Genomic DNA, 144,179 nt, shown 5'->3' on the forward strand with positions numbered 1-144,179 from the left:
TTTGCATAAAAGAAGAACGGTTAGTTTCCTGAGCACTTAGATAAATTACTTTTCGTTTATTTTTTAAATAATTTTAATTTATTAATTACTGTTGTTTGATCACTTAAAAAAAAACTTTTAATTAATTAATTTCACATAGTATTCTTGCGTTAATTAAAGAATATAATTGAATAATTAGTTGTTGTTTACTTTTGTTTACTTTTGTTCTTTCACGAATATGATTAAAAAAGAATATCGACATTTGTTGGAATGGAATACTTATGTGATTAATGCTTGTAAATAAAAAAAAACTAACTTAGTTTTAGGTATCATGTTGCGTATATTTTTTGGTGATAAAATTGTGAAAAAGGATCGGAAGATGTAGCACCCCCAAATCTCCCTCTACGAAAATACCAGTATAATACGTATAATTATACCGTAGAGATAGACTTGGGCATATAACGTACCGCCGCGTGATTACGCAAGGCTACTTAAAACTTACTAAATAAAACCAATACTTTGCAACGCAAAAACTTCAATACTCTTCTTTTATTAATAAACAGACTATAAATAGTAATCATTGTCATGAGTACTCAAAATAAACATAAAGACCAACAATTCCTAATCTAGATGAAACCATTTCCGGGACAACATATGCTCAATCATTGACTCCACTTGAAATTAGTCAACACTGCTTACCATTATGATAAACAGGGTGAACCAAAACAAATAAGAAATACGGGTTAGAAAAATATGCTAAGTATGATAAGTGCAAGATAATTAAACTCAATTTTACTTGCAAACATGCTTTTATAACCAATTCTAATAAATTAAATAATCCAATAATTCCAAACTCATGATTCAAAACCGATTACAATGATTCAATAATATTCAATATTCAAAATAATTGATAAACCAATTCCTTTAAAATCTAATTCCTTTTAAATCCAATTCCTTTTAATTCAATTCCTCACCCAAGTGTGCACACCCCCCAAGCTAGTCTCCTTATATTACAAGGTTATTCTTGAAGAAAGGCCCGGTCATACAAAGTCCAAGGCCTTATCAAACCAAATCCGCATTCTGGGTTTACCAACATGCTTATAAAGCATTAATAATAGTAATTCAATAAACACAAACAATTCGGTCAGTCCAGCCTGATCAAATAGTTTGTCAGTCTATCTATTGTTTTTTGTAAGACATTACAAACTTCTCACACCCTCATTTCCACTCACCACCAACAACAATACTCCCACTTAATCCTACTTCACTTTCTCTCTCCTCCCTCACCTTTAACCCACCCCTATTTTCCCTCTCCTTAACTTCCTACTAATTTACTCCATTTATTTGTTCATAATTCATGCTTGAATTGAAGAGGAAGGTAAGTGCAGACACCCATTTGTGTCTCCCCAAAACCAAACCCAGTGATTAATACCTTTTGCGTCAAACCATAATCGAATGAAGTAAAAGTAAGAAAAGTCTAATGTTGCGGTTAGTTTTTGTTAAAATCTTTCTTTCAGTTTCCGAAAACCGATTTTATTTTATGAAAATGGCCAATCCAATTTAGTTTGGTCCATGATAAGGGTCCAATAATAGTGTAGTTGGATAGGACTCGAAAAGAGCTTTCCAATGATATATTATAAGCCTAATTCCGATGAATAATGAGGAAGTTATGACCAAAATACTAAACTGGGCCCGGTCTGATCCTTACATACGGCTCAATGATCTTGGGAGGGCCTATAATTATTCTTAAAGCTAATAGGATTGATCATAGTCTTCTAGAATCATCTAGAAGGTTTTGTATATATCTTAGTAGGATTAGGATAGATAAATATGTATATGAGTTTTACTAGGATTAAAATAACGTTTTATATGAAAATACAACTTTAGCCTTCGTACAGACTTTACGACTCAATTTTATTGATAAGGGGACTCTGTACTGAAAGCGCGTTGAAAACCACTTTCTTCGTAAGACGACAGTTTCGTCGCCTCGCGACATAGCCTATCGCCTAGCAACGATTTCTTCGCTTGGCGACAAATCCTGTCGTTGGCGACGAAGTGGAGTTTTATTTCTCTTCAAATTCTGACTATTTCTATCAGATTCTGGACTATATACCTATAAATAGGGTCTTTGGACCTCCGTTTTTGAATCATCAACTCGCATCAAGCATTACTTGATTCTCTCTCTCTCTTTCTAAACTATTCCTTTTGCAAACACAATACCGCATTCACAAGATCTAGAAACACCTAGCCAAGTTCGAAGTTGCCTTCGCCCTAGACGTGAAAGGTTGCTAATTTCTGAGGGTTTGGTCCCAAATCCAGTCTAAACTTTTTAACTCTTTCTTTCAATTATTTAATTTAATTATTCGATTTATTAATTTTATTGAAGTTTACTTATGCGTGTATTTTATTATTAGAAAGAGGTACGAGACATCAAAGTAAGTATTTAGCTTACTCCCTATTTATTTAAATGTAGAAAGCATGCTTAGATTTGATTAATTTATAGTATAATGTTAGGATGTTTTAATTGCTTTCTAGAATCATGTTTAGGGTGCCTTTTATGCTTTCTAATATCATGTTAGTACCATGTTATGTTTAAAGCTTTGATCTTTAATGCTTAGTGACATGCTAGGATTTGCTATTAATCTTGTTAGTATCATGCCTAGGATCTTGCTATTATTATTATGCTTTATTGTTAACATGACTATTATTTGTAATTATCGTGTTGCTTGATTTATATTGTTGTTATTGCTTGATCACGCCTTTTATGCATGTTTAAAGGAAATTTGTACTTGAAATCACGCCTAATAAGATAATTAATAATTTAGTTTAGGCTAATATGATTTTAATTCAAGTGATCGCCAATAATAGATTTGTTTGTGCATTAATATTCAACCAACATAGATAAATAAGTTTAGGATTAGTACAATGGTTGCATGTTAGTCAGAAAGCGCACATGAATACGAGAAGAATAAAGTAGAGGCCTATTTTATAGGGCGGGTTCTTTCTATTTTAGATTGGATTCGTACCCTCATCCACGAACCCTGGTTGGTTCCAGACCTTTTGGAGTTGACGATCTCATGGATCGTTAAGGGTTGTAACCTTCACCCTTTGAACGGTTTACAAGTTCCTAAAACTTGTTGGTGACTCTTTTGCTCTTGTTTCCTTCTCTTTGGACGCCACCATGCTTAAGTGTATGATCACAGTGGGGTTCATGTTTGGGGTAATGTTTGAAATATTCTTTACAGTTTTGGGCGACTCTACTGGGTAGGATCTCTATTTTAATTCCTGAAATTTATTTTGGCAATGATTTAGAATGAGCGGATGAGACTCGAAAAGTTCTAATTATTTCATGTGCGTAATTTTGATTAACATTATTGTCATATGCATAAAAAAAAGGTCCATATTGGATAGACCATCCGAAATGAGTAAAAAAACATAGGTATTTTACACGTAGGAAATTTGAGAAATATCTTTCACAACTAAAATTGAAATAATACAGCAAAAACTGGAAAATTCTAAGAACACAGATACCTGCTGAGGCATGTAGGAACTAGAGTCTAGAAAACAGAGCCCGTCGCCTATAAAGTGGTTGTGTCGCCTGGCGACGATTTCGTCGTCTGGCGACAGGGTTACTTTTGTGGCAACAGTCTCTGTAGTCTGACGTCATGTTCTTCCAATACCGAGCCAGAACTCTGCCTTCTTGTTTTGACTGGTTCTAGCACTGTTGGCTCGATTCTACTTCCTGATTGAGTTTTTCTCTTTTTTCTGAAACCCATATGTGTTCTACATATGGCCATAACCCTCTGCAAAAGGTCTTATAACTCCCATTGGACTGTTTGGGGATCCACCTATCGAAAAAAGGACGGCTAGCTCGAATCCCAACGCACATTGCAAGTATCACCAAGGCAGGGGCCATCTCACGGAAAACTGTTGGAAGCTTAAGGACACTATCCAAGATTTGATCGACAATAATAAACTCCTATTGCCCCCTGCAAGCAAGAAGCCAAGAATCAATAATGCGCCACTTTCCGATTCTTTGGCTTGTATGATGAGGAAAATCATGTTGACCCCTCGACTCTCATTAAACCAGTCGAAGAAATTCATGCCATTGAAGAAGAGGAGGAAATCTTTTTCGATGCCATGAGTGAGTTCCCTCCCGAAAAGGAACTCGCAACTAGGGAAGAAGTATGGATCCTCATACAATTAATGAGGGAAGCAATAGACTTGCTACGCGAGGCTTTTGAATTTGCAAAAAAAAACAAGTAAAGGTGGCTCAAGGTAAACATGACAACAACAAAGTTCCACCCATGGAGAGGAAGTCATTTTCTCTCCAAGTGATTGACACCCCCAAAAAGAGTAATAGGCCATACACTCCAATTGGGACTTCTTATGCAAACATGTTCAAAATGCTCTCTTAGAGGTAATATTCAACCTCTCGAACTGAGACCATTTAAATCATTAAAGAGGACAGATTGGTATTACTGTCCATAACATCAATCAGGGGGACATACCATAGAGAATTGCTTTAAATTCAAAGATTTAGTCCAAAACTGATTGATAATAAGAAACTAGTCCAAATTCTACGAGAATAAGATGCTACTATCAATGGAGTTTGGGATAGTGATGAGGAGGACGTCTATCTCAAGGATATGGAAGAACCTCCTCTTATGGTAATATATCCAGTAGGTGACATTTGGGATGAAGAAAATTCACCCATAGACGTCCTCATAAGATCTTGGAGAATGCAACCTCTCATTACTACACAACCTATTCCTACTACTCAACAAGTTCCCATACCAATTATAAAAGACAACGATGTTGTCAAGGAATTAAAAAGGACCAAGGTTAGCTAACTTTCTCACGAGTGATCTTCCAAGTCCTATCAAATTGATCACCTTTTCCGACAAGGATCTATCGCCGGAAGGTGACAAATATAACAAGGCTCTAAACCTTACAGTAATTTGCAAGAGAATGAATGTCCCAATGACTCTTGTAGATAATGGATCGGCAATCAATGTTTGCCCACTTAGAACTACGAGGATGTTACGAATAAGGGATGGAGATTTATCTTCATCAATGCAAGGGATAAGAGCCTACGACAACTCTCGTCGCCAAGCCTTGGGAATAATCAATATGAATGTAACACCGGGAGTAATATAACGTGCCACTACATTCCAAGTAGTGGATATTAAGGCTTATTTCAACCTATAGTTGGGACGCCCTTGGCTTCATGACCTTAAGGTCGTCCCTTCATCCCTTCATCAACAAGTAAAGACTATAGTTGGAGGGATCCCAATTACAATCGATGTTTCACCCATGAGAATCAAAGCGGTAGAAAACCCAATAATCAACGTGGGGCACGATGGAATGATGAAGATTTGTGGGGCTTTAATGAAGGGGTCTCCTTAATCGAGGAAGATAAAAGGACCTCGGCCTCTTTGCTATGATCTCCACTCCAACATGATAATCAATACTATCCTTAGAAAATAGGGACACTAACTTGGAATGACTTTGGGAAAGAAGAAAGAGATAGCAAAACATATGGGACTACCTAGCCTCCCTAAATTAGATACTTTTGGACTTAGTTTCGAACCGACTCTTGAAGATCTAAAGCGAGTCCGGGAAAGATCAAAGGCACGTAGGAATGCTCGCACACAAAATAAGGCAATCCCGATGGATCAATACCCTATTACTCTAAATGGACAATTCATAAGAGAGGAAGAGGATTATCCATGTTATGAATTTCCAGAACCCTTTGTTGTAAACGGCATAAGGCAACCAGGGTTCGAAATCTTTCTGGATTGCTATTTTCTAGATGAGATCCTAACTCCTATTCACAAGGAGAACACACCCCCATGCTTCGATTTTAATGTTATAGGACTCCTCTTTGGGCACGAGAAGAATGAGCCAAAATATATAGAGGATAGCTCCTTGCTCATTCAAACATTCCTACAAAGCTAAAACTTCGATCCTTCGAAACTCATCACTCCTGTAGAGGGTTTAGTGCAAGGATGGTGCAAGATTGTGAAAGTAACTACCGCAAGTGGAAGGAAGATCTCCATAACGACAGGACAAGGACCAATGTTCAAAGAGTCTTCCCCTATCGAGTCTTCTAAGTCCTTAGCTGTAGCACCTTCCTCTAATTCTTCACCTACTCCTAGAATAATTAGTAGTCAAGTCCCAACGGACATTTCTTTATTTGATGTAATGGTTTCCGAATTCAATAACACGTCTTCTTCTCCTTACTCCTCGTGTTTTTCTTTAACTTAAGATGACGAGCATTGTTTAACTAACAATGAAAATGACAAAGAAATCATAAAAGCAATGGAAACACTTGAAAATAAAACACCAGTAATTGTGGACACTGAAACGGTGATATCTCAAAAGATCCAATCATTAAAAGAGAATTTAAAATCAAACTTACACTTAATAAAGATGAAAGAACCGATTTGATTAATCTACTTAAAGAATTTATCGATGTATATGCTTGGTCATACGAAGATATGCCATGTAATAATAGAGAAATAGCTCAACACACTATTCCATTAATTTTAGGAATGAAACCTGTAAAACAAAAATTGCGTCGAATAAAACCCGACGTAGATCTTAAAGTAAAAGAAGAAGTTCAGAGACAAATAACTACAGGTTTTATCAGGGTATCCAAATACCCCGAACGGGTCGCAAATGTGGTCCCAGTTCCAAAGAAGGATGGAAGGGTTCGAATGTGTGTCGACTATCGAGATCAAAATAAGGCAAGTTAAAAGGGCGACTTCCCTTTACCACACATCGATATATAGGTAGATAATACAGCAAATCACGTGCTTCTCTCATTGATGGATGGATACGCAGGGTACAACCAGATTCTCATGGCGGAAGAAGACATGGAGAAAACGACATTTATAACACCTTGGGGCACAAACTGTTACACAGTAATGCCATTTGGGTTGAAAAACGCGGGTGTCACTTACCAACGAGCAGCAACTGCCTTACTCCATGACATGATTCACAAAGAAGTTGAAGTCTATGTGGATGACATGATTGTGAAATCTAAAGATCGCCCAGGACATCAAGTAGCCTTGAGAAAATTCTTCGAGAGGCTAAGGAATTACAACATAAGGTTGAACCCATCCAAGTGTGCTTTTTAGGTCAACTAAGGCAAGCTCTTGGGATATGTCATAAGCTTTAGAGGAATTGATAGGCCCAACCAAAATCAAAGCAATCATGTCAATTCCACCGCCCAAAACTGAGAAGCAAATTCGAGGATTTATTGGCCGGTTGTAATACATAAGTATGTTCATATCCAAGCTAACAACAATATGTGAACCAATATTCAAGAAACTCAAGAAGAATGTGCCAGTAATATGGGACGATGAGTGTCAAAATCCTTTAAGAAGATCAAAGCTATCTTGCTAATCCTCCCGTATTAGCACCAACACTTTCAGGAATCCCTCTTAGGTTGTACTTAACAGTCACCAAAGAGACAATGAGAGCTATGCTTGCTCAAGAAGTAGATTGAAATAGAATGCCATCTACTACTTGAGTAAGAAGTTGCTTAAATATGAAGTACACTACACACCACTTGAAAAGTTGTGCCTCGCATTAGTGTGGGCCACAACCAAGCTAAGACATTACATGCTCGTTCATACAGTCTTTGTAGTGTCTCGAATGGATCCACTCAAGTACTTATTCGAGAAATCTACACTAAATGGGCGCATATTAAGGTGGATAGTCAACCTAGCTCAATTTGATGTAAGATTCATGCCTCAAAAGGCTATTAAAGGATCCGTGGTCTCAGACTTCTTAGCGTATTTTCCAATAGAAGATTCGACACCAATACACGACAACGAATTTCCTGATGAAGACTTGATGGTCACGGAAGATGATCATACTTGGACCTTATACTTCAATGGAGCCTCAAACCAAAAGGGATGTGTTGTGGGAGTATTATTAGTATCACCTAAAGAAGAACACGTTCCAATCTCCATAAAGCTAGATTTTGACGTTACCAACAACGCTGCGGAGTACGAAGCATGCGTGGTAGGCCTCGAAACAGCTTTGGCATTAGGTGTAAAGAAACTTCGAATATTCGGAGATTCTTCTTTAATCATCAACCAGATTTCCAAAAGATGGAAAGTAAGGAGCAAAAGCTTAGCCCCTTATCAAACTTATCTGGAAACTCGCACCAATCAATTGGAAAAGGTAGAATATACATATCTACCTAGAGAAGAATATCAATTTGCTGATGCTTTGGCGAGACTAGTCTCAATGGTTAGGATTCCTACGAAAATTGAGAAAATGCTCTTAACCATAGAGAAAAAGGCACAAACCAACTTACATTCAAGCCATAGAAGATGATGAAGCGGTCCAAGAGGAAGAAGAAGAAGTAGAACCATGGTATACAGACATACTCAACTATGTAACCAAAGGAGAGTACCCTCCTCATGCTGACAAAAGAGCAAAACGAGCCTTAAGACTTTTATCTTCCCAATATGTACTCATAAACAACGAGTTACACAAAAGGGTCGGGTCGAGCTCTCTTATGTGTAGGCGAAAAGGAAGCCCAAAGGGCTATGAGGATAGTCCACGAAGGAGTATGTGGAACACATGTTAATGGCAAAATTCTAGTCCAAAAGATAATGCGAGAAAGATACTATTGGGCTACCATGAATAGGGATTGTCATCAATACGTAAAAAGATGCCCTAAGTGCCAAATTTACGCTAACTTGCAGCATGTTCCTCCATTTCTACTCTACACCAACACATCACCATGGCCATTTTCTACATGGGGAATAGATATTATTGGGAAAATTATCCCTCCTAGAACAAGAGTTCACGTATATATTCTAGTAGCAATCGATTACTTCACGAAGTGGGTTGAAGCACAGTCATATGCTAAACTCACCGCAAAACATGTAACACTCTTTATCGAAAGAAAATCATTTGTCGATATGGAGTTCCACATGAAATGATAAGTGACAATGAAACTCACTTTCAAGCAGAGTGTGAAAAATCGCTACAAAAATATGGTATTCAACATCACCATTCTTCTCCTTATAGACCTCAAGCAAATGGAGCAGTTGAAGCAGCTAACAAAAATTTTATAACTATCATCGAGAAAATGACAGAAAATTACAAGGATTGGCCTGACAAACTCCATTTTGCATTTTGGGATTACCGCACATCAATTCGTACATCAACGGGAAATACGCCATTCTCCTTAGTTTATGGAATGGATGCCATACAACCTGTAGAGCTAGAAATACCTTCTCTATACATCGCGTTGGGAAGTAAACTCGATGAAGTTGAATGGACTAGAGCAAGGTATGAAGAGTTAATTCTACTCGATGAGAAACGACTAGAAGCTCTATATCATACCCAATGGTATCAAACTCATATGGCTAGGCACTTTAATAAGAAAGTCAATACAAGAAACATCAAAGTAGGAGACTTGGTGTTAAAAGCATTAAGAAAAAATGTTTTGGATCCAAAAGGAAAATATAGGCCTAATTAGTTCGGACCATATATTGTCAAAACAATCCTGTCAGGAGGCGCAACAAAACTAACTAACATGGATGGTAATGAGTTCCCAAATATGACGAATCTTGACCAATGTAAGAAGTACTACCCATAATTACTTGAGTAGGACACTCAAGAGAGCTGCGTTTGGCCTGATTCCTTAGAAAAGAATACGTAGGCAACCCTTTACAGGATGCAGCCACTTTAATTATCACAAATCTCGCATTCCAGCATCAACAATGACTCAGGAAGCATCAGCGCAAAATAGAAAGTCTATCGCCAAACGACAAACTGCGTCGCCTGGGGACGAAAAGCAATGTCTGGCGACAGACTTAAATTCGCGGCGCCAATTTTCTGCAAATGACTGGGCAAATTTTTGTGCATTCTGGAAAATTTTCGACTTCCGTACTCGAAAGAATTTTTCTGGAAAAATAATTTAAGTTGGTTTCATTGCTTTAAATAAATTAAATGTAAAAGTTAATTTAATTAAAAAGCTAAAATTGCATTAATAAAATAAAGTAAAATTACATTATTGATGGAATTTAAATAAAGCTTAAAATTAAAATTGACTTCAAAACTTAAATTTGTCTAATAAATTGAAAGAAAAGCAATGCTCTAATCTTTCTTCTCCTTCCTATCTCTCTCTTCCAATTCTTGTCAGTGTCTTCCTCTTCATCCATCACTTTTGCTAGGAGACATCCATTAGAGGATCTACGTTCAATTTTAGTATGGATAGTCTCTCCTTTAGCCAAAACTCCAATTTTCTTCTCTACCCAAACTTTCTTTTCTGTAGAGTCAACTTTTTTTTTCCTTTTTCTTTGTTAGCGTTTTTCTTCTTAGGCATCACATGGGTCTTGAATTCAATTTTTTCACCTAGGCGTTCCTTAGCAGGAATTTTCTTGTCACCCAAACGAGTCTTCACATCGGTCTTCTTCTCGATTTTGGTCTTGTCCTTTTGAGATCTACCAAGTAGCCATTTCTTGACTTCCGTAGACAAAGAAGGTGGAACCTTTTGGGTAATCACTTCCCATAATGGCCTAAGACACCAATAATTGTCAAACCTATCAACTTCTTGCAAAACGGGAAATTCATAAGGACGGCGAAGATCTCCAGAAGGGATGGTTTGAGTAAGCCCATATTGTCTCTTCACTCTAGAGGGATACTAAAAGGTTAATTTGGACAAGCTAGGGAGACAACAGAAGGGTTGTTGATTGACACCAATCATCTTTTCAATCTTCCAGCAAGGAACAACCACTTAATGGAAAAATCACAATTGGCAAGTATCTTGCCCCATTCACGGCAACCCATCTTCAAGGAAAATTGTTTCTTTCGCCGCACAAAGCAATTGGGAGTATATTTTTCAACATTGTCAGGAGGACTAATTAATTCTAGCCTCTCATTAGCCACATCTGCAAAAATTCAATGCACATAATTAGTATTGCTATACAAAAATATGTTTTTAAAAACTGTAATTAAGAATATTATTTTTCTAGCTGTAATAAAATTGGAGAGCCTCGAAGAGGTGCTTTTGGATTTTTCTTTTATTCACCTAGACTTATTAAGGATAGTCTCTCCAACAATTAATGGCATTAGATTTCTCCCAGATTCAATTTGTTCTAGATTAGATATTATAATTGCTTGACCATCATTATTTTTACCATTAGTAAGAAGATATTGGCTAAGCATGCAAAAGAGAAAAGCTCTTCTCCTATAAACATGAAAAGATTCAGAACGTGGTCTATCAAAATAAAAACGTGCAAATTCTTTTAAATCAACATTATTTCCATGCACAATATTTTTTAGATCTTTATCCCTAAGGTTAAGGAAATTCTTAAAATCTTTATAATAATACTCACTCACCCTACGCATTACCGCAAGATCTAATGAAGGAAAGCCTAGAATAGCACAAAATTCTTCCGGTAAAGGGCTAATTTCATCATAACCTACTCTAAAGCAATGAGTATTAGGATCCCAATATTCTAAGGTGGCATGAATAAAATCTATATCAATGTCTACCCCCTTTATACCATAAATACCCCCCATATGGGAAAGGTCAAGCTCTTTCCTTTGCTTAGCAGTCAAAGAACGACACCACTCACGAGTATAATCACAAAAGCTCTTTGTAACTAAGGCCATGATTAATTTTTAATCTGTTCGAATTATACAAAAATCAACAGATTTGGGGGCTATTTATAACAAAATTGGTATAGCTCGAATCTTGAAAGGATTCGGAAGAAAAAGGCCTGTCGCCAAACGACAAAATTGTCGCCTGGCGACGAAAACATCTTGTGGCAACGACAAAGAATAACCAACGACAACATACGCTGCAGTGCCAGCTCAATGCGCTACGCAAAACTATGATTCGACTTTGTAACTAAGGCTGCAGGGGCTACTACAACGATGAGCCAACCTCGTACGTCGCACCACCCATCGAAGGAGCCGATGTCGCACCTCCTTGGCCCGTCGGCACAATACGTCCACCCTCAAACGAAGAACCCGAGTCCTCCAACGTTTCGGTACGAACAGCCTTATATCGGCCACCCCGGTCACCAGAAGAAGTGCGGCGACGCCTCGAGCCAGATCTTTCCGGCTCTCTCCTAGCCTCGGGTCTCGACCGAGTACGTGGTGAAGGAATAGGTTGTCCCTGCAAAAAAAAACATATCGGATACAAAGCAAAGAATGTGAAGATAAATGATGTAAAAGAAGGAAAATGAGATACCTCCTCAGCAACATCGTCACAACGACAGGTAGCTCGGTTTCGCATCTTTACCAGCTGGCTGTGAAAGACGTCTATGCACCTTGCCATAACTGTCACCACCTCGCGAGAGAACTATTAAAAATAAAGTCAGTAACAATACAAGATAAAAACGAAAAAGGCAGTAAACAAACAACTCACCCGAGTCTGGTGACGAGGAATAGACCGCTCTACAAAGCGCTAATCCTCAGGAGCCGGAGGAATCATCTCCTAACCTAGGCCATACATGCCCTGATAGCTGATGGACATCTGTGGAGTAACGAACTCCGCAGGTGTAGCTAAAAAAAAAGCACATCCAAGTCATTAAAATCCACTTGGGGGCTACTTAACAAGATCAAAAGGACAAAAAGCATACCGCCGCCTCCTCAGATAAAGCATGGGCCGGCGCTAATAGTGGCAGCGAATCCTCCTCATAGATTTACCCCGAACGAGCATGAGATCGCCAAGGAGTACCAACAAGCGACCTCTCTGCCAAATCTATCATCATCGCCTCATGAAACATGTGTCGAGGCGGGTGAACAGGGACGATGAAGATATCCGAAGAGTGCTGGATAGCCACTCTCTCGCCAAGGTACACTGTAGCCTCATACGTCCCCTGTACGTAGCGACGCTCGGCTTTATACTACGCAGCCAACGCAAGAACAACTAGATCGGCCCATGGCCGATACACCACATTAGGCTCCTATAAAACATATTTTTAAGATAAAAGTCTATTAAAAAGGGCAATATAAAAGACAAGTGTTTACGAGAATATACCGAGTGGATCAAATCTCGAACACGGGTAGTAGTGATCTAACCGATGCGACCTCCCTAACAGGCGGCGATAGGGAGCTCGCGGGGCGAAGGTCTCGCTGGCATAAGCGAGGGAAAGTACTTGTAGAACCAGATCTACAAAGATAAAAGAAAGTCAGCAAATGCTTACATGAATCTAGAGCTAACTTTAAAAAAGGACAAAGTATAACTCTACGACTCTCTAGAAGTTGGAAAGTGTGATATCCCCCGTAAATGCCTTATGATGGCAGAAGCGTCGCAGGCCAAGTAGGAAATCAGCATAAGCCAAGCTGGCCTAGTCATTAGTCCCAACCAGGTGAAGGTCGCGAACAACAGGTAGGTAGTAGAGGAGTACTCGACTACCTCTGTCGGGAGAAAAAGTCCCTGATAGTAGAATAAGAACAAAAATGCGCACCCGCTGCTCGCGAGTGGTCACATCATCGTGAAAAGCCATCACCAAGGTAGACCGGCGGATACACTGAGCGCTAAGTTGTGACGGCCGAGCCTCAGCATGGGCCCAAATAACAATCGGACCCAACAGCTCCTCAACCATCGGTTAATAGATAGTGACCCTACTGTCGAATGGCAGTGGAGTAGAACAAAACTCCAATCCCGAGATAAGACTAAAGTCAGCAGGGTGACAGTCATCTTGCCCTAGGGAAAATGAAAGGTGTTAGTGGTGTCCCAAAAGAACTCCGCCAAAGCTCGAACCACATGCTTACTTGCATCGAAAGAATACATAACCTGAGTGGCCCAAAGCAAGGGAGTCAGCCCACAAGACTCCCAAAACAATCGCAATGCCTCATCATTGCTGAAGTAAGCATCGTACAACGAGCCAATGGCCTCGTTCCTATAACCATGGCTACGAGTCGTCCCACTGGCAATCCCACGTCGCACCCTCTCTGAGATATCACTAGGCGAAAGTATCAATTGGCCACCGGTTCAAAACCCCCCTATGCCACCGGTTTTGAACCGGTGGTCATTTGGGGGGTGTCAATACTCGGTTGAAAAGGCCACCGGTTCAAAACCGGTGCCAAAATCAAGAATTTCCACCGGTTAACCGGTGGCAATAGTCGTTCCCGCAATTTTTTTTTTTTTGTATTAACAACTATTGCCACCGGTTAACCGGTGACAATGAGCATATATATAGATATATATATATATTTTGTTTTTTTACTTGAAATATAACTGAACAATCAAATAAAAAAAAATGACAGCATCTAAATACAAATCGAACAATATCATTCAATAATCGAAAAATTACAACATTTAATTAAAAAAAAAATTTACAATATAATCCAACAATTACATCAAATAAATCAGTAAAAAATTACAATATAAATCATAAAAAATTACAACATCAAAATCACAAAAACCCCATACAACATCTAAATCAAAATCTTGATTCTTCAATTTCACATCCAAATCAATATACCTGCATCAATTAAAACAAAAATATAAATTGAATAATACAAATAAGCTGTTGAAAAAAAAAATAGACCACTAATCTCGGAATAAAAAAAAAAAAAAAAGAACACTAATCAGTTTTTTAAAACCTAGAAAAAAATCCAGAAAAAAAAACAAAAACCGATAAATATCCTTAAAAACCCAGAAAAAGTCCAAAAAAACAAAAAAAAAACAAAAACCCATAAATATCCTTAAAAACCCAGAAATTAATTGTCAAGAACTCAAGGAAAAAAAAAACCATAATTAAAATCGCTCAAAATCAAATAAAAATCGATTATAAAATCAGAAAATTACAAAATTGGTTTAATTCCAATTAAACCCTAACCTCGAATATTTAAACCCACCCACCACCATCATAACGACAACCACCACCAAAAACCACCACAACCCACGAATTCCACCAAAAACCCAGAAAAGTTCTAATCAAAAACCCAGAAAAATTCTAATAAAAAACCCAGAAGAAATCGAAGAAAATCGATTAACATCACATAAAAATCGAATAAAAATCGAATTTTAAAAACAAAACTTCGATTCAAAAACCCAGAAAAATACTAATCAAAAACCCCAAAAAAATCGAATTAAAACCCAGAAGAAATCGATTAAAAAAATCAAAGTAAAATCGAATTAAAATCGAATTAAAGTCAAATAAAAATCAATTAAAATCAAACCCTAACCTCCATTAAAGTCGTTGTTGCTCATGCATGTGTTCGTTGTGGTGGTGGTGTTATTGTTGCGGTAATGGCCTACGAATTGTTGCGGTGGTGGCCTTCGAATTGTTGCGGTGGTGGTCTTCGAGGTGGTGGAAAAATTGGTGGTGGTGGAGATCGAAGAAGATGAGAAAGAGAAGGAGGAGAGGGGAGAGAGGAGAGAGAAAGAGAGGAGGAGAGGATGAAGGAGAAGAGGAGAAGGGGAAGCTTCAGATCGTGAAATGAGGAGAGAGAAAGAGAATGAGGGGAGGTGTGAAAACTGATTGAGGAGAGAGAAGGGAGGTGTGAAAATGTGAAGTGTGAACGGCTGATGGTGGGTGAAATTGTAGGGTTTGGGGTATTTAAAGGGTTGATTTTGTCTTCAAAAAAAAAAAGGCCGGTTTTTTTTATATTAGTAAGCCACCTGTTTTGAACCGGTGGGAATAATATTTTTACCACCGGTTCGGTTTGAACCGGTGGCAATAATATCCCCGCCCATTTTTCCCCTTTTTTTGCCACCGGTTCTTAAAAACCTGTGGCTATTGAGCGGTGCCTTTTTACTTTTTTCTACTAGTGTATGGTGCTCGGGAAAAAAGAATAGAGTACGCTCATCCCACTCCGGGAAGGGTCCTAGACTGGTGGAAGGGTCCTCACTCTCCCCGACGGGCTCGTCCTCCCAACGAATGTCCCTAGATCGTGAACCAGAACCACGTTGTCTAGCCATGCTATATTATGCAGAATAATAAAAATTAAGGCTCTATAGTATCTAAGGTTTGCCTAGCCGCGTGATACTATGTTCGCAAAAAACAGAGTATGTAGTCCTACAATAGAGCACATGTTCAATTCAAGCATAAATGGCATTTTCAAGCAATCAAACAATTTCTTGCAATACTATGACAATTACTGTGACAGATTGTACAAGAGTAGCTAGCAAAAACACAAAGAACAAGTCACATTGTTCTTCACGACCTCAAGGGGTTCAACAATGGTGAATCGTTCGTTTCTCCACCAAATTGAGTTAAACAAGTCTCAAAATACCCCCACGGAAATATACAAACATAATCAAGCAAATTCATGGCATAAAATTCAAAAAACAAAAAAAATTAAGCTAAAGCAAATTCGAATTTTCGAAAATTCGTAAACAAGAACGCGCGATCAGCAAAATCCAAGGCGAGTTTGAGTAAAACTTACATAGATCGGGAAACTAGATGAGATGAGCTTTGATTTGCAAAATGTTTGAGCGAATTTGGTTGAGAAATGAGTGAGAACGAACAATTTGAAGTTTTCGAGCAAGAACACAAACAGAACAGCAGCGGGCGCGAAATGAAGAAGAAATGCGGATTTATTTAAAATCCCGATTTTGTTGCTTGGTGACAAAATCGTCGCTTTGCGACAAAATAGTCATCTAACAACAAGGAATTTTTACGGCGATAGAAGCTTCCAATGTGCGCTCGTGCGGCGACAGAACGTATGCCCTCGTAATATGGTTATATGGACCTCGTACATCAGTTTGGGTTCCTTGGTACGCCATTTAGCCCCTATAAGCACTTGACATGATTTAGTAATCAGCTCGATTATAACCAAAGAAAGTGATCGACCTGATAAATAATCATCTCACTTCGCTTAAAAGCGCCTAAGCATTGGCTCATCGCAGGCACCGACGTAATGGTTCACAAACAGCAGAATACGCCGACGTACTGGCATAGCGGCAAATATCACAATAGCAGAATTCAAGCATTAAGGATCAACAAGCAGTGGTCTTTGGTAATTTTCTTCGGAATATTATCGCAACAATAATTGAGGATCGTTACAAGCCGAATGGTCTTCGACGGTGTTCCCTAGCTTGTAGAGGGTTGTCACAAAAAACTGGAGATTGTTACAAGTAGAGTTATCTTCGATCGTGGTCCCTAGCTTGCGGAGCATGGTCACAAACGGCAGAGGATGACTAGAAGCAGAGTTATCTTCGATGGTGTTTCCTAGCTTGTGGAAGACTATCACAGCCAAAATTGAAGGCAGCTACAACCAGAGCGGTCTTCAGACGACATCCCCTAGCTTGAGGAAGATCGTCACAACAAAATTGGTTACTCCAGAGACGTGTGCTCGACGGTGCAAGATACGCGTTTCTTAACTCTCTTTATCTGTTTAACTAACACTAGTTTGCAGGTATTGGCATTACAAGAATGATTTTTGGGATCGCAGAACGTTCTGAATCATTCTCCGTCCCTATCGCTACTTTGACTTTTGTTTTCGAAACATACGTTTCTCCAAAATTAGTCAAAGTGGGGGCTTCTGTAGACACCCATTTGTGTCTCCATAAACCAAACCTAGTGATGAATACCTTTCGCGTTGAACCATAACCGAATAAAGTGAAAGTGTTAAAAGTCTAGTGTTGCGGTTAGTTTTTGTTAAAATCTTTCTTTCTGTTTTGGAAAACCGACTCTATTTTATGAAAAAGGCCAATTCATTTTATTTTGGTCCAAGATAAGGGTCCAATAATAGTGTAGTTGGATAGGGCTCAAAAAGAGCTTTCCAACGATATATTATAAGCCTAATTTCGATAAATAATGAGCAAGTTATGGCCAAAATACTAAACTGGGCCCGGTTTGATCGTTACATACGGCCCAATGATCTTGGGGAGGGCCTATTATTATTCTAGAATCATCTAGAAGGTTCTGTTCATATCCTAGTAGGATTAGGATTGATAATTATGTATATGAGTTTTACTTGGAATAAAACAACGTTTTATATGAAAATACGATTTTAGCCTTCTACGGACTTTACGACTCAATTTTATTGATAAGGGGACTTTGTACTGAAAGCGAGCTGAAAACCACTTTCGTTGTAAGATGACAGTTTCGTCGCCTCGCGACAAAGCCTATCACCTAGCAACGATTTCGTCGCCTGGCGACAAATCCTGTCGTTGGCGACGAAGTGGAGTTTTATTCCTCTTCAAATTCTGACTATTTTCTATCGGATTCTGGACTATTTTTCTATAAATAGGGTCTTTGGACCTCCATTTTTGATTCTCTCTCTCTCTCTTTCTAAACCACCCCTTTTGCAAACACAATACTGCATTCACAAGATCTAGAAATACCTAGCCAAGTTCGAAGTTGCCTTCACCCTAGACGTGAAAGGTTGATAATTTCTGAGGGTTTGGTCCCAAATCCAGTCTAAACTTTTTAATTCTTTCTTTCAATTATTTAATTTAATTATTCGATTTATTAATTTTATTGAAGTTTACTAACGCATGTAATTTGTTATTAGAAAGAGGTATGAGGCATCAAAGTAAGTAATTAGCTTACTCCCTATTTATTTAAGGAAAATTTTACAAGAATAATCTAACCTTTGTCTCATTCTCCCAAAATAATCCAACCTTTGGATTAACCTTGAATAATCCTAAGTTTACTATATATTTTCTCCTAGCAACCCCAGCAGGTCACCTTATCCGTTTCAACCGGTTACCATCCACGTGGCAATTTCTGATTGGTCTAATTTTTTTTTTAATTTAAATTCTTGAAATTAAAAAAATAAAAAATAAAATAAATTTTAAAAAAAAACCTTCTATCTCCTTCCCCTCTGTTTGTTTTCCTCTCCTCTCCATTATCACCCACCAACACCACTCAACACACCATCACAACACTACAAACACCACCGCCTAGAATCAACACAAACAACCACCGACATTACCACTCACCACAACATCCATGACCCACCCACAACCAAAAACAACACCCACAACATTAACGGCTTACGGCCGCCCCAATTCAGCCCAAAATTCAATTGAGAGGGAGAAAAGAGTAGGAAATTGGTGAGAGTTGGGGTTTCGTGTTCTGGGTAGGTAGAATTGGGGTTTCGGGTATGGATTGGGGTGGGTTGGTGAACTCGAGTATGGGTGGTTTCGACTAGGTGGAGTTGGTGGTTTTGAGTCTGGTGGGAGTGGGTTTGCGTTTGGGTGGGGTTGTGGCGGCGGCTAAGTTACGGGCTAACTGCGAGGTTGTGGCACGTGGAGGGCTGGTTTACAGGGGAGGAGATGTTAGTGGGGCGGGCTGGTTGATGGGAAAATGGGTTAGGCTGATAGTGAGGTGAGGTGAGGTTGTGCACGGTGGCGGCAAGGTTGAGAGAGGTGAAGGAGCCATTGTTAATGGTTGGAAGCTTGAAATAGTGGAAGCGGGGGGAAGGAAGAAGGCAGGGGAAATTAAGGAAAATAAAAAATAAAATAAAAATAAAAAAGTAACCTGAAGTTCAGGTAACCGGTCAAAAAGGCTCGGTAAGAGAAGATAAGTAGTAAACTTAAGATTATTCAAGGTTAATCGAAAGGTTGGATTATTTTGGGAGAACAAGCTAAAGGTTGGATTATTCTTGTGAAATTTCCCTTTATTTAAATGCAGAAAGCATGCTTAGATTTGATTAATTCCTAGTATCATATTAGGATGTTTTCATTGCTTTCTAGTATCATGTTTAGGGTGCCTTTTATGCTTTCTAATATCATGTTAGTACCATGTTAGGTTTAAAGCTTTGATCTGTAATGCTTAGTGACATGCTAGGATTTTTTATTAATCTTGTTTGTATCATGCCTAGGATCTTGCTATTATTATTATGCTTTATTGTTATTATGATTACAATTTGTAATTATCGTGTTGCTTGATTTATATTATTATTATTGCTTGATCACGCCTTTTATGCATGTTTATAGGGAATTTGTACTTGAAATCATGCCTAATAAGATAATTAATAATTTGGTTTAGGCTAATATGATTTTAATTCAAGTGATCGCCAATAATAGATCTGTTTGTGCATTAATATTCAACCAACATAGATAAATAGGTTTAGGATTAATACAATGGTTTCATATTAGTCAGAAAGCCACATGAATACGAGAAGAATAAAGTAGAGGCCTATTTTATAGGGCGGGTTCTTTCTTTTTTAGATTGGATTCGTACCCTCATCCCCGAACCCTGATTGGTTCCAGACCTTTTGGAGTTGACGATCTCATGGATCGTAAAGGGGTGTAACCTTCACCCTATGAACGGTTTACAAGTTCCTAAAACTTATTGCCGACTCTTTTGGTCTTGTTTCCTTCCTTTTGGATGCCACCATGCTTAAGTGTATGATCACAGTGGGGTTCAAGTTTGTGGTAATGTTGGAAATATTCCCTACAGTAAGGATAGTGAAAATAAATATTGTTGATTATATTTTTCCATGATTTATGCTTGAATTGGCTTGATAATTGATTGCGATTCTCGGATTTTTCGAAAATAGCCCAAAAAATCAATTTGGGGCTTTCTTGTGTGATGTATAATTATTGAAATTGATTGTTCTATATGATTTTATGTTCGATTGCGAGCGTTTTGATAACAAATGCATGTATTTTGGTTGAAAAATGAGCATGTTATGTTATACCCATGAGCTTAGTACGGGACTGTCAATGGTGATTCCACCATTGTTAACCTTTTTATTATTTTTATAAAATAAATTCTATTTTCTTGATTATATCATCTATAAAGTTGGATGATATCCTCTATAAGTTGGATAATATCATCCATTGTCGAGATGATACCCTGTATTAGTTCCATGATATCCTCTATTAGTTCAATGATATCTTCTATTATATAAGTTTCATGATATCATCTATAGTTTGGATAATAACCTCAATTGGTTCTATGATATCATCTATTAGTTGGATGATATCATCAATTGCCTAGATTATATCATTTATAGGCTGGATGATATATATATTCTCTAATGGTTATATGATATCATTTGTAGGTTGGATGATATCCTCTATTAGTTTGTTGGATGATATCCTCTATAGTGGATATCATCCAGGCAATAGAGGATATTATATAGCCAGTAAAGGATATCATATAGCTAATAAAGAATATCATCCAGTTAGTAGAGGATATCATCCAGCCAATAGAGGATATCATCCACCTAATAGAGGATATCATTCAGCCTGTAGAAATATCATCTTGTCAATAAAGGATATCATATAGCCAATAAATAGTATCATCCAATCAGTAGAGGATATCATCCAGTCAACAGAGAGGATATCATTCCGCTGATTGAACATATCAAAAATCCGCATTTTGTTAGTCCGGACTGACAAAACCGACGAAACATTTCGTTAGTCCGGATTGATACAATACCTTCTCTTCAATAAATCCTTTTTAATATCCAAAAGTTCCAACATGATTCAAAACTCCTTTTTATTTAAATTCCACATGCTTCCAAAATCAAACCTTTTAAACATGAATAATAATTTTAATTATTCAAAACATGATAAAAAATCAATACTCCAATTTATTTATCAAAACAAATTATTTAAACATACTTTCATTTCATAAATCATAATTCAATTCAATTTAATTCAATCATCATAAAATCATTCAAATCATGCTTATTCAAACCAATCACTTTTAAAATATCTAGCCACCTAATGTACCTTGATCCTTACTAGCAAAAACACACTAAAAGAACCTCAAGAACCTTGATTCCGAATATCAATCAACACTTTGCACTGTCAAAGTTCAATCACGAATGCACCTTGCAAATAACTTAAACATAAGGTTATCACAACATAAACTCAAATAAGGATTTGTATTTTAGAAAACTAACCATGAAGAAGATAAAGGGATAGTGATTAAAGAGAATTGAATTTTTGCTGGAAAGAATAGGCAGAACTTGCAAAGGCCATAACTCCTCCAATATAACTCCTAATTGGGTGATTCTTAAGCCTAACCTTAAGGATTTTTCGAGAGGACCCAAAACACTGACTAGAAGTGCCTGAAAAGTGTCTTCAAAGGAATACGGGCTGATTTATGTAAAAAGAGAAGAAAAGTATGAAAATGTTTAGGGAAAAGAAGAATTGAGTTTTGGTGTGAAGAATATAAGAGGTACGAAGGGGGTATTTATAGGCTCATGAATGAAAGAATTATGGTAGGAGAATGTAGAGAGAATTATGGTAAAAGTGGAGAAGAGAGTTAAAGAATTATGGAAAGTTTAATATTAAGGTGATTAAGAATAATAGAATTAAGGAAAATGTGTTGTCATGAAATATAATATGGCAAAAGAGATTCTTCAGGAATAATCAAGGATGAAATAAGGTAGGAAAATAAGGTGATCAAATCTTTATGAGATGGAAAATAAAATTAAGAAAAATAAGAGATTTTAAGGAGATAATTAAAAATACAATTTATCAAAATAAATCACCCAAAAATCTATCATGGTGGCTGAAAATTTGAGCTTTCCTAAGCTATTTTCGGACCTCCCTTTAGATAACTAGGGAATTAATTTGCTAGTCTTAAGGAATTAAAAATAATTGTGTAAATAAAATATATTGTATAAAATAATTAATTAAGAAAATATCAATTATTCACTAAATAATTTCACTAAGAACATAAGAATTTCTACACTTAGAAAATCCGAAAACTATAGCTTATTATTTAGGGAATTCAGACATCCTAATTAAATAATTAATACTACCTCCGGTCCAAATTACTCGCAACTTTGGAATATTTTATATCTCACAAATAATACCCCAAAGTTGCGAGTAAATTGGACCGGAGGTAGTATATAATATTTTATTAGTTAAAATATCCGAAATATATATAAATAATTTGATTTTCAAAATAAAATAAATGGATAATAGATCTTATCCAAAATCCAAAAATAATAATTGAGTTTTAAAATACTTTTGGCGCCAAAATTCAAATAGTAAAATAAATTACTAAAATACCCTTTTAAGAAATTACTAATTAATTAATTAATTAGAAATAAGTTTTAAAAATATGAGGTATTACAGTAGAGTTAGTAGAGGCCGCACTAGGGCTAGAATAGCGATTCCTCCCTAGAAGGAACGTTATTTTAGTACCTTTGCTCCCGAGCTCATCTCTGGTACACGTAGACCTATTTGAGAATGGGTAACTTATGATTCATGCTAAATATCCCTTGAACCCTACTTGGGAGAAAAGCATGAACGAGGTTAATGAGTTTTCCTAAAACTCATTAGCAACTCCTTACTAGTTTCTTATAGAAAAGCATAATGATAGGATCAACTCTAATTTAAGGTCCCCCAAATAGTCAAGAATTCAAATCCTAACACATCCAAAAAGTGTAAAGTCCTAGGCTTTTAAAGGGTCATGGGCATAGAAGAAAAGGATCCCCTAAGATGGACATAGCCTCCTTACACTATCAAATATTGCTGGGTTCTGACCTTGGTAACAAGATAAGTGTGCAAGCAGATTTAGTTAAAAACGGACATGTGTTGAGTTATGATTAGTCTCAGAGCCTGGTAATCCTTTTTCAGGAGATGATGTGAAGACAACAATGTTTTCTATTTCAGGGAATAAAGCACCAGGGCAAGATGGTTGTAAGAGCTCTTTCTTCTAGAAATACTGGGATATTATTGGGGATAAGACAATTGATGCCATCTTGCAATTCTTTGAGAATGGCAAATTACTAAAGGAAGTGAACAACACTATTTAGACATTAATTCCTAAAGTAGATAATCCTGAATCTATAACTGACTTCAAACTTATTGCCTATTGTAATGTAATCTATAAGTGCATTACTAAGATGATCTACAGTAGATTGAAGATAGTGTTACTTGAGATTATCTCTCGAAGTCAGACTAGTTTTGATGAAGGCAGGCAGATAATTAAGAATATAAGCATCGTTCATGATATTGTTGCTAGATATGGAAGGAAGAGCTCTCCTAGTGGTTGTCTTCTTCAGGTGGATATCACAAAAGCTTATGATTCTGTCAAGTGGGATTTCCTAGAAGAAATGCTAGTTGCTTTGAATTTCCCTAAAAAGCTTGTTCATTTGATTATGACTTGTGTTAGAACTCCTTCATTTACTTTATCTGTAAATGGGATCTTGACTGGTTTTTCAAGGTAAGAGAGGTTTGAGACAAGGTGATCTCATGCCTCCACTTCTTTTTGTCATTTTTATGGAATACTTATCTAGGTTGCTGAAGTTAGTGGGTGATCAACCTAGTTTTAAGTTCCATCCTAGATGCCAAGGTGTAGGTTTAAACCACTTGGTATTAGCAAATGACTTGATTATCTTTAGTAAAGGTGAGAAAGAGTATGTGTATATGATATTGAGGTCTTTAGCCACCTTTGCTACTTATTCTGGTCTGATTGCTAATGAAGGAAAATCCAACATTTATTGTTGTAATATTGTCAGTGATGAGAAAGAGAATATTATTCCGTTTTCTTGGTTTAGAGAAGGCAAGCTCCCTTTTAAATATTTGGGAGTTAATTCAAGTAATAAGAAGATGTCTAAGGATGATTGTCAGTGCATAAACTAATTGAAAATATTACCAGAAGAATCAAAAGTTAGGGCTGTAGAACCCTTTCTTATGCTGGAAGAGTTTAGTTAGTCAATTCTGTCTTGATGTCTCTTCACATCTACTAGGCTACTATTTTCTGAATACCTAAAGTTGCTCTTGATGGTGTGGTGCCGATATGTAGAAATTATCTATAGGATGGCAAACCTGCCTATTCTAGAGCTCCTCCCATTGCTTGGGATATAGTTTTTAGAAGCAAGAAACAAGGTGGGCTAGGCATCACATATTATCATTGGAATGTTGCAGCCATTAATAAGAACATCTAGAATATAGCTCAAAAGATGAAAAATCTCTGGCTGAAATGGGGTTAATGGTCTGTACTTGAAAAAATAAGACTTGGAAAAGATTCTAATTCCCCAAGAATGCAAGCTGGAATTGAAAATAGATATGGAAGACTAAAGATATCATGAAAGCTGGCTGTACTGGGACAAACATGTGGATTGCTGACCCTAGAGGCTATTCTATTGCAAGTGGTTATAAGTGGCTTAAGCAGTAGTATGATGATGTTCCTTAGAGTACTTAGGTTTGGAATAGACTGAACAATCGAAAGCATCGTTTTATATGCTGGTTAATCTTGTGGGGAAGGATAAGAGTTAAAGCTCATCTTAAGAAGATTGGTGTGCTTGCTGATGATACTTGTCCTTTATGTGGGACGGATATTGAAACTGTTGAGCATCTTTTTTTTTTTGGGTCTTGTTATAGCAGGAAATGTTGTGAAGAAATGAACAAGAAACTTGGGCATCAGGTCACTCCTTCCTCTCTAGCAAATTGTAACACAAGGTTGCTAATGATCAAAGGGAGATTTCATAGACAGGTCACTCCTTCCTCTCTATGCAATGTTGTTATACAACATCTGGAAGAAAATAAATAAAGTAGTCTGGGATAAGTGCTTAGAAAAGCATGAGAAGGTTGTTACAAGTTTATTTGCTGATTTTTCATAGAGTATCCTTTGTAATGCCTATAGAATTAAGTAGAAATAACCAGAAATGGTTTAAGGAGTTGTTTTGTTGTAATATGTAAGGGGTGTTTGGGTTGTTGTGTTGGTTGCATGGGCTTGATTGTATGCTACAGTTAGTTGCTGCTTTGTTGGTGTTGATTTGATTTAATATATATTTTTACCTTTTAACAAAAAAAAAAAAAAAAAAAAAAAAAAAAAAAAAAACCCGATGATGAACAAACTTTCACCTCTATTATTATTGGTAGGTTTGAGTCTTTAATCTCGGGAGTGCTTAAAACTCACATTCAGTCAAACACAGCTTACAAATCAAATAACAAATCAGTCCAACTCACATTTCATCCCAAACCCTTTTTAATTCATTTTATTTTATTTATTAATTAAGCCCGATTAATAAATAATAAAACCCTAAACCTAAAAAAAAGTCCATAACACTAAAACATCGCATGTTTAATGTTTAATAAAAAGATAAAAATGAATTTAGACAGAATTTTGGAAAACACAAATAACACGACACGACAAAATTTGCTGCGCCATGGTAACACTTGCCGCGTCACGGCAATTCTACCGTGACACGACAATTTCTAGGGTTTTCTCTGTGGCGCTCTTCAATTCTGGGGTTCCGTACAAAGCTGATTTCACCAGTTTCGGAGGACCAAAAACATTCTTTCTTTCTCTCTTATGCTTTAGCCTATATACTAGCCTTTCCTATTCTTTCATCATACATCCCTTAAGCACTACTCATGTAGGCGTCATTAGAAGGGCGCCTACGTTAAGCATGTTATGAATATGCTTGGCACTCTTAGGAAAGCAAAGTAAGAGCCGCCAACAACTTTTTAAGGAACTTGTAAATAGTTCACGTATCATTAAAGGCAACCACGAAAGAAGGTTCGAGGATGATGGTACAAAGTGAGTCATAGAGTCACATTCTCCCGTATTTGCCTCTACTCAATTCTTAAAATGAAAAGTGTTCCTTGCGATCTCAAAGGAATGAAAACAAAGATTCAATTTGCTCTAAACTAAAATTATGCTAAATTGGTTGAATATTAATGCAACAATAAATTCTAGAATATTGCAATCACTTTAATTAAACAATAAGATTAAAAAGGAACCTAAACTGATCGTTCAAATTATCTTATTAGGCGTGACATTCTATTACATATTCTCTTTAACATGCAATGTGGTGATCATCAAATATAATAAAATTAACATTAACATTGGAAGCAATTTTACAATTGTAATAACAATTAATATGCGAAAAGCATAACAAAAATTGTTAGAAAAATAATAGAACAGAAGGAACATGATTCCTTACTTTGACTGCGTTTGCTTGCAACTACAAAACAATAATCGCATTAGTTACTTCAAGGAAAATTAATAAAATAGAAATTAATTCAAATAAAAGTAAGGAAATTTTAGATTTAACACCAGGATAAAACCCGAAAATGGTTATAACACCCCCATAAAAAAAATTGATTTTAACACTTGAAAAATATTAAAAAAAAAAAAATGGATGTGACCACCACTTAACACCTCAGTCCAAAAATTTCGTTTAGCGGGGTCCACAGTGACACGTGTCACCATTTTATTTGTTTTGAAAAACTATTTTTTTTTTTTAAAAAAAAAAAATCCTAAACCTACCTAGCCCCACCATCGCTCCACCACTACCACCTACCCCCAACGCAGCCGCCGGCCATAAGCCGACCATCCCCTCCCCTTTCCTTACCTGGCCCACCTGAACCCTCCCCCTCCCTTTCTCGACCTTCTTCTGATCTCGCCCCAAAACCACCTAACCATTAAAGCTGAAACCCTAATCCGCAACCATCCTTCCATAAATCGGCCATGAACTCGGCCATTAATGGCTTCAATCGGCTGATTTTGGGCTAACTGGCCTTAATCGGCCGATTTCAACCATCAATGGCCAAATTCGTGGCCCTTTTTGGGGCATGGCGTGTAATCCCCCGTATTTTTTAAATATATTATTAATGAAATTATATTTTATTCATAATATTTATTTGTGTTTTTTCGGGATTTAATTTCAAAAGTTTCAAATTATTTTTGGGGTTGATAAACGATTTTATTACAAAGTGGTATCTGGGAGCTTAGGTTCGATTTAATTACCACTAAAGCCAATTTAAAGTTTTTAGGCGCCTAACGTTTTAAATCTAATGAGTTTATTTAACTACTTTATTTAAAGTTAACTTAGGTTTTCAAAAATAGTCTATTCTAATATATTTTCGAATTATTTAGTTATTTTGAAATGAAATGAATTTAATTATTTATTTTATTCCTAACTTGTGTGCTAATTTCTGTATGCATTGTAATTAATTACTTTATGCTTTTATTCATGTATGAAGTGATCATGCAAGTTATTTAATTTATGTATGTTTTATCTAATGTTGAAAACTTGAGTGATCCCCTAGTATCATGTTTAAGGATTAAAGCATGTATTATGGAATGGAATGAGATGCTTTGTGCAATGTGAAATGCTGAAATGATTTGTTTATGTGAAGCATGTAATTATGTGACTATTAATATGTGGTTATTTAATTGTTAAAATGCTTGGATTTTTGGTGGGAATTGAATCAAGAATTATTTTATTTAATTTTTTTGTGCGTAGGAATGATTAAAATTTAATAATCATTTCCTTTAAAGTGACTTATTAGGGGCGATTGTGTGGCCATGTCCACCTTTCTACCTTAATATATATTTGATGATCATGAATGTGATTTATTAGGCAAGTGGAATTCTTTCGCGATGATGTCGACCTAAGAGTGTGTTATATTTCTAGGCAGAGAAGGAGGATGGCTAACAACGATGCTTTAGCTGCTGCTACTAGGCTACTAGCTGAGAACTTGAACCAAAACCACAATGATAATCCCGATCCCGCGGAGATGTTTAAGAAGCTTGCTCAAGTCAAGCCACCATACTTTGAGGGAGGTGGAGACCCAACTTTTCTGGAGAATTGGATTAGAGAATTTGATAAGATCTTTGCTGCTTTGAATTGCCCTGAGAATATGAGAGTGGATCAAGCTACCATGTATTTGAAGGAAGAGGCAGATATTTGGTGGAGGGATAATGGAAATTTGCTTCGTACTGAGGCTAATTTTGGTTGGGAGACTTTCAAAACCAAACTTAGGGAGAAGTTCTATCCACCATTCTTAAGGAAACAAAAGGCTCAAGAGTTCATCAATCTATATGTCGATTACTGATATTCCCCTTTTTATCCTTAATGATCTCTTATACCCCTCTTTAAACCCTTCTAAACTTATACTCCCCTTTTTATCCTTAATGATCTCTTCTCCTATTCAAATTAGTCTTTAAACTTTCTTTAAAATCCCATAGACTTTAAACTTTTCTTTCATAAATTATATGCCCCAAAGTTTCTAAATAATAAAATTAAATATTTTAAAACTATTAGATAAATAAAATTAGTCCTTTAGTTAAAATAAATTCTTTTTAAATAAATAAATAAATACCATAAATAATTCATTTAGAATTATTTAAATACTTTATGAAATACTAATTTAAATTTAAATACGTATAAAAATACAGGGTGTTATAGTCTACCCCCTTAAAAGAAGTGTCGTCCTGAATTTCATGACCCAAGTTTCAGGACGAAACTTCTTTTAAAGGGGTAGACTATAACACCCTTTTACCTTTAATGTCTCCTTGAAATCAAAATTACTCAAAATAATCGTTAAAAATGTGCAAAAAGCACAAAATAACTGAAAATTTAGGGAAAAAGCACAAAATTTTACCGCATTCTACCCACTTAAAGAAAACAAGTTACAGTCCCCGTAACTCAACATACCTTAAACAAATCAGGATATTTCTTTTTCATCTCATCCTCAGCTTCCCAAGTTGCTTCCTCATATTCTTGGTTAGACCATAGCACTTTAACAAGGAAATTTTGTCAATAACTACCAATTAAATCACGTGTTTTGAAAACAACTACCTATTAAAAAAGTTTTTTAAAAGAACTACCATAAAGTTGTAAAAATTTTAAGTAGCACTACCACTATAACAATTTTGACTAGAATTTCTGGTATTTGAGTCTCATTTTTTATCACATTTTACCTTTATGAAGGGTAATTTTAGTCAATTTAGATGATGATTTTATGAGGTAAAGGTAAAAAGTGGAACCTACATGCCAAATATTCTAGTTGGAATTATAAGAGTGATAGTGCTACTTAAACTTTTTACAACTATGTGGTAGTTCTTTTAATAAAAATTTTTAATAGGTAGTTGTTTTCAAAACACGTGCTTTAATTAGTAGTTCTTGACAAAATTTCCCTTTAACAATCTTAACTTCCTTTTTGCGTGTACTACGCACTTTACTGTCAAGGATCTTGACATGTTTTTCCTTATAAGTTAAGTTTTGATCTAACTCAATGGTTTCAGGTTGTAGTACATGTGACTTATTGGGGATATACCTCCTTAACTAAGATACATGAAATACATCATGTACTTTACTTAGCTCTATAGGTAAGGCCAACCTATAAGCTACTTTGCGTATCCTTTGCAATATTTCATATGGACCAATATACTTTTAACTAAGCTTTCCTTTCTTCCCAAATCTCATTACACCTTTCATTGGTGACACCTTCAACAACACTTTGTCACTAACCTCAAACTCCTCTCTATGCATTAAATCTGCGGAGCTCTTTTGGTGATCTTGCGCCACTTGAATCTTCTTTACTTGTTTAACTGTATCTTCGATCATTTGTGGCCCTAAGATCATTGTTTCACTTTTGTCATTCCAAAAGACCGAGCTGAGACACTTTCTTCCATATAATGCCTCAAATGGAGCCATGCCAATGCTTGCATGGTAACTATTATTATAGGAAAATTTAATTAAGTCCAAGCTATCTTCCCATCCTCCTTGAAAGTCTATGACACATGCTCTTAACATGTCTTCCAAGGTTTGAATAGTTATCACAGTTTGCTCATCTATGGCAGGTGTAGACACCTACTTTTGGCCTCATGTCCCGACAGGAAGTCCGATGATGTTACAAAAATACGTTCTTCACGCTAGATAGAAGTTGAAGTATTTATGGACTACGAAATTCATTATGAAGTAAGTTAAAACCCACTTTTAAGATCAAGTTATCTTACAGCCTTGTCCGATTACTAATAGGCCTAAAACATACTCATACATGTTTAAACTTGATTAATAACAAACCCAAATGTGTCAAATGCAATGATTGGATCTAATGGATCTTACATTGTTGAAAACAGAGCCAAACAGATAAACTAACTAACAAATTACCATGCAAAGCCTATACAAATGGATAGCCCTTTCAAAGATCTTTCCAACGGTATATTATAAGCCTGATTTCGAGCTAAAACGAAGAAGTTATCATAAAAAATGCTAAACCGGGCCCTAAAACCGACACCCTTGCACTCCGACGGCCATATCTTTTTATCCATAAAAGATTTTAACCTAATTCCAATGGCATTGGAAATTAGACATTCATAGATTTCCAATGATTCTTATTTTCTGTAATTCAACTTTGCAACAAAAAATAAAGGAAGTTTTAAAAACGCGTTTTCGTATAAGGCAAACCGCACCGAGCGCAACTTAGTGAGTTGCGCGCGCCACCCAGCACAACACCAAGAGTTTCCCGTGCCATTTGACGCCGCGGCTCTAAAACTCTAAACCTAAATTCCTACGCCTATAAATAGGGGTATTCATTCAGCCCTAATCACGACAGAAAAATCAGAATTCTAAACCCTAAATTCTGAAATCCCTAATCTATCAAACCCTCTTACTATCATTCTACTTTTCTCCTTCTTCCTAAACACTCTGTAACCCTAATCCATCCATTGAATCCCTTGGAGGTACGAAGAAGGAAGAAGGTCCATAAACATCTAAGACGGAGATCTAAGCATACAAAGAAGATCGGTTAGTTTCCTGAGCACTTAGATAAATCACTTTTCTATTTATTTTTTTAAATAACTTTAATTAATTAATTAGAGTTGTTTGATCACTTTAAAAAAACTTTAAATTAATTAATTTCTGTAGACACCCATTTGTGTCTCCCCAAAACCAAACCCAGTGATGAATGCCTTTCGCGTCGAACCATAATCGAATGAGGTGAAAGTGGTTGAAAGTCAAGTGTTGCGGTTTAGTTTTATTAAAATTCTCTTCTCTCTGTTTTTTTAAAATAACTCTATTTATTTGAAAATATCCAAACCAGTTTAGTTTGGTCCATAATTAAGGTCCAATAATAGTGTAGTTGGATGGGGCTCGAAAAGACCTTTCCAACGATATATTATAAGCCCAATTCCGATGAATATTGAGGAAGTTATGGCCAAAATACTAAACTGGACCCGGTTAATTATTTACATACGGCCCAATGATCTAGAGGAGGGCCCAAAATTAATTATTATTCCTAAAATTATTAGGATTAATTATAATTTTATAGAAGTTTCTAGAAGGTTCTTTTTAATTCTAATATTATTAGATTTAATAATTATTTATATTAAAATAGACTTTTATTTGGAGTAAAACATTATTTTATTATTATTATTATTATTATTATTATTATTATTATCATTATCTTAAAAATACGTATTTTATCTTCTGTACGGATTCCGTAGATCAAGTTGATTAAAGATCGGATTCCGCGTGAAGAAAACGCGCTAATACAGGTTGTTGCCAAACGACAAGTCTGTCGCCACGCGACATAGTCGATTCCTGGCGACAGCGTGTAGTTTTATTCCTTATCAAATTCTGTATTTTTCCGGACTATTTTCATTATAAATAGGGTCCCGAACTTCTGTTTTCATTCATCAACTCTCAATCAACTTTCATCAATTCTAGCTATCAATTCTCACTATCAATTCTCTCTATCAACTCTCATCAAGAATTACTTAATTCTTTTTCTTTCTCTCTCTCTTTCTAAACCAACCTTTTTACAAAACAATATTCCGCATTCACAAGACTTAGAGTCACCTAGCCAAGTTCGAAGTTGCCTTCGCCCTAGACGTGCAAGGTTTGATAATTTCTGAGGGTTTGGTCCAAAACTAGTCAAAACTTTATTTAATTTGATTCTAATTTAATTCTTTAATTATTCTTTATGATTTTCATTGAAGTTTACTAACTTGTGTGTTTTGTTATTAGAAAAAGGTACGAGGCTTCAAAGTAAGTAGATTAGCTTACTCCATATTTCTTTCACAATGTAGATTGCATGCTTATTATTGTTTTATAATTTCTAGTATCATGTTAGGATGCTTTTAATGCTTTCTAGTATCATGTTAGGATGTTATCTTATGCTTTCTAGTGTCATGTTTAGGGTGCCTTTAATCTTTTCTAATATCATGTTAGTACCATGTTAGGTTTAAAGCTATGATCTTCATTGCTTAGTGACATGCTAGGATTTGTTATTAATCTTATTAGTATCATGCCTAGGATCTTGCTATTATATTTAAGCTTTATTATGCCTTAACATGATTTTGACTATTATTTTTGTTATTATTATTATGAATATTATGATTATTATTATTGCTTATGATTATGTTGCTTGATATATATCATTGTTATTGCTTGATCACACCTTTTATGATTGTTAAAGGGAATTTGTACTTGAAATCACGCTTAATAAGATAATTAATAATTTGGTTTAGGCTAATGTGATTTTAACTCAAGTGATCACCAATAATAGTATTATTTGTGCATTAATATTCAACCAACATAGATAAACAGGGTAGGATTAACATAATGTTTGTATGTTATTCGAAAAGCGCGCATGAATACGAGCAGAACAAAGTAGATGCCTATTTTATAAGGCGGGTCCTTTCTTTTGTAGATTGGATTCGTACCCTCATCCCCGGACCCTGTTTGGTTCAAGACCTTATGGAGTTGATGGTCCTTTTGGATTGTCTTTTGGGTTTACAAGTTCCTAAAACTTGTTAGCGACTCTTTTGCTCTCTTTTCTTTCCCTTTGGAACGCCACCGTACTTTAGTATATGATCACAGTGGGGTTCAAGTTTGGGATCATAATGCTTGAAATATTCCCTACAATTTCCCATTGTTTTCTCTCGTTAATCAAGATAAGAATTGAATAATCAATTGTTGTTTTATCACATGAGTCAAGGCAAATCTTGTTTACTTTTGTTCTTTCACGAATTTGATTAAAAAAAGAATAATGACATTCGTTGCAATGTAATTCTTACGTAATTAATAATTGTAAATTAAAACGACTAATTAGATTAGGTATCACGTTGCGTATATTTTTGGTGGTGAAATTGTGAAAAAGGAAGAGCTAGTAGAGGCCGCACTAGGGCTAGAATAGCGATTCCCCCCTAAAGGGAACATTATTTTAGTACGTACCCTCGCTCCCGAACTCATTTCTGGTACACGTAGACCAATATGGGCATGGGTAAGCTTATAATTCATGCTAAATATCCCTTGAATTCTACTTGGGAGAAAGGCATGAATGAGATTTATGAGTTTTCCTAAAACTCATTGGCAACTCCTTAATAGTTTCTTACAAAAAGCATGATAAGATCAACTCTAATTCAAGGTCCCCCAAATAGTTAAGAATTCAAATCCTAATACACCCTAAAAAGTGTAAAGTCCTAGGCTTTTAAAGGGTCCTGGGCATAAAGGAGAAGGATCCCCTACAATGGGCACACCCTCCTTATAGGAGGGTGAAATGCCGTACTCAACTTTAGTGTTGTGCCAAAGTTTCATGTACACTCTTCCAGAACTTTGACAGAAACCTAGAATCTCTATCAGACACAATATCTTAAACTCCATGTAACCTCCCAATATTATTCTTGATGTAAGATTTTGCAAGTTGCTCCATCTTCCAAGTCTCCTTCATGGTATGAACACGCTGATTTAGTTAGTCTATCCACCACGACCCAAATGGTATCATTTCCACTCGTTAACTTTGGGAGGCAACTCACAAAGTCCATTGAAATACAATCCCACTTCCATCCATGTTAGCTGAGACAAACACTACAAGCGGGGGTGAATTGTATGCGAGTTCCTAGTGAATATTTTTGCAGTATATAAAAGAAACTTGCAACGCACACAGGATTTTACGAGGAAACCTTCCAGGACCCAATTTGAAGTAAGACCTCAACCCTCTAAGGGATTTCAACACCAAAATACTTCATTATCATAGGGCAAATACTCTTGTTACAACCTATTATAGTCAGACCTTTACTCTCAAGTTCCAGACTGAACTTGCTACACAGTAAAACCCTATTCTACCCAACCTATGTCCCTGACTTAGATTCATTCCATACTCCTAGAGTACTTTCTCACTCAACTTTGAACAAGAAGCCTACAAAATCTGTATGCAATAGACAAATCACTCGCTCACCCAAACCTAAAACATTACAAACACTTAATTTCTAATATGTGATAGGAAAGCTACACATGGAATCCAAAACTAATATGACAAATTTTAGACTTGGTAAACTTACACAATTGGGATCTCTTCAGATTCTTCACGCATAAACTCACAAGTTGTGTTAATTATGAATTCTACTTTATATACAAGTGGTACTCGTATGTAAAGTAGGGTTTTTCAAAAGATAGAAATTATAAAACCACCATAAATCATAAAGCACGCTTTTGTGTAAATCTTTTGTGAAGAAAATCTTTTTAGAAAACTTATAAAAGATAAACTTACGAAAAGAATAATATCTTTTGTAAAACCAGATTTTATATAATAAAACCTTAACTTTAGAAAATCTTTTCATAAATCAAAACTTATCTCTTATAAACTTTCAGGGGTCGTTTGGTTCGAGTAGGGAAATCGGAATGGAATGAACCAAGGGAATGTAGGAGAATGGAATGAAACCCTTTCCAAGTAGTTTGTTGTTTGTTTTCAAAAAACAAAGGGAATCACCACCACTATTGCACAACCCCCTTTCTTGACTTTTCCAGCCACCTCACCGCCCAGCCACAACCTCGACGGGAATCTTCAGCCTTCGGCGCACCTCCCCCTCCCCTCACCGCCCCTCCCCTCCCCGGAAAATCGCCCACCACCCATGCAAAAACCGAGGAGAATCGTCCACCACCCACGCAAAAACCCTAGAAACACTATCCCTCCCTCGAAAAACGTCGGCCGACCTTCCCCCACCCTCGAAACCTTAGCCGCTAGAATAATAATCTTATGTCTAATTGATATATAAAAATGAAGGAGACATTTTGAAAGAGTTCTTAGAGCGCGACATATAGAATTATATTGTTTCGACTAATGAAAAAGTGATTTATATTTTATTTTAGAATTAGAAATTCATTCGTCACCTAAGCAAAATTAACAAATTAAAGTTGAGAATTTAAAAACAATTGAAACTACAAATAGTGATTTAATATAAAAATTTGTTATTAAAATGTTTTTTTTAAACGTAAAAATATATGTTTTGATATTAAGAATTTTATCTAACTTCTATCTAACGAATGGGAAAAAGGTTAATTTTTTTTAATAACTCCAATAATAAAAATCATTTTTTTTCCAATAAGAATTTATTGAAAAGTTTAATTGCAAAGTTTTATAGAAATGACAAGAATTATACAAAATATTCTATAAAAACCGTACATCACACGGGTTTCACCTATTAATAAAAAACGGAGGGATTAAATTATTTCAAGTTTTGATAGGTGTCAATTCAAGTTCGAATCATTGTCGGCTCACGTTAAATCAATAATGAATGATATTAAGTTGGATGCAGATTTGAGTTCAGGTCACAGGCCCTGTTGGGTGGTAGCGATTGAAGTAGCCGGTAGAGTTTTGACCAGTCAAAACATTACTAGAAAAAATTTGAGAGTGTTTGGCAAAGTAGCGATTTTAGTAGCGGTTAGTGATAGAGGTAGCGTTTAGGTAGCTTTTCTCAAACGTTATAAATAGTAGCGTTTAGAAGTAGCGGGTAGCGTTTGACAAATTTTTATTACTTTTCAAACAATATATATATGAATTTTTATATAATTATTATTGCAATCGTTACTTTTGCCAAATACTCATACTATCAACCGTTACTTTGACAGCTAACCTCTAATCACTACTAATTGACAGCTACTCGCTATCCTAACGGCTACCCGCTACTCGACCGCTAAAAGCTACCCGCTACCACTATTTTTACCAAACAGGACCATAGACGATTTAGTTAAGTCGGTTGTTGGTTAAAATTAGGTTGAGTATTGTTACTCCTATGTTCAGGCACACACACAGACCAATTCAAGTCATTACCAATACATGTTGAAATCGTGTAAATTATTGACACCATGTCTACGAGTCTATGTTCATCAAATTTACACCGTGCAATAAGTATTGCCCGCTACCAGGTAGGGACAACATATGTCCATACCTACGTTGAAATTTTTTTTTCGCTAAGTGTTGGAAAATCAAAATCCGCTATTTTAATACTGTTATTTTAGGTCTATGCGTGTTATAATAAAGTTGAAAACTGTTATATGTTCCTTTAATATTGTTATCAAAGTGTCGTTTTGCTCTTTTCAGTATTACTTTTATTTGCAAACAGTTGCATATTGTTATTGCCTAAGAAAAATTTGTTATTAAGGAAGACAATACTGTTATTACAGAATTAGAAACTGTTTTACTAGTACAACTGGGGGAACTTGGTATCAGAGCCAGACGGTGGAATCTAAATAAAATTGTTAATCAAATTAAATAATTAAGTAAATCTGGAGAATACTAGACCATCTACTGAGTGCAAGAAGCCTGATTTTAAACACTACTATCATATTCCTGAAAATACTAATAATTTTGGCCCAGTCCTTAATTATATTGTAGATCAAATTGGTGAGCTTAAAGTAGAAGTTGGTAGCATATATTGTCGATGCATGAGTAGTGAACATAAACTATCAACAACGATATCAGAGATTAGTAAAAACATAAGTGAGCTAAAAGAACAAGTTAAACAAGTACAACTTGCTTTAACAAACGAAGTAAGACATCAGTTTAATAAAGAAGTATCACCCAATAAGAATAAGGTTGTTCCTTATAAATATAAGTATCCTTTTCAAAATTTAGATAAAAATAAGAAATTTACTGTATCACTCCCTAAAAGACCTACTAGTAATCTAGAAAAGAATAAAGAAACTAAAAATGAGCCATCATCTTCAGGAGAAAACAATTGAAGAATTGCAATTCTTGTTTGATAAAGAAGAAAATCCTAATAAACTAAATGATATCATGAAAATAATATCTGAAAAAATGATTGATGCCGGTGTAGTTAATGAGAATAACTATGCTACTTTAGAAGAAGACCTGTATCAACAAATGGGATTAATGAAACTAGATGATTTGGACTTTCTACCTATAGAAAGGGTTAAGCAAAAAATTGAAAATAAACTAGGTAAAAGGGTAATGGATAGTAATGATGTTGGGGAAGAAATTATTAATGAGAATAATAATGTAAACAATGTTATCCAAAAACCTAGGTATCAAGGAGAAGGAAGTTGCACACGACCAAGATACATACCAGAGAAGACTACCCGATTTAGTGTCAAGGTTATGCCAAATCAAATTCCTAAACATGAAGAGGTGACCCTTGAACCTATAAGTCAAACTGGCTATAAGCTTAAGTTAGATGGTGTAAGAGATAGACAAGATGTTTTAGATCAATGGAAAAAGAGCATGAGTAGTGTACTCAATTTAAACACCGAATGGACTTCTGAAACTTTCCTAAATTACATCGAACATAGTTTCTATGGCTGTGTAGAAGATTGGTACGATGGAATAGATGAAGAAGTCAAAGCTACACTAAGAGCTAGTGAAATTCCTACTAGAATGTTCAGACAGTTATGTCAATACATCGAGTTAGAATTCATTGGTCCTAGAGCTGATCCTAATAAAAAACGAATGGAATATCAAAGAAAGTTGAGTAATTTGTCCATCTGTAATATGAAATATGTTGATAATTACATCATGGAATTTGAAACATATTATTATAAAATTGGCGAAAATGAAACAAATCTTGGAATGTTCTACGATAAACTACCAAGTCCACTCAATGAAGAAATTAGTGAAAAATATCAAGAATGGAGAGATAAATTCTTAGCTAGGGATGCCCTAGGTAATAGAATTGCTTTTCTCAGAAAATGGATTGAAAAGAAATGTAGAGAGGTTGCTGGAACTCAACAAATGAAGAGACAATTCCTCACTTGTTGGGATTTCCCAAATAACTATGGATGTTAAAGGAAAAACTATAATAAGAGAAGATATTATAAAAGAAATAAATTTGATAGATCAAGAGGAGAGACCTATAAGAAGAAGTATTATAAACATAAATATAGAAAACCAAGTAGGTTTTTCAAAAAGGCAACATATTGTCCAGAGAAAAAGAAAACATGCAAATGTTGGTCTTGCGGAGAATTAGGACATTATGCTAATGAATGTAAAAAAGCTAATCATAAATTAATGGAAGCCTTAGGAAGTTGGGATTACATAGAAATACCAGAAGATGAGGCTTTAGAATTAGCTTTAAGTAATAATAAAGGAATAGTAGAAATAATAGAAGAAGAAAATGAGTATAATGAAGAACCTGAAGATAGTGACGAGTGTGAATTTGAAAATTATGAAGAAATAAATAATATGATGGAATGAGAGGTATTAGAAGACTCTGAATCAGATGACGATGTGGATAAAAGTAAAATGACTATAGGTCAACTAAAAAGAGCTGAGTATTCTATTGATGATAAAGACCTAGACCAAATGAACAAAGAAAGTTGGAATTTTCCCCAGATTACTAAAGATAAAATATTTAAAACTTCTCTCTTCAAAATTAGAACTAAATATGTATATGAAGAAATGGAAGGAAGTATAGTAATTGAGAATTGCGAAAAGAAAGCAGCAGAAATTAATATCATAAACTGGAAAAGCATTAAAAACCATAAAGAAAAAGGAAATTATAGTTATATTTGTATTGGTGCAGTTCAGGTATACATAACTCCTTTACAAGATTTTGGTAAAAATGTTAAATGTTTAAGCTTTGTCTGTGATGTTAGACATAAAGAGTTTTATGATCAGATTGTTAGTGGCATCATTTGTAGCTTAAGTCAAGGAACGGTAAGCTATATATGTGAACCAAGATATTATGTGAGCTTAGAAGATTCATATGCTCCAAAGTTTCTAGCGATCAAGTTATTAACCCTTGGAGTAAACATGCATATAGGGACTCGACCTATACAGTTAAGATGGAAGGTAGTCTATAAGTTAGTAAACACTATAGATTCATCTTTCAAAAAACAAATAGTAGACGCTCAGAAATATGAGCAAGGAGGAGGTCATAAAAAGAAAATAAGCCCTATAAAGGTAAATCCTAATAAGATAGAAATTGAAAAAACATGGGAAGAGTTCTTTATGAATCCTACGGTAAAAAATAGGTCAAGTAAGATGTTAATAGATGAATCAGGATTACTCCATATTGGAATAACTACGAATCCTAAAATGCAAAGAAGTATGAGTCTTAGAACACCAAGTCTAAGTAGACAAAATTCAACTATAATAAGAATGAAAAAACAAGTCAATGAGAAACCCGAAGAAGATGAAGAAGAAATATTAAACTTAATTAAAAAGTTAAATGAAAAATATGAAGCTAAAAAAGCCCTAAAACAACCAGCAAGACATAGTATAGATATTGGTTCATGTTCTAATCTAGAAGTGCATGAAGATCCGGATAATTCTATTATTGATAAAAGAAAGGTTATTGGATATAAAACCAAAACCGTGAGTGAACCAGTATATGAAGATTAAGTCAATATGCAAATAGAAGCCTGTAATGAAATATCTAGTACTAATCCTAATAGCATTTATATTCCAATTGATATATGCATTAAAGATTATAATAAGTATAAATTATGTGCATATATTGATAGTGGTTGTTCTACATGTTTTGGAAAAAGGTCATTATTCCCAGAATTCTTATGGAAAAAGGCTAAAAATCCTATGCAAGTTAGAATTGCTAATAATAGTGTCATGATGCATACGGAAATAATTGAAGAATTACCAATAGAAATTGGAGGAGTTCAATGTGTTATTCCTATTTTATGGGCTACTGATCAACCTAGTCATGATATGATAATAGGAAATAGCTTTCAAAGGTTATACTCTCCATGCACTCAAACCATTGATCAAATAATATTTACTATTAATGGTCATTCTGTTCCTATACAAAAAATAACAAAGGCCTATACTCATCAGACTATGGAATTTGCGCGCAGCCAGCGTGGTGATAGGGTTACACCTACACAACGAGAGGTTGCACTTAGAATTTCTCAGTGTGATGTATCATTAATAGATCAGATAAATAAGCAACAAGAAAAATTATGTGAAAAACTATATTCAACAAATCGATTAGAACATTGGGAAAGGGATAAGGCATTTGCTAAGATAACTCTAAAAAATTCTAATAAGATTATTAGAGTAAGACAAATGGTTTATACCTACCAAGATATATTAGAATTTGATGAACAAATAAAAGAATTGTTGAATAAGAAGTTAATTAGGAATAGCAAAAGTCCTCATAATAGTCCAGCATTCATGGTTAGAAACCATGCAGAAGAAAAAAGAGGTAAAGCTAGAATGGTCATTAATTATAAACAACTAAATGACAATACTGTTTTTGATGGCTATTACATTCCTAATAAAACTGTGTTATTTAATAGAATTCAAGGAGCCACATGGTTTTCTAAGATGGAGTGTAAGAGTGGCTATTGGCAAATTAAAATGGAAGAAGAAAGTATTCCATTAACTGCATTTAGTGCCCCTCAAGGGCATTATGAATGGTTAGTAATGCCTTTTGGAGTAAAAAATGCTCCACAAATATTTCAGAGAAGAATGGATAATATTTTTAGAGAACTTAATCATTGTTGTTTAGTTTACATAGATGATATTTTAATCTTCTCAAAAGATTTAGAGCAGCATAAGAATGATCTTAAAGCGGTAACTCAAAAATGTGCTGAGCATGGTATAATCCTTGGAAAAGATAAATGTGTTTATGCTAAACAAGAAATTGAGTTTCTAGGATTAGAGATTAAAGCAGGACAAATAATATTGCAAAAACATATCCTAGAAAAAATTGAAAAATTCCCAGATAAGATTGAAGATAGAAAACAACTAGAAAGATTTCTAGGATGTTTAACTTATGCTTCTGATTTCATAGAAAACCTTGCTCTATTAAGAAAACCATTACAACACAAACTCAAGAAAGAAATCGCTTGGAACTGGAAAGAAGATGATTCCAAAATTGTTCAAAATTTAAAAGCTATGTGTAAACATCTTCCTATACTAACACTACCTACTAGTGAAGATGATTTGATTCTTGAAACAGATGCTAGTAATGAGCACTGGAGTGCTGTATTAAAAGTCAAAGAAGGAGAAAGACTCTGTAGATATAGCAGTGGAAGTTTTAATAAAGCTGAGTTAAATTATCCTACCATGCAAAAGGAAATCCTTTGCAGTTATTAGAGGGATCGAGAAGTTCTTAATCTTCTTAGCCCCTAAACAGTTTTTAATAAGAACAGATTGCAAAGGCATACTTGGTTTTGTTAAAAAGAATTTGTCAAATATGCAAGCGCAAGGGAGACTCCTGCGTTGGCAATTATGGCTTAACCAATTTTCTTTTACTGTTGAACATATACAGGGGTCAAAGAATTCTTTGGCAGATAGCTTGACCAGAGAGTTAGCCAATGGTGAAGAAGCACAAGACATCAGAAAAACCTCCTGCCCATCAACTAGAAAAGATGGAGACAGAGAGAAAAACTCTTATTGAAGAAACAAATAAAGCAATGGAGCGGGTTTCACCCTCCACTTGGGCCTTGATGGAGGCCATGATTGTTACATCAAAAAAGAGATCTCGAGATGGTTTGATTAAGAGTTGTCATGTAGCAGTTCGAAGGTTCCTAATGTACGAAGTAATGGTCATTATCCTACGACTCATTCCAGATGTTCAGGATATAATACTAAATAAAATAAAAGATAACGATTTCAAATTCTGGTACGATTTAGTTGTATCAAGGTCATACAAGTTGTATGATGTTTATGATCTATGGGGGAGTAGAATAGTATTCAACACTAATTCCAGAGTGGGTACTGTGTCAATTCGTCCACATTTTCCGGATTGGAGGACACCATATGTGGCGGAGCACTACAAAGCTTGGGATTATGGAATGGTTCATAGTATTGTCCTATTTCCTGATCACAATACTACTTTCATTGAGAAGCTCACAAAATTTCAGAAGTATGTATTTAGGAGAATTTATGATGCAACAAGATACAAAGGGAGAGTTGAACAAGTCCTTGTACAAAGTGCAAACATTGAAATGGTGGAAGGAAAAGTTAGCTCTCCACATTTCCTGATCATGTTTGAAGATGTTCATCGCAAAGTCAAAGATCCAATCTGTATCCAGCAAAGGCGAGTAAGGGATCCCACGGAGGCTAGAGCATATGGATTTTTCTATATTGCTCAGTATCATAACCAATTTATGGCAATAAAGGAAGAGCCACCAATCGTAATACATGTGGGAAATACTACAATAGTAGCACCAGAATGGTTAAAGAATTATTTAGAAGAAGGAATATTACATGGTGAATCAGTGTATGATTATCTTGAACAAGTTGAAGCTGGAAGATATTTATCCTTAGAGGGAAAAGAGCACTTATTTGAGATCTTTGTCACATGGGACGAATCCTATGCTGCCAAATGTGTGATGGATCTCGGAATAGAAGAAGACAACCAAATGTATGTCCATTATGAAGAAAGTACACTACTACAAAAAAGGCTTTATAGAACGGTTAAAATAGGCTTTACAGAACGCCTCAGGACCGTTCTTCTGCTAAGCAATGTATAAAGTATATAGAACGGTTCATGCAAGCGTTCTATATACTCGGCTAAAGAGAACTGTCATCAAACATAACCGTTCTATATTCCCTTACTAAAATATGAAAATAAAGAAGGAATAAAGAACGGTTAGTATGCTTGACCGTTCTATATTGTATTACAAAAGAGAACGGTTAAGACAGATAACCGTTCTCTAATCCTCTCCTTTTTAAAATAAAAAAATGCTAGTATACGTTATTTTCTTTACAAAAAATTGTATTTTAATTTCTTATGTACCCGAGTATCAATTAAAAGCTAATACAGTTGTTATTAAAAAAAAGCTAATACAATTGAATTGAACTTTAAAACTTACAAATTAATATACTTAGTAAAAAAAAAAAAAATTAAACCAATATTTACAACAAATGTAGTATGAAAGCAACAACGACATTAAAATTAAAGAGGAATCATACAAAAAACATAAGAAAAGGAACAAATTAAACAAAAAAAATTGTCAATCTTCTTTCACAATTGTCTGGTTTCTTATCTTCAATTTCCTCCTTATTTGATAGTTGCAAATCTACAAAACAAACATAATTATATGAGTGATTGAGTGACACATTCTGATTTGAATAAAAAAAAAAAATCCAATATAAAAAAAAAACCGCTACAAAATTCAAGTTCTGAAATTTGAGGGAAAAATACAATTATAAATGAAGAGATTACCTTAGTCAGATGATATAGAGTAATATAGATCCATATCATGAAAGCTTATTTATCAAATTCCTCATAATCCCAATTCATATACAGCTTGAACAAGATCTCGCTTGAAGTATCGCTGCACGCCTACATATGTAACACAAACATCAATTTAAATTCAATATATATGTAATACAGATACGAAATCGGAATACAAAACTCAAGATCTAAACAAAAATCACAACAAACATGCAAATCTGCACAATTAATTCCATATAGGAGTATAGGACCCCCAATAAATCAAAGATTTAAACAAAAAAAAATACATAAACAAAGGGGAAAACACACACCTTCGCCAGATCGGAAGCACGGAAAGGGGGGAAAATAAGAACAAAAAATTAAGATGATATTAAGGGGAAAACGAAGAAACTGATGATCAAAAACTATGAAATTTGGTAGAAATTTTTATGATTTCTAAGAAATTAATATAGAAGAGGAAAGCAAAAAAATTAGTGATAAGAATAACAACGGCAGCAATGGGAAATAAGATAGAGAGTTAAGGGTTTTTTTAGCTTAGAATTAGGGAGTAAATGATAAGAATGATAATATTTGATATAAAAAGGGCGATTGGCGACCATTAAGGTAGCTAGAACTCATAAATAGGTATCATATAGTCTATATACAACGGTTGTAAGTAACACCGTTTTCTAACTTATTAATGTTATAAATTTAATTATTTTTTTTGGTAAAAATGATAAAGAACGGTTAGGGTAGTGAACCGTTCTATATTCTTTCACATATAAAACGGTTGTAATAGAAAACCGTTTTATATTGTTCTAGAGAACGGTTATCTAAGCTAACCGTTTTGTATATTGCGTTTCTTATTCCACTTTTTGGTGTAGTGGTAAGGACAACGAAGGTGGTCTACAAAATATGATGGAGTCCTTAGCCCACATCAGAAATTATGTATTCTACTTTTACTGTTGTAGCACGTTTTATTTGTTTTAAAGAATCTTTAGGAAAGCAGTGGACTATATTCACTTGCTGAGTCATGGTTTCTGTAAACCATAGAAAGGGTCGGTGACCTTTGTAAGCCTTCCCCTATATAAAGGGCATTAGGCAAAGAAGTGAAGGCAGGCTTGAAGTGAGTTTTGCTAGAGCATTTCTGAAAACAAAAGAATTCTCTAGAGAAAATCCTCACCTTAAGAGATAGATTGGTTTTCCATCTCTCTTAAAGTAGAGAAAAACTCCATTTCTTGTCATGTCTGTTTAGACTTTCTGTTTTTGTTTCTGTGAGAAATGAGTGTTGTAATCTCTTCAAATTAAATAAAATTTTCCTTTCAGAAGGAAACCTTTATTCTCTCAAAACTTATGTCACAAATGAGTTAGTTTTATGTTTAAAAAGTACCATCACAAATACAATAAAGATTGTTTAAGTAGAGATTACGATCTAAGGTAGGAAACGAATCAGATCTGTGCTGTGCCTGATCTAAGGAAGACGGGGTTGGGGTTAGCTACCTTGGTAAAGCCGGAAGCTCAGAACGCCGGAAGTTCCATTGTCGACTAAGTTCAGGTATTGGTCAAAACTCTCTACGTAAAACATTTTTTATTGCGAAGCATGGTGGACTATTAAATGTAAAAACTAATTTGTTTAAGATATAAGTAGTAAAGTAGTGAAAACTAGTACCAATAAAAGTCATATAAATTATCAAATTAAATTATAGTAATAATCTGTGTAAATCGTTATTTTAAATCAATGTACTGTTATTAGTTTATCAAGTACTGTTATTTATTTATTAAGTACTGTTATTTACCTTAAGCTAAAAAAAAAAAAAAAAAGTGACGTCACTTGGTATTGGGCGACGCGACCTATACCGGGTAGCGGTCCATCATTCCGTGTCACCGTGTTGGTTGTAGAAACTAAGTTAACATTAGTTAGAGTATTGAGTTACTCCTATGTTCATACACACATATCAATTTAAGTCATTACCAATATTTATTAAAATCTCGAGCGTGTTAATTATTGACACCACCTATACGAGTCTTTATACATCTAAACTTACACCGCGCCACCATGACGGTTGACAACCTCATCTATAGTGGTAGACTTTATTTTTTTTCTTTTTTCTGTAAGTCGTTTTTTAGTTTTAGGGTTTATGAGTTATGACATTTGACTGAGTAATCTTTCATTCACAACAATTACAGAACCCCCAACCCCAGAAACACTGCTTCACTCCACTCACATCCTCCTCCGCAGTCCGCCCACTCCCCACCACCAACCATGCGCATCCCCCCGCATCTCCGGCGTCTCCTCCACCTTCGCCACTTCTCCTCTTCACCATTTCCCTCTCCTCCACCTTCTCTCACCTCCCTTAAACCCCATTTCTCATCTCCCTCACTTCCCCCCCACCACAACCACAACCACCATCTTCCTTCTCTCTTCCCTTTCCCCTTGAGATCCGTCTCCTCTCAACCCTCCCAAAACAATGACGAAATTGCCCTTTCTCTCTCCTCTGAACTCCTTAAACCCCCTCAACAACCCGACTCCCTTTCCCTCTCTCAACGCCTTGACCTCTCTTTCTCCCACATTACTCTCTCTTCTCACTTGATTCTTCAGATTCTTAACAATTCTCCTGATGCTGGTCGCTCTGCTTTCGATTTCTTCAAATGGGTTTCTTCCAAATCCGATCATTTTCAGCTCAATGACGAGGTATTCTCTTATTTTGTTGATTATTTTGGTCGGAGGAAGGATTTTAAGATTATTCATGATGTTCTTGTTGATGGGAATGGTGTTGTTGGAGCTAAAACATTCGCTGCGTCGATCGACCGTCTTGTTCGGGCCGGTCGAGTGACGCAGGCGGTGTCGTTTTTTGATAGGATGGAGAATGAGTATGGAATTACTAGGGATAGGCAATCGTTAGAGTATATTGTTACTAAGCTTTGTGAACATGGGTATGCTAGTTATGCTGAAAAAATGGTTAAGAATCTTGCTAATGAGTTTTTCCCTAATGAGTATGTGTGTGATGTGTTGATTAAAGGGTGGTGTGTTGATGGGAAACTTGAGGAGGCTAGGAGGTTAGCTAGGGAGATGTATAGGGGCGGGTTTGAGATTGGTACGGTGGCATATAATGCGATCCTTGATTGTGTTTGTAAGCTTTGCAGGGAGAAGGATCCTTCTAGGATTCAGTCTGAGACTGATAGCATTTTGGTTGACATGGATGCGGCTGGTGTGCCCCGTAACACTGAGACTTTTAATGTGTTGATGTCGAATTTGTGTAAAATCCGTAGGACAGAGGATGCTATGATGTTGTTTCATAGGATGGGTGAGTGGGGGTGTCATCCTGATGCGAACACGTTTCTTATCCTCACTAGGAGTTTGTATCAGGCTGCGAGGGTTGGGGAGGGAGATGAGATGATTGATAGGATGAAATCGGCAGGGTATGGTGATGCTCTTGATAAGAAGGCTTACTATGGGTTTTTGAAGATCCTTTGTGGAATAGAGAGGATTGATCCTGCTTTAAATGTCTTTTCTAAGATGAAAGCGGATGGGTGTAAACCAGGGGTTCAGACTTATGACCTATTGATTGGAAAGTTGTATGCTCATAATCGTGCTGAAAAAGCTAAGGCTTTTTTCAATGAAGCTGTTCGTAATGGAGTTTCAATTGAGCCTAAGGTTTACAGGGTGGATCCCAGATTTGAAAAGAAGCCAAAGGTTGTAAAAAAAGTGAAGAAGCGTTTGACATTGCCTCAGAAGATGGCATTGAAAAGGAAAAACCTCAGGAAGCTTCATTTGAGTTATGTAAAGAAGCCAAAAAATATGATGCGGCGAACATATTGATCTGGTTTTTGTTCAGCTGCTATATCGCTGGGAGTATACATGGTATATTTCACCCCCTTGTATTGTTTTTTTTTTTTTTATTTTCATATTATGTTGCATAGAGAAAAAGAAAAGTGCCTGTCAGTGTGAAAAATATCCATACTGGCTTTCATAATATCTAGATTGAGCGGTTGTGCCCTTTTATGATTTGTGCCTGTCAGCTACTTATAGAGGTGTGTTTTGAAATTTTAAATTTGGTGTTAAGTGGTCATGAAATCTCTATGTTTTAAAGAAAATTTGAAGTTTGCATTACTGGGCTACTGGTCAGCCTATGAGTGCTCTGTTGCCGGTATTTTAACTCATTGGCTGTCTAAGCTTCATTCGGGTAAGGGCGAGGGTTGGTGGCTTGGGGTAGTGTAAAACTTTGTCACATCCATCAGCATGAGGTGAGATGATTATTGGGTTGGTAGTCTGGATTTGTCTTTGAGTGGTTTTTTGCAATGCACATTAGCAGTCTAATCTGTGTGATCAGCTTCAAGAGTTCCTGACATGTAAGACCTCAGACCTATTTATTCATTTAAGAGTATATGCGCAGTGATGCACGGGTACGCCAACTCCCTGCCGTATCCCGTACCGGGGACGTATCGGATACGGGGACGGTACGGGTACGGCTCGGATACGTCCCCAAGCCGTACCCTTGAAGAGTGGTACGCCACGTCATTTTGGGGACGGATGACGTCATGTTCGGAAACGTATCGGGTACGGCAAAACCCAATTTCTGCCGTACCCATTGAAGCCAGCCCAATTTTCTTAAAAAATAAAAAACAAACCCATTCCACTTACGTAAATTGATCGTTCAGATTCACTAACATCTGCACTTAAACAGTAGCTTCCTCCTCCACCTCTATCGCTTTGTTGGTCGTATTGATCGTCTTCTGAGGAAATACTACCCATTGATTTGATTGAATCTGGAAATGAAGGTTTTAATGGTGGAGATCTATTGTTGCATTGTGGATTGGAAGGGAGGGAATGGTGATTGTTGTTGTTGTTGTTGTTGCGGAAGGATGAAGGAGTGATAATGGAGGAAGAGAGAGAAAGTGAAAGTGGGGTGGGGACCAGAGAAAGAAAGAGAAAGAGAGAGAGAATGTGGTTTTGTTTTACGATACAAAGAGGAGAGAGAAAGAAAGATGCTTAAGGTGCCCGACACAGACACTGTGGTTTTTCATAAGGCCTTTCTCTGCATATAACACACAACCCTTCTTTTTCACTTTTTTTTGTTTTTATTATACTCCTTTCATTTTCCCATTTCTAAACTTTTTCATTTTTTTTGTTTTTACAAGTTTTTGGAGTTTGCGGACCTCTCTCTTGATGAGCCGGATCTTGAAAGAAAATTGATCGTTGAAGATTGAATTTACCTCTTTTATTTATGTTTTTAAGACATTAATTTCCTTAGTATTTCTTTTAAGTTGTGTTGTATGGATTTTTTTTTTTTTTAAGGATTTTTTTTTTCTGAATTTTTTTTTTGCCGTATCTGAGCCGTACCCGTTTCTTGAAATTTTTTTTTTGCCGTATCCAGTCCCCGTACCCGTCCCCGTTTTTGTCCCCGTATCCGTATCAGTGCAACCTAGTGCGTGGTTCTCAATTATTCATGTTTTTGGTTCTAAATGAATTTGTGAAGTGTCCATACACATGTAGGATTTTCAAGGATTTGACCTGGGTACTTTAAGTTTGTGTAACATAGCCTATCATGAGGTTCAACATCCATTGAATTACCACTTGTTAGTTGAGTTGTTCACAACACATAAAAGCCAATTACGATAGGATCATAGGACACATATATTTTATTTTTATTTTTTTTCACCTGGGTTCTTGTGATACCCTCAAGTTCGTTTTGTTCAGAGGATTGACATTTCGGTCAATCTGATTTGTAGGGCAAAGTATCTGCTATGCATTATCCTAGTGCCAATTCCATCACTCCTTACAAGTCCAGGGTTTTATGTGTATAATTTAGAACCTTTTATTTGGATGGTTGTATTGTATTTTAATGAGACCATTTGTTGGGAAGACTTGTGCTATTTCAACAAAATTTCTGTTGTTGTCAATTACTCATATTAACTCCCTTGCTGAATAGCTCTAATGAGGCTCTCTCACATATTACGGACACTCATGGAGATTTTATTTTATTATATTTTTTGTATGTGTGGGGGGGGGGGGTGGAGGTAGGTACATTTTATTGTTATCTCATCGATTTAAAAGTTCTTAGACATGCCCTTTTTCCTAAGCTTCATTCTAGAGTTTATTTAATACTCAATCTTTCCCACATTCTCGAGTCCTGCATTTTTGTTCTTCATTAAGCTTGAAAATTCTATTCCTTGGAATCTTGGTGAAAAGTATTCAAGTGACGCAGAGACATTTGACAACTTGTCCCTTTATTTAATTTATTCCGTTGATTAATCACATCACAATTTGCTTTTTTTTTGCATGATTTTTTTTTTTTTTGAAAATATAATAATATTCTAAATATCAGTGATTATGTAATATCATTATGGTTTTAGCTTCAATTTCTGACCTTTTAGTATGTTTCCACTTGTATGTCTGAGCTCCTTTGATGCATTGAATTAATGCATGATATTGAATCTCAGAATTGCACATTTTCTCCAACAGGCTCCAATAAAAATTGAATCTTGATCAAATTAATTCAGTATATAACAACAAAAACACAGTTATACGATTGAAAATAAAAATACATGTTTCTTAGACTAAGGATTCATCTTTTCTAATTGATTTTTGTGTTTTATATTGTTTATCATAGGCGTAATATGGTGGGGAAGGGTTTTTAACTGAAGAACCACCTTAATATGAAATGTAACTTCTAGATTAATTTGTTGATAAGCCTTGAAAATATGGACAGATTGTAGCTTTCTACTGTTGTATCTGATTGCAGATTACTTATCTGCCTTATTTCAGGATTACCTTTCTTGCATACCATTTGCCTAGGGTCGCAAATTCTTCTCTTGGCATTTAGTACATGTATATAGATATTTTCTTGCTTTCCCAAATAAAGGCTTGAAGTTAATTACTGTACTAGGTTTCTTTATACTAGTTAAGTTTTTTACGCCTCTTATTCATTCCTTCAGAGTTACCTTTACTGTTTTTTGTTCTCTAGATATTCATTTTAGCTTACTATAATTATGTATCACAGTGGTAGCCATGGCTCCATTTGTTTTGATGGTAGACATTTTCCGGAAATCATTTTTTTCCATTTTCCATTAGTTGGTTGGGAAAGTGTGGATAATATTTTTCCCATAGGTGGAAAATAGTTAACCCATGAGTGGAAGACATTTCCTCCTTACCCCTAACATCTTTTGCCTCTCCTCCCTTCCATCTTAATCTCTCTATTCTCCTTTTTCTCTTCCTCTATATTTTTTTTTTTGCGAGGAAAACAATAGAAATAATTTTACAGTTGTGTTTTCCCTTGAAATTTATTTTTCACAGGAAATGATGTTCTTGGTAATTGTTTTCCGTTAAAACAAATGGAGCCTATATATGTTATGAATACATCTAGTTTCTCATTTCTGTTGCATAGTTAGTGTGCATATATTTATCACTTGGGCTCCAATAAGTTTAATTTAGTGTATACATGTAATAGTTAGTGTTCTTTGATAATAACAATTTCACACCCCTTTGTATGTCATGTAGTAAGTTTAATTTAGTTTATACCTGTAATAGTTAGTGCTCTTTAATAATAACAATTTCACACTTCTTTGTATGCCATGCAGGTACTGCATCTCATTGGCATTTCCCTCTCGTCTTATGTTACCCTTGCTATGGACTAATCACTTCATAATAAATCTTTGTAATAAGAATGGTGTGAACAAACTGATGGTCAAAATGTGTTTACTTTGTTGTCTTGTTGGTCAACAATACGATAAGGAGATTATAATTTCTCAACCACCATCAACACTCCTATCAGACATATCTGGCTCATGGTGAAGTATGATAAAGCATCAACTAATCTGTTTATTTAGGGCAGCTTGGTCTTGGATAATTGCATTTTAGGTTATACTCTAATGGCCCTTTGCTATGAGGTACAAATTTTGCTCGCATATTTGCAATTTCTCACATTCTTTTTCTCTGAGTATGTTGAAGCTCTCTTGAACAATAACAGTTGGTTTTCTGTTGTGTACCAAACAAGCTAGGGGTTCTACTCTTTGTCTTGCTACGATGCTTTCTTACTCACTTTTCTTTTGAATTGTTATTGTTGCTAGTCCCTGTCTAACACGTGCCAGCAAACATGTACCTTTATTTTGCTAAAACTAAAGCATATTCCTCAAGACTTGACCAGATTTGGTGTTTCTATCGACGTTACGTGATTGCTTTAGTTCCATATTTGGCTTTATATAATAGGTGCAAGTCCCCTAAGAATGGGGTTTACAACTTCGCAAGTCATGTCAGCACTTTCAAAATCATTTACTTATTCTCTGACATATTATATTGAACATTATTTATGTATTTTGCTATTTGGAGTAATTAGTAGCATAATTTGTTTTAGAATACTCATAACTGTTTGACTTTTGCACTATTCATACATTAAGGTCACCTTGTGATAGAACTGTTGCCCAGCTAACAATAGTTAGTGTCACTTTTAATATAAGATCACAGCATTGCCAAAGCTTCTCTTTCCTTTAAAAGGACGAGGACGGCCTCTGCCTCACCTTGATTGGCAGCAGTTAAAACCTCCCCTACCGCATGGTGGACAACAATGCCAAACCCTGCCTTACCTTCTGCATTCATGGCATCATCAGTATTGAGCTTTTAAAGGCTTTACTTGGACAGTGGATCAGTGGTATATGCGGGGAGCATAACATGTCTGCTTACTTTGGATAGTGGTATATAAGAGAGGGAGGGAGCGCTTTGTCATGAGTTTCGTCTGTTTATAGTTCATACACTCCTACGTAGCTCATATTTTTTGCACATACCAAAGTTATGTCATAAATTTGCTGCAACCAAGTAAAATCATTGGATGTATGTTATTGGAGCAGTCTCTATAGTATAATTTTCAAAAATCAGTATTTTAATATTTTTACTATTGCGTAATTGTATTTAAGTGTGTCAATAGAATTGTGCAGGTTTTATGAAATGAAAGGTGTATAAAGATGCTCTTGACCTAAATAAGAGTCTTTTCAAGTGAGGCTTTGTTCATTTCACCTTAAAAAAATAATATTAAGTAAAAATAATTCTTGTTCAATAAAAATAAGTTTAGTTCAGTAAAAATAATTTCAATTTAATTCCGTAAAATTCAGTAATTATATAGAAGAAATATAATAGAAAATCATAAAAAATAATTTTAGTATAGTAAAAATAATTTCAATTTTGCAAAAGATAGTAAAGTAAACGAGGCCTAAACTGGTCTTCCTCTACTTCGAAAGTGATGTAGTTGGTGAGAATCGAACTTGTAATCTCAAAATTATAAGGTGAGTTCTTCAACAATTTCTCCAAAATTATGTATGATAAATGCGAGCGGCTGAGCGTAATTAAGAATAACAAAAGGGGGAAAAGAAATACTCGTTAGAGTCCTCACCACATAATACTCCGACATAGGTTGATAGGTAGAGATGGCACACCAAATGATGTGGTTGCAATTACAGCCAACGCCATCATCTACTTGGGCTGCTCCTCGTCTCACTCTTTCTAAAACCAATCAATGGAACCTGTGTCGCCTTCCGTCAAAGCTCAAAGCATCCGTTGAAGATACTGCAAATCACACTTCTTCCACTCCTCTTCTTCAGCTACATCAGCCCAACCAAGTCAGCCTTTCACTAATCTCTCTCTCTCTCTTTTTTCTTGGTGAATAGCTCAGTTTTGTAATTATCAAAATTAATTGTTTTATGCTGATTTCGTGACTCAATTTGTATTCCTAGTTTCCTCCTGCCATTTCTTCTCTAGGAAAACTCTATTTTTCATCTTTTTTTTTTTTTTTTTTTTTTTTTTTTTGCTTTGATTTTTGGTTGGGCAAGTAGTAGCTGTAGTTATTACAGAAAAATTAGTGCCATAATAGTTGAATTGGGGTACAAATGAATGGTAATTGTGATGAAATCTGAATATTTGTAGTCTTGCATAACATATTGTCAATAGTTCTCTCATAATTCATCTTCTAATCAAATCTGATCCATATGTTCAGTTCCCGTAATTGAAGTGACTATCTCCGAAAGGATCTCGGGTACACTGACCGCTTAGTTTTATGGGGACAATCTTTTATATGTGGCTGGCTACATATTGGTTTCTTCGTTAGTGTAATATGCGTTACTAACCAGTATTAGGGGGCGTTTGGTTCACAAAGTGATATGGGGTTGGAATCAGGAATGGGGTTAAGGTGGTATCGGGTTGGAACTTGATACTTAATACCATGTGTTTGGTGTAATTCTGGAATGGAATATCTCACTATTCTCTCCTTTTATTTGATACCTAAGGGAATGGAATGAGCCAAACCCACCCCCCCAAGGTTTCTAAACCCCATACCTCATGGGTTTGAGGTATGGGTTTGAAATTCATATTTTTGTCAACCAAACATATGGTATGGGTTTTAGTCATTCTAAACCCATACCTCATACCTATATTTCGTGAACCAAACGCCCCCTAAAGGGTTACTTCATTAGTGTTATAGGGGTTACTCGATCAGTATTCAGTATTGCAAAGGTTACTTGGTCAATATTATAGGAGTTATATTTTTATCAATGGTCACACGGTGTGGCCACTGTCCAACCACACACAAGACGGACTATCTACGAAAATTTCGCATTTTTTTTTATAATGTCACAATGTATATAGGGCCATTGCCCATTATTCTAAGTAATTAAGAGTAGTTCTAGAATTAAAACACGGACATTGGTCACTCAAGAGTTCCTTCTCTCTCCTTCCACCTATAATTCTCCGTTCTTTTTTAGTTGCAACAATTTGACTAAAAAAACTCTCACAGATTTAGTGAAACTGCTGCTAGTGAAAGTTAACCGAGGAATTATTACAAAGATTGTACAAAAATAACAGCTAATATGGTGAAATATTGAATACTGCATAAATGGCATAATGTCATAATGCCATAATGTAACGATGATTATTTTCATAATTCTGGACAAAATTACGAGTATATAGGCTATATTAGGGGGAAAAGAGACGTTGTTATTCACTTGCTACTCATGATTGATATATAATCCTAAATATCTTTATTTTAGTGTATTAAATTATGTGAAAATGTCATTGAATAAATGATGTTTGTTAAGGTGTTTAATAATTTAACATGTTGAAATTCGATGTAGGAAGTAGAAGAAAGTATTAAAGTGTTGAAGAATGCTGCAAAAACAAGGAAGTTTGATAAAAACAAAGTTTTAACAGCTCTTTCGACGATTGAGAAGGCAAAACTCGACCCTTCGAAATTTCTTGAGACGCTTGGAGGATCTAAATCACCTGGGAAGACCTGGATGCTTATTTTTACTGCTGAGGTTTGCAGTACACTCATTTTAGATTTACTTCAATCTTGGACTACTCAACACAACTACATTTCTGCTTTAATTGCATTACAGATGTTTAGGTGCTGACTATGAGCTAGTTACAGAATTTTGAAATTTGTTATGTAGAAAAAACTCAAGGGTGGACGATATTTCCCTCTAACTGCTGTCCAGAGATTTGACGCTGAGGTATGCATCGCGTGTTAAACTGATATCTTCTTTTCTTGATTCCTTTCTTGTTATCCACTAAAGTATGATGAAATTGAGGGTAAGATATTATCTTAACAAAGCTGGATGAGTGGAATGATGGATCCATGATTGTTCTTCTTCCATCATGGAAGGAAAGTGCGCTTTGATTTTATACTTTGTTGGACCTCAGACTTATTACTCTGACTTAAGCTTGCATATGAACAGGCAAAGAGGATTGAAAATGGTGTGTATCTCGGGCCACTAGGGAGTTTGAGCTTTGAAGGAAGGTTTTCATGGAAGAATAGAATACTGGCTTTCATTTTTGAGTGCATTCGTATTAAAATTGGACCATTCAGTCCTTTACAAGTAAGCCTAGGAAATCAAGACAACAGGGAGCCAAACAACAAAGATCCCTTCTTCATATGGTTTTATGTTGATGAGGAGATAGCAGTGGCCCGTGGCAGAAGTGGTGGAACAGCATTTTGGTGTCGTTGTCGCCGAGTTACTAGTTCTTGACTCTCCAGGAAGCATGCACCAACGGTTTTGGAAGTTTGGTGATTTATATTGTTGACATTATAAATCAAATTATTTCAAGTTACAAAGGCTTATTGTACAGCTAATATGCAACTTAGTGTATGTATGTTTGCATAGTACAGTTTATATATTTGCAGAGGTCTTTTTTGTAAAAATGTTGTATGTTCTGAGTATACATTCATGCTACATAAGTGTAGTGTGTTTCCTTCCTATCTCTCTTACCACACACCCCCCCCCCCCCCCACCCCTTTGTTTTTCTGTTTTGTTTTATTATTATTATTATTATTATTATTATTATTATTATTATTATTTTTTTTTATTACTCCCTCCGTCCCCTAATTTTGATCACTTTTGCAAAAAAAACACGAGAATTAAGGAAAATTAAACAAAGCACATGGAAACTCAAACTCAATCATTTGTAAAACAAAAAAGTTGAGAGAGAAAATGCTACATTAAAAAGGGGTGGATTACAACTTTACATGAGAAACCAATGGGTTTTTCTGTCTTTATTACACAGCTAATGAAACAATTGGATTTCATTACAAATCCATGTGATTATCTGTTAACCAATCACATTAGGAGAAAAAATGTAGCCAGCCAATAAAATTAAAGTACACAGATTGATGACTATATACATCAATAATCTACAATTATAAAAACCCTTTCCTCTCATTTTTTCAAATCATTTGAGAGGGAATTACACTGTGAATTATACAGAGTCAACAACAAAAAAAATTTGGAGAAAAAAAAAATCGAACCCCTAAAAAACATCATTGCCTCCTAATCAAAATGGCTTCAGACTTCTCTTTCGATTTGAACGATGATTTGGCACAGGTTGCTGCTGCTTATGATGCTGAAATGGCAGATGTTTTTGAGTATGATCTCAACTTTGCTGATGAAGATGAGAGTGAAACTGAGAGGGAGTATGAACATCAAACCACTGGTTCAACAGAGGCAGCTCAACAAACAGGCAACCAACATGAGACAGAGGAGTTCAACCACACTTAGCAAGCAGCAGGAAATCAGCAACAGCCAGATAACAACAGCAACATTGAGCAAGGTCATCATCAGCTCAGGAGGCTCAGTAGTGGGGCCAGACTCAACATATTAATATGGCTGCTGACAAGGTCAAAAGATGGGAAACTTAAACATGGATCCATAAAAGAAGCATCCATTCATTTTAATCTGTGCACTAGAACAATTCTCAGAATCTGGAAGAAGGGAAAGCAACAAAGAGAAGCAAATCAGGACTACAACATGTCAACAGGCTTTCACAACTGTGGAAGAAAGAGAATCATCTCAATTTCAAATGAAGACATCAGGGCAGTGGCAATGGGAAACAGATCATGCTAAAGGGACTTAGCCACAATGCTTAATGTGAGCAAAAGCACAATCCAAAGAATGATTAAAAGAGGGGAGATCAGACCACACACAAATGCATTGAAGCCAAAGCTTACACTAGCAAACAAACTTGAAAGGCTCAGATTCATTCTGAACAACATCATAGGTGATTCACCAGGCACAAAAAGAGTATACCATTCAATGTACAACACAGTTCACATTGATGAAAAGTGGTTTACTTTGACAAAGAAAACACACAGAGCATACTTAGTAAAGGGGGAAAGAGGGCCACACAGGGTCATGTAGTCATCCAAATTCATTCCCAAGTTCATGTTCCAAGGAGCAGTTGCAAAACCATGGTACAATGCAGAGAAGGAGGTCATTTGGGATGGAAAAATTGGAATGTTTCCTTTTGCAAAGAAAGAACCAGCATTAAGAAGCTCAAAGAACAGGAAGAAAGGAGACATGGTAACTAAGATCATTGATCCAATCAACAGGGAAGTGTCAAGATGGATGTTAATTGAAAAAGTAATTCCAGCAATTATGGCAAAATGGCCACAAATAGGTCATCACAACACAATATACATTCAGCAAGATAATGCAAAGGCACATATCACTTAAGATGATCCTATTTGGCAAGAGAATTGTGAACAGCCAGGGTTCACTTTTGTTTTAACTCAGCAGCCACCAAACAGTCCAGATATGAATATTCTGGACTTGGGATTTTTCAGAAGCATACATTCACTTCAACACAAGAAAATGGCTAAAACTCCAGATCAGTTGATCAAGGCTATGGAGGATGCATTTGAAGAGCTACCTCCAAATAGGCTGTTCAAGGTGTGGGTGACTTTGTGCCACACCATGAACCAAATTCTGAAAAACAGAGGTTCTAACAGGTTTGAGTCTCCTCATGTGAATAAGGAAAAGCTTGAAAGAGTGGGTAGACTACAAGATGACATAGAAGCTCCTATGTGGGCTGTGATTGATGCATGGGAGAGAGTATATATGGATAAGCCAGATTCAGGCGATGAAGAAGACATTGAGGAGCACCACAATGAGAACACACAGGCAAATGAAGAACAGAATACACAACAAACTGGGAACACAGAGCCTTATAGGCCTGTTAAGGCTAATGATAATGAGGCATCTACCTCAAATTTTAATGGAAACTAATGCATGGTGGAGCAAGTGTTTAGAGTTTATGGGAGTAATTTAAAGTATAGCAAATGTAAGGGGGTCACTTAAATGTAAGGGGGGTCACTTAAATGTAATTTGTAATCCAGTCAAAAGTAATGAAATGCAACATGCCTTTTGATTATGCAAAACTTAGTGCTCATAAAATGTCATTGCACTTTTTTTAACATAACTCAGATTGTCCCCAAGCATCATTGACAACTCAAACAAACAATTTCACTAACATTCTATAGTCAGCAAAGGAAATAACTCAGTATGATGCTGAATTATCTTCTAAGGACAGCAGAATGAAAGGGCAGTTACAGTTTGGCGTCTCAACAAAAAAGACTCATCATAGTAAAAAAAAACAGAAGGGTCTCAGTGCTTAGTACAAATGTATATCATTGAAGGAACAAGGGAATAAAAGCTACAACAGTGACACATAAGATTTCTCATCAACCCAACAGGAGAGTGCAGCACAATATAAAGAAACATGGCAAAAACAGAAGCCTTTTTTAACTTCATACTCCCATCATTCATCACAGACCACTACAAGTCCCACAAAACAACATAATATTCTCTTACCAAATGGAATACTTGTAAACTATTCAATGATCTAAACAGCTAAACAAGAATCCCATTTGCAAGAGAATACTAAGTCCTCAAAGGGACATTTTCATATAGATGAGGTCTCAGACTTTTTAATTCATTTCATTAAAGGCAAACTGAGCAGCCAAATGAAACTCATATCATGCAACACATTTCCTAAAGGGAGATGGTACCTTATGGTCATCATTATAAACACAATATCCCTAATTCCTTCTCAATTAACATAAGCTTTCATCATTGACCACAATATGCAACATAAGCATCCAACCATGAATCATATGCAACAACAAGAAATCCATTCACAGGGCAAGAACAACAGGAATGTTGCAATCCAAATAACATAGGCACTACCACCATCATCATCAATTAACATAAGCTTTCATCAATAACCACAGTATGACAACATATACAGCCAACTAGAGCATGTGCAATAACCAGGCATCAAATCAAAGGGCAACAACTACAAGTAATAGGAAATCCAAAGTAAATAGGCAATACAAAGTAATAGGCATTCCAAAGTAAACAAGAACCAACAACTTAAAACCATTACCAAATTCTAATTTGTCCAAACAACTACAATGCAAAAGGAAACAACCAACCATCAAGTTCAAATCTGTCCAGTGACAAAAACAACCAATAAACAAACCAGCAATATGTCCAACAACAAAGGCTAATAAAAAACTTAGCTTTTTGACTCAGCATCAGAATCCTTTTTAAGGGACAGCTTAGAGGGGGAGCAACCACCATCATCATCATTAGAGTATGAGAAATCAGACTCCCAATTGTCATAGGCTCTAGGCAAACCCTTCTTCCTTGCTTGTCTTTTGTACCAATCATGAGGCCAGTAGTCAGAGTCTGCAGGTGGCATGCCTTCTGGGACAATTCCAAACCTAGTCTCAAAGTCTCATTGCTGTAACTGTGCTCCCCATCACACCCACTGCCTAACTCACAGTCCCTATCAGTGCATTAGTAGGTCTCAGATGTGTAGTGTGATCTAGACAGAGCAAATTGTCTAGCATACAGTGAACTAGTTTGTTGTTCAAGAGGAATCCTGACAGGGGACTTGACAGGAGATTTGTGAGGAGTCTGAATCGGTGATTTGGATGGAGGTTTGGCTAGAGATTTTGGATGGAGTAGTTTTAGGTAGAGATTTGACAGGAGATTTAGAAGACAATTTGGATGGTTTATCAACCTCATCTCTAGCAGCCCTCTGCTTTCTATACATTTCATAGCTGTAGGTGTGATGAGAGTGTGATTCTTCTGAACCAGGGGACTCACTCATGGTCACAAGTAGCCTGAACACAAAACCAACCAAGGGACATAAACGTAGGGTGACATAAACAATAGTCATGCAAGCTTAAACAACACAAAACCAACCAGCAAGCAAGCTGTAATCCCCCGTATTTTTAAATATATTATTAATGAAATTATATTTTATTCATAATATTTATTTGTATTTTTTTCGGATTTAATTTCAAAAGTTTCAAATTATTTTTGGGTTTGATGAACGATTTTATTACAAAGAACTTTTTATGAACCTTTCTTCGATAATTTATGTCCAATAAACAAACTAAACCCACTTTACTTTCTTAATTGACCCATTAATTTTATGAGGCCCAACCTTAAAACTAACCTTACACCACTCTCTCCTACAAATACCCCATACATCCCCAAAATTTCCCCACACAAAAGGTTAGTCTTATTTCCTTTCTCTTTTGTTTTATTAATTTGTGTATTTATAATTATTGATTATGGGTTTTGATTTTATTGTTTGAAATCAATTTAATTAGTATCAAATTGTATTTTGATGATTAAACTTTATAATTTCAGATTTTATAAATGTTATAATTTTCAGATTTTGTAAATTTAATAACCTAGGGTTTTAAATTATTGAAAATCATGATTTTAGGGTTTTTATGAACAATTGATTTAGGGCTTTTATAGTAATGATGTTTTGAAATTTTGGTGATTATACTACTAATTAGTTTCCAGATTATTTTGAACACGTAATTTCGTGTTTTAATGTTTAGATTTCGGTTCGTTAATATTAATTCCGTTTTAATCCCGATCAGGTTCTGAACTCATCCGATTTTGACAAAAAAGTAGTGTTTTCCATGTGAAAACGATGTTTTAAAAAAGACTCACTACCTTTGGTAGTGAGCACCACCCTCTCGTGGCCAAATTCTGCCTCTAAATATGATTTTCGGACAATTTTTCATTTTTAACGAAGTTTTTTTATGCTTAAAATTTTATCCTTGATTTTGATTAATAAAATTAATTATGTTTAAAGTTAATTAAGCAAATAAATATGTTTTTTTTTTATTATTTTAATAAGTTTTTCATCATATTATATTGTTGGAAATTACTTGGGATAGTAATATTAATTGTTGGTTGTTTTCTAGGAAGTGATTATTCCCTAGGAGAATTTTAAGTGATTAAAAGTGGCTCAAAGGATTGTTTGTACGAGGTACGTACATGTCTACTTCGTTATAAGTAGTATCACGTTAGGTACCGAAAGGAAAGAACTTAGTTTCATGATTAGGGAACACTTGGATGGAAATTGTTTGGTTACACATTGATTTAATTCATGTGCTTATGTTTATGAAACATTGTTTTGGTGAATTGATTATGTTTGTATGGAATTATGGATGCAAACATGTTGAATTATATTGGATAAAATGTTGTATGGAATGTTGATACAAGCATAATTTTATTGGATTGGTTTGTTAACCACATTTGGATTATTAAAGGATTGGAATTGAATGGTTTAAGTGGAATGAATTTATTAATTATTCCATAAGGTTATTATTATTTATTTATTACTCAATCATAACTTGTTAGTATGTTGAGTAAAGGTGGATTAAGCTGAAATGACTAGGTGAGTTGACTATGTTCAACAATTTTGGATAATTTGGAAGTTTAATGGAATTAAAGGTCAATTTGTAATGTGATCACCATTGTTCTAAATAAGATTAAAAATGAATTGATGTATGATTGTTATGTATGGTCTTCTTGATTGAGTCGGCTATTAATTAAAATTGTAATCACGTAAAGTGAAACATGGATGAGCAATAAAACTCTGGAAAGCGTGCACTTCTAGAGTATTGACAATTATGGGTTGGGGTACACGGTGGTAGCCCGTGGCTTTTCGAGGCTTGTTTGATCAACATGTCCTCTTCTCTTTTGGTATTTACATTTTATTTTATAATGAAAGTTAGATGGGATCCTAGACTAACTTTGTGAGAATGGAGTCGCGCCCATTCTTGCATCGCGCTAAACTTTTATTTCAAATGGTCATTTGGGACCAAATTGATTTGGTGGATTGGACAACCTGGTCTATTGCTTACTCCAAACTAAATAAATTAAATTAATTAAATTAAATATAAAGAGTCAAGTGTTTGGAATTAGTTAGTAAGTATGTTGAGTCAATTGAATTGTTTAAGTGTGGAGTCTTGATTATTGAATTCACATTGTATGTTTATTTACTTTAATTAATTGAGCATGCTAGGTTTGGTACGTTGTAGCTTGTATGTACTCAGCTTTGCTGATTGCGTGCTTTTGTGTGTGTTTTCTTTGGTCATGACCTTCGCCTTTCAATGACCCTGTGATGATCCAATTATTACACATGTATTATTGGGGAGCAGTATTGCACAGGTTAGCTTGATGATGTGAAGTTCAGGGATTTGACAAACGCATTGTCAAGGGATTGGTGTGATTGAGAGTATTCGATTCTTGTGTTGAACTTATTTATGCTTGCTATTTCGTTTATGTTTTGGGATTTTGAATATTGGTTTGGTTTTAATAAGGGCCTTATATGGTTCCAATTTGTAAGCTTTGACTTATTCGTTTTCTAAACTATGTTATTTTAAAGACTTAAGTTTGTTTTTCCGCTGTGATACTTTGATAAAGCCTTAACGTTTTAACACGTGGCGGTAACATGTCAATAGTTCTCCACTATTTTATTTAAAGTAAGTGGTTTGGAAAAGGGAGAATTATTGGGGTGTTACACAAGCAACCAACACAACAAACAACCAGGCAACAAACCAGCATACAAACCACCAAAATCCCACCCAGCAAGGTATCAACCATCATACCAACCAACCAACAAGGACCAACAACACACAGTCAACCAACAGTCTACATACACAAATAATCCAAACTCACTGTCAAATACATGCATCATTTGTTTGTGCTTCAACCATGAAACATGCAAACAAAAAAACTCATGTTTTAACATTGTCACTACATTCAACCAACCCTAACTGAATTTGATTATCAATGATAACTTAATCACATGAACAATCAGCAAAATCCAACGCATTTAATCAACAGTGAACCCTATATCAAGTAACAATTGAACCTCTATTCAAATGAACAGTACTTCGTGTGAACAGTGAAACCCTAGACCAGATAAAGAGAAGATAAAAATCGGAACATGAAACATCAAAGTAAGTCACCGTAATTAACAGATTCAACCTCTGACAATGAGCAAAATTAAACAGTGAAATAGATCGACATATATAGAAGATCAAAATCGCGACATGAAAGAGAAGAACAACACATGTACCCAATAACAGTAATCAACTCATATATTCACCCAAAGTAAATCAAATGACAGGAGTATGTTCAAAAAACTGAAAATTGCGAAATTTACATGAAAGCGAAGAACAAAATCGATACTTATCACCTGAAAAAGGGGTGGATTCACAAAATTTATAGAGGGCTTTGATCCGTTTGACAAAGTGAAGCACCGATCCACAATTTTTTCACAGATTTAATCACCTCAAACACGCCAAATCGAAGAGAGAGAATGAAGAAACTAGGGTTCTTCAATGGAAGAGTGTAGAAAATGGAAGAGAAATGATGAGAGAGAAACTAAGAGAGAGAAAATAACATTACAAAAATGAGAGTCAGAGTACCAAAAACCAAGGCAGACCAAGAATTAAAGCAGGCACAAGTACATTTGCAAAAATAAGGGCAATTTAGGAAGCACAGGTAATAAAGACAAAAAAAATGAGGATAAATATGTCATTTGGAATAGGTAGATAGCACCTGAAATTGTGAAATGTGACTAACATTTTGGGTTGCCAAAAATAGTAATAGTGACCATCAATAGGGGACGGAGGGAGTATTTTTTTTTTTTTTTTTGACTGGAGTGAAAAGAGAGATCATTATCCTTTCAAGTTCATAGCCACTCTCTAATGCTCAAATGGATCGTTTTTTTAGGGATGGAGGGAGTAGTATTTTCTGTAACAGAAAGAGTATTATTGAATTGACAATAACGAAATTGGAAGGAGCAATATATAATCATAGCTCATCTTACAAATAATCTGAAATAACATATTAGTTTTAATTATATTTAAAGTCTAGGAGATCAAAAGACAATTTTTATAATAATTCATATGTTTATGTAATGTGTACTAATTAATTGAATGGTGGAAATGAATTGAAACACTTCATTTTCTTACTTGAATTTGCAAGTTGTAAAATGCATATATACTTAAATATAAAATATTAAGGGAGATGACATGTGGCATATGGGGTGATGAGTGACTTGTGAATTGTGATGCCATGTGTCATAGGAATAATTTGTGGTTTGTGTTTTTAAATACTAAGTATAGATATAGATATAGATATAGATTATGCTGGCTTGGCCATTCTTCTAAATACTTTTCTTAGCTGCTCTAACAACCTGACTATGCTACTGCTGTGTGCTCGTTTGTTTCAATAGCCTGAGTGCAATTTGTAACATGATCCCCCCAAACTTAGCATGGAAGAAGACATGCCTAAGCTAGTTGTGAAAGAAGTACAGTACATTAAACTCTTAGTTAGAATGTCAGCCAACTGAGAAGTTGGTAAGTATGTCAACTGACCAACAACCACAGATGCAGCAGATGACATGGCTTTGTATTTAGCTTTTGAATGGCTCTTTTAAACAATTCCCTTCTTCTTAGACTTCCAAGAAATTAGAGAAGAACAAGGAAGGAGAATATAAGCAGAAATCGATATTCTAGTATAATGACAGGCACCCCAATCGCAGTCACAAAAGACCAGTAATACAAGCTTAGAAGAACTTTTCAATAAAATACCGATCTCTGCAGAAATTGACTAAGGTGGTGAACAGTGAAGGATAAACCTGGCTGGTATTAGTTAGGAAATTTAACTTCCCAACTATACACCTGTATAGATCAGGATCCTCAAATAATTCACTTTCATCAGATGTGAGCTTCAAATTCAATGGAAGACGAGTAACAACAGGCCTTGGATTGACTTCTCCATGATCATGTAGTAACTCTCTAGTGTATTTCCTTTGAGACATACAAATACCAGTAAACAAATATCCAATTTCAAGTAACCCAGTTCGCCCAAATATGTAATACTAAAGACAACATCTAAATGAGAGCCTAGAGAACAAAAATCATCACGATCATCACTAGTTAAAATCACATCAACATAAACTGCCACTATTGTAGTAAGATGAAAATTTCCTATGAATCAAGAATAGTCATTTTTAGACTGTTGAAAGTCTAAATTGACAAGCTCAGCTAACAACTTTAAGAATCTATAATACCATTGTCTACTAACCTGCTTCAATCCATAAAGAGATTTGATCAAATCTGCAAACCTTCTCTCAAGATTTGGAATCCCCTCTGGCATTTTCATGTAAACTTCTCCGGTCAAATCTCCACAAAAAGATATTAGTCACATCCAACTGCCATAGAGACCTAGTAGCAATGTCAATGATACAAGCCATAAGCCTTGAGGCTGACCTTGAATACCCACTTAGAACCAAGAACCTTTTTTCCAGCTCGTAGAGTAACATAGGCCCATGTGTAATTAGCTTTAGAAGTTTATTTATGCTTCCTCCGGTTTTTATTAGATGCATTACTTTTAAATGTGCGGACTCCTAAACAATTTTTGGAGTAGAGAGAGCATAGAGAGAAAAACATAAAAAGGGTCCATGTGATATGAAGGAGATGGAGAGAATTTTTTGACTAAAAAGGAAAGTGATGCATTTATTTGAAACTTTCATAGAAAGAAATTGATGCATCTAATAAAAAACGGAGGAAATATGAAACTTTACAAGTTGAACCAAAGTCTCAAAATTTCAAACAGATTTAATAAGATCAGGAGAAAGATCTGAATAACAAACTAAATTACACCAGTGACGACTTGTATCGGGATTTTGATAGAATTGAAGTGTCCAGTATAATGAAAAACATTTACGCAAGGAATATAGCTCCTCTTTCATTTGCACAGCTTCTTTGAGCTGACATTTACCAAGCACCTGTACAAAAATTACAAAACACGAAAAAGAGAGGAAGGACCATCTTTAGTTGTCATACATTGAACAAAATGTTTAAATTATATGCCTTGTTCGTGAAAAGGGAAACCTTACCTCCCAGATTTCTTCATCAAGTATGCTGGCACAATGGATCCAAGTTGAACCTTACACTGCCATTGAAAAAGGTGGGATCTTGAGGGATAATCCCCAAACCTGACCTTAGATTGTGAAGTCCTATCAAACATATATTAGTACCATCAACTATAAAATTTCCTCCAACTGGTTCCACCAGGTGAAACAATACCCCTATTAGGGTAGTTTTCCCACTGCCTGTCCTACCGACAATTCCAATTTTGTCTCCCCCTTCAAATATGCAACTAATTCATCGAAGAACCAGTGGTGCATCTGGTCTATATTTTATCTGTTTTGGACATGAAATTTCATCAGTATCTTCCTAGAATAAATGTTAATTCAAGTGTAGAAAGGTTCATCTCCACTTTACCAACTGATGGCCAATTTTGTGGAAAGCGGCTAATATTGATGACTTCCGGAGCTTCACTAGGTATATTCATGTACTGATTAAGCCTCTCCACGGATACGATGTAGTTTGATTATATGCATTGATGCTGAATTGAGAAAACCATAACTGTACTTAACCCAAGACCGTAGGATAGGGCCATTCCAATAAAGCCTGCATTATTAATTGTGTTAATTTTACTACCAAAAGTGATCAATAAGTTTTTTTCAATGTTCAGTTATCCATCATATAGATAGAACAAGAAAGAATCTCTCACCTGAGCTTAATTTACCAGGAGGAAGCAAAGCCATGCACAGTGCTGCTGCTGCTGCAAGAACAGTGACACTAAGGGTCTCAACTCTCAAGTCTCTGAGTCAGCCATTCATTGGCTGCAAAGTTGTGGAAGAACGAGCTTGCATTTGTATCAATTAGACTGAGATTCTTTAGCAAAAAAAATTGATCTTCCTCTTGAAAAGCTCTAATTGTCATGGCTCCTGCTAATGATTCATTTAAATGGCTTGCAATCATAGACCTGGTTGTCCCATTAGGTCTCATCAACTCTTTTGCAGCTGTGAAGTAATACCTCTGTCCAAATGTTATAATTCATAAAACACTGTACACAGAAAATATAACTTAAAATTGGAAATTTATCAAAGCTAGAGTTGGGAAAAGAATGCCTGCTTTCCCCTCAAGAATATAGTGCTACGACTAGGGATGAGGGATTCCCCTCAAAACAAATGCAAATTCTGAAAATCTGTGATCAAACTATATGCAAGAGTTGGCTAAAGCAAGTGGAGGCCTTGAAACTTGAAAATAACATATACCTTAGAGGAAGTGTTTAAATTTTAAGCATGGATTTTCTTTTTCTCTGCAATTTCACTTCATCAACCCTAGAAGTTATAATTCTATATAAGTGTAGGAACAAGATACTTATTATTAAGTGTTTACATGGACTTATCTAAAAAGGGTTAATAGGGAAGGTACAAGATCATTCAAAAACTTACCTGCAACCGCAATGCTATGTATATCACTGGTATAGTGAGAAATAAGACCTGACAAGTGAGAAATAAGACCTGCCAAGTAACCACAGCAAAATTTCTGATGAGCAGAATGAGTGTCAAGAAAAATTTAAAGATGACGTAAACCACAATCAGTTTCGATTTTCTGACATGAGGATCATCAATGCCAGAGGCAACCAAATGTTTCGAAATATCTGACCAATGACAAAAGTGATATGAGCAATGGCAACAACGGAAAAGTACAAATAGCCTTTTTTCTGGTTCAGGTAGCTTAAATATGGCTTGAAACCAGTGACTCCTATATCTCTTTCTTCTTGTTTAATCAACTGACCCCCTTTTAATTCTTGATGCTGTTACTCAATATATTCTCTCTTAATCTCTTTAGAAGGATAGTCATGCCTTTTAAAGTTGCTGATTAAAGCCATCATTTTAGTACCAACAGTCTCTTTGTGTGCGTCTACAAGGTCCATAAACTCCGGACATGAAGCTAAGAGCTCATGATACAGTCCTTCCTTAAGGACTTCACCATTTGAAATCAGCTGTAAACAAGAATTTCTTCTTACATCAATGCTTTCAGGGTATACGTGCATAGAAAAATACTCCATAATGTAACAAAGTATTGTGCAGCAGCAGTGCAGGTGATTATAGTCAAACAAAGATTCAAGAAACAATGGAAGTATCTGAAAGCTTCTTTTCCAAACACTAACGGTTGAGATTAGTTAAGAGCATGCCCTTCAAGGAGAAAAGCATCAATGAAGTGACGGAAGGCTCACCAAACAACAATGAAATGCAGGAATAAATCAACTTGATGTGTCACAAGTAAGACAGTCTTTTTGGCTAGTGCTTCCATAATGTATTCCTGCCACATTTCAGAAGCCAAATATCAGTTTATACTATGACTAAAGAAACTAAAAATTACATTGTCACTGTGAAAACTTTACATTGAAGAGGCCAGTTGCAGTGTGTGCATCAACAGCACAGAATGGATCATCCAGAACATAAATGTTAGCATCTTGATCTAACGCACGAGCAAGTGGAATTCGCTGCTTCTGGCCACCACTCAAATTAACTCCTCTTTCTCCTACTTCAATCATGTCAAAATCCTTCACCTGTGAGCACCTACGAAGAGTTTCTTGATATCTCAAGTTATCCATAGCAGATCTGAAAAGAATATTATTACGAATTGTCCCTGTTTGGATTCAAGGTGTCTGGGAAATATAAGCAATCCTCCCATAAACTTCCACTGTAAGGAGAAATTCTCCATATCTTGTTAATTTTCCAACTATAAAAAGTAATGCATGAGTCAAAGAATTGAAAAAGGTAATCAGAAACATTACAGCTCCGTCTACATATGGTGATTCTCCAAGAATTGCATCTAGTGATGTTGATTTTCCTGAGCCAACTTTTCCGCATATTGCTACAATTTAACCAGGACGAACATCTAGGTTTATGTTTCTTAATGTTGGCTTTAGAGGATTCATCTCCCACAAAACATTTTCTGATATCATGAGAATAACATGGTTTATACCTGTCATGCTTCTATTTTTCCTGACATTTTCAGTTTGAAGCTCTAGTGCTGCAAGAAATTTCACAAGTGGTGCGAATGCAACTCTTGCTTGAATGATTACACTAATGACATCAGGGATAGTTGTGATGGACTCTTGCACCAGGAACAATGTTACTAGAAACGTGAAAACATTGCTGGCATGTAGGAGAACTTTGAGGAAATAACATGCCCCAAATGTAGCAGAGGAGACCAATACAGGAGATGTCCAAAAGAGAAAAAAGTGGATGCCTTTTGTAACTGCACTGCTTATAAGTGTCTAGATTCTGTTTTCTTCAATGCCTCGACTGCATTCTTGAAGTGAGTCTCCCAAGCATACAACTTGAGCACCTTCTTGTTCATGAGAGCCTCCGAGCAAGCCTTTAGCCTTGTATCTTGAGCAATCATCAAATTACTTTGGAACTTGTGCTGTAACTTGGCAATGGGAGTGTTGCAAAGTACAGTTAAAACAATCACTACCAATGATGCAACAGTTGCAATTCCTATCGTATAGATCAATATAATTAAAACGAAGAAAACCTGAAGGACAGTAGTCCAAGTGATCTGATGAATTCAAAAAGGGAATTCCCCGATCTTGTAAGCATCCACAGTTACATAATTCATTATCTCACCACCAGAATGCATAGTCCTGGTGACATCTGATAATCGTAGTTGCTTCCTGTAAACCGCTGCAGTGAGCATGGACCTTACTTTAAGGCCAAATAATCAGCTCGTGAAGTACCATTGCCTTTGTAACAAAGATTCCAAGAGTTTTGAAAGAAAAAGTGAAATTGCCAAAAGATAACTTTCATATCTGAAAGCTTTTTTTCCCTCGGCAATCTCAAATGAAGGAATTCAGCAAAAGTGATCCAGCTGACAGCTTGAGTGTCTTCAAATGTGCAACGAACCCTGACATCAGAATTTCCGTCCAATGGCATGCAACAATGGTCCATATAATTGAGGATTCTGATGGTTCCTTTTTAAGTTTACTGATTTGGCCCTTACACTGCAAGTAACATGATCCTGCTCTATCAATGTCTTGTAATTTGGGTAAGTCATTCTCCTCAAGAGTCTTATGCCTACCCGATGTTATCTAAGAGTGATGAAGATACAGGGTGTAATTAAGCTGTATTTACTTAATATTCTAATATACGTACAGGAGTCATGTGACCTCTATATGGTCTTGTCTATATTTCTAGGATCATGTGATGCTTTATCCTATGTACGGTGTCCTAGGGTGTCTAGAATCCTCCTAGGTTTTTGGGTGAGCTGCAGTATAAATATGTAATGAATGATGTAACAGAGAATTAGAATGCTTGACTGAAAAGATCAGCAGCCGCCTTCATCACCAATTATTTACTCTTAGTCAATCTGTGAATTTCTTTCAGAGAGTTCATCCACCAGAGTGACATCTGACTTAACAAACCAGTTTTGGCAAACCAGGTAACTTGGGCAGTCGAATCATTATTATTGATGCTGCCATTATTCTCAGCATTTAGAGAAGTGTTAAGGGTACTCCTAATGCTAGCCTCCCACATTCTTTATTTTTGTACCCCTTGTAAACACTTTACAATAACAAACTTGCTACTAGAAAAGCTAAACTATCTAAGGCCACTATGACTGCTAGTCTTTCATGTTTCTCTATCAAGGCTAAATGTTAAACCCACCAACAACCATGCCTCTCCATGTCAGAAAACATAATAAGCCAAAAATTGAATGATCATTCCTCAACTTCTATTCCAAATGCCAAAGCCTATGTACAAAAGTCCCAAACAACCATTGAAAACAGCTGATGCTTTTTGCAAAGATGTAATCTACATACGATGAGCTCGTTTTTCGAGTTTTTTGAAAGACATTTTACAAATTAAGTTCCACAACAACATGGCCAGAAGTAGTATATAAATACAAACAATGGAAACATGGTTGACAAATGAACCAAGATCAATGATGGACATAAATTGAGGATCACAAGACTCATCAGTACTGTTATTTGCACATTCAGAGTTCCCACAATATAAGGTCCACAGATCCTCCATCATCACACTCCAGCTTTCTTTTTTTCTCTATATTATAAGTAGGCACAATAATCATCATATGAAAATCAATTTTTTACCATAATAATTCATCATATTCACAATATAAGTGATGCTTAACTGCTTGTATTATAAGTATATAATACAAATTGTAGCAGTAGTCTCTCAAACTTTAAATATATAACAGTTAGTACAAACAGACACGAAATATAAAGGGAGGGAAACCCTTCTAGCTGATATATGCATGACCAGATTGTCAAAACAGCATATCTGAAATGGTTAAACCTATACCTGACGCAGAACACAGAGGAAAGGGAAAAGAATACCTATGCATCGAAATTTCATCAATCGAGCTAGTTATTTTCATCGGTACCACTTGTAATTTACCAAGCTGCATTGCTGCAATAGGTATAAGACTAACAAAAACGTTAATTTTGATTTCTGTGACAATGACAAATGAGGACAAATAATTGTGACTTAGGAAGTATATTTAGTAAGGCGTGGCTGTTATAGTTCAATGAGTTTGTTCTGCAGATTGGAAATGAGACCAGTATTCCTTCACAAGTTGGCCAAATAGTGAATCTTCCTTCTTCATTAGCTCCATAGGATTGTCATATTCAACCAATTTTCCTGCAATGACATAACATTACGTTCTGTCAGAACACCTTCAGTTCCTTAGGACTTGGGATGATTTGCTAATCTAGATTTCAGATTATTGTAGCTCTTGCTTCTTGTCCATTAGAAGTGGCAACATAAAAACTGGAAAAGTTTAGAGAAAAATCACCATTGCTAATGGCAAGAACTTTTGTGCAATCCATCACGGTTGGTATCCTGTGGGCTACTGTGATCACAGTACAGTCTGCAAATTCTGATCGTATTGTTCTTTGCAGAACCATGTCGGTTGCATTATCTATGGATGCAGTTGCTTCATCAAGCACCAATACCCTGCTTCTTCTCAATAAAGCACGTCCTAGACAAAATAGTTGTCGTTGTCCCATGCTCCAATTTGATCCATCCTCCATAACTGACATAAAAAACATGTTGAAGTATAATACTGTAATAAACTGACCTAGAGGAGAGGCGTTACAAGTAGTCTGACACTTGTATTATTATGTTAGTATATATAAGGGAGAGTAGGCATAGTGAAAAGAAATCCAGAATATTTGAGTTGTTATTTTGTTAGCTTTGGGAGAGGGTCAAGTCTCTCACAATACTTGACAATTATCTTTAATTTTCTGTAAATTCAGCTTTATTAATCAAAATAACCAATTTCATCTCTTTAGAATCACTCGTATTATGCTGGTTTTACACATAGTTGACTAACTTGGTTTGATATAATGTCAGAGAATCATTACTTCCTTCACAAACAAAATGGAAAGAAACCAAGCCCTTAGTTATGAGCTGAGAAATTTTTACCCGCAGAATCTAAGCCCTGCTCTTTATCTTGGACAACCTCTTTGAGCTGACATTTCCCTAGAACCTTTTCAAGAGGAAAAAAAAATAAAAAAGAGAGGGGGAGGAACAATAGATAGTTGTCAGCATTGCACAAAATACTGCACATGACATAAATTAGATTACAGGAGAAAAGTGAAGTATACCTCCCAGAGCTGTTCATCATTATGCTGACACAATGGATCCAAATTAAATCTTACAGTTCCATTAAAGAGAGTAGGATCTTGTGGAATAATCCCAAAACGTGACCGTAGATCATGAAGTCCTATCGAAGATATATTGATACCATCCACTATTATCTTCCCTGCCACTGGTTCCAGCAAGCGAAACAAAGCCCCTATTAGAGTAGTTTTTCCACTACCAGTCCTACCCACAATACCGATTTTGTTCCCTCCTTCAAATATGCAACTGATGCCTTTAAGAACCAGTGGTGTATCTGGTCTATATCTTATCTACAGGAAATCAAAATACCTTAGTGTATAATTCTATCTAGTATCTGTCTAAAATAAATCCCAGTGAGCTAAACGCTACCTGTAGATTGCATATCTCCACTTTACCAACTGATGGCCAGTTTTCTGGAGGGCGGCTGTCTTCAATGACTTTTGGAGCTTCACTGGGAATATGCATGTATTGATCAAGCCTCTCCACACAAATGATATTGTTGGCTATTGTGCATTGATTTTGGATTGAATTAACCAGAAACACATTTAACGAAAGACCATATGATAGGGCCATTCCAATAAAACCTGCATTATTTATAATTTTAGAATGATCCACAAAATATTTTACAGCAAGGAAAATCAATCTCTGTCCCCCTTATCTCCCAATATATAAGAGGTTCAAAACAATATACTCTGTATGAGACAATACCACTCACCAGAGCTAAAAGTTCCAGTAGGGAGAAAAACCATGCACAAAGCTGCTGCTGCAAGAACAGTGGCACTGAGGGTCTCAAGCCTCTGAATCAGCCATTCACTAGCAGTAAAATTGTGGAAGAATGGACTTGCATTCATATCAATTATATCAAGAGTCTTGGCAAAGAACCGTTCTTCCTCCTCAAAAGCTCTAATTGTTATGGCTCCAGCTATAGATTCAGCTAAATGGTTGGCAATTAAAGACTTTGTTGTGCCATTCATTCTCATCAACTCTTTCGCTGTCGCAAAATAGTATCTCTGTCGACAAGTCTTATAGCTCATTAGGTCTTGGGGGAAAAATTAAGGAAAAACAATCTGAAAATTTGCTAATAATTATCTTGTTTTAGCCAAGGTAGAGAAGAAGCCCTATCAAAATATGAGTGCATGTTAAGCAATTCAGCAATTCAACCTATAGATTTTATATAAAATACATGAAAAGTATTTATCAACTCATATGCAGGATGGAGTTGGTTGAAAATAAGCTTGTTGAATGTTCAAAACCTAACTAAAATTAGTTTTAAAAATTATACTGAATCATTCTTGGAAAATTAAAGCAGCGCCCTTTTCTATATGATATCATTGCATTAGCTATCTCGCTACAATGTATATTAAGTATTCTGACACTCACTACTTCATGGAAATTTATAGTGTGTTCCATGAACTTTCTTAGTTTTCTTGATGACACTTAAACTTTCAAGAAGAAATTTGATAAACCTATGGTACTATTCACCAATTTGTTTACCTGCAATCGTATTGCCAAATAAATCATTGGTATGCAGACAAACAAAACTTCCCAAGTAATAACTGCCAGCACTCCTAGATTAGCATATGCAATTATAGTAGTCTCTATTGAAATGAGAAGGCTGAAAGGAACATCAAGATCAACAATGCCCAAATCAGAAGAAACCTGCAGGGGTGTAAACAAAGAAAAAACATCCCTTAATATTAGTACACACACCTGTATAAACTAGAGTTACGAAGCTTATAAAAACTCTATGCTCACCCGACTTAGTATCCTTCCAAGAGGTGTGGAGTCATAAAAAGACATTGGAGCACAGAAGAGAGAATTCATTAACCGAGAAAATAAGGATTTAGATGCATTCAAGCCCATTGCAACAACAGCAAGACATCTGAAGAGTAAAAATAATGTCGAGGAAGCTCCGATGATAAGGTAAACCACAATCAACTTATATGTGCTGACATGAGGATTATCAACACTAGAGGCCATCCAAGTGTTCTGAAGTATCTGACCTGTAACAAAGATAAGGTGGCAAATAATACCTATCGAGAGGTACATGTAGCCTTTGTTCTGATTTAGGTAGAGTAAGTATGGCTTAAGACCAGTGTCACCCACTTCTCTTTCTTCTCTTTTAATTAATTGATCAACTTCTAACACTTCATATTGCTTCTCTACAATGGTTCTCTTGATCTCCTTTGCAGAACTTTTGTGTCTTCCAGATGCTCCACCGTCAGGTATTTTTTCAGTTCCAGCAGTCTCTTTGTGTGCATTTACAAGGTCCAAAAATTCAGGACTTGAAGCTAACAACTCATGGTAAGACCCTGATTGAAGAATTTCCCCATCTGACATGAGCTACAATAAAGGAAGATATTTATCAAGCTATCATTAGGTTTCTATGAAATTTAAGAGCATTTAAATACAAGCATGTAAGAACGTCAGGAAAGTGATGGCTAACTCACCAAACAGCAATGAAATGCCGGAAGAAAATCAACTTGATGTGTCACAAGTAAGACAGTCTTTCCAGAAAGAGCTTCCATAATATATTCCTGCGACAATTTCAAATATCAATGTTTCTATGGGTTATAAATAAAGTAACATAGGAATGCACAGAATGGATCAAAGAGGTTACACTAAAGAGGCTAGTTGCAGTATGTGCATCAACAGCACTGAACGGATCATCTAGAAGATATATGTCAGCATCTTGGTATAATGCACGAGCAAGTTGTATTCGTTGCTTCTGACCACCACTTAGATTAACTCCTCTTTCCCCTATTTCTGTCATATCACCGAAAGGAAGAAGGTCAAGATCCTTAATCAAGGAACACCTCCAAAGTGTTTCTTGGTACCTTAGCTCATTCATGGAAGACCCAAAAAGAATATTTTCACGTATGGTCCCTGTTTGGATCCAAGCTCTCTGGGAAACATAAGCAATCTTTCCATAAACTGCAGCCTGTATGACAAAACTATTTTATAAACCTTTAAATTCAGATATTCCTAAATCTGCTTGCACGAGAAATATCAAACCTTTTAGATGTAATATTACAGCAGCCTTCTAAGTAAATACCACTGATTAGTTAAGAATTCATAAATGCCACAAATACGGGCTTTTAAATAATCAACTTAAACAGTTAAATGCAAAACAACGTAAGAAATATGAGAAACGCCTGAGGAAGCTTACAGTTCCCTCTATATATGGCACTTCTCCAAGAATTGCTGCTAGTAAAGTTGATTTGCCTGAACCAACTTCTCCACATATTGCAACCTTTTCACCAGGTCGAACAACTATATTTATGTTCCTTAGTGTTGGTTTTGATGAATTTGTTTCCCAGTAAAGATTTGTGGACCTCATCTCAATGGCATGATCTAAGTTCTCCATTTTGCTCTTTTTTTTGACATTCTGAGTCAGAAGCTCTGGTTCCAGAAGAAACTCCACGATACGTGTAAATGCAACCTTTGCTTGGATCACTGCACTGATCACATCAGGGATAGATCTAATAGGTTCTTGCACGAGACGCAATGTTGCTACGAAAGTGAAAACATTGCTAGCATGCAAAGGAATTTCGAGAAAATAACAAGCCCCAAATGTAACAGCAGAGACCAAAACGGGAGATGACCAAAATAGAAAACCATTGTATGACCTACGCATTTGTACACCTGATAACCATTTGACTTCCACTTTCCTCAAGCCCTCTATTACATTCTTGAAGTGCGTCTCCCATGCATACAGTTTAAGCACCTTCATGTTCACAAGAGCTTCGGAGTAAGCCTTCAGTCTAGCATCCTGTGCCACCATGAGATTACTTTGCAAACTATGTTGTAATTTTGCAAGGGGATGGTTACAAAGAACAGTTAAAATTATTATGGCTAGTGCTGCAAGTGTTGCAAGTCCCACCGAATGTACTAGAATAAATAATGCAATGCAAAGCTGAAGGCTTGTAGTCCAAATCTGGTGAGCCCAGAAAGGAAACTCGCCAATCCTATAGGCATCAACAGTAATATGATTCATTATCTCTCCAGCAGAGTGCATCATCCTTGCAGCATTTGATAATCGTAGCTGCTTCTTGTAAATCGCAGCAGTAAGCAAAGACCTCACCTTCAGGCCAATCAATCTGCATCGGAAGTACCACTGTCTCTGTGACAGAGATTCTAAGGTCTTTGAAATGAAGAGTGCAAGGGCCAAAAGATAACCTTTGTATTTGAAAGCCTCTTTACCCTCAGCAACCTTAATGAAAGCATTCAGCAAAAGAGGACCAGTTGATAGGGTAAGTATCTTCAAAGCAGCACAGAACCCAGAAAGCAGTATATCATTCCAATGGCACGCTACAATAGTCCACAACATTGAGGATTGTGAAAAAGGTTCATCCTGTTTCTGTTTATTCAGCTGGTTCACAAACTGCAAGTAACAAACTTCAGCTCTATCTACATCCCTTAATTTGGGGATATCCTCATCCTTAATTGTCTTCAACTTACCCAATTTCATCAAAGGATTCAACCACCAAAATGTCAACCTACTATACAACCCAGCTTCAGCAAATGGAGAGACTCCTGAAACAGATTTACAGCTACCATTAGCCTCACCATTCAGTGGAGTGTAAAGGGTACTTCCATAGTCCTCTCCATCTTCTTCATTTATGCATTCCTTGTAAGTACATATTAACAGTAAAGTTGCTCCAAGGAAAGACAGTATATCCAAGGTCACTTTGACTGTTGTTTCATTGTTAACTATGGCAGCAAAAAGAGCTATGAAGCAGAACATCCCAGCAGAGAGAAATGCAAAAATGGACAAGATTCGCAATGAGGCTCTTGGGAAGTACTCTCCTCTAAGGCTAGTTGTTAATCCCACCAACGCCCACGTAAACCCTTGGAAAAAATATAAGACCCACCTATGAATTGGTGAAACAGAATGATCATTTCTCAACTTCATTACCAGAATCCAAGTTCCTAAGCCTATGTAAAGTAATCCCAAACAGCCATTAAGAATAACTGATGCTATCTGCAAGGTTGAAAAGCTTCTATAACGAGTCCATATCCCGACTCTCTTGGAGGAAAGTTTACAAATCATGTTAACTAAGAGCCCTACAAGAAGCAGTACATCAAAGCAAATGATAAAGGCATGATTGACACATGAGGAAGGATGGGTAACAAACTCAAATTGCACTCGAGTGCAAGGCTCTGTATCGATAATCAAACAATCAGACTGTCCACAATATAAATTCCAGAGACCCTCCATCAATATTATACAGCTTTAATTTCTCTCTAGAATCTCTGCATTAGCATACAGATACTATCATCAGATAAAACTCATTTCTGATCAACCAAGAAATCTTCAATAGTATAAAGAAAATCTGCAAAAAAATATTTTGGTATGACATGCAAACATATACCACAATTTAGATGTGCATCATGCTACCAATAGAAACGAACTATTTAAAGTAACAGAATATAAGTATAGTTATGAGAGCATATTTGATCTTTATTCATATAGTTCAAAATAAAAGAACATATTGTAATTTCGTAATAATAAAGTTAAAATTATTATGAAAGGACATATGCATGTATAATGAAAAGAACACTAACTAGGCACGTTACGAACATTGTGTTCTCGGGTGCATTATCTAACAATTGTTAAAAAACATTAAAAGGAGAAGAAAGTAACACTACTAACAGCAAGTCAATGAAGGCCAAATCACATCATTTTTACCAGCACCAAAAGTTGTCTGTTCACCTGCAAGAAAAGTTCAGCACTGTTAGTACTAACACATTATTTTTAGAAATGCCACTAAATATTGAATTTTGAATTTTTTTTTATTTAAAAAATACAGAAACTTACCCAGAAAAGCTAAAATCAAGTCAAACTTACATCAAAAAAAAATGAAGTGAACTCATCTAAAAGATGGCATCTTGAATTTTTGATGACATGAGAGTAAAAAAAAAAACCAGACTTTGATGCCATATGCTACATAAAAAAAAAAAAAAAAAAAAAATTTAAATGTTCTTGATTAAATTCATAACGGAAATTAATGCATCAAATCACTCTTAGCTAAATGATTTTGCTGCAATAACAGTAAGAAATTCATGGGAGTATAGAGTCAACAAAAGATTTGCTATTACTACTATATATAGTACTGCAATGATTCTTGCATATAACTATTTGATAAAATGCTTAGCTGAAAAAGATGTGATCTAGTAGAATATAATTTGTGGCCATGTAATTTGGCAAGGAATTTCAGAATAATTAGCATGAATAATATCACAAACATATAATAATGCATCATGGTGCACCCACTTTTTTGGAGCATTTAGAATTTAGACAAAGCATAGATTCTCTACTCACTAAATGGCAATTAAATTTTGGACATATTCGTTGTAATAATGAAGTATATATTCAACAACTTGATACTGTAGAATATTATTTGGAAAAATAAAATAAAGCAACTTGATAGAGTAAGAGAGGTTGAGAATCTTGATAATTTTTTTAGAGAGATCATATAATAACCAATGATATAGATGGACACACCTCCCGTTCTATGAATTTTTTTTTATTTTTTTTCTTGAAGAAAGCTGGCAGGGAGATATATTACAGGAGGTCAATTTCCGCCAAGGTTAAAAGACCTTGAGGGAAAGGACCTAAGCAAACGAATTCGGTACAACCTCTAGTATCCCACCTCGATAAAAGATTAGCTAGAGTATTTACCTCCCTTTTCAGAAATAAGAAAAGCATTACAATATTGAGACAAAAAAGAAATATCTTCAATCAGCAAGCCTTTATTATGCCTATGTGCCTTCCTTAAGACCCCATACACAACCAACAAAGAATCACTTTCCAGCATAACATTGGAATAAAATTGCTCGTAGACCATATCTACTGCCTTGATTTAATAACCAACACACAACTAAGCCAACTAAGACAGATGGCTGAAATATTTACAAGAGAATTCCTTCATTTCAGTGTATTCATTGCTTCTAATAAATATTTAAGTCACCAAAATTGTTTGTTTTCATGCAAACATCACAACAAGTTGGTCTGTAATATACATCATCCGATGAATATCTGCCATCCATCGATAATATAATCAATAGATTAAAATCGACACATATAATTCAATTACGACGATGGAAATTCATGATTAAATCCAGAACAAAATAAATTTATCAGCTATTGATCATCTTCATCAATGGCTAATTGCCAAGAAAAGCTGAATTTAAAAGAAAAACACTAACCTGAGCAGTATGAGGGCAGAGAAAACCAACAAATTAGCAGAGAAATTGCAAATAAAACAAATATCAGATTAATTAACCCCTCACCTGAGCACAGAGGAAGTAAGTGTGTAAGTGTAACCGTGTAGAAAGCAAGCAGATCAACACTCAGTAACTGATTCGTAGTAGGAAAGTGTTGGAGGCAAAAATATTTCACCATTTTCGCGCGTTTTAGAGCCCAAACTGGAATTGAGATCATGGGGAAATAAAAATAAAAAATAAAAAAAAAAAATTAAAAATAAAGGTTTAAAAACTTATTTTTTTAACAAAAGCAACTAAACAAAAAACTAGCTACTATTTACTCCACACACACAAAAAAAAAAAAAAAAAAAAAAAAGTAAAAGCACATCGACAAGCATTAGCTAACTCATGGGCCCTAGTTAGAGGTGTCTTAACCGAATCGAACCGATTGGACTCTAACTATTAGTCATAAAAGACTAATAAGGGCATAAAGGTAATCTTTTAGTAAAAAGTCCCTAACTTAGGGTTCCGTAGAAGTCCCCCTAGGGTTTAGTAGTTGAGTCGAGTACGTATTTCCAGTAATTTTGCTTAGATTTTCAATTAATCAATTTTCGTGTTTGTGATCATTTATGTGCATTAATTTCAACATGGCAAGCGATTTGAAAGAATGGGAGAAACTGAACTGACAGAAGACGAAGTTGCGGTGATTGGGAGTGAATCTCTTGAGGCCGATGTTGGAGAGTCGAATGTGCAATAGAAACTATCCTTCGTAGGAAAGTTATGCACGATCAAACCCTATAATTCGGAAGCCATGCAAAAACCATATAAATGCACCAAAAGCCACAAAATAAGAAAGAAAAGGTAAAACAAAGACCAAATGCATAAAACTAAGCATTTATTAAGAAGGAAAGCTATAAAAAGAAGGTGAAAACAACCTAAATACTCATCAAACGGGTGCCATTTATGAAACCCATCAAGTACTTCATACTTTGTGATGATGATGATTACAAATGATGAGTGATGAGTGATTTTGTTATGTCAAGGCACGCTTAAAAGTTATGTTAAGATTTAATGACAAAGGATTCGTAAAGGAAGGATTATTTGGTTATGTATCTGTGATGTGTGTGAAAGTGACACTAAAGTTAGGCCGTAAGAGCTAAGTGTGTGGAAAAATATTATTTCGAGAAGAGTCAAATGATGGTGACTCTTAGGCTGGGTAAGCAAATAATGTAGGGATCAAGCCCCCAAATCTAGCTCTACATTGATAGAGATGACCATCAGAGATCCCTTGATATGATCATGCGTGGAAATGTATAAATGCATTTTATTACAGCCGCACCCCAATGTGAGGTTGGCTACGTATTCGTAAAGAATCAGGCCGAACATAGCTCTAGCCGAACCTTGCACAGGTGTGTGTATAGTTCAAAGAGATCTTTGAAGAGTTGTAACTGTAGGAGTTTATAGGTACTACGCAGCGGAAATAAACATGAATCATATTCATAAAGCACCTAAACCAAGGATCATTGCATAACACATAAAGAACACATAATTGTACCTTTGAAGCGTGATTCCACGTGCGATCGAGCAAGAACAAAGGGAGATAAAGAACCCCAAGCGTGATTCCTCTACTTGGTCCACGGGCACAAGTTAACCTCCACTAATGCTAGTTAGTCGTGATTGAACGCTTCAATCAACCTTCAACGGAGAAGAGAGACACAAGCTAACCACAAACCACCACGACGAACACCACGAGCCACCATGAGGGGCGCCGCACGTACGGACGTGAAGGAGAGAGAAGAGGGCCGTGAGTGAGGAGAGTGTTTAGGGTTTTGGGATTGGTTGCCTTGATGTCAAAATTCGCAGTGTGTGAATTATGATTGGTTACTGCAAACCCCTAGGCATGGATCTTATTTATAGATCTCATCTTCAAATAAGAGCCCATGTCAAAAGCTGACAAGGGAATAATCGCGTCGTCTAACGACTACACCTAGATCAAATATAATTTATACACCTAAACAAACCTAATACAAGTATAAGGCAAGTATAGGGGTCGAACCACAAGGAGACATGCATAAGCACCACATTCACTACTCAATACTTAAGCTACCTCGGAACGAGAAGTGTGAAAAGCTAAGAAATTAAACTAGAGATTAAGAATGATTAAAACCAATATAACTAAGCACCAAGGGAAGTAGGTAGATGCAGTTGCCAATTGATCATGCAATAACACGAAAGCAAAGCAATGGTAAACTAAGCATGTAAGAATATCGAATTAAAGCTCAATCCAACCGCCTTCCGGGGTCAATCAAATCCTCCTAACATAGCCTCTATGTTTCCACACTAGAACCATATATTAGAAGGTGCAATCAAAGAACTATCGATAGTAATGGATCTTAACTAAGTCAACTTCCGTTTCTTGTTAGCAAAGATTCACCTTTAATCAACTAACAATGTGCACTTGCAAGAAGATTAAAGAACATCAAACACACAAAGACTTTAATCACCATTAACAAAACCCCAACATCATAAGCATGAATCAATCAACAACTACACCATCCCCACACCCTTGGCTAGGGGACTACTCATAAATCATTTTGAAAGCAATATCAATCATCAAATCAATAAGCATCAACATGATCAATAAGCAATGAAGGAAAATCAAAATAAGCAAATAAAACTAAATACAAAAGTAAAGAAAGAGAGTAAGAAATTGCTCATTAATTGAAGATGAAGATTTACAAAGGTTCAAGCAAGCTCCTTCTTCAATATCCAAGTTCATCAATGGAAATCCACACTTTCTCTCTCTACTAATGAAGTTCCTCTCACTAGATTAGGGCTAAAATGTTTCTAAGTAATGATAGATGATCCCCTAAACTTCTCTACAGCCTATATATATAGGTCCCCCAAAAGATACAAAAATACGAAATAATAAAGACCGCAGCTCAGCGGTGCGCGCCCGCGCACATACACTGCGCGCCCGCGCAGAAGTTGGGTGTGCGCCCTCGCAGATCTTGCGCGCCCGCAGATCTGTGGGTACGGAAAATGAGACCCATGGATGCGCGCCTTCTCTCAGCAATACTGCGCGCCCGCTTTTGAGGTGTGTGCGCCCGCACACAAGGCGCACACATGGCGCACGCAACACTCTGTTTTGGTTCTGCTTCTGATGCTGTGCTGTGCGCGGGTTCTCCCAGAGCTGCGCGCCTGCACACATCAGCCGCGCGCCCGCACACTGAGCGCGCACAAGGCGCACAAATCTTCTGTTTGTGTTCTGCTCAAGGAGCCATCCTGCGCGGGTTCTCCCAGAGCTGCGCGCCCGCACACAGGGGAGTTTGGGAGTAAATTGCTCTTCTTCCAATGTCTTGGTTCCTACAAAACAAAAACAAAGAAAACAAGGAGAAAGGCAAACAAAGAAAAGAGGAACAAAAAGGAGAGAAAAGGGGGCAAACAAGCTACAAATGGGTGGGAAAAACCCGTAAAGAGTACACTAAATTGTGGCATAAATGCCACTCATCAAATTCCCCCACACTTGCTTCTTGCTTGTCCCCAAGCGAGGGAAACCAAGGCAAAAGACAACAAACACAACATGACAAGGTTCAAGAGGATCAATCTAATGCCACGGTGAGAATTGCTCAAATCGGACTCAGATATAATGACATTGATCAAAGAATACTTACCTTTCTCAATTCAAGAGGGGAAACACGCTTTAAGATGCTCAAGGTTGAAAGAGACAAACCTAAGCTAAGCATAGAGAACTAATGATTTCATCTTCCGCCCTAGCCCCATCCAAGACGGTCCTCGTTCTCTCCACTTGCTTCAATTCATCCCCTAGTTGGCTCCTCATGATTCCGCGAGGGAACCGGAAAAATCAAATCCATGTGGAACAACGAGGCTATCCCGACATCTCAACTATGCGTACTCTCTCCATAGGGTTGAAATCTATCTCCCTCCACCGTTTCCTTGATCACGCCCCTCTAGAGTCCAAGGGTCTTAGTTAGGGTTGTAATGTCATGGCTAAAGGTTAAGGTAGGGAATTAATTTGAAAATTTTGGTGGAAACTCCTAAGTGAAGCATAAGAGCGGCCATCTCTCAAAAGCAACATAGGAATCTAACCTAAGTTTCAAATCACCACCTTCAATACAAACTACATGACAATACTACTTTTTTTTTTTTTTTTTTTTTTTTTTGAATGGCTCTTGGTTTTCATAGATTACAACTTCCTTGCCAACCTTTTGCACACTTTCTCATGAATAGACTTTCAATACCTCATTCAAACCAAATTACACAACTTCCTTGCTTAAAATCAAGACTCTCAAACCCGAATCTCACAAGCCGATGCTTCACTAACTACAAGGGTTGGTAGAACATGGGCCGCTAGGTTTGTAACGTGGTTTAACCAAGAAAGGGGAAATAAGGCTCAACATGGCTAGCAAGTAGGTATACGTAAAATAAAAAAAAACAAATTTGTAACAAAACACAAAGAAAACGAAGAAAAATGAAAAGAGATGCCCTCTTCCTCCTCTAGAGTTATATGATCACGGTCTTGGGAGCTAGATACCAACACAAGGATTAAGACACGCATAGCTAAGGATCCAAAATGCCGCTCAACAAAAGTGATGGAGGCTTGAACAATAAACGCTCACATGGGATATGAAAGTAAGCAATTGCCAACCAAGGGAATCCTATTCACTACGGAGAGCAACACCATCTTACCACTTTCCCGTGAACTAGGGGTTCAAACGTCCTCAAGAGTTCTAAACCGGGCTACCTTAGCTTAAAATGTGTCTAGTTCAACCCTAAGCACTCTCAAACCGTGAAGACCCTCTTCAACTAGGAAGGTAAGCATTCAAAAGAATATATCATAGCAAATGCACATAGGTCCACATTTCCAAATGAACAAGCAAATTCTCAATTTCCAAAATTTTCTTCTTGTCATGATTATGAATGTCACATAAGGGAAAGAAAAAGAGCAACACACAAAGAAAAAGGAAGAAGTCAAGAAGGTTCATAAAGGAGGCATGCAAATCATATAAATCCCGATCGACATACAATGATCGTTGAATACAACATCAACGATCCCAGGTTCCTTAGAACCAAAACAATCAACCTCGAACCATTCAACTCTTTCCTAAACTAACCTAAGCTATGCAACCAATCAAATATTTAAAGAGTTGAGAAGGATAATTTGTCACCCAGTTACGCTTAGAAAACGCAAGTCCACGATCGTTGAAACTCCATTGCTCGGAAATATTCGGGGAATGCGCCCATAAGCCCTACAAAATGTCAAAGACCAAAACAACTCGGCAAATATTTGGTTAGTAGTAAGAGAAATATATACAAAGCAAAAACAACACAAGAAAAAGTTTGGATTAAAGGGGAATTTGGATTTTTGAAAAGAAAGGGAGCCAAAACAACACAAGGTTTCATTAAAACATCATCATCATCATTTTGTTGAAAAGAGGGGAGGGAATCTTCCAAAAAGACACCTATTGGCCCAAAATCACGCCCCATAAAAACAAAGCCCTTGAATGGAACAATAAACAAGCACCCCCCCACACTTGAACGGAAAACCGTCCTCGGTTTGAACAAAGTGGAAAATAGGGTGGGAGGAAGGGCTAAACTCGGCCCGAGGGCCCTAGTCCTCCATGTGAGAACTAGAGCTCTCTCCATAAGGACGCCACTCGTAGTCGACGTCGATAGGAGGGCCATGGGGGTCCCAACCACCGGTGTAACCCGGTGGAAAACCACGGTTCCGGTATAACTCTTGCTGGTAATCCGGAAGAGGGTCATAGGGAGGGGGCATCTCAAGGGGCTCGGATGTGTACATGGGGTAGTTGGGGTCCCCACGGTAATCACACCCCCCCCGGTGCCTTGTAATCATACCCCTCAGAGGTGGGGTAGTTCACTCGGGGGGTCCCTTGAGATGAAGGCCCGGACCAATAGGGCCAAACCGGTTGACGGGGATTGCCGTCAGAATGCGGTTCCTCGTAAGAAGGAACCGGCCCCTGTTGGGGCGGAAAATACGGATAGTTCACCGGTGGGGTAAAATGTCCTTGGTTTACATGCCAATCATAAATGTTGGCATTGTAAACCGAGTACCCATCGGCGGCCTCCGTCAACCGGTTTACCTGCATTGACAGGTTTTGGAAAGCTTGCTCAAGGTTAAAAGAAGAAGAGGAAGAGGCCATACCTCCCTCACTAGAGGAGGGGACGCGCAAACCTTGGGGTCCCTCCCCATACTGGAAACCTTGAAGTTGAAACCCTTGTTGTTGTTGTTGCTGATGAAACTGCTGTTGCTGAAATTGCTGTTGCTGTTGGAATTGTTGTTGTTGTTCTTCTTGTTGTTGTTCTTCTTGTTGTTGATGTTGTTGCTGCTGATGTCGCTCGCGAATGATCATATTTCGCTCACCTCCAAGAGCGTTAGGAAGGACACCATTGTCCTTAGGAACCTTCCACACATTCCTCGCGTTCCTCTCCAAGGAAGTGCGGCTTGGGAATGGAAGAATGCAATGGTGTTCCCTCTCAACACACCAATCATGGAAGTTGTTCACATCGTCGGTTGGTTGGATGAAAACTGACTTCCTCATGTAGGAGATGTCCACGAATATGTCTCTGTCTCTTCCCACCCGTGTACAAAAAGGGAAAAGAACCTCACCCCCTAGCTTCGAGGCGATCCTTGAAATCATCCCTCCTAAGGCAATCTCTCCCGTCTTGTTCCCATTCTTGATTGCCTCGCAACAAAGCACAAACCAATACCCCATGTTAAGCCGCCCACTCAACTCCTCCTTTGTGGCGACCCAAAGAGTGAAAAGCTCCTCATGAGAGAGTTTACTCAAGTCTTGCTTACTAAACACCGCAAACCCCAAGATGCGGTGAAGGATGCGGAGTGCCGGGTGGATGATTTGGCTTGCCACCGAGTACCGAGTACTAAACTCATCCGAATCGGTAATTGTCCGCCACCAACGGAAAGCATCGTACTCGGGGAAGAGCTCGGTGGATGGGGCAAGTAGGTCGGCGTCGGGGTTAAAGTCTAAGAGGTCATTTAGACGCCGAAGAGAGACAACATGGCGGGCATTGAAAAGTTGGAAGGAGATTTGGAATTCGTTGTTTCCAACGGGTTCCTTCTCAAAGGAAGCGAGGAACTCGTAGGTGGGTTCTTTGAAGGTTGGGTATTGGTGCTTGATGAACTCACTCATCCCAAGGTTGTCAAGAAGGGACCGAAGGTCCTCATCTATCCCCAAATCACGCATTGAGCGTTGATAGTAGTGTCGGGTGGGGTTAAGCTTGCGTTTGAGGAGTGTTTGATGGAAGGGTGCATGGTGTCGGTTCACAAACTTTAAAGTGGGAAGAGAGGATTGTGTTTGGTTTTGATTTTGGGAGGAGGGTTGGGGCTCATCAACTGACATTCTAGGCTCCTTTCTACTCCTTCTCCTACCGCTCATCTTCACCAACTTTACTCAACAACCCAAAAATACCAAGAACACCAAGGAGAGATCCACAATCAAGAATACCAAATCTTTCCCACAACAACAACAACACTTGAAGCCTTTGATTTTGTTATCTGAAAAGGGGTTAGGGGCAACAACTTTCCAGGATACAAATAACACAAGAGGAAAACAACTATCACCAACAATATTCAATGCCAAAATTTGCAATACTCAATCACTAAAGAGGCAATCACTAAGTAAAATTCAATATCAAGAATCAAAAACTCTTAACAACATACATTTTCAATTCTACATGCATTAACAATTTTCAATGCTCAATATCAAGCTAGTGATCACTCACAAAATTCTCAATATCCAAGTCAAGTAATTTGCTAGGCAAATTGCATAAAAAACGACAGTTTCATCAACAATACTCACAAATCACCAAGAAATTCATGACAAATTCCGCAATTATAAGCAAAACTACCCCAAAATCACACAAAATCCATACAAGCTCAATTTTTGCTTAACAATCCTAAAACATGATCTTATCTAAAGAATCAAAACCACAAAGTACTCAAGGATTAGGATTATACCACAATTGAAGAGCTTGAAGACCTTCAAGAGCCCTCACGCACCACCACCTTGACCACCGAAGAGCAACCACGAATTTGGTGAAAAATGGGTGATTTTGAGAGGGGAAAGTGATGAATTTGTGAGGAAATTGAGGGAATGTAAGGGATTTGTTGAGATTCCGAGGAATTAAGTGAGATTAGAGGGGATTTGGGAGGTTAGGGTTTAAGTTCTTGAGGAGAGAGAGTGAGAATCGTGTTTGTATTTGGGAAAATGATGAAAGAATAGGGGAAAAAGGAGACTTAAGCCCCGATAAACCCAGGTCTGCGCGCCCGCGCAGGTATACTGCGCGCCCGCGCAAGTGAACTGCGCGCCCGCACTGATGTCGCACACACGTCGCGCAAAACTTTCTGCCAGAATCTGAAATTTTGCCTGTTAAGCTGCGCGGGTTCTCCCAGGCCTGCGCGCCCGTGCAGCCTTTGTATGCGCGCCCGCACAGATGTTGCGCAGATGTCGCGCAAAACTTTATGGAATTTGAACTTCCCTGTGCGCGGGTTCTCCCAGGCCTGCGCGCCCGCGCACAGGGTCTTCATCAAATCCTCTTGTGCATGGCTCCTCGCTCACTTTTAAGTCTCCAAACCTCAACCTAGCTCCAAACATAACACCAAACGGCCTGCAAAAATAGTTATGTATCATGCTAGATGCACCGTTTATCAAAGACTCAATTATAATCAAAACTCATAAATCCCAATAATCCAAAGTTGTAAAATGAAAAACTAACAAGAAAAGAAGAAAGTAGAAGAGGTTTAGAAACTCGGGTTGCCTCCCGGAAGCGCTTTTGGTTAGCGTCGTTAGCTCGACGTTCTTCGAGATGATTAAGGAGGGTGGAATTGACGATGCACATCAATTAGAGTAACTGAAATTGGTTCATCACTTGGGAATCCTTCAAAATAAGGCTTGAGGCGGTGGCCGTTGACTTTGAAGGGGGAGTGCCCATCTTGGAAAATTTCATAAGCACCATATGGAAACACCTCCGTAATAATGTATGGCCCACTCCATCTTGATCGGAGCTTGCCCGGGAAGAGTTTCAACCTTGCATTGAAGAGGAGCACCTTTTGCCCTTTGACAAAATCTTTCTTGATGATTTGAGCGTCGTGCCACGCTTTTGATCTTGCCTTATACATGCTTGCATTCTCATAAGCACTCAACCTCAATTCCTCTAGCTCATGTAACTCTAAAAGCCTTTGCTCCCCCGCACTATGGTGATCAAGGTTGATTTGCTTGATCGCCCAATGAGCACGGTGCTCCATCTCCACGGGCAAATGGCAATTCTTCCCATATACAAGCTTGTAGGGGGTGGTCCCAATTGGCGTCTTGAAAGCGGTCCTATAAGCCCATAGAGAATCGATGAGCTTAGAGGACCAATCCTTCCTCGTTCTGGCAACTGTCTTCTCTCAAATCATTTTGAGCTCTCTATTTGTGACCTCCGCTTGACCACTTGTTTGGGGGTGATAAGCAAGCCCCCGCTTGTGAGATACCCCATATTTCTCAAGTAGTCGCACGAAGGTGTGGTGTTTGAAATGTGACCCCCCATCACTAATAATTGCCCTTGGAACACCGAATCTTGGGAAAATCACTTTCTTGAAGAGGTTGACCACCACTTTTGAGTCATTTGTTGGAGAAGCTACGGCCTCTGCCCATTTGGACACGTAGTCAACGACAACCAAAATATATTTGTTCCCTTTTGAGGAGATAAAAGGCCCCATGAAATCTATCGCCCACACATCGAAAACTTCAAGCTCAAGGATGGGGTTTTGTGGCATTTCATCCCTTCTCGAAATATTCCCCACCCTTTGACATCTATCGCAGGTCTTGACAAATATCCAAGAGTCCTTGAATAAGGAAGGCCAAAAGAGCATTGATTGGAGAACTTTTGAGGCGGTTTTCTGAGCACTCATATGCCCACCACAAGGAGAGGAGTGGCACATGTGGAGAACACTTTGAAACTCATCATCGGGAACGCATCTCCTCAATAACCCATCAACCCCTCTTTTCAACAAAATCGGTTCATCCCAAATATATCTCTTTGCCTCGTGCTTGAGTTTTCGACGTTGTTGTGAAGTGAAATCCGGAGGTATGGCACCACAAGCCAAGTAATTCACAATATCCGCATACCATGGAGCCGACTTCACCTCAAGAACGTATAGCACATCATCCCTTAAAGCATCCTCTATTGGCAAACCATCATCCTTGAACCTTGCACCGCCCAACCTTGAAAGGTGATCCGCCACCACATTTTCGGCTCCCTTTTTATCTCTCATTTCATAATCAAAGTCTTGGAGAACTAAAACCCATCTCAACAACCTTGGTTTAGCTTCCTTCTTCCCTATCAAATATTTGAGAGCCGAATGGTCGGTGTACACAATTGTCCTAGAACCAATGAGGTAGGTTCTAAACTTCTCAAATGAGTGAATAACCGCTAAGAATTCCTTCTCGGTGGTTGTGTAGTTTCGTTGAGCGTCGTTGAGAGTTTTGGACAAATAATGTATGACATGGAGCTTCCCATCCTTTCGTTGCCCAAGAACCGAACCAATAGCCTCGTCGCTTGCATCGCACATGAGCTCAAATGGAAGAGACCAATCCGGGCCTTGGACAATAGGGGCGGTGCAAAGGGCCTCTTTCAACCTACAAAAAGACTCATGACAAGCATCATCAAATATAAACTCTTTATCTTGTTGCAATAAGGATGTGAGAGGTTTTGCAATCAAAGAAAAGTCTTTTATAAAACGCCGATAGAACCCGGCATGGCCAAGGAAAGACCTCACTTCCCTCACGTTGGTGGGGGGAGGAAGTTTCTCAATGACCTCTACCTTGGCTCTATCAACCTCAATGCCGGCATGGGAAATTTTGTGCCCAAGAACAATCCCACTTTCTACCATAAAATGGCACTTTTCCCAATTTAGCACGAGGTTAGCCCTCTCACATCTTTCTAAGCAACGAGATAAATTAGATAGACAATCTTCATAGGTGGCCCCTTCAACGGAGAAGTCATCCATAAAGACCTCTATCTCATCCTCAATCATATCACTAAAAATGGACATCATACAACGTTGGAATGTTGCGGGAGCATTACAAAGCCCAAAAGGCATCCTACGGTATGCATAAGTACCGTAGGGACAAGTGAAAGTCGTCTTCTCTTGATCCTTGGGGTCAATCGGGATTTGGAAAAAACCCGAATAACCATCAAGAAAACAATAGAAGGAATGCTTTGTAAGCCTCTCCAACATTTGATCAATGAACGGTAATGGAAAATGATCTTTGCATGTACTTGTGTTGAGTTGGCGATAGTCAATGCACATGCGCCAACCGGTTACAAGCCTAGTGGGGACTAGTTGATCATGATCATTTTTCACTACCGTCATTCCCCCTTTCTTAGGTACAACTTGCACGGGAGATACCCAATCACTATGAGCAATCAGGTATATAATTCCCGCATCAAGAAGCTTAGCCACTTCCTTCCGCACAACCTCTTGCATGGAAGGGTTAAGCTTCCTTTGTCTTTGCCTAACGGGTTTGGCATCTCCCTCTAGATCAATTTTGTGCATGCATAAAGAAGGACTTATACCTTTGATGTCATCAATGGTATAGCCTAAATCTTTCTTGTGTTTTTTCAAAACATTGATCAAGAGGGAGGTTTGCTCCTCCGTTAGGTTGGAATTAACAATCACGGGGAAAGACTCATTAGAACCAAGAAATACATACCTCAAGCCCAAAGGTAGAGGTTTCAAATCTACCTTTGGTGCTCCCTTACCATTGGTGCTCTCTTCTCTTTCCTCAACTTGAAAAAGGTCATGGGTGTGAAAAGCCTCCTCCTCCATGCTCTCATCCATGCACTTGCTCTTGCTTTCCTCTAGCAAATCCTCATAGAATTGAATGTCGCCCTTGTGAACACCTAGCTTAGGATCATTCAACAATACACTCTCTAGGGGATCGTTAGAAGCATGCAAATGGGAACGAGAGAATTCACTAAGCATGGAATCTAGAACATCTACTCTAAAGCATTCACTACTTGAGGAAGGTTGTTGCATGACACTATTCAAATCAAACTCAATTGAGTCATTGTCAATTTTCAAAGATATTTTGTCTTCCTTCACATCAATAATGGCCCTAGAGGTGGCTAAGAACGGCCTACCCAAGATAATAGGAATCCTTTCATCCTCATCCATTTCTAGCACATAAAAATCCACGGGGAATGTGAACTTCCCTACCCTAAGGGGGATGTCCTCCACTTTCCCCATGGGAAATTTAATGGACCGATCCGCTAGTTGGAGAGTGGTGTTGGTGGGGTAAAGGGTTCCTACACTAAGCTTTTGGTAGACGGAGTAGGGCATGAGGCTCACACTCGCTCCTAAATCACATAAAGCTTTGTCAAACTCAATCCCATTGATAGAACAAGGGATGGAAAAACTACCCGGATCCTTCAACTTAGTGGGAAGTTTGTTGGAAAGGATTGCACTACAATTGGCGGTCAAGCTCACCGTCTCACACTCCCTTCTCCCACTCAAAAGATCTTTCAAAAACTTAGAGTAATGGGGCATTTGTTTCATAGCATCTATAAAAGGGAGGGAAACATGCAAATTCTTGATCACATCCAAAAACTTCCCAAATTGAGCATCAAGCTTAGCTCTCACAAATCTTTGGGGAAAAGGTAGCCTCTCCTCTCTAGGTTGGAGATTTAGGGGCAAGGGGGTGGTTTCTTTTTCCTTTTGCACCTCAACATCCCTCTCCCTCTCAACATTAGAAGGTTCCTTGGTTCTCTCACTCCCCCTCTCCAACTCTACTTCATTTCGAGGTTCTTCCTCAACTAAGGGGTCACTCCCTACTACCTTTCCACTCCTTGTTGTCACGGCATACAAAGGTTTTGGGTTGACTCCTTGACTAGGGATAGAGGAAGAAGAAGAAGAAGAAGAATTGGAAGCAAGTTGGGCAATTTGGGTTTCAAGCATTTTCATATGAGCATTGGTTCGCTTCTTTTCTTCCTCATTCCTCTTCTTTTCCTCCTCATGCATCTTCATGATGGCATCTAGCTTAGCCATCACGGGATCATTAGGAGGGGCCTCTATTTGAAGAGGTTGTTGAGGTGGAGGAAGTTGGGATTGATGGAAACCCGGAGGCCTATTGGTTTGGGCATAGTTAGAAACATTTTGGCCCCTATTGCCTCCGGTTCCTTGGTTGGGAACATTACCTTGTCGATTATTTCCCATGTTACCTTGATCACCAAAATTTTGATTTTGATGGTCTTGGTATCGGGAGTTGGGTTGTTGGTTTTGGTAGCCATACCCTCTTTGGTTAGAGTAGCCTCTTCCATTGAAATTGGAAGGGCCTCCCCCACCATGATATTGGTTACCATAACCACCACCACTTTGATTCCAACCACGGTTTCCACCTTGATTCCAATTCCCCATTTGATTGGGGTTTGGCCTCAAGTTCCCTACATTTTCCATTCTAGGAGCAAAATTCATAGCATTGACATCTTCTTGGTTATCATCATGTTCATAGGGAGGGGGTTGGACTTCACAAGCATACACACAATGGGAGGTATCATGATCATAGGTTTCACAATTTGAGCAAAACATGCATCCTTGAGGCATTTTATTATAAGGAGAGGGGGAAGAAGTGGCCATACCATTGCCTCCCTTGGTTGAAGGGGAGGTATTACCATGAGGATTGGACCTTTCTTTCATCATTTCATCCATTTGCTTGGCCATCTTGGAGATTTGGGAAGAAAGGTTGTTGATTGTGTTGGCTTGCTCCAATGCATAGACACCTTTGCTAGAAGTGGCCTCCCTTTCTCCTTCGTACCAATCATCATAATGCTTTGCGGCCTCCTCTATGATGCATTCCACTTCATCCTCTCCCTTGTTCATGATTGGACCGCCGGCGGCGGCATCTAGGCTTGTTCTCCCTTGAGGTGAGAGACCTCCATAGAAAGTGTGGATGAGTTGATACTTGGGTATCCCATGATGTGGGCATTGGCGTTGAAGCTCCTTGTACCGGTCCCATGCCGCACTTAGAGTCTCACCACTCTTTTGGCGAAAGCCTTGGATCAACGATCGAGCCTCGGCGGTCTTCCTATGGTTATAAAATTTTCTCAAGAAAGCCGTAGTCACTTGGTCCCAAGTTGTGAGAGAGTTAGGGGGCACCTCCTTCTCTAGCCATTCTAGACCTCTCCCAATTAAAGAAAATGGAAACATCTTGAGGCAGATGTACTCTTGAGTCACCCCGTTGGCTTTGATTGTGTCACAATATTTCTCAAATTCTTTTAAATGCTCATGAGGGCTCTCAAATTTTCCACCCGAGAATTGTTTCCTCTCTATCAAAGCAATCAAATTGGGCTTGATTTCGAAATTGTTGGCTTGAGTGGTAGGAGTTAGGATCCCACTTTGGGCTCTAAAGGCTTCGTGAGCCCCAAGACGACTCAAAGGTGTATTCTCTCCCATTTTAGGACCGTCTTCACCTCCGGACTTAAAGTTTGAAAAGGGGTTGATTTCCGGACTTGATAGCGAAATAGGGCTATCTAAGTCTTCACTTGAGGGTGAAGATGGTGGAGTATCTTCCAATTCTCTTACTCCTTCTTTCGTTGGGGTGTGAGAATTTCTACTCCTCGCTCTCGCTTCTCTTCGTAGTAAGGACAAGGATCTTTCTAACTCCGGATCAATGGGAACCAAGGACCTTGAGCGAGTTCGTCCTCTGTTCATACAACAAAGCTAAGGAGAACGTAAGCACTGACAAGTAACAAGAAGTAACAAATACTAACAGACAAGGAATGAGATAGTCTCAAATGAAGTAGTGAAAAATTAATGGAAGCCGTCTCCCCGGCAACGGCGCCAATTTTACAAGGGAATAATCGCGTCGTCTAACGACTACACCTAGATCAAATATAATTTATACACCTAAACAAACCTAATACAAGTATAAGGCAAGTATAGGGGTCGAACCACAAGGAGACATGCATAAGCACCACATTCACTACTCAATACTTAAGCTACCTCGGAACGAGAAGTGTGAAAAGCTAAGAAATTAAACTAGAGATTAAGAATGATTAAAACCAATATAACTAAGCACCAAGGGAAGTAGGTAGATGCAGTTGCCAATTGATCATGCAATAACACGAAAGCAAAGCAATGGTAAACTAAGCATGTAAGAATATCGAATTAAAGCTCAATCCAACCGCCTTCCGGGGTCAATCAAATCCTCCTAACATAGCCTCTATGTTTCCACACTAGAACCATATATTAGAAGGTGCAATCAAAGAACTATCGATAGTAATGGATCTTAACTAAGTCAACTTCCGTTTCTTGTTAGCAAAGATTCACCTTTAATCAACTAACAATGTGCACTTGCAAGAAGATTAAAGAACATCAAACACACAAAGACTTTAATCACCATTAACAAAACCCCAACATCATAAGCATGAATCAATCAACAACTACACCATCCCCACACCCTTGGCTAGGGGACTACTCACAAATCATTTTGAAAGCAATATCAATCATCAAATCAATAAGCATCAACATGATCAATAAGCAATGAAGGAAAATCAAAATAAGCAAATAAAACTAAATACAAAAGCAAAGAAAGAGAGTAAGAAATTGCTCATTAATTGAAGATGAAGATTTACAAAGGTTCAAGCAAGCTCCTTCTTCAATATCCAAGTTCATCAATGGAAATCCACACTTTCTCTCTCTACTAATGAAGTTCCTCTCACTAGATTAGGGCTAAAATGTTTCTAAGTAATGATAGATGATCCCCTAAACTTCTCTACGGCCTATATATATAGGTCCCCCAAAAGATACAAAAATACGAAATAATAAAGACCGCAGCTCAGCGGTGCGCGCCCGCGCACATACACTGCGCGCCCGCGCAGAAGTTGGGTGTGCGCCCTCGCAGATCTTGCGCGCCCGCAGATCTGTGGGTACGGAAAATGAGACCCATGGATGCGCGCCTTCTCTCAGCAATACTGCGCGCCCGCTCTTGAGGTGTGTGCGCCCGCACACAAGGCGCACACATGGCGCACGCAACACTCTGTTTTGGTTCTGCTTCTGATGATGTGCTGTGCGCGGGTTCTCGCAGAGCTGCGCGCCCGCACACATCAGTCGCGCGCCCGCACACTGAGCGCGCACAAGGCGCACAAATCTTCTGTTTGTGTTCTGCTCAAGGAGCCATCCTGCGCGGGTTCTCCCAGAGCTGCGCGCCCGCACACAGGGGAGTTTGGGAGTAAATTGCTCTTCTTCCAATGTCTTGGTTCCTACAAAACAAAAACAAAGAAAACAAGGAGAAAGGCAAACAAAGAAAAGAGGAACAAAAAGGAGAGAAAAGGGGGCAAACAAGCTACAAATGGGTGGGAAAAACCCGTAAAGAGTACACTAAATTGTGGCATAAATGCCACTCATCAAAAGCCCAAAACCCTTATCCTAAACACACTACTCTAGCCCAACACTCTACATGGTATGTCATAATCTCATGAGGCCCATTAATGGGCCTCTTACTTGTTTAACCCAATACCCTTGTTGTGTGACCTCATAGGATCCATTCTATAAGGCTTTGGGCTATTTAACTAACCCAAAGATCAATTATCATATCTAGCACCAGATATTGACGACCCTATAGAATGAACTTATTATCTCCATAATAGTGATCCTTGATATATCTAGTAATTGCACTTATCGAAGACATAATTCCTTCAATCTCCCACTTGTCTGAGACAAGTGCACATATTCAAATTCCTTAAGTCAATGTCTGTCGATTTGATAATATGATTGCATCTTATGTCGTGATCATATTAATCTACAAATCTTTTCTTGAAATCTGAGTTAGAATTACAAAACAAATGGTTACAATGTAATCCATTTGAGCACGACCATGCATTTTCTGAATTCTCCCTCTTCAAGGGGCCAAGACACATTCCTAATTAAATAGGTAGACTCTATCCAATCTTGTGGCAACCAAAGCTCCCACTCAACTCATGAAGTAATCGGGAAACATCCTTTATAATCTCCAGTTACGGCTAGACGTTTGAATGTACCACAGTTAAATCAATCATTGAATGGAATCAGTGTTCCACTCATGTCAAAGGAATCCACTAATATATCCGGAAGCTCTATACTTGAACTTCAAAGTAGGTCTATAGTTCGATCATGCATCATTCATGCATATCCATGTGATTGACCGAGCATCACTACGCTCCTATAGCCCATGAAACTGGGCTATCCAATCAATCTTAACATGCTAGTCCATTATTGGAAGTCATTTATGTCCAATTTAATGATTCCGAACTAGGAACGTAAATAATATATGAATTTAGTTCACCTGTGGGGTTTCATTCAAAAGGTCATCAACCTAGTGAGCCCATCAATTCATAATTATTTTGGACATTTTATTTAATCTTGAAACCACGATTAAATAAGATTGAAACTTTATTTCAATTGATAAACATAATTCTGCAAGCTAATGTATTTACTTTTGTAATATGCTTTCTCAAAACATACACAACTAAAATTACATAACTTGCTTCAATCCAAAAACTTTAGTATGACTCTCATACCTTGGTCATGGAAGGGTTTTATTAAGTAGAGTTCATGAGATATCCTCATAAACATGAATTTTGCAATTTCTAAATCTTATAATCATTTTCATCTCCATATACTAAGAATTTCCCTTCGCCCTTTCCCAAGGAATTTAGGAATTTCTAATTTGTATTCCAACGTTACATTGGATTTTGATTGAAATCTATCATCACTTGTTCTTTAAAACATGTGAATCAAATGGATAAGTATAGTCCATGACATGCATGATGCGTCCTTTGCAAATTGCATAAGGATCATCACTCAAAATCTTAATTTCATCAGCCTTTCTCAAGGTATTGAATCATTAAGCAATGTGGCATGTCACATGGGATTGAAACTCTTTTCAATATAATGTTGAACCTTATAAGAATGTTATCAATATAAGCTTCTTAACCAAAACTCAAACATCCTTCGAGACCTATCTCTATAGATCTTGAATCCCAAATGTACTCATCTTCTTCTTCAAGGTTTTCATACAAAATGCATTACCCACCACTTGACTCTTCAAGCAATGAATAATTGCTCTTTATACTAGACCAGGAAGACTTCATAGCTCCCACTAATTAAACATCTTGTACATACAAGACCTTTCTTCATTTTACGAGAACATCAAACGATTTGATTAACTCACAAAATTAGGAACATAACTCCCTGATGCTAACTTCAATCCATTATGGATATTTTATGCATCCCTAGGATAATTGGATATTCAAACTTTTGATTGTATCATATACAAATCTTCTTTCATGAACAATTTCAAGAAAGTGTTTTGAAATCCATCTACCAAATCTTATAAGGTAGAAATCACTAAAGTATCTTTAATAGATCTTTGCAACATGACTAATGTAAAGGTTTCATCGTAATCATAGTCATACTAAGAATCAGTTGAATCCTTTAACAAGTCTTTGCTTTAGTTAGAAAACATTTTTCTTTCTTGTCTACTTTGCTTACAATGGGTTTCACCTAATTTAGGCAAATTATTCAAGTGTCATACACTTGCTTACAGACTTAGAATCTATTTCAGATTTCCTGGTTTTAAACCACTTGAAGATATAACTTGTCAAATCATCCTTATTACTTGCATAATCATCATGTTCCAAAATAAATATTTTAGAACTCTTAGTCAATATGAAATCATATTTCTTTGGCTAAGTTTTACATATGCTAGTCATCCTTGTGGGTTTGATGCAACAACTGAAACTCATACAACAACTTTGTTTAGTTTTCAATGAGAAACGACAATAGAGGATGTGCACTTGGAATGTACTACCTTCGACACATGGTTATTAATCCCATTACACTTAATGAGACCACGCGTTGTCATTTGTAACATGAGGTGAATCATGCTCATATTGTTGCTTTTATTCGATAACTTCTCAAATTTCTTCGAGATTTTCGAAATCACTTTTCTTGAACTCTTTCAAGGCTCTCGAACTTTTCGAGATTCTTATGCTCCTACTTACCTTTTGAGGAGGCATATTTAGCATAGGGTGAACCAACCATGGTTTTGAACCATGTTTGTTGTTGCTTTTCTCAAACTCTTTTGAGATTTACACTACTCCCACTTGACCTTTTGGAATAGTTTCCATAAGGGCACCTACTTGAGCAACAAACATTTTGTGCTAAGTGTGGTTGTGTAGTAGTACCCTGTGCTCTATATAGGAATCGAACATGCATCAAACGGTTTAATACATGTTTTATCCCTTGCTTTGTAGAAAAACTTTATAAGAACTTTTCTTATCCATATCACATATGAAGCCTTGCTACATTTTAATTTGACATATGTAGTTTGTTTAGTTTTGTAGCTTATCTTAAAAGTATATCCCTTGAACAATGGTTAGAAGATAGGTATTTTACATCCATTATCAAAATATATCTCATATAGGTTGATAGCTCCCTTCATAAACACTTCACAAGGTTTTCTTTCGGAGTTTGTTGTAAAACGTTTTCACAACTCTTGGATGTTTATTAAGGTCTTGGCTTATATTCTCATTATTACGATCATATCGCAATATTTCGAATGTGTTGCCAAGTACATGTCTTGACTTAAATTTTCACAATCATATTGTAATGTAATCATTTTCTTGTCAAGTTGATATTGAACTTCATACTGAAAATTTTGAACTTTTCAAAATATTCATTCTTATGCTTCAACCAAGCACAAGTAGTGATCGTATCACAAATGAAGTTTCATTGTCCATCTCTAGTCTTTGAACATTTGGTTTTCTTACATCGATATGTATTCGACCTTGAGTTCTCATCATCATTTTCCTAAATGGTGACTTAGTCATAATTTCAAATTAGAATGATAATTACATATATCAATAGATTCACAATCTAATGATATTAAAAGTCCATCCCTTTGGATCTTCCGCATGCAATTTCATTTTCATTCGAATTAATTGACATATTAGAGACAACTTATATATATAGAAATGGTTTAACTATTTCTATCATATAGAACTTTAAACCTATTTAGCAATTCAAAATACATTATGATTCAATGAAGCATAAAATAACATTTATTCCACGTTTTTGAATCTTCGATGTTTAGTCATTACTAACATTGAATGGTGTTTTGATAATGGCAAGAATGAATAACATTTATTTAATTCTAGCCAATACTAAGGTAAGGTGAAATATAGATTCTACTTGTAAAGTTGCAACTTTTGCTTCCAGACTTGTAAATTCTACTTGTGGAGTAGCGACATTTGCTTCTAAACTTGTAGATTTATTTCTCCTTTAGCCATAACTTCTTCCTTTAGTTCAACCACATTGTGCAATGAGTGATCTAAACAAGACATCGTATGTCCAAGAAGTAGTAATATGCTAAACCAATTTCTATAATATAATTCTTAAATTGGAACATTTCCATTCTTTTACCTTCCAATTATATGAGGTAGTTTCTAATCAATTGGAATTGGTCCATTTAATTTGAAACATTTGTTGTTCATAACAACTTTTAGCATGTAAGTAGTTTTAGGTTTGAGAAGTAGCAACTTGTTTGCATTTCTTGGCCTATAACATCTTAATGCAGTCCTCATATATTCCTAAACCTTTCCCTTTGAGCCACTTAGAACATTTCTCTTAGGTTCAAAATGATACTTTGCTCAACTACTTTAAGCACTTTTCATGATTCTGCTAAGTTTATTCTATCATTATTTATATTTGAGTTTAATCAAGTATTAAACTCTATATAAAGTAGATGAAGAATATTGTTATTTGATCAACTTTTGATCATAGAGATTTCCAATCACTTTCTTATATTCAATCATATTGAAGATAAGAGATTTTATTGGACTTGTACACTTGTCTTTTGAGGGATTGTACCTCTCATCTCATTATATCCCTTGAAAAAATTTTCAAAATGAAGATGTGTTGGTATTTTACTCAAACATTTTGAATAAAACCAACCTTAGACATGTGACATGGATTTCTAAAACTTACCTTTTAGAACCATCTTAGCAAAATTGGAATATAGGTTTATGGATTATCTTTTAAACTTTTTGAGAACGTTTCTCAACTTTATTTTCAATCGAGGAGATTATATATAATAATAAAATTAGAACGACATGTTACTTATAAGTAAACGCAAAATTCAAATATGTTTATTAAATTTAAAGTACCACAAGCGATTATTAAATTTATTGGTAACTTTAAAGCATTTCATTCAATTTTAAATTGATCCCTATTGAATAAAATGATTCCAAGATCCTTTATTTGTGAAATAATTAACCAGAGTGAGGCTCTGCAATCAACCATTACATTTTCAAGGTGAGTAAACTCTTTACTGATTACAACTCTTGTAATTCTTGGTTGAATAATTAACCATCACATGTTTAATTGTTACTCTTAGCTTCAAGGTTCTAAACGCTTTAGGTAACCTTGTTGAATATAACCAATTAAAAGTGTAGATATGCGGTCCTACCCCCACTTCCCCAAGATATATTATGATGCTCTGTTGAGGGCCGAACCATCATAAACGATCAAGGTTTTCGTCGGGTTTTTAATTGGAAAAGCTTCCTCAATATTACTGGGACCTAGATTTATTATGTTGTGATTAAATAGTGAACTCTAGCGCATCATCACAAAACATCAATAAAATCTAACATGCATAAAATACTGAATGCATAAATAAGACATAGCATGGCCCCTAATCCTGAGAAAACTAATAAAGTAAATGCTCCCACTTGAATCTTCATGGATCTCATCCACCTTGCTCCTTTGGGCCTTCACTTCATGGGATTATTGGATTAACTGCAACCTGTAATTCTTCTCTATTCTATCTACTACTTAAATAAAATAAAATAAAATTACAAAATACTTTATCGGTTCGTAGACCGTACTAAGATTACAAAAATACATCACGATGTGCAGATCGTATTTAGCAATCTACTGGGCCATACTAGTCATTATATAGCAATAAACAACATCATATATTATAAAATTGCCACAAAATAAATCACTCATCATGCTTTCCTAAACTACAACATCGAATGTTCACAATTAAGGAAACATGGCACCAAAATATCTCATATTTTAATTAATGCAATTAGATAATATCATATATTATTCATGATCATCAATAAAATATCATATATTCTAAATTAGTCATGAGATAGAATTAAATCTTATTTTAATCTTAAAAGATAAATCATATTTATCCTCAAAGATTATCCTAACAAAGTTAGAAAATTCTATCCTAATTACAAGCCAATCACAAAATTTTAAATCAATTATATCCAAAAATAATTATGGGATAATCACATTATTTAAATCAATTATTATCCTTTTGGAATATGCTCAGAATATCCTAATCATTCTTATCCAAAATTAACCACTTTAATTATGGATAATTATCTAAATAACAACTTTAAATATGGATAATATCAAATATAACAACTTTTGAATATTTGATTTTATCCTAAAATAAAATACTTTATCCTAATAAAACCAATTTTATCTTTTAAAATAAAAGATCATATTTTCAAAATATTTTAACTTATCCAAAATAAAACTGATTTTATCCCAAAATAATTCATAATTATCTTGAAATAAATTTTCAAAAAAAAATTGAATTTTTTTTTTTGAAAAACCGTTCACCAGCCACCGTGGTGTGGCCAGCCTAAGCCGGCCACGGTGGCCGTACACCTTGCGGTGTACGCTGCCAAAGCAGCGGTGCAGCACAGCAGCAGCGGTGCCGCGCAACCCTTGCACGGTGCTGCTGTTGCTGCCTTTGCTGACCCGACCTGCTGCCCCACCCCACCCCTCCCTCCGGACCACCTGCAGTGGCCGCGGTTGCCGCTGCAATAAACCTTTTTTTTTTTTATTTATTTTTTTTATTATCAATTTTAAACAACAACTTTTGTTAAATAAAATTCATGTGGTCCATGATAAATTAAAACATAACTTTTATGCTAATTCATCCAATTAAAAATAAATTCACAATCTAATTTTAAAATCTAGGGTTCTTCATGAAAATAATCCCCAATTCAATTTAACTCTTAAATTAAATAATTTGATCATGAAAAATTCATAATTTTTCATGAAATCAAATAGATTAAAATCATTAATTACATAGTAAACGAATTAAATCAAAACCAAAACACAAAATTCATAATTTAGGGTTAGGGTTTCGAAATTTTCGAAAAATTAGGGTTAGGGTTCGAAAAAAATTCGAATAAACTAGGGCAAAATTCGGATCTCTTCATGGCTATTTTGAGCATTATTAAATCACATTTAATCAATTCCAAGAGTTAAATCACATTTAATATAATAATTGACCCATAATTAAATTATTCTCCCTCCTAATTGAATTAAAATTGTGGACTATCAAAGAATTATTGGCAATATGCGTAAATGCAATAGGCTAACTGATACCACTATAGGAGTTTATAGGTACTACGCAGCGGAAATAAACATGAATCATTTTCATAAAGCACCTAAATTAAGGATCATTGCATAACACATAAAGAACACATAATTGTACCTTTGAAGCGTGATTCCACGTGCGATCGAGCAAGAACAAAGGGAGATAAAGAACCCCAAACGTGATTCCTCTACTTGGTCCACGGGCACAAGTTAAACCTCCACTAATGCTAGTTAGTCGTGATTGAACGCTTCAATCAACCTTCAACGGAGAAGAGAGACACGAGCTAACCACAAACCACCACGACGAACACCACGAGCTACCATGAGGGGCGCCGCACGTACGGACGTGAAGGGGAGAGAAGAGGGCCGTGAGTGAGGAGAGTGTTTAGGGTTTTGGGATTGGTTGCCTTGATGTCAAAATTCACAGTGTGTGAATTATGACTGCTTACTGCAAACCCTAGGCATGGATCTTATTTATAGATCTCATCTCTAAATAAGAGCCCATGTCAAAAGCCCAAAATCCTTATCCTAAACACACTACTCTAGCCCAACACTCTACATGGTATGTCATAATCTCATGAGGCCCATTAATGGGCCTCTTACTTGTTTAACCGAATACCCTTGTTGTGTGACCTCATAGGATCCATTCTATAGGGCTTTGGGCTATTTAACTAACCCAATGATCAATTATCATATCTAGCACCAGATATTGACGACCCTATAGAATGAACTTATTATCTCCATAATAGTGACCCTTGATATATCTAGTAATTGCACTTATCGAAGACATAATTCCTTCAGTAACGTGGTTAGGCTAAAGGTTTAAAGAAGAAGGGATAAAGGATCAAAACCCAAGATAAGCCCCCAAGGTGTGCAACCTTGTGTTTTGAATCTTTGTTTTTGCATGCTTGAGGTTTTCTCACTTTTAAACTCTCTTTTGTTTATATTTTGCTCTCTTTTTTTAGCTTTTGCATTTTTCATATTTGAATCTTTTTCAATAATTGTGGCCAATCCCGATCATGCGGTCTATCACTCGCTTGGTATTCATGTTTCTGAAGCACGGTACCGAGCACTCGATAAGAAACGCAGTCTGAGACATGTTCTTATCAAAGACATGTTTATATCAAAGACGTTGGAACACTTGCCCTTTTGCACACTGTTATTAATTTTTTGCTTATTTTAATCTTTTGAAATTTTTTGTAAATCACTCAAGCTTTTATTTGTAAATTGCATAAGTTGCGCACCATCCCTCCCCAAGGTTAGATAGATATGGGTTGAAGAAATGAAGGGTCTATCGTTAGACGAAGCTCAAAGGGGTTTATCAAGAAAGGGATTATATATTTGAAAGGTGATGGTGATATGATGTGGCTACAAGAGGTGCCTCAAATCATTTGTATACCTTGTGCTTAGTCCGACAATGATTTTTTTTTTTTTTTTTTTTTTTTTTTTTTTTTTTTTAATGCAATGCAATGATCAGATGCAAGAAAAGAAATGCTCATTTTATTAAAGGGGAAAAAAAGAAAAAACCTACAAAATAACTCTAAGGAAAATAAAAGGTGCCTATGCTAGACTTATTAAGGAAAGGAAGGATAAAATAGATAGGAAAAGAGGTCTCGAGATCTTGTCGTTGAAGCTCACCTCGTGTCGTGTGCTTTATCATCACTCAGTCTTCTTGCGAGCTAGAGGTATAGGAAGCTTGTTATTATTGATCAAATATTGGATGACCTCTTTTAGCTTCCAACAGCTCTCAGTAATATGACCCCTACCTTGATGGTACTTGCAGTGTGCATCTGGGTTCCAAGTAGGCAACCTCTTTTCAGCTGTGGGATCTTGAATAGGTCCAATGGGAGTAATGAGTCCCTTAGTGTGGAGTCGATCGAAGGCGGTATCATAGCTTATCCCTATAGGAGTGAACTTTTTCCTTAATTACTGTAGGGAATATTTCAAGCATCATAACCCCAAGCTTGAACCCCACTTTGATCATACACTAAAGTATGGTAGCGTCCAAAGGGAAAGAAAAGAGAGCAAAAGACCCGCCAACAAGTTTTAGGAACTTGTAAACCGTTCGCAAGGTGAAGGTTACACCCCTTAACGATCCATGAGATCGTCAACTCCAAAAGGTCTTGAACCAAATAGGGATCGGGGATGAGCGTACGAATCCAATCTACAAAAGAATGGACCCGCCCTATAAAATAGGTCTCTACTTTATTCTATTCGTATTCATGTGCGCTTTTTGACTAACATGCAATCAATAGGTTAACCCTAAACCTGTTTAATCTTTGTTGGTTGAATAGTAATGCACAAATTAAACTATTATTGGCGATCACTTGAATTAAAATCATATTAGCCTAAACCAAATTATTAATTATCTTATTAAGCGTGATTTCAAGTACAAATTTCCTTTAAACATGCATAAAAGACGTGATTAAGCAATAACAATATAAATATATAATATCAAGCAACATAATAATAATCAACATAAGGCATAATAAAGGTTAATAATAGCAAGATCCTAGGCATGATACTAACAAGATTAATAACAAATCCTAGCATGTCACTAAGTAATAAAGGATCAAAGCTTTAAACCTAACATGGTACTAACATGCTATTAGAAAGCATAAAAGGCACCCTAAACATGATTCTAGAAAGAATTAAATAACATCCTAACATGACACTAGGAATTAAACAAATCTAAGCATGCTTTCTACATTGAAATAAAATAGGGAGTAAGCTAATTACTTACTTTGAAGCCTCGTACCTCTTTCTAATAACAAAATACACGCGTTAGTAAACTTCAATGACAATAATATATTAAAGAATTAAATCAAATAATTGAAAGAAAGAGTTATAAATTTTAGACTGGATTTGGGACCAAACCCTCAGAAATTATCAACCTTTCACGTCTAGGGCGAAGACAACTTCGAACTTGGCTAGATATGTCTAAATCTTGTGAATGCGAAATTGTGTTTGTAAAAGGGCTAGTTTGGAAATAGAGAGAGAAAGAATAAGCTATATGCTCAAGAGAGATCAATAGAGAGAATTAGGTGATTGTGAATTATTGTAGATGAATAAAAACGGAGGTCCAGGAACCTATTTATAAGGAAATAGTCCGGAAATTGATAGAAAAATAGTTAGAATTTGAAAATGAATAAAACTCCGCGCTGTTGCTGAAAATCAACCTTGTCGCCAAACGACAAGACTGTCGCCAGGCGACAAGCCTTGTTGCCTGTCGTTTTGCGACAAAGACAATTTTTTGCGGATTTTGTTTTTATCATATCTTTTGATCCAGAAGTTCAAGTAAGGCATATAATATGTCGTTGGAAATCTCTTGAAGTCTACTTTCCAATACAATTGGAATAAAATTAAAATCTTTTGTATATATGGCCGAAATAGTGAAAGGGTGTCAATTTTGGATAGAGTTTCGTATTCCTTTCGTATCTTTTTCGTTATAGCTCGGAATTTATATTATAATATATCATTGGAAAGATAATTTCAAGATATATCCAACCATATAAAATTTAGATAAAGAATATGAGGCACGAAAATAATATCTGACTATTTTTGAGCATCTTTAAATCCGAATAGAATTAGGACTCTAAAAAAGGAAAGTTTTATTCAAATTCAAACTCTTTAATCTTATCTTTTCAAAAAATGATAATTAAGATCTTTAAAAAACTTATATAAGCTTCTAACCAATCCTAATTATTTTAGGAATAGGATTAAACCTTTGGACCCTCCACATGATCATTGGGTCGTAGGTAAAATCCGGTTTGGGCCCAATTTAGTATTTTGGCCATAACTTCCTCATTATTCGTCAGAATTGGGCTTATAATATATCGTTGGAAAGGTATTTTCAAGACCCATCCAACTACATTATTATTGGACCATTATCATGGATCAAACTAAACTGGATTGGCTATTTTTAAATAATAGAGTAGGTTTTCGAAAACAGAAAGAAAGAATTTAAATAAAAACTAACCGGAACATTTGACTTTTCACACTTTCACTTCATTCGATCATGGTTCAACGCGAAATATATTCATCACTGGGTTTGTTTTTGGGGAGACACAAATGGGTGTTATAGAAGCCCCCACTTTGACTGAGTTTGGAGAAACACATGTTTCGAAAACAAAAGTCAAAGTATCGATAGGGACGGAGAATGATTCAGAACGTTCTGCGATCCTAAATCATTCTTATAACGCCGATACCTGCAAACTAGCGTTAGTTAAAACAGATAAAGAGATTTAAGAAACGCGTATCTTGCACCGTCGAGCACACGTCTCTAGAGTAACCGTTTTTTGTTGCATTTTTGTTTTGACGACCTTCCATAGCTAGAGAACGCCATCTTTCCTGAAGACTGCTACACTTGTAACTGCTTCCAATGTCCGTTGTTGATAATCTTCCACAAGCCAGGGAACACTATCGAAGATTGCTTTGCTTGAAATGATCTGCTTCCGCTTTGTGACCATCTTCCACATCTTAGGGAACACGATCGAAGATAACTCCGCTTGAAATCACCTTAAGTTGTTGTGATAATATTCCGAAGAAAATTATCGAAGATCAACGCTTGTCGATCTTTTAAAGTTTGCTTGAACTTTGCTGTTGATGCTTTGGGTGATGACAATCCTCTTTTCTTCAGGAACAGTTGTCAACACAACTCTTGAATAATGTATGACAATCCGATTTAGGAAAAGTTGTCAATGATTCGTAACAATCCATCCTTGGAAATGTTACCACGATGAAGCGACAATCCGTATCTCGGAACATTTGCCAAAATCCAACTTTTGGGAATAGTTGCCAATGTTTCGTAACAATCTGTCATAAGAACCTTGCTACGATCGACAATCCACATCTTGGAACATAACTCTTGAAAGCAATCCACCTTGGAAATTTGCCAATGCTATGCGACAATCCTCTTATGAAAATATTGCCACTATTGACAATCCGCGTCTTGGAACATTTGCAAAAAAGAACTGATCGACAATCCAGTTCAGGAAAATTTGCCACCTACTGAAATGAATGACAATCCACGTTGAGGAACCTTTGCCGAAATTTATGATGAAGAGAGGCCTACGAAAATCTTTTGGGAAATTTTGCCATAGGGAACTAGGTATATGACAATCCAATCTTGGAAAAAATTGCCAAGGTTTTGATGAATATATGACAATCCAAACTTGGAAAAATTTGCCGAACAGAGAAGGAGCACAACAATCCATACTTGGAAACTTTGCCAGAGGTGACAATCCAATCTTGGAAAAATTGTCGTTGAAGAAGATACGCGACAATCCACAATTGGAAATATTGTCAGTTGGGGATGACAATCTAATCTTGGAACATTTGTGTAATCCCCCGTATTTTTAAATATGTGATAAATGAAATTTAATTTTATTTATAATATTTATTTGTATTTTTCCGTAATTTATTTTCAAAAGATTCAAATTATTAATTTGGGTCGAAAATTATTCTGGTACTAATTATTTTAATTATGAATCTTCATTCTACAATTTATATCAATACCACTAAAGCCTAGTCCATTTCATTCATTTGACCCATTAACCTTATGAGGCCTAATATTTCTACTTACCCTACAATATTCTCTCCTATAAATACCCCATTAATCCCCAAAATTTTCCCCACACAAAAGGTTAGTTTTACTTTCTTTTCTCTTTATTTTATTTTTATTTTTTTTCCTTTAATTACGTTTTCTCTTCTCTTTCCTTTTTCTTTCTTTTTATTTTTTCTTTTCTATTCTTCCTCCTTTACGTGAGCTATTGCTCACTTTGCTGCAACCACTTGTGCTCGTCGGAAACCGACGCCGACGCCCCTGACTGCCGGTGATCAACCACCAGCCCGGCCTTCCACCATGGTTGGTCTTCCTCTCCCTCTTTTCCCCTTATTTCTATTCCTATTTGCATAATTATATAAGTATTGTTTTAGGTTTTTAATTTAATTGTTTGAAATTGATATAATTATTATCAAATCTATATTTTGATGGTAAAAGGTTATAATTTCAGATTACATACATGTTTTAATTTTTAGATTTCCGTTCATTAATATAAATCCCGTTTTAATCCCGACCAAGTTTTGAACTCATCCGATTTTGATAAAAAAAAGTAGTGTTTTCCAAGTGGTAAGAGATAATTTAATGTGATTTTCGGGCATTTTTGATTTTTAACGAAGTTTTTCGGGCAGTTTTTGATTTTTAACTCTCGTGGCCAAATTCAGCCTCTAAATATGATTTTCGGGCAGTTTTTGATTTTTAACGAAGTTTTTTTTTTATGCTTTAAATTTTTATCCTTGAGTTTAAAGGGTAAGAGATAATTTAATGTTTCTATGGATAATTTAAGTATAAAGATGTATTTTGATGAAGTTTTAAAGGATTTTTAATTGGTTTAAAATGCTGGAATTTTATTTAAAGTAGTATAATTGTGATTTTAATAAAAGGGTGTGAGAACCCATTAAAAATGGAACATGGGTTGGACAACCTTGTCTATTGCTAATCCAATGAAATAAATAAATGAATTAGTTAATATCAACTAGTGAAGTCTTAATAAATTTGATAGTTGAGTCATGTGTTGAGTCTATAATTTAATGATGCTTATGTTTGATTACTAGTAGCGTGTTAGGGATTTCTTAATTTATTTTGCAGCTTGTATGTACTCAGCTTTGCTGATTGCGTGCTTTTGTGTGTGTCTTTCTTTGGTCATGGCCTTCGTCTTTCAATGACCCTGTGACGATCCAATTTTTTCACTTGTAATATTGGGGAGCAGATTAACTACAGGTTCTTACACATTCAGCATTCGCATCAAGGTTGTGGGATTTTGAGTGGAGTGCTGGTTACTTTTCACTACTTATTTTGCTACTTACTTTTGAATTCATTAAACTCAATTTCATTTTATGCTATTTTAACTAATATGGGTTTTGAATAAGGGCCTTAAAGGTTCCAAGTTGTAAGATTTAATTTGGTTTTGGTTATTGGTTTTGAAACTTATTTTTAAATGAGTTAGTTTTTCCGCTGCTAATTTGTGATATAGCCTTAACGTTTGAACACGTGGCGGTAGCACGTCAGTTTTTCTCTTGGATTTTGTTCAGGGTACTCACAAGTTTAAAGAGAGAATTATTGGGGTGTCACAATTTATCGTATAAGTGATGCGCTTGCTTTTGAACCAATGCTTTGGTGCTTGTGATGAGCCAATACTTAGGCGCTTTAAGCTAAGTGAGACGATCTTTAATTTTTTCAGGTCAATCACTTACTACGATTGTAATCGAGCCGACTACTAATCATGTCAATTTGCTTATAGGGGCTAACTGGCGTACCAAGGAACCTGAAATTGTTGTATGAGGTCTGCATAATTAAATATGGGGGCCATGTATCTCGTCGCTGCACTGGCACATGCCAGATCATATTGTCTCCGCGTTCTCGTTCTGTTGCCAAGCGACAGATTTTGTCGTCTGGCGCTGGAGTTCTTGCTTGCTGGAATGTGCCCGCCTTTATATTTTGGACTATAGGACTTTACTTATCTTTTTAGTTATCTTTTGACCTAAGGCTTAGTGTTGCTCGACTCATGGCATTGCTATGACTCGACTTAAAGCGTTTGACACATGTATTAGACTCAACTCGATGTGATATGACACGACATGACTCAATGTACTTGACTCGTGTGTAATGTGCGACTCGAAAATGCAAAAAAAGCAAAAATTTTCCGTCATTTTTGTGGAGGGTACTGACTTTCTCCCGAAAAAGAAAGACGCGAAAAAAAATCAAAGTGTTTGATGGTGCATGTAGAATGAGCTTAATCAAGTATATGCATTTGATGTGGTCTCTTAAAGTTCAAGGATTAATGCATCCTAGACAATCTTAGTTGAAAGTATTTAGGTAACCTAGGCGCAGAAGCTAAGTACTTCATACTTTGTGATGCAATGATGAGTGATGAGTGATTTTGATATGACAAAGCATGCTTCAACGTTATGTTAAGACTTCATGACAAAGGGTTCCTAATGGGAAGGAATATTTGGTCACGTATCTGTGATGTGTGTGCGAGTGACGCTAAGGTTAAGCTGCAAAGGCTAAGTGTGTGGAGTAATATTTTAAAAAGAATCAAATAATGGTGACTCTTAGGCTAGGTAGGCTACTGATGTAGGGATCAAGCCCCCAAGTCTAGCTCTAAGTGAATGGTGATGAGCATTGGAAATCCCTTGATATGATCATGGTGTAAGTGTGTGAATGTGAATATGAATGCATTTTATTACGGCCGCATCTCAATGTGAGGTTGCCTACGTATCCGTTAGAAATCAGGCCAAACGTAGCTCTAGCCGAACCTCGCACAAGTGTGTGTATACCTTAAAAAGGTCTTTTTAAGGGTTGTAATGTGGTTAGGCTAAAGGTTGAAGAAGAAGGGGATAAAGGCTAAAGACCCTAGATAAGCCCCCAAGGTGTGCAACCTTGCTTTTGAATCTTTGTATTTTTATGCTTGAGGTTTCTCACTTTTGAGCTCTCTCTTTTTTTTGTTTATTTTTTTGCTTACTTTTGCTTTTGCATTTTTTTATTTGAAAATTTTCAATAAGTTTGGGCAATCCCGATCATGCGGTCTATCACTCACTTGGCATTCATTTTTCTCAGGCACAGTACCGAGCACTCGATAAGAGACGCAATCTGAGACGTGTTCTTATCAAAGATATTTTCATATCAAAGACATTAAAACACTTTCCCTTTTGTACACTTTTATTATTTTTGCTTATTTTTGCTATTTTAATATTTTGAATCACTCAAGCTTTTGTTCTTTGAACTTGCATAAGTTGTACACCATCCCATCCCAAGGTTAGGTAGATGTGCGTTGAAGAAAGAAAGGTCTATCGTTAGATGAGGCTCAAAGTGGTGTATGAAGAAAGATTGCATATTTGAAGGGTGAAAGGTGATATGATATGGTTACAAGGGTGTCTTTAATCATGGGCATGGGAAAACCTTGCGCTTAGTTGGACCTTGAAATTTTTTTTAATTTTTTTTTTGGCAATGCAACGCAATAATCATATGCAAGATGCTCCTTTTATTAAAAGGAAAAAAGTAAATGAAAGTCCTACAAAACAAGTCTAAGGGAAAATGAAAGGTGCCTATGCTAGACTTATTGGGGAAAGAAATAAAAATGAATTAGAAAAAGAGGTCATCAAATCTTGTCGTTGAAGCTCGCCTTGTATTTTATCTCATCATTACTCTTTTTTATTTTTTTTATTATTGTCAATCACATGATTCGAACTCGATTCAACATGCATAGTTGGAGAAAGATCATGGAAGAATGAGGGGAATAATATGTATGGAGAAAGCATGTGGAGAGTGGAAAGATGATGTGGATGGAGACATGGAAGAATTTAGTAATAAAATGGACCCCCCAACTCAAATGACGGAAAAACGACTCATGCATAAACCTAAAACATGGTCATGGTGACATATACAAAGTGTGTCCTAAGACTGGTAAGTAGTGTAGGTGACATGTTAAGACTTGTGTCATGACCATGTGGCTAGACTATGTGACTAGACTTAAGCGAAGACTAAGTTATTAAGACCTCACACATATGCATTAAACTAGACAGGTTGTGGTATTTTAGTCATAACTTTTGATCTGTGACTCTTATTAGGATGAAACAAACGCCAAATTAAAGATGAAACTCGGGGCTACAGATCCATAGGTCATACGACTCGTAACTCTTTCTAGAACTCTGGCTATGACCAAAACAAGTTGACTCTTGTGCAGTATACGGGAATAAAAATCCGGGTTGACTCAAAAGAAACTATGACTCGATTTAAGGCTTATTCATTAGTCCAAATTAATTAATTAATTAATTCAACAAAGTCCTTTAGTCATTGGTTAGTTTATTTAAGACTTATTTACAAACATGTACAAGTCGAACCAAACGGTTAGTTTATTCACATATAAAATATGCACAAGTAAGAGATCAGATGCACAAGTAGTCAAATAGTCACAATATGATGCAATGAGTTTGCAACCTAACCATGGCTCTAGTTCTCTAAATTGAGTAAGGCTTATTCATAAATGAACTGTATCAAGTATTTGTATTTGTAATTTAAACTAATCTTTATAGTACCATAAAGAATAAATAAGAAGTAAAGGTAGTAAGAAATGCAAAATTTACATTAATAGCCATTAACCAACCAAAAACAAATAACTTAATAATAATAGAGTGCTATATTTTGTAGCCAGTTGGAAATTGAATTAGGGCCCTACAATCATGTTAGATATGCATGTTAGCAACATGTTTTAGTACAAAAAATCAAACTATCAAAACATGTATTATTACAAGCATATATTATTGAAGAAATTACACATATATGGTTTCATCCTCTCATTTGGCAGGATGGGAAAGGAGTTGCTATTGATCCACCATCACAGTTACCAACAAGCAACAAAATCGTGATCACAGTTTGCACTGTAGCATCTGGACGTGAGTCAATCAGCTTCAAAATAAAAAAAAAACAGCCAGTGTGAAGGAACTTTACATGAAATGGGGACAAAGTCACAACGTCGATGAGCAGCGTGTCTGATTATGGGTAAATGGGGAGGACTTAAATGATGAAAAGAACTTGGAAGAGGAGAAGGTTCGAGACGGGGCTGTGGTTTGGGCTCACATTGAACCTCGAGGTTTTAAAAGGAGAGACAACATCAAGTTTAATGAAGCTTACTACAGATGAGGAACAGGAGAAGCTTGGTAAAGCCATATTTCTACTTTACTTGAAGGGTGTACCTACTTAATATTTCACCTCCAAAAATAACTCCTATAAACTATCAGTTAAGTAAGACATATGTTAAATGAATTTTTTGCTAAGACTTTGTGTGGTAGAACCAAGTCTTATTGGAATTGACTATTATTTTAGATGCTAGCTGTACCTACCTGGAAAGTAGTATTTGTTTTGGCTATCAATGTAGATGCGTTATAGTAGCATTTACCGGGTAATTTCGAAAGTAGGTAGTTATGTAATGTATAAACTCTAATCCAGTATCGAATCACCTAATCGTTAATATTAATATGTATTGCATATATGCACATTGATATGTATTACTTATTTATGTATGTATTAAGTCTTAAAAACATAGCATATATTGCCATATTGCCAGATGGCAAAGCAAAATATGACTCTCCAAGGAACATCATTTTGACCAGGAGTTTTGTGTTTGCATATTTTTAAGCAGCTAATGATTAAATGTTTGAGGTTGAGCAAACATGTATTTGTTTGGAACTTCCAAGAGATCCCACATTTCATGAGCTCGAGGGCAAAGAACAAAACGGTGGAGATTTGTTACAATAATGGCAGGGAAGACAGAAGGGGCAGGCATTTGACTAGGCTAGACATATGAGAGTGAGGTTTTGATTAAGGCTTATAGAAAGTAACCTGTTAAAGAGGTGGTCTTCGAGATCAAAGTTTATCAAGAGGTCAAAGGCTGGCTTGTTTTGCATAGTCAGGTGACTCAGCAACAGCTGTTCTGAGTTAGCATGAATTGGGCCAATTAGGAGGGATCTCATTGTGTCAAATTTTAGCCAATTATCAGATTAGTTAAATGCCTTTCTCCTTCTCCTCACATACCTTCTCCTTAGCAAATTAGCAATCAAGCAAGTTTTTCAGATGTTCAGTTTCCCACCCCAGACAGAGAAAGTTGGAACAGATAGAGTATAATTTTTTTGTGATTAGTTTGGGATACTTAAGTCATTTCATGGTGTATCTTGGCATGGCAAAGAGTGGATTTATTTTTTCACTTAAATTGATAATTCAACAAAATGCTAAATCCATTGTTCTTGTTAATTTAAAGTTCCTTAATAATCTGCAAAATGCAGCTTTGTTAGACTCCATGTTAGCTTGTAGATATTTTCATTATGCACAAACAGTTCAAAGGAAGTATTTAAAGCAACCGGAAATCGCTTCAAGGATTTCTTTGGAAGCACAAACACCACCTTTCACCAAGTTTTATTACTAGCATAATGTATAGATAGATGTTATGATTTACTTAAACATGTATGTATTATGTCTTAAAAACAAAGCATATCATTTCATTTTGTTGGGTTAAGTAAAAAGTGAGGTTGAAAGGAAATATCCCAACTTTTTACTTCACCCAACAAATATAATGGCCCTATACATAGCCCAAAAACCAAAGTACCAACATAAGACAGCTTGATGGGACTACAAATAGTAATGGTCCTAATATAATGGCCCTATTACATGTAGAATAAAATTAACTTAACTGCTAAAATTACCAAAATAGCATAGTTGTTAATAAGGGAGAGGAAGAATTACAGAACCCTAGGTTTAATAAGTTCCAAAACATCGTATCTTGCTTCGTTGAATTCTAACAAGAGGTCTTCAACAAGCAGCCATGACCTCTCTATCATCAAATCCTCAACCTAACAAATCAAAATCTCATTAGCTTTCATTTGTAATTATGTAAGAGTGGATACATTAGCGTTAATAGTGAAATAACTTACTGGAGGCATTTGTTTCATTATTTTATAGGCGTTGCGTTTGATTGCAATAATCATGTGTACTCCGAAGCTGTGACTGTGCAACAAGTCCACCAAAAACAAGAATCAGAATAACCAGACCTAATAAAAAACTAACTAATGTATCGAGTGCTAGTGCACGGAGAGTAACTCACATATTGCCTTGCTGAGCCATTTTAAGGGAGGTCCTAGCCCAGTTAGCAATGGTTCCTGTTGGCTACGAAGGATCCGTGCTTTGAAATGCAACATCCATGGCAATGGCCTACAACCTAGTAAAATTATCAATATAGAGGGATATGATTTGCTAGGTTGAGGATTTGATGATAAAGAGGTCTAAACTATTGAATGAAGCTGTACTCCTCAACAACATACCAGCTGAGAGACTTCTAAACTCCTACTTTCAACTGCCTTTTTGGTTTCAATTGAATTAATAACAATAACCTCCTCCATGTTCATTAAAAATTCCAGGCACCACCAATGTCCATCGCGTACTATCGGGACAAAAACCTGTCATTTAATTTAAACAAAACACTTAGTTACCTTTTTAGTAAAATTATCTATCTTTTTTAGTAACCTTTTCAGATTCAATTCTACAGTTAAACAATCCTAATAATAAACTAAAGAAAAACAAGAGTGTTCACTTTCAAACTACATAAAGGAAATTTACCTAATGCATAGTGAAGGAGTAGGAACCATTACTTACCACATTGACTCTATTAGGGACCGTTTCCCTTAGTTGTTTGCAGTATGCATGATTTCACTAACTTCTGGATTGCATCCAAACGCCCATTACAGTTCAATACCATCATCTACAACAAACCAAAACAAAGTAATGAATAAGATGAAAAACAATGAAAATAGAAATTGGTGTTTTCTTACAGATTCTTTCACTTACTCCGAAGGTGGGATCTAGCATGAAACGCTTACTCTTACCAATAAATTGCATCTCCCAAACCTTCTCAGATATTTTAGCTGCAACCCTTACATACTGCATCGAATAATAATGTGAAAATGATAAATTTCCGTAACACATAACATAACATATCATGGACTGACATGATAAGCTTCGAAACATACACATATACCTACCTGACTAGAAATATGGCCCACACAACTAGCAACCAAACCACATATACTCACGGGCGCAAAGTCCTCATCATATTTCAATAAGGGAATATCACTCCTAAAAATAGCAAAACAAACATTTAAAAAATCATAAGACAAGTATAAGATGAGGACTCACACTCAAAAATCCTTTACCAATACACTATACTATACAAAAATTTATAAGAACAATAAGTATAAGATGAGGACTCACTCCAAATTCCTGACTCATCCATGACTAGATGAATGATCCATCACAAACTAGACTAATGAATCTCGATACCGACGAATATACTTCGGTCGCCAGTGGTTAACATAATCAACCGGCAACGTTGGAGGGCCAACAACCTTCCTCTGCCTCCTATTGAATTTGACTTTCCTCTGATATTGCCTTGTTCATCTCCTGTCTCGACCAAACTTTCATCCTTAGGAATACACCCCACTTCAGCGGAATCTGATTAAGGCGATCAAGATAAAAAAATCTACATTTTCAGATTAAAATAATTCTACACATTAAATATAAACATTAATTAGAAGCCAAATAAGACACTGCAATTTTAAAGAATCTTACAGCCAAGAAAAGAGTACATCCCCCACTACTTGTTGCTGAAGCATTACCATAAAATCTTTTAGAGAACTGGCCTAGAGCTTTCATAAGCTGATCTAGGACAAACTCACACCAGTAATACTTAGATGCATTGTCCGCAACACAGGCTCCATGAAGGAATGTCTTCTTCAAATGATGGCATGTCGATGAGCACAATACATTAATAGCATACATTAGGAATACCTTCTTAAACTCACTTTTCTCAGCCAAAGGACCCTCCAAATATTCAATCAAAGTCTTCTTAGTAATACCTCTTGTACCGCATGGATGTAACGTGCTATATGTATTGTACAATCTATCCTCGACCTCTTTGTCCACTACCTTATCCGGAACAGCCCGTGGACCATATGAAATACCCAATACCCAACGCACTTGAACAGGGTCCAACGGCAAAAGTTTACCATCCACAGTCAACAAACATCTTTGACTCACATCAACTCTAGTACAAAACCAGAATGCCAACGTTCGTGGAAGTCCCTTACCAACACAATAAAACAAACCGCCAAACCCCATTTCCTTAACTAAACGAATCTTCTTTTCGTCAAAGTTCCCTAACACCCTTCTCATTGTCTCCATGGCACAGTTCACATTCATTGCCTACAAAGTACAATTACCACAACCATTAATTAGTCTATTAACTATGCCACACAAATTTCTATACTAATATCAGTTCATAGAGGTTAAGTATCCATAGCATTATAGCTTCTTTTGACTCCTGAATGAAGCAATAACAGTTCCTCACTCCTTCACCCTGCCTCCTGCTGTTTTCGAATTATCCTGCAAAATAATAAAAGGTAAAAACGTATGCAATCACCAACTCAAAAAATTATATAAACTTATAGTATATAAACAAAGAGCAAGAAAATATTCACCACAAACTACCTAATAATAACAAACCAATAATGAAAGTGAACGATGTTTTGAGTGCTTGCTATATATATTTCTCGTAGATTAATTTCCAAAACTAATAATGGAAGTGGAGGATGTTTTGACTATCCACAGAATCACCAAAAAATCTATTTCTTTGTACTTGGAACTGTGGTACCTGGTTTTTAGTGGACAGAAAATGGTCTATACAAGGTTTCACTTAAGGGTCTGATAAAACTTAAAATTAAAAACTTAGAGTCGCCACCTTATTTTTATCCGAATAAGGACGGATTTAAAAACAGTTAATTTTAAGAAATTGATCTTAAAAAGAATCAACTGCTAACTCCATAAAAAGAAATAAGGCACAGGGTTCGGGGTTCAGGTTAAGAGAATCGAACGTCTGGAACTCGTCTTCCCTTCCGTTCTAAGGAACGGGCTCTTACTATTGCGTTGTTAAAATTCAAGTTTTAAGACATGTAAACCACAAATATATATATGTATATATTATATATATGTATATATATTATACATGTATATATATATATATATATATATATATATATATATGTATACATATATATGTATATATATATATATATGTATACATATATATACATATATATATGTATATGTATACATATATATACACATATATATATATGTAAACATATACATATATATATGTATATATATGTATACATATATATATGTAAACATATACATATATATATGTATACATATATATATATATATATACATATATATGTATATATATATATATACATATATACATATATATGTATATATATATATATGTATATATAATATGTATATATATTAATATACATATTTAATATAAGTAGGTTTGAGCACCAAAGTTTCACTACGTACCGATCATAGTGAGATTTTGAATTCACTCGCGGATCAAAACCTTCGTAGTTCGGACAAGTACCATGTTTTAAAATAACCAATTCCATTGGGTTTTTAATTTGGATTGTCGACATAAATGTCATTTTTGTAAGTGGGATTTTAGTGATCTTTAACGGATTCACTCATAAGAGTAAAATGAACCACCTTGGTTGAGGAATATCACCTCTATTAATGATCACCAAAAATGTCTTTTGAATAAGAAAATTCAACAAATGCGTCCCGATTGACGACTTTTAAGTGGGTCAAGGTATTTTTTGGAGTGAAACTGTAAGGGTTCACTACATAATTTCACTTTGGGTTTAAAAAAAAAATCACTCAAGGGTAATTTTTGTAAGGTTTTAAGGGTTATGTGTTTAGGCTTAATGGAATTGGCCAAGTAAAACACGACACCTGTCAAGGCATTACTTCCAAATAAAAGGGAACAATAAACTATTTAATCATATCCGATTGTCAATTAATCCATCGGGTAATTATGATGGGATATTAGTTTATTTTTGGTGGAGATGGATAATTGTTACAACCTTATACAACTAATAATTAATTTTAACCTCATGTTTGGAAATGAGGCCATAACGTCATATTAACTATCATTACTTATTAAACCGAACAAGCAAAGTTATGATCCATTCTTGTGTCACAAAAGGATTTGAATTAAAAAGGTTCACGAAATTATAAAAGAAAATAATGCTTGTTAAAACTCTTATATCTGAAGTCATCTTAAAAGAAAATTAAAGTCCTTAAGACATCATTTATTTCAAAAGTCATCTTAAAATAAGATTAAAGATTTTAAAACAACGACATTTAGGATTAAAGACTCTTATTTCTGAAGTCATCTTTAAAATAATATTAAAGTTTCTCAAAATAACACTTAGAATTAAATCTTGTTAAAACTCATATTTCTAAAGTCATTTTAAAAATAAGATAATAGACATTTTAATTAAAACTTCATAAGTTTAGAAGTGTATATATAATATAGTGTAAAATAGGTTTCATACCACCATTAGTTTTTTAAAAAGAAATTAGTACAATTTTAAAAAGCAATTAAGAGGAAAACGTGCATATTTCATCTCTTTGATAGCTTGAACTAAAAAAAATCATTAAAAATCATAGAAAAATCGAAAAAATTATTGTGAGATATGGTTGGAAAGCTCTTGAAAAGTTCTATATCTTGAGCTTAAGAAATAGAACTGATTCTGGTCGTAAGGGTTACTTCATAGGCCATCATAGGGACGTGGTAAATAATTCTTTACACTTGAACCACCTTTGCTTAAACTCTTAATATTTTAGGTCTTTAAGCTCATTTTAAGAAGTAAATCATTCTTAAAAAACATACTTGCTTTAGGCAGTCACATGAATGTATTAAACTTTTATATTAAAATGCATTAGAAAGAGATGCGATGCAAAATGCAATTAACCCCCCTCTTTGTAACCTATCACCTCGCCAATAGGATTGGCTTTCTAATGTGGAGTAATGAAAGATTTAGAGCAAATTTAGCATCTAATATCGTTATTACTCCTATTGGTACCATCACATGAAAACAAACACATTAGTTAGCATAATAATAATAATAATAATAATTAAGGAAATTAAGAAAGGAATAAAGGTAATACCTCGAACTAGATGTAGCAATTTTTTGGATAACCCTTCTTACTTATCAAGAATGAAAAGAAGATTACTTCTTAGTTAAAGTGCAATAAAAGAGACTAAGTGATTTTTTTCGGAATTATGAGATATTTAAAGAAATTAATGCAAAATAAAGCTAAAGAATTTTTTTTATGATTTTGAGATTAGAGAAAATAAACTTGAAAAATAAAGTTAAATCTTAAGAAATAAACCTTTTTTTTAGGTTTTTAATATAGACTAGTAATACTTAAGCAATTAAACTAATATTTTTTTTTAACAAGGATAATAAAGAAAAATAATGCTTGAACTTGAAATATTTTTGTGTTTTTTTTTTAGGAATTAAAGATAATAACAGTGCTTAAATAAAAATAAAAATAACAACTTAATTATAAGATGCTTTTAACAAGCTAATAACTTAAAAATAAATATAAATTAGAGAAATTTTAGCTAAAGCAAAGATTAGAGGAGAAAATTTTAGAGAGAATTTTAGAGAGAGAATTTTTAGGAATTTTTCGGTGTGTCTAAAACTTGAGAATTAGATGGGTATTTATAGGAAAATAAAAGAATTAATTTGTAAATAAAATAAAGTAAATAAATTATAATTCAAGGATTATTTTGGTAAATATCAAGATTTTGTTAATAATGAGAATCTTGATATTAAATTCTCTTGTTTTATATGTAACAAAATTACTTGATCTTTTTTGCAACACTTAAACTGATAAAATAAAGAAAATCGTAATAAAATCAACTCTAATATTTACATAACAAAAAAGTTCTAAAATGCCATGGAATATAAAAAAAAAAAAAATATATGACCAAGCAATGTCATAACTCAAAAATAATACTCACATGGTATACGATAACAGGGTGCCTAAATTTAATTGGTGACTAAGATACTCACCAAGGTGTTAAATCAACAATTATACAATAAAACTCAGCTATGAGATGCCAGCTCTAAAAGATACACAAGGACCTTAGGTTACAATACTAATAGGATTGGACAAAATATTTCAGAGTAAGTAAAAAAAAGTAAAAAGAAAAATCACCCCTGCCCTTATTAGATAGTACATATAAATTTACCCAAGAACATACGACAAATCCTTACAAATACGATCATTACAAATAATAACCCTTATTAAAAATATAAAATAAAGTAAATCACAAGATTGACATGGTCAACTTGAAAATACATCATACAATATTAAGTCATACGTCATAAATTTAAAGTAGTCAAGAGTACGTAAAATATAGTCCCCTAACCAAATGACCTTAAAAAAAATGATGAACTCTTATCTTGCTTTACTCTACTAAAACACAAATTTATACTTATCATAGTCTAAAAAAAAAGATACAAAACTATATCAAAACAACATGAAAACAAATAAAATAGAAGACCAAATTCACGTCGGCGAAGCAAATCAACGTGACGGAAATTACTATTTGGAATAGTGTCAAATAGTGTTTGAATAGTGATATGCAATACATGACGCATATGAAAGTCAACCGTCCCAATTAGCATCAGATAAATATTAATACAGTTGATCCAAATTGAAATTTATTGGATACAATATTAACTGCGGGGGATAAAAAAAAAGTAACGCTATTTCACTATTGACAATTGTTTATCAAGATTGACGAAAGGTCACAAAAACTAGACTAAAATATAAAACATAAATAATAATAAATAAATAAATAAAGACAAAGTACAAAGGAATGTCAGTACGTGCCATGCATGCACTTCCAAAAACAACACAAAAAAAAAAGAAAAAAAAAAGAAATATAACAACTAAAACCAGGGGGCAAGATCCACTATTTTTGCTAGAAATCATACAAATCAAAACGGTTTCTGACATGCACTAATGATAAAAATAAGTTCAAGTGAATGCAAATGGTTGAACAGTGGAGTACATAACCAAAATGCTTCGTGAGCTTCCATAACCACTCAAATGCATCCTTATTTTTCGCTCCTTCAGATGATCTCACTGATTAGTGAAAGTATGGCAGAATTGCCTTTCATAAATTAAACTTACGTGTTGTATTCATACATCCCACAGGTATTCTCCTTTTACTATCGTCCGTACAATACTCTATTATCCTTAGATAAATATCGATGGGTTTGGTCCGAACTTATATTTATCGGATCAAGTATTAACCGCGGGACAAAAAGACAAAGACATTATAACAAGCGTACATAAAAGGAGTTCCCTTTAATACTACAACATATAGTACCCATTTAGGTGTAGGAATGTTTGTCATTTCCCTATATTGGTTGGGCATGAGTCTTTAGAGTAGTGGGCTTTATAGGTAAACTGGTCATATAATAGGGTATTGCACAAATCACAAGAATCACTAGATAAAATAAAAACTCTAACAATCTGAGTGAACATACGAATATACTTACTATACTCTAAAGGAATGAACAACGCTTGTTTATAAGGAAAATGACACGTTCCCCTGGCGAGACAAAAATATTGTACCTTATACTATACGATTATTATACATATACGTATAAAAATACAGTCTAAAATACTTACTTTTTACTATAAAAAGAAATTATCCTTATCCAAAATCTTCACTCACCACTTAATTCTTATTTTCTTCCATCTTCCTCCTTACTCGAAAAACCAAACAAAAAACCACCATTAAAACTCGGCCACCATGTTTCAAGAAAACCAGGAAGATCAGCCTGTCTTCACCTTTGAGGAAGACATGAGGATGATAAGGGTGTACTTCATGTACATTGTGGGGCTAGTGGTCCTCCTAATGGCCGTATAAATTTACTTGTTAATCCACAAGTAAAAAAAAACCGAAAATTACTTCAGTGGCGTAGGGTAAAAATGCATGTAGTGTCAGTTTTACTTCAATATTTTTTAATTTAGTAGTTTAGAAGTACAAATTGTAACATGTATTTTGGAAATTATGAATAAAAATCATTATTATTACTCGTTTCCTTTGTTTACATAATAAAACGAGCGTCATTAAGTTTATAAAAATAATTAGCAAAATAATAATTACTATTTGCAAAAACGATAACTATAAAAATAAAAGATAATTAATAATATTAATTACAAGGGTAGGATCAAAATTTGGTGTCTACAGATTACCCCACATTGATTGACTTTAAATAAAACGATAATCAATGTTTGAGAAAAGACACAAAATTTTGATGTATGTTTCTAAAAACAAGGAAAATCCCAATTGATTTTCATTTAAATATTAGCTTGAGTGCAGTTGAAAAACTGGCTGAAAAATAGAGTGAAATTCTCACTCAATTGCAACACAAATGTTGGCTTGGGTGCAGTTGAAAAACTGGCTGAAAAATAGAGTGAAACCCTCACTCAATTGCAACACAAATGTTGGCTTGGGTGTAGTTGAAAAACTGGCTTAACCTTGCGGAAGATCAAAACTCTAATTTGCACGAGCTTGAGAAAAAATAACAATCATTCTTGCAAAAAACGTAGTTTATGGATTTCGGATGCAAAAACAATAAGTGGTTTGTACTGAGTTTTCGGAAAAGAAAACTCCTTCGGCCTTTTCTTCCCGGCTCCATTACCACCACCACCCTTATAAAAGGAGGTGGTATTCATTCTTTTCTACACCAAATCAACTCCCTTCTTCTTCTTTCAAGCTTCTTAAGTCTTATTTCTTCTCTCCTCAAATTTCTAAAAAAAAATGAATGCCATGTTTCAAGAATTCAATGAAATCAGTGGAGCTAGAAAGCTCTAACTAAAAGGGGTGGTAGAAAATATTTCTCCACCTCGCCTTTCCCCTTATACAAGTGTCTTCACCAGAACCATTTACCCCTCTCCTAGTTATTCAACCTCGGTATGATATGATTCATGCTACTGTCGAATTTTGGGATTAAGAACGCCATGTTTTTCGCTTTGGAGAGACGGAAATGACTCCTCTTCTAGAAGAAGTGGAGGGTTTACTTGGTCTTCATAAAGAAGGTCGTGTGATTACACCTGCTGACCCAAGGGCAACTAATGCGGTTATGAGGGATTTGCTAGGTATACCATTAAATATGAAAAGCAATTATCGCCTGCTTGTGATCGATGGTGAAATGGTAGGTCGTTGGACTACCCTCCCCAACCGGTCAAACAAAATTTATAACACTTAACCAACCCTTATACAAGTATATTGGTAAGTCAAGGGTCGAACCCAAAGGAATGGTGAGTAATGGTCTATTGTTTATGGCTAAGCTATCCCGAAATCAAAAGGTAGGGTTGTAAATGCAAAGACTAGAATGAACACAACAAATAAACTCTAAGAAATCAAATATGATAAGCACTAGGGCTAGGATCCACATGCATTCATAATGGAATTGGCTGATTGGGAGGTCAAATTGGCTAAGTCAAACAATGTGAGGGAAAATCAATCATGCAACCAATAGAGCATATCAAGCTATTCTCCTAGAGGTCTAACTAGCGTCAACTACGATAAACTCTAGCTAGGAAACATCACAAGACACCTCAATCGTGTAAATGCAAGCCACAAATCAATGGTCCGTATCAATGTGAACTTACAATGCAATCTAGTGCAACAATCAAAGTTGGCCAATCTTCAATTAATCACACACATGCACATGATTCATCAACCAAATTTAATCACACTATCAACTCCATCAATTATCCCCAATTAGCACTAATCCATTACTCATACATGCTTCACCATTGCCCTAGCAAGTAAACTACTCACTAATCATGGTAATTAAGATCAAAACACAACTAATCAACACATTCATCATGATCATATTAAGAAATCTAAAATCAATACAAAAACCAATGAAACTTCAATCAAACCCAAACAATCAACAAGCATATGAAAAACAAATGAAATCAACTAAAATCAAACTATATATTTAATCAAAGAAGAGTAATCCTTACAATACTTAATCAAAGATCAATTGAAATGAAGAAATCTTGAATCATCAACAATTCACCATGAATTTCTCTCTCTTCAAAACTAGAGTTTCTCTCTATAAAAATATGATCAAAAGTTCTAATTCTATTCTCTAATGATTATCTAATTACTTCTCTCTCTAAAAATAGAAGGAAAGAATATATAGCAAAATATACAAAGGAAAAGTTGGTTAGATCGTCCAAAAATAGACCTCGGGAGGCGCGGGCGCACGGAGAAGGGTACGGACAGAGCACCCAGGTAGGTGCGGCCACACCTAGCAGGTGCGCGGCCGCACCACAGCCATGCGCGCTCGCACCTGGCTGGGTCTCCCTTCTCCTCTTCTTCGACCTTGCTCATCCTTGTGCGCATGTCTAGGTGATGGTGATGAACATCAAAGTATGCAATCTTGAAATGAGTATTTTGGTGGGTCTGTGGCAAAGATGACGCCCCCACCGCATACGTGCACCGGTCTCTAGACTTACCCCTTGAATTCCTCCAAACTTGAAGCTCCAAAAGTTAACACAAGGCATCCAACTTGATGAGAGATGTAAGAGGAAGGCTCGGGAATCTCTTGGAAACTCGATCATAACCTAGAAACAAACAAAAACAAACAAATAGAAGAGAAAAACAACGAATGAACAATGAAATGCACAAAATAAAGAAACTAACTACGAAAAGCACAAACTAACAAAATAAAGAGCAAAACTTAGAAAACTAAGGAAAAGAGCTACAAAATGAACTGAAAATCATCATAAAAGAGATCAAATGAGTGCCATAAATGTCACTCATCAGCTTGACATTTTAATTTTAGAGAACTTCCTTGAAACCTTCTCTTTATCTCATTGTGAATTTGCCAACAATGAGGATTTCAAAAAGTGCCAAGAAAGAGCTTGCATCCTTTTATTATCCGGCCTTGTTTTACTCAAGGAATCATTATTACCTGTCATGTTCGTTGCCTTTCTTTGTTGTCATAGATTGAGTCAGGAAACCGTTTAGGGCCTCTTATCCTGAGGCTTGACCATTTGAAATAAAATACAGATGGTTTTGTTAAAGGGCGTCCAATTTAGCTTCAACTTTGGTTATGCGAGAAATTCAAGCTGTCTAGACCACCTTTTCGAACTCCTTACTAAACCCGACATATTCGGGAGAGAGGCTTTTTTCCTATATTCCGTCAATGTTGCAACCATGGTGGATGGACAGACGTCTTTGCTCCAGCTGATGTAGAATGGATCGTTTTATTTCTCGACATAAATTCCATAACAATTAGCACTAGCAGGCGCAGAGGTGTTCAACTTCCAAGATTGTATCGCGTCAAATTCTATCTTCCTTGGAGATGCTTGAGACAAGCGGGCCAACTCCAACGACTCCTAAAGCTCCATGAGCTCCTAGTGGTACCTTGTACCACTTATGAAATTGGTAGTGTGGAAGCTCTTAGGGCGTGATCTCGTGTATGGAAATTTGTACGAATGCTTCCAGCACTTTCATTCCTCGAAGATGATGTTCCAACCGCGTCCTACACAATATGGTTATTGGAGGACCTCGAGGGTGATGCTTGAATAAATCCTTAGAGGGATTTCGTTATTTGTACTTCAGAATTTGTATTTGTGTTTTCCTTGCTACTGTATTTTCAATTCCAAAAGAAGAAATCATGTTCGAAGGCATTGGTCCTTCGGGAATGGTGTATGTGGTTGCTATTTTCATAGTTAAAGGTGGATGTAATCTCACCAAAAAGAGAGAGAGTTTGTGTAATGATTAAATAAAAAAAAAGTTTGTTCGTTGTAATCATATTTTGTTAAGTATTGAATTGATCATGATCTTTTAATAATAATCAATATTTCTACATGACCCTTAAGCATGCAATGCAAACATGAATGATATATAAACTTTAACATGATACACATATACCTATCTAAAGCTAGTAGGATATTCACGTTTTTTTTCTTTTCTTTTCTTTTTTTTTTTTTTTTTTTTTTTTTTTTTTTTTTTTTTTTGTGAATCTCACAAATACAACATTGTACCAATCAAGAATAATACTTTTTCAACTGATCAAGGTTGGTGAAATGAACAAACTCATTACCATCAAGATCCATCAATTTTACTGCCCCTATTGGTGTAAGATGTTTAACCAGGAAGGGACTAGACCAGTTTGGCTTGAACTTTCCACGTGGATCATGAATCGGTGCTCGATTTTCCTTGAGTACCAAATCTCCTTCTTGTATATTCCTTTCCCTGACCTTTTTATTAAAAGCCCGAGCAATGCGTCTTTCATAAATTTGGATGTTGTGAAGGGCTTGCAACCTTCGTTCACTTGCTAAGGAAAGCTCATCATATCGTTCTCTAAACCATTGTTCTTCAGATATCTCGCTTTCATTCATTACGCGAAGCGATTGAATCTCTGTTTCGAATGGAAGAAGTGAATCCATTCCATATACCAAAGAATATGGAGTAGTCCCAGTTGGTGTTCGAATGGAAATCCTATATCCCCAAAGTGCATAGGGAAGTTTATCAGGCCATTCTCGAGCCCTATCTGTCATCTTGGCGATTATGGTCTTGATGGTTTTGTTAGCTGCTTCAACAGCTCCATTGGTTTGAGGACGATATGGTGATGATTGGTGATGTCTGATTTTGTACTTCTCAAGGGTTTCTTTAAGATGGCCTTCAAATTGTTAACCATTATCAGAGATAATTTCCAAAGGTACCCCATACCGACATATAATGTTATTGATTACAAATTTTGAAGCTTGTTTTGCCCCTAGTTTTGAATATGATGATGCCTCCACCCGTTTCGAAAAATAATCGATAGCAACCAATATATATTATTGATGCCCGTTCGAAGCTTTCGGATGTATTTGCTCAATGATATCTATGCCCCAGCTGGAAAAAGGTCATGGCGAAGTAAAATTATTCAGGCTAACTGGCGGCATGTGATTAAGGTTTGCGAATAGCTGACATTTTTTGCATGTTCGTACGAAATGGATGCAATCACTTTCCAAAGTTGTCCAACATAACTTGCTCGAAGAATCTTCCGAGCAAGCATTCGTCCATTCATATGAGGCCTACATTCTCCCCCGTGTACTTCTTCCATGATCCTTTGTGTCTGTTCCTCGTCGATGCATAATAGCAAATTTCCATCGAAACTTTTATGATACAATAAACCTTTTAATATTGTGAAATGAGAAGCTAGCCTTCGTATAGCCAACTGATCCTTCTTGTGACTTCCTTCAGGATATTCTCCATCGATCCGATACTTCTTAACATCAGCATACCAAGCATCCTCATTGTCTTCTTGGGTTAATAGAGCTATTGTTGGTTCAAAATTAACCACTGGAACTTCTTTTTCTATAATCGTTACTGATTGTACCTTCACATCATCGCCCTAAGTCAAATTTATCGCAATATTTGCCAAAGCATCGGTGAAGCTATTTTGCTCACGAGGGAGATGTTTGAACTCTATTTCTTTAAAGAATAGGATAAATTGTTGAAGATACTCCGTGTACATTTGCAACCTTTCATCCCGAACTTTCCAAGCTCCAATAGTCTGGGAAATTATGAGATAGGAATCACCGTATACTGTGAGATTTTTTGCACCAGCTGCTAATGTTGCTTTGATTCCATAGATGCAAGCTTCATATTCATCCGTGTTATTCGTCATTGGGAAACTAAGATTCACAGGGAAGGGAATATGTACTCCATAAGGATCAATTAATAATACTCCTACACCATTGCCCTTCCTGTTAGAGGCTCCGTCGAAATAGATCTTACATTGTGATGTACTAAGACAAAAAATATGTTCATCTGGAAAGTCATCATCAAATTCATCACCCAATATAGGTCCATCAGCCAAAGCTTCAGATATAGCCCTCCCTTTGACAGACTTTTGATTCACACACTGAATGTCAAGTTCTGACAATATCGCATGCCATCTTGCTATTCTTTCACTCAAGATTGGCTTCTCAAAAATGTACTTGATTGGATCTAACCTCGAAACTAGATAAGTAGTATGTGCTTGCAAATAATGTCGAAGCTTCTTTGTTGGGTAAGTAAGGGCAATGCAAGCTCTTTCCAAAGGAGTGTATCTAGTTTCATACTCAAGGAACTTTTTACTGAGGTAGTAGATAGCTATTTCCTTCCTTGTACCCTCTTGATACAGTGCCAAAAGAGCTCCCATGGTTGTTTCCGTAATAGTAAGATATAATATCAAGGGCTGCCTCGGCTTTGGTGGCATTAAAACTGGAGGATTGGAGAGGTATTCTTTCATTGAATCGAATGAAGCCTGACATTCGTCATTCCATTTCTTAGGAACATTTTTCTTAAGTAACTTGAATATAGGTTCACACCGGGTTGTCAAATGTGATATGAACCTACTAATATATTGGATTCTACCAAGAAATCCCCGAATCTCCTTTTCTGTTCTCAGTGGAGGAAGCTCTTGTATGGCCTTTACCTTGTCAGAGTCAACTTTAATTCCATCTTGACTTACAACAAAGCCCAGATTCTTTCCCGAAGTTACTCCAAAGACACATTTTTGAGGATTCAATCTCAGGTTGTATTTCCTAATTCTGTCAAAGAATGTTTTTAAAGCACCAATGTGCGTCTCACGGTCATGACTTTTGACAATCATGTCATCAACATAGACCTCCACAATATCATGCATGAGATCATGCGAAATGGTCGTTGCAGCCCGTTGATAGGTTGCCCCAGCATTCTTCTATCCGAAGGGCATTGCTCTATAACAAAAAGTTCCCCATGGGGTGTCCGTAAGTATCTAATTGTATCCCGAGAATCCGTCAATGAATGAGAACATGGCGTGTCCAGCAGTGTTATCAACCAGAACATCAATGTGGGGTAGTGGAAAATTATCTTTTGGTGATGTGAATTTAAATCACTTAAATCAATGCATACTCTGACCCTTTCATCTTTTTTGGGCACTACTACCACATTCGCCAGCCATTCCGGATGCTTGATTGGTTTGATGAAGTTGGCATCAAGCTGCTTTTGAATTTCTTCTTTAACTTTGAGACTAACTTCTAGTTTCATTCTACGAAGCTGTTGTTGCTTTTGCTTGCTATCAGGGTAGAGTGGTATACGATGTTCAGCAATATTACGATCGACACCAAGCATATCAGCATAAGACCATGCAAACACATCCACATATTCTTTAAGTAAAAATAATGAATGCATTTTGTTCATCGAGGGAAAGGGAAGATCCTATCGTGACTTCTTTTACATCATTATCCATACCTATGTTTACAGTTATAGACTCTTCCATGGGTGTCACACATGATTTAGGTTCATTGAAAAGTTCATTATTAGAAAATGCATCATGATCAAGATCAATTTCTTGTACGCAAATATGTTTACAAGTAACTTTATCGATATCTTCATGTTATGAGATATCAGGCAGAGTATGGATAGATGTTTGGCTAGATGATGAGCTATCGGTTTCATAACCGTCGGAGGTAGAGGACTGAAAAGAATATAGTTCGGGGAAAGGAAGGAATTGTTCTTGAGTTTCAGGTCGGATGTTGTTTTCAACTTCTGTTTTTATTGGAGTGATAAGTGTAATAGGATCGAATCGAGCTTCATAATCAGAAATCGATGAAAACAAACCTCTTAGAATTCCTTGCTTTATATGGTCAGCCCAATCAATATCTTTCTTAAATACCGATCTCTTATCTAACAATTTCTTAATAAGTTCTTCATTCCTTGCTTCTACAAAGAAAATTTCTAACCCAAGGAGAATTTTCTCTTTATCCAAGTCATATCAAGTTTCAGGAAACTCATAAAACGGCCTAGTGTCGTTTTGCAACACAAATTGCCCATTCAAGGTGAGAGACTTCCTTTTCATAACTTTAGAACCCATTTTCTCATCGAAACCCAAACCATGACGATTTCGCTTATCAATTATTGGGATCGGGTGCCTCATGCCTTCACCGTTCCGTCCTAAACCATCTTTTGGAACATAACCCATTTTCAACATCAATTGAAGTCCTCTAGTAAGTGTTTGTGGTATTTGAATGGAATTTGAGGGTAGAGTAGATCTTCGAGTTTGGTTGGTCATTGGTTGGCAAAGGATACCTAAACGTTACATATTCGAGATTAGGATTTCCTCCTCCTTTTTTGAAAATAATAATAAAAAAAAAAGTAAATGATAAATGCAAAAATGCATGCGGGAAAAAGATTTTGGTAAACATTTAAAAGACGTTTGTTAAGTTAGATAAGTTAGTCGGGTGTTTATTCCAAAAAAAAAAAATCTTTTAATTATTTTGGGTCATGCCATAAGGGCTCAGACAGATTTTTGTTTTTTTTTTTCGATTTTTTTTGGAGAATCAGACCCATCGTAGATCAAAATGAAAGAAGAAGATTTTTTTTTTGAAACAGCTGCACTCAATCAGAGTTGCCTACGTACCCCAATAACAATGTGCGTGCGAGTAAAATATTTGTGTATGATCATGAAATAGTGCTATGGGGGATCAAGCTGTACGTAGTTCTTTGTACTAAAAGAAAATATTGAGAAAAAAATGCTTAGATTACAAATTTCATACTACCCCTCTTATTCATCCCTCTTATGGAGAGTAAGATAGAGATCACCAAACTGTTGTAGTGATTGCAGATGCTTCCCTTCCCATGTAGAGATACTCCTTAGGCTTCAGGGTTTTCGACAATCCTAGAGCAACCTTTCTAGTAGTTTTGTTGAGATATCTTCTCCACATAGTGACGAGCAATCAAAAGAGTGGGATCGTCTTCGCGTGTCAAAATGGACAGAGCATTTATGGACACTTTTGGATTCGGGCAAGAAATCCCAGTGCTACGCTTTATGCACCAACGGAGGGCGTGATATTTGTTAGTATCATGACCATGTAACTGATGATAGTGGCAATATTTGTTGATATTTGGCCCGACAGGATCAACTCCTGCTCGACGATGTAGTGGCTTGATACGACCTTGTTCGAGCAGTTGAAGGAACAAATCCGCTTGAGAGGTCTATGGTTGTGCCGAGTTTGGAGTGATGATTCCATGATCAATGAGATCCTGGATCGTACACTTAAGGTCATAACAAGTATTTGTTCTATGCCCATATTAATGACAAAAACTGCAATATTGTCTCATATCGGTTCCATGTGGTGGTAATGAATACACATAGCTCTTTGCCCAAAGAATACCTTTTTTGCTCAAACGATCATACACCACACTCAATGGTTCGTCGATTCGAGTGAATATCCCCCTGTTAGCCCTTTCACCTTGAAGGTGCACCCTAGGCCTTCTTTCTTGTAGTCGATAGGCATCAATTTCGTAACCATGTTTCTCCATGTGCGAGAGGTCGGCATATTTGACGGAGACCATATGACGATAATAAAAATCATTAAACTTCCTTAGTAATATCAACATGAACTCCCGACCAGTAATGGGAAAACGAAGTTGAGCCCGAATGTAAGAACATCTTGAAAAAAGATGTGAAAATGATTCGCGGTCACTTTGCTCCATATTCACTAGCTTCGGCTTTTCAGTGTCAGTCTGTCGAAACTCAAATGCCCAATCACTGAATGCTTGAGCAATTTCTCCCCAAGAACTTTTAATTGTTACCCCTGAGGTATAATACCAGGATAACGCATTTGTGCCCAGACTTCTGTTGAATAACATGGGAAAATTCTCTTCTGGAACATTTAAGGGATACAAGGTGTTCACAAAGTTGTATAAATGGAGGATGGGATCTCCCAACCCATTGAACTTCTCGAACTGGGGGAGATTATGGTAGCGATCTTCATGTCTGTAGTTAGGGAAAAGAACCAACTCCTCCGGGTACACTAAACTTCTATAGCACAGGATATCAAAATCCAAATCAAAATCCTCGGCCCTAGATCTTTTCCGAGATCCCTCATCATGACCTTGTCTAAAAGAGTTACTTGTCCAAGATTCTCCTCTAAAACAAGGATCGTTGTCTTTTGGAGTTTGGGGCTCTTCTTCTACCTCATCTTCATTGGACTAGTTTATTCCACCTCTAGCTTCTTGGGGATTAACCTCAGAATCATTGTCATTTTCTTGAAACTCTTTTTCTGGATCTTCCTCAGTTTCTTCTTCTGGATCTTCCTCAGTTTCTTCGTCTTTCTCTAAGTCCCCTTCTGGATCTTCCTCCGTTTCCTCTTCTTCTCTCCATGAGCCAAATGAATCAAATCCAATATTATGAATAGTGAATTCGTCTAATCGGCTACCCTCTTCTTTATCTAAATAGAGCACTGATTTTCCAACATTATAAATAGTGAATTCGTCTAATCGGCTACCCTCTTCTTCATCTAAATAGAGCATTGATTTTCCAACATTATAAACATTCATAACTTCTGGATTAACCACGAGTGTCACCGCACCGTGATCCATGAGCAACTTCACCTTTTAGTGTAAGGTAGAGGCTACCGCCCTGTTCTCATGAAGCCAAGGTCTACCCAGCAAAAGGTTAAAGCACGCTTCAATATCAATTACCACAAATTCAACATTTCTAGCTACTGGTCCATATTCCAAAAGTAACTCAATGGACCCCAAAACATCCCTTTTGGCATTGTCATAAGCCTTAACAACCTGGCTTGAAGGTGTCAAATCTTCTTTTTGATAACCGAGCTTTGTCATAACTCGATAAGAACATACGTTGATGGCAAAACCATTGTCAATAAGTACCCGGGGTATTGTCCACCCATGACATTTCATAGTAATGTGCAAAGAGTTATTATGATTGACACTTTCTGGGAGATCATTATCGGTAAACATTAATTTGCGATCGGCCTCATGAATAAGTCCTACCATTTGATCCGGTGTTATGGATGGATCAATTGAAACTTCATTGAGATGTCTTAGAATGGCAGCCCGATGAGGCTATGAATGAGTTAGTAACTTCCATATAGAAACATTTGCATTAACCTCCTTCATGCACTTAATAGCATCATCTTCTTCCTTATTCATCTCTACTAATTCCCTGTCTTTTTCTTTCCTTCTCAAGGCTTCAACTGGGTTCTCATCTTCAAGATATGAAGGTTTAAAGTGGCGACCTGGACGAGTCAAATGAGCCACACGTAGATCTTCATCATCACTAAGATCGTCAAGGTAGATTGGACATTGAAAATTACTAGGGGTATTAAGGTGTGCCCCAGCATTTTTCTCAGCAATTGACAACAACGAGAGAGCATCCTCTTCATCATCTATTAGGCAAAATGCCCCATTATAACCCATAGTGGCGTAGACATCAGAGAACGGATCTTTATTGAAGATGACACCAGAACCCTTGCATGGCACAAGCTTTACCTTTTGCTGAGTGGAGTGATCATACACAACACACACATAATTCTCGGATAATGGCATTTCATACATTTGAGGAGCATTTCGAACCATTCATAATATTGGATCAATCTGGTTACTAGAAGAGGAGATGGTGTTCATAGAGACAGGAGGCTTAAGATTGGGAAGAGGATTATTAATGGTGCTAGGTTGTGTGTTCTTAAATTTATCATAGGATGCCCCAACTGAAAGCCTTCCTCCATCTACTAGATCTTGAATACGGTGCTTCAATGCTGTGTAATTTTCAATGTCATGCCCAGGCCCTTGATGGAATTCACAGTGTTGGTTTGGGTTGTAGCTGGGAGAAGGGTTTCTTGGGGGTGGCCTTGGGTTCAAAGGTTGAACGAGGTTGGCCTTTTTTAGATTGGAGAAAGCTTGAGCGTAGGTCATGTTCAAAGGAGAAAAATTCCTTCGTGGCCTAAGTTGGAATGCTGGAGCGGCGCCGATATTATGTATCAAATTTGTTGGTTTTGAAGTTATTGAGTCATTATTATTGGTTTTCCTGTTGCCCCTAAACTTAGGATTGTAAGAAGTGTCACTACTGCTTCCCTCATCCTTCTTGATATCTCCCTTTTTTATAGCATCCTCCACCAAGGTTCCTGTTGATATGAGAGCCTTGAATGACGGAAAATATTGGAAATCCATTCGTCCTTGATAGACGGGAAGAAGATTCTTCACTATCATCTGCAATTTTTCTTCTTCGCTTGGCCTATTTACCATCTTTGCAGCCTTATTTCTCCACCTAGTGATGAAGGCAGAAAACGTTTCATTGTGATTTTGGGCAGTTGTCTCCAAATCCCTCCTTGTTACATCGATCTCTTCGTTATATCTGTAATGGCTAGAAAATTCTTGCACAGTATTAGCCCATGAAGTTTTTTTTTTGAATTTTCCAGATTAAGAAACCAATGAGCAGCAGCCCCATCTAAATATTGTTGAAACAATAGTGCCATTAAAGGTTCATCAACACCCCAAGGACTCATAGCCCCTACGTACAATTTCAATAAATTGGTGGGACTTCCTATACCATCGAATCTCGTGAGATTCAGCATCTTAAACCCAGGTGGCAGTCGTGCTTTTGGAAATAAGGTGAGACCATGAATATCCAACCAAGGTTCTACTTTGGTCATACCCTTTAGTACTTCCTTGAGCCTAAGAATATCTTCCTCGACTTTGGTAGGAGCTTCTCCATCACCATTTCCATCATCTAAATGCAATGGTGAAACTATCTCTGAATCATGGTGAGGAGGAGGAGGAGCACTTACACTCTGTCTTAACAAACTCTGTATTGATCGTTCCATAGTATCCTGACGATCAAAAATAGCTCGCATCATTCTTCGAATATCATTAGATGGATCAGGGTTTAGCGAACTTTCATGACCAGGGATCTCAGACATTTCGCTCGGTGGTGGAGAATGAATTTCCCTTGGCATTGAATAACCCGGTGAGAAGGATACTGAATCAGATTGTAAACTGTGAGAAGAGGTTTGTCGGACAAGCCTAGATCCTGTGCGGGTCCAGGTAGATTTCCTGGGGTAAAAAGGGAACATTACAAAAAAATTCTTCGACAAGCTAAAAAGATAAGAATAAATAAAACATTTTTTAAAAAAAAAAAAGAAATGAACACCCCTTTTTTCTAAAAAAAAGTTTTTAAATTTAAAAAAAAAAAAAAAAAAAAAAAAAAAAAAAAAAAAAAAAACCTTGGACCCTACTATGAAGATTCCTTGTGTGTTAAACACACCATTGGTTACTGGCTTATATAAGCCTGAAACCTGAATAAGGATCGTTTACTCTCACTTCTTTTCTCTCTAAAATCTCAAGTGTTTTCTTTTGAGATTTTCTCACTTTGCTCAAAGTTGAGTTATGGATCATAATGCCTCACGCGTTAGAGATTTAATTCACTTTCTCTCAAACACTTCACGCTCTTCTCTGCAAGAATTACGAGAGAGAGAACGCAACGAGATTCTTGGTGCAACACGACCAGAAGATCATCCATCTCAATTTTCTAGGGAGAACCTTTCTCTCCCCTACGATCATAATTCTCCGGCTATTCCACCTTCAGTTCCTCTAGTGAAACTTGCACTAGTGACTAGTCCACCCCAAGTATTCGAGATAAATAGCTCCCTAGAGTCACTCTTCTTATTTATGGCAGACACAATGGTGTTAGCCATGTCTCTGTCCCTACGTTTCCCTATAGACTTGGTTTACCCCATCATAGCTATTATAAGTCAACAAAACCTCCCTTTCGCTAGCCAACTCGTAGAGTGTCCAAACCTATCATCACATTACCCTTTTAATCTACCCATGTACTCGTCTCTTAGGCTATTGTTTTGGGATGCTCATGGGTATAGTACGAGTTAAATATTAAGTAATATCTCCATACTGCATAAAACATATCTCCCTACTTGTTTGGTTATACTCATCTAAAATTTTTCAATCGGAAGGGAGCTGAGGTCTCTGAGAATATAGACGTAACAAAGTCTTGTATTCTTTCAGGGCATAATTCCTCTCCCATAAACTCTATTCTTGTGGAGTGACACATGTTTCTTTTCGCTCACTCGGTTGTCTGAAGGATCCATAGCCATATCGGCTTATAATACCCCTCGCAGTATTTATACTGGAACTTCCTCACGCTAGGGGAGAGGTCCACCTCACAGCTCGGTCAATCATCCTTGGTTAGGTATATCAGATTTCACAACCTATAATCATTTAACAATGATGATGGGTGGTCCTTCCAACTATCAAGAATCTAAAGAGAATTTCCTTCAGAAACTACCTCCGCGTCATAGGCGCTACATATCTCATCTCCCTGAGACTTTATGGTCAATCGGTTAAAGGAGTCTCTTCATGATAATAGATAGACTAACTAAGGCACTGTCAACTACTTCTTGGTCACAAGAAAATCCTCATACTCTATCTCTAGCAGCTTCATCAGATGGCTCAGAGGGATGTAGAGGTGGGTATACATTGCGAGAACCTGGGCATGTTTGGAAGTTTGGTTTTGGCTCAAGGCTTAGAGGACCTAGCTTTTCCTTTTTCTTGCTTTGTTTACTGTAAAATGGGTTTCAAAAGGCTCGCTCTCTAGAGGTGAAACAACTAGAAGTAATGATGGATGTTAACCGCTTCATCTCATCTCTGGCTAGACTAGATGTCTACCCAGCACATGCTGAGCAAAAGTTGTGTGACATACTACTCCTAATGCGCTCTCGTGGTTGGGAGGTTAGTATTCGACATTCCCCTCAAGATATGCTTCGAGGAGCCTGCCTCATGGTTGACCATTGCCAAGGATTTACTTGGGGTCAAACAGAGGTGTTTGAAGCTCCACCGTCTCCTGATATTCAGTTAGGGCCTTTTTAACCCTTGTATTATGTATTTTAAAACATTATTATGGTTGTATCACTATATATATATGAATTAATGTTCTTTTCAGTCTATTTTCCACCTCATGAAGGAAAGTAAACAAAATAAAATAAAATAAAATAAATGAAACCTGCAACAATAACAAATTGTTAGTGAACGTGCCCGAAGGCTGCCTACGTATTCCTGAGTGCGAAGATGTGCTAAGTGTAATGTGATTCAGGAAATCAGGCCCATCATAGTTCAACATAAAAAACAAAATTTTAATTTTTTTGCAACTGCGCTCAAAGCGAGCTGCCTACGTACCCTGTTACAAGATTTTTTTTGTTTTTCTTTTCTTTGTTTTTTTTTTCTTTTTTTTCAGGGATCAAGTCGCTCGTAGTTCACATAAAAAAAAAACTTTTACAACAAACTTTAATGAAAATGTAGCCAAGGTCAATACCATGCATCTATTTTCCCGGTCAAAAGTCGCTTCTCCCAAGCAGTTTTCCGTTTGGCGACATAGAAAGGGTTATCTTCTTTGTCCAAGATCCATGATGCCCATGCTTTACACACTACCATGCACGACTCTGTTGTGAAGAGGTTGATGTTGTCGAGAAAAATGTAAGGTTCCATGATTTCTCGAAGGGATGCCACTTTATTTGCAGATGTTTCAACCCCCTCATAAGGAATTGCTATATCTTTGTCGTAAAGCCATTCAAACCTCCTTCAGATGTCATCAGCCTTTGCCTTATTGGGCATCCAATTTGGCTTGTCCCGTTCATTCTCTGGAATAGTAAAATATATCGTTCTCTTTGCAAATGGCGGGCGCCTAATTTCAACATCTTCATCATTCTCTATGCAATGACCCATTGTACTTATGGTGTTTATTTAACCGCCATAGTTTGACGAGCTTTCTCCTTCATAGACTCCCCTACTATAGTCACCACATATAGTTGCGATGCCCCATGATGCTCTCATTTTTTAGCTTTTGGTGCAAGCTAGATGAGACTACTTTACACCCGTGTAGCCAAGGTCTTCCTAGTAACAAGTTGCTTGTGAGTCGGAAATCCACCACTATAAGCTCTATGTTGAACAAAACGTCCTCATGTACTAAAGGTAAAATTAAAGATCCCGTCAGTTCCCTTGGTATTTGATCAAAACCCGTGACAAAAATGGAACGATAGGTGATATGTAAATCATTGTACCCCAACTCGTACAAGTATTCACGAGAACAAAGATTGATGTCGGCTCCGGTGTCAACTAATATGTGATTAATATAACTTGAACCATGCTGGAGAGTGATATGTAATGGCTCATTATGATAGTGATTTGGGGTAACTCACTATCTGTAAAAGTGAGCCCTAAGTCGACATCGTGATGTTCAATGTTTTTGCCTTTTTGTGAGGAAGAATGAAAAGCATCTAAGGTTTTGAATACATTTTGAGAGTACATTGATTCATGGATAGGCACATCATATAGAAGTTCAGGCCAGTATGGCGAAAATGGGTGATGGTGTTTTCTTGGCGAGAGGCCTTGGCTTGCTCAATGGTGGATACATTTGGGCGTGGGTCTTTATTATTTGGAAATTTAGGCTGTAGGATTAACATTTTGGAGCCATCTTGAATAGTTAAAGAATCATTAGGTTGTGTTGGTGTTTTTTGGGATTGAACTAACATAAGGGGATGATATTGGTACATCCAAGGCTGGCGAAGTTTGATATCATAGAGAACTAGCACGTCACAAACTAGGAAACTCGTGGTAAAACTTACACCTTTGTATTTAACAATAGCATCAACTTTCTTAATTACATACATTCTCATATACATATTTAATACAAAGATCATCTACTGTTACAGGTTTAAGTTCTTTCTCCTCGAATTCCCAATCAACAAATGTATGATACGAGCACATGTTAATGGAAGACCCTTCGTCGATGCGAACGTGGTGATACTTGACATTGCGGCATACCATTACATGATCTAGTGTATCTTTTATAAAACCCCTTATGATCATATCGTCTTTCACTTGGTGAGGATCAAGTTTAAAGATTTCCCTCAAATCTCTAAAAGGGGTTGAGGCATTTATGATTATCTTTTTAAGGAAATCACTAAAGGCCTCTCGATACATTGAGGAGTTTGATAGCAAGTCCCATAATGATTTTTCACAGTTCTCCTTTTTCGGTCTTGAAGTTAAACTCTCCCCAAAAGTCACCATATTGCATACTTTGGTTGCCATGCTTGGTAAGACTGCATCTCCATGAATAGTTATTACACCGCCCGGGGTTGAAAACTTGACCTTTTGATGAAGTGCAAAGGCAATTGCTCCTATATGTTGTAACCATGATTTTCCCAAGGTGAAAATGAGGCTTTTCGGGTTATCAATTACTTGAAACTCAGCATTACAAACCCAATCATGATATCCTAATGGAAGGGTGATTTCTCCAATTTCCTGCATAAGAGTGTGATCGCCCGTTCTAACCACCTTTTTTGAGGGTCTTAAAGGAGCATTCTCACACCCCAATTGCTCGAGAATAGTTTTGCTGCAAATGTTGAATGCGGACTCACTGTTCACCAAATTTCTGAGACTTCGTAACAATCTGATACCAAGGTAATGGACAAGCTAAGGGCCGGTCATTGCTGTAGTCGTTCGACAAATCTGCATTGGTGAATCTTGAAGTAGGTGGAGTCCACGATCTCGGAATTGGAATTTTCCCATTATCAATCAATTGTTGGACAGCATGTCTTAGATCACTACAAACATTTGTGTTGTACCCATAGTCATGACAGTAGTTGCAATACTTTCCCATGTCAGCCCTAGGAGACGGCATAGTGTAGTTATTGTGTTTTGACTTGAGGAAACCCTGCAACATCAACCTATGATATATAGCACTTAGTGAATCACACTCCTAGAGTAAATCTGGCGGATAGAACCCCAACGTCATCCTCCACTACACATTTGTGCTCCTGTATCTATGTCTCGGTCTTTAATCAACAAGTAAACTGCAATAATTTTCAAGATCATGGTTAAGAAAACCTTCAAGGTGTTGAGGGGTATAAGACTTTCCTTTGAAAAGAACATTAACTCATATATGAACTCATCGATAGTGATTAAACCATTCTTTAAGTTGAAAAGTTTTTAAAGGGAGATCTTGGCATTGCTTAACATGCACCACGTGTGGTGTTTGTTAATCTTAGAAAGTTAAACTTTCTTAAGATCATACGTGGGAAAGTCTAAGGATTACTCTTAGTTAATATATTGGGTCCTGTAGGGAATATTTCAAGCATTATGATCCCAAACTTGAACCCCACTATGATCATACACTTAAGTATGGTGGCGTTCCAAAGGGAAAGAAAAGAGAGCAAAAGAGTCGCCAACAAGTTTTAGGAACTTGTAAACCCAAAAGACAATCTAAAAGGACCATCAACTCCATAAGGTCTTGAACCAAATGGGGTCCGGGGATGAGGGTACGAATCCAATCTACAAAAGAAAGGACCCGCCCTATAAAATAGGCCTCTACTTTGTTCTGCTCGTATTCATGTGCGCTTTTCGAATAACATACAAACATTATATTAAACCTAACCTGTTTAATCTATGTTGGTTGAATATTAATGCACAAATAAAACTATTATTGACGATCACTTGAGTTAAAATCATATTAGCCTAAACCAAATTATTAATTATCTTATTAAGCGTGATTTCAAGTACAAATTCCCTTTAACAATCATAAAAGGTTTGATCAAGAAATAACAATAAATAATATATCAAGCAACATAATAATAATCATAATAATAATAATAATCATGATAAGGCATAATAAAGCTTAATAATAATAGCAAGATCCTAGGCATGATACTAACAAGATTAATAACAAACCCTAGCATGTCACTAAACAATAAAGATCAAAGCTTTAAACCTAGCATGGTACTAACATGATATTAGAAAGAGTAAAAGCACCCTAAACATGATACTAGAAAGCATTAAAAACATCCTAACATGATACTAGGAATTAAACAATAATAAACATGCTTTCTACATTGAAAGAGAGAAAATAGGGAGTAAGTTAATCTACTTACTTTGAAACCTCGTACCTCTTTCTAATAACAAAATACACAAGTTAGTAAACTTCAATGAAAATAATAAAGAATAATTAAAGAATTAAATGGAAATCAAGTTAAATAAAGTTTTGACTAGTTTTGGACCAAACCCTCAGAATATGTATATTAAACCTTGCACGTCTAGGGCGAAAGCAACTTCGAACTTGGTGATAAGTGCATAATATACCATATTTTTAGTCCCTAATATTAGTCTTATAATCGTTTTCTATTATTTATTTTATGAATTTAGTCCATTTAATATTTATAGTTCTTATTTTATGTTAGTATTTTATTTTATAACTATTTTATAATAAGTGATACTTAATATTATGTTGTGTGTTTTTGGTAGGAAAATAAAAGGAGTATTAATTGGACTTGGAAGAATGAAGCCCATATGTACTACTCCAACAATCCAAGTATCACGTGCCAAATCAAGAGGCAAAGAAAACAAGATGAAAAGAAAAAAAAAGGGATAAGAAGAAAAGGAGTAAAGATGCGTGGTACAGGGGAAATTAGCAACCTGACATTATCAAATCTCATCCCCAAAACAAGAGTTGCTATTCTCCTCCGAAATTCACAAGGAGTCATGAAGAAGATCAAGTTTTATCCTACTCTACAATTCTATCCCTTCAAACCCAGAAAACCTAGGTTGTTTTCGGTTATAAAAACCCCCAATTATTCCCTCTTAAACACACAACTTAATCAGAAATATTATCCGAGTGAGATAGTTCGAGTGACTCATAATTGGGCAATTAATTGGGCAATTGGAGTATAGAAGATAGCCACTGGAGGAGGGCTTAGTCTCGAGTCCGAGGTAGAACTAGAACGACGACAATTCGCGGGGTCGAATTCGGGTCTTGTACGGTTGTTCTTGGGAGTATAGTTCATAAGTCTTCTTACTCAATTGTTCCATTTACTGTTATTTTGGATTGTTTTTGCTAAGATTGATTAATTACTTTTATTGGATTATTGGTGTGATAATTTGATTATTGATTTTATAATCTATTTGCATGGTTTATTTCAATTTAC

General features: G+C 36.4%; 4 protein-coding genes, 1 long non-coding RNA gene and 1 other non-coding gene across 9 annotated transcripts; 3 read left to right on the plus strand and 3 right to left on the minus strand.

Moving 5' to 3' along the window:
• Window positions 1-43,588: 43,588 nt before the first annotated feature.
• On the minus strand, window positions 43,589-44,635 carry LOC145599506 (uncharacterized). Its single transcript, XR_014103779.1, has 3 exons — window positions 44,336-44,635; window positions 44,013-44,132; window positions 43,589-43,866 (listed from the first exon to the last, which is right to left on the minus strand). It is a non-coding gene; the product is annotated as an uncharacterized LOC145599506 (long non-coding RNA).
• A 504-nt stretch (window positions 44,636-45,139) lies between these two features.
• Window positions 45,140-52,024, plus strand: LOC145599192 (small ribosomal subunit protein mL104 (rPPR9)-like). The gene is made up of 3 exons (XM_081655599.1): window positions 45,140-45,558; window positions 46,191-47,865; window positions 51,582-52,024. Exon 2 carries the CDS (start codon window positions 46,267-46,269, stop codon window positions 47,821-47,823), a length of 1,557 nt encoding a protein of 518 aa, XP_081511725.1. The 5' UTR covers window positions 45,140-45,558; window positions 46,191-46,266; the 3' UTR covers window positions 47,824-47,865; window positions 51,582-52,024.
• Window positions 52,025-53,337: 1,313 nt separating this feature from the next.
• LOC145597911 (uncharacterized) lies at window positions 53,338-56,237 on the plus strand. The gene is made up of 4 exons (XM_081654181.1): window positions 53,338-53,609; window positions 55,116-55,298; window positions 55,434-55,493; window positions 55,719-56,237. Exons 1-4 carry the CDS (start codon window positions 53,418-53,420, stop codon window positions 56,007-56,009), a joined length of 726 nt encoding a protein of 241 aa, XP_081510307.1. The 5' UTR covers window positions 53,338-53,417; the 3' UTR covers window positions 56,010-56,237.
• A 9,017-nt stretch (window positions 56,238-65,254) lies between these two features.
• On the minus strand, window positions 65,255-71,472 carry LOC145597994 (putative non-intrinsic ABC protein 5). The gene is made up of 6 exons (XM_081654280.1): window positions 69,309-71,472; window positions 68,913-69,132; window positions 67,230-68,830; window positions 66,938-67,126; window positions 66,550-66,856; window positions 65,255-66,438 (listed from the first exon to the last, which is right to left on the minus strand). Exons 2-3 carry the CDS (start codon window positions 69,123-69,125, stop codon window positions 68,741-68,743), a joined length of 303 nt encoding a protein of 100 aa, XP_081510406.1. The 5' UTR covers window positions 69,126-69,132; window positions 69,309-71,472; the 3' UTR covers window positions 65,255-66,438; window positions 66,550-66,856; window positions 66,938-67,126; window positions 67,230-68,740.
• A 185-nt stretch (window positions 71,473-71,657) lies between these two features.
• Window positions 71,658-79,322, minus strand: LOC145597993 (ABC transporter C family member 10-like). 4 transcript variants are annotated; one of them, XM_081654276.1, is made up of 13 exons: window positions 79,013-79,322; window positions 78,818-78,877; window positions 76,331-78,417; window positions 75,782-76,102; window positions 75,612-75,698; window positions 74,917-75,504; window positions 74,656-74,820; window positions 73,877-74,171; window positions 73,531-73,745; window positions 73,146-73,451; window positions 72,964-73,027; window positions 72,332-72,571; window positions 71,658-72,177 (listed from the first exon to the last, which is right to left on the minus strand). In XM_081654276.1, the coding sequence occupies exons 3-13, from the start codon at window positions 78,380-78,382 to the stop codon at window positions 72,062-72,064; spliced, it is 4,449 nt and encodes a 1,482-aa protein (XP_081510402.1). In that variant the 5' UTR covers window positions 78,383-78,417; window positions 78,818-78,877; window positions 79,013-79,322; the 3' UTR covers window positions 71,658-72,061. The 4 variants fall into 4 exon arrangements, with proteins under 4 accessions (XP_081510402.1, XP_081510403.1, XP_081510401.1 ...); XM_081654277.1 differs by having other exon boundaries at window positions 78,818-78,869; window positions 78,983-79,322; XM_081654275.1 differs by having other exon boundaries at window positions 78,983-79,322.
• A 15,060-nt stretch (window positions 79,323-94,382) lies between these two features.
• LOC145599921 (small nucleolar RNA R71) lies at window positions 94,383-94,488 on the plus strand. The gene has a single exon (XR_014104168.1). It is a non-coding gene; the product is annotated as a small nucleolar RNA R71 (small nucleolar RNA).
• The last annotated feature ends 49,691 nt before the right edge of the window (window positions 94,489-144,179 follow it).

This window comes from Chenopodium album, chromosome 20 (assembly GCF_948465745.1).
Source record: "Chenopodium album chromosome 20, dcCheAlbu1.1, whole genome shotgun sequence".
Lineage (NCBI taxonomy): Eukaryota > Viridiplantae > Streptophyta > Magnoliopsida > Caryophyllales > Amaranthaceae > Chenopodium > Chenopodium album.

What these genes read in the sequence shown, in the direction of transcription:
- LOC145599192 (XM_081655599.1), top strand. Translation starts at nt 46,267, where the DNA reads ATGCGCATCCCCCCGCATCTCCGGCGTCTCCTCCACCTTCGCCACTTC.
- LOC145597911 (XM_081654181.1), top strand. Translation starts at nt 53,418, where the DNA reads ATGGCACACCAAATGATGTGGTTGCAATTACAGCCAACGCCATCATCT. An exon ending in AGCTACATCAGCCCAACCAA is followed by an intron (nt 53,610 to 55,115) that starts GTCAGCCTTTCA and finishes AATTCGATGTAG; the next exon opens with GAAGTAGAAGAAAGTATTAA. An exon ending in TGCTTATTTTTACTGCTGAG is followed by an intron (nt 55,299 to 55,433) that starts GTTTGCAGTACA and finishes TTTGTTATGTAG; the next exon opens with AAAAAACTCAAGGGTGGACG.
- LOC145597994 (XM_081654280.1), bottom strand. Translation starts at nt 69,125, where the DNA reads ATGGATAACTTGAGATATCAAGAAACTCTTCGTAGGTGCTCACAGGTG. An exon ending in CTGCAACTGGCCTCTTCAAT is followed by an intron (nt 68,831 to 68,912) that starts GTAAAGTTTTCA and finishes GAAATGTGGCAG; the next exon opens with GAATACATTATGGAAGCACT.
- LOC145597993 (XM_081654276.1), bottom strand. Translation starts at nt 78,382, where the DNA reads ATGGAGGGTCTCTGGAATTTATATTGTGGACAGTCTGATTGTTTGATT. An exon ending in CGGCATTTCATTGCTGTTTG is followed by an intron (nt 75,505 to 75,611) that starts GTGAGTTAGCCA and finishes CCTTTATTGTAG; the next exon opens with CTCATGTCAGATGGGGAAAT. An exon ending in TACTGGAACTTTTAGCTCTG is followed by an intron (nt 73,746 to 73,876) that starts GTGAGTGGTATT and finishes TAAATAATGCAG; the next exon opens with GTTTTATTGGAATGGCCCTA.